This window comes from Phyllostomus discolor, chromosome 12, assembly GCF_004126475.2.
Source record: "Phyllostomus discolor isolate MPI-MPIP mPhyDis1 chromosome 12, mPhyDis1.pri.v3, whole genome shotgun sequence".
Lineage (NCBI taxonomy): Eukaryota > Metazoa > Chordata > Mammalia > Chiroptera > Phyllostomidae > Phyllostomus > Phyllostomus discolor.
The window spans coordinates 1,628,908-1,750,803 of record NC_040914.2 but is presented as its reverse complement, the minus strand read 5'-3'; the positions used below and the strand labels follow the sequence as shown (position 1 = coordinate 1,750,803).

The following is a 121,896-nucleotide window of genomic DNA, read 5'->3' as shown; positions in this document are numbered from 1 at the left end:
GACCTGGGCCTGGGCCTGGGCCTGGGCCTCCTCAGGGGAAGCCCTGCTAAGTCCTGTGGAGACCAAGGGGCCTGGTAAGCTATTGGCTGCTAGACAGGGACACTGGGCATGCAGGTGAGACAGGTAGTCACCTTGGCCAGGACTGGTCACACCAACTGCACAGCATGTGAGCTGAGACTGCCATGAATATGCCAGTGGGTCTGCAGAAACTGCAGTGCCTCCAGTACCTGCTGCAGCAGGCAGCCAGGCAGCAAGCTTGACATAGTGCAGGACCACCCCTTGCTTTGTCCCTGGGGGTGCAGAGCCACATGCAGGGAGCCCAACCACACAAACTCAAAAAGAAGGAGCAGCACCAACAGGTTTGCCAAGGGACTCAGTGCCATCGGCGACAGCAGGTTGGGGCAGTGCAGGGTGCTAGGTGGGAAGAAAGCAGGCTACTCACAGGCCCAAACCTGCATAGGGTAGAGCCTGCACCTTGGCAGAGATCACCATGTGCCAGGGGCTGCTGATCTATACCAGCTACCAGACAGAAGGGAAACAGACCCCAGATCACAAAGCCTGGCTGCCAGAGAGCCAGTACCTGGTCTTTACCATTAGAGGTACAGCCACCTCTTTGCAGCCTACGAGACAAGCACACAGGACTGCGTACCCACTATCCAGTGGTGGTGTGGTCACTTCAGTTGGAGGGCTCTATGTGAGGTGCCAGTCCAGAGGTGAAGACACTATACCGTGGCCACTGTCACACTTCCCAGCCTTTTGTTTATGAACATTTGAGTTGGGAGGGCAGGTAGGAGACTGGTCTGCGAGACCAAATTGGCATGGGGAGGAGGCTAGGGGTGTCACATCTGCAGTGCTGAAGGTCAGCACATCAGGCTGCTGCCCAGTGACTGGATAGCCCCTCCATAGGTATCTGGAGGTGGGGAAGGGAGACAGTATACATCAGAGACAAAGGGGTTTTCCTTGCAAGGAGAGCTGGAGATCTGGACTCTCCCCAGAGTGCTCTGCTGGACAGCCAGACAGTGGTGTTGGAGGGACTATCTCTCACTTGGCCATGAGTGTGTGGGAGCTGCTCATGTAGGTGCAGTTGGGCTCACCCTAGGCTGGAGGCAGCTGCTTGGGGTCCATGAGGCATATACCTGTTACAGGCTGCTCAGCTGGAGAAGGTAATGAGACTATGAGGCATGAAGAAGACAGGGGTAGTCCTTCTTCTCCCAACCTCTCCCACTTACCTGGCCAAACCCCAAGGCTGAGATCTGGGGAGATCTGATCTGCTTTGGCCTTGGTGCCCTGGGGTAAAGGGCAGTCTGAGGGTAAGTCTAGGGTAACTGGGAGTGGTGGGTGGGTGGGTGGGCTTCCCAGTGTGAACAGTTACTTGTCCACCTGCATTACCCACAGCAAAGACAGGGAACCACATAAGCTGTGTCCAGAGCTAGCCTGCAGGAATGTGGCCCAGGAATGCAGTGAATGTCAACTTACCACTGTACACTAGTGTAGATATGTGGGCAAAACAGAGTTGTAACAGCTCCAGCACCTGAATGAGGGGTATGTGGGGTGAGGTAGGGTGGGGGTGCTGGCCCTGATGCCCCCTCTTCATTTGGGCCACTGTTTACCTCCTAGCTCTGCTTGGCCATACCACCCTGCTCTCTAGTCCTGAGGAGTGCAACCCTGCTGGTCATGCAGATGCAGGTCATCTCCTGCCTTTAGCAGGTGCTGTACCACCAAGCTGCAGCCTAAGAAGGTGTCTCCATGCATAGCTGTGCTGCTCAAGGCAGCAGCTATAGCAGAACAATGAGGACAGGGCTGAGGGATGAAAGGAGTCACATGGGAGGTGGATGTCAGTACAGGAGGGAGGAGGGATAGCTTGGGGACACAGGTCCTTGAGAGGATGAGAAGATTACTGTGAGCATGGGAGGCACCAGGAGACTGGGAATACTGACTGGAGATGAGAAGGGGTTCATTGAGAGGTCAAGAAGTGTCACAGGGGACAGGAGGGTCATCAGGAAGTAGGAGTGGGTCGTGATGGAGACAGGCCTCTGGAAAAAGACAGCCTTGGCTCTTGGGACTAACACGTGGGACCCTGGGAATGTAGGGGTATCATCACATGTGCATTCACTGGTTGCGTTGGCACCAAGCATGGCAGAGCTGTGGCCCATCAGTGCTGAGAAGAGCTCCGTCTGCCCAGCAGATTTCTTACCATCTAACTGGACAACTGAGGGGCAGTGAGGCTCAGGACTATCCCTGCCCCTTTTTCCAGGCAACACCTTTGCCAATCCCCAGCCTCTACAGCCTCTTCCTGACTGAGTGACCCTTGACCCCAGGTTCCATCCCTGTGTCCTGGAACCTCCACCCTCCAAGAACTCTGCCTCAGAATCCATCTCAACACAGTGCTTACTTATCATTAAGTCCAGAGTGTTGGAACAAGGGAAGACACCTACCTACCATGCCAACATCCACCATCCCAGAGGTGTTAAAATCACACAAAAGGACCTAGGAGCCAGGGCAAAGTGAACTTTATGGGGACTTGGGCTTACATGAGCCTCATGTACTGTGGAGGGCAAGTAGCCTCCACCTAGCTCTAATTCAGTATATGTGGAGGTCCCATCCAATTCAAGGTAAGCAAACTACATTTTATCAGGAAATCTCTCGTTTATTTATTTATTTACTTATTTAAAAAAATTAAAATTGATTGAAGAGAGGGAGTGAGAGAGAAAGAGAGAGAAACATCGATGGTTGTTCCATTCATCCATGCATTCATTGGTTGATTCTTTGTATGTGCCCTGACTAGGGATCGAACCCACAACCTTGGCATATCAGGGTGACACTCTAACCAACTAGAGAGACCTGGCCAGGACTCTCTAGTTTATTTTTGAATACTACATGTAAGAACAGAATCCAGGTAGCAACCTCCTTGGCACCTTTATCTCCATGTCCTTGACAATCCCCTCCCCCATTGTCCTGCTGAGATCACCCGTCCCAAGTCCTCAGCCTCTGCACCCATCGTGCCCCAAGCACTATTTTTCTGCACCCATCATCCTTGAGTTCCTTTTCCTTAAGGCCCTACCCCATATCCTCAGGGAGAGCAACTGCATAAACTCCTTGTCCTTGTACTCCTATATCCTTGGCAGACATGGCTAATCAATCATGCACTTGGTTCAACCCAGCTTGGTCTCTAAAATCCCTTCAAATGAGATCCATCAGGAACCTCTGAATATCACACTTACTGCATCTTATTTTTCTCAGTACCCCCATATTTTTCAATGGCATCCTAACTGGTTTTCTGCATTTGTCTTGAATGATCCCTGCAGAAGCATCTTAAAACACAAAGCATTTCTTTATATAGTTAATTATTATAATGATAATCACTTCATTTTATGTACAGATACTCTTACACAAGGTTCCAAAAAAATTTTGAAAAGAGAGCAAGACTCATTTTATGAGGCTAGTATGACCTTAATTCCAAAACCAGATGAGTTTCCAGAACTAGAAAATGAAATTACATATCAATTGTATTTGTGATTATGCAAAACTCCTAAAAAGGAAAGTGGTTAACCCATTGATTTATTCCCAGAAAGCAGAATGATTCCACAAAAGAAAATCTATCAATGTAATAAAACACATTCATGGATTAAAGGACAAAAATCATGTTTAACTCAGTAGATACAGAAATGGCCTTTGATAAAATTCAATACCTATTTGTGATTGAGGAAAAACACTTCAGAAAACTGATAATAGATAAGAACTTCCTTACTTGATAAAAATTATAAAGCAAAACCCAAAAGCAAGCATGATACTTAATGCAGAAACATAGACTTGTTCCCTTAAATATGAAGAACAAAGAAAAAAATTGCCCATTGACAACAAAGTTTGAGAATTCTGGCCAACAGCTTATGACAAAATAAATTAGAGTTTAGAGATTGAAAGCCTGAGACCAAGCTGTCACCATCTGCAGATAACAATAAGGTAAAACAATCAACAAACAATTACAACTATTAAGCAAGTTCACAAAGTGATCAGATACACAATCAAATTCCCAAATCAAAAAACCCAGAAATTGTAAACTGGGTAATATTAATTTCCTACCTACAACTCCAATGGTTTCCCATCACACACAGAACAATAATCAACAATATTCATATATTCCTTTTGAGGCCCTTTCCTATCTGTACCTGCTTCCTCTTCAGTTACAGTCCTCACCCTGGATCCCCTTGCTCCCTGCTGCTACACATATGCAGTTTGTTTTGACTTCAGGGCCCTTCCACTAGTTATTCCATTTTCTGAAATACATTTCCCTCAGCTTTTTGAAAAAGATTTTATTTAGGCATTTAAATTATATTTTATTGAGTATGCTATTGCCGTTGTCCCATTGTTTCCCCTCTGCCCCGCTCTGCCTAGTACACTGCTTCCCTCCAGCAATCCCCCGCTTAGTGCATGTCTGTGGGGCATGCATATAAGTTCTTTGGCTACTCCATCACCTATACTGTTCTTAACATTCCCCTGTCTGTTTTGTACCTACCAATTTGTGCTTCTTATTCCCTGTACCTTTGCCCCATTCTTCTCCGCCCCTCTCTCAACTAATAACCCTCCAAATGATCTCCATATTTATGATTATGTTCCTGTTCTGCTAGTTTGCTTGGTTTGTTATTCGGATTCAATTCTTGATAGTTGTGAATTTATTGCCATTTTAATGTTCATTGTTTTGATCTTCTTCTTTTTCTGATATAATTCCTCTTAGCATTTCATATAATAATGGCTTGGTGATAATGAACTCCTTCAGTTTTACCTTGTCTGAGAAGCATTTTGTCTGCCCTTCAATTTTAAATGATCTCTTTACTGGGTAGAATAATCTGCATTGTACGTTCTTGCTTTTCATCACTTTGAATGTTTCTTTCCAGTCCCTTCTAGCCTGCAGAGTTTCTTTTGAGAAATCAACTGACAGTCTGGTGGGAACTCCTTTGTAGGTAATTGTCTGCTTTTCTCTCACTGCTTTTAAGATTTTCTCTTTATCTTTTTTGTTTATTTTATTTTTATTTATTTATCTTTTTAGAGAGGGGGAAGGGAGGGAGGAAGACCAGAAGAGAAACATCAATGTGTGAGAGATACATTGATCGGTTGCCTCTTGCATACCCACAGTGGGGGACCTGGCCCACAACCCAGGCATGTGCCCTGACTGGGAATCAAACCAGCAACTTTTTGGTTTTCAGGCCAGCACTTAATCCACTGAGCCACACCTGCCAGGGCTCTCTCTTTATTTTTTAACCTTTGGCATTTTAATCATGGTGTGTCTTGGTGTGGTCCTTACTGGGTCCATCTTGTTTGGGACTCTCTGTGCTTCCTGGACTTGTATGTCTACTTCCTTCACCAAATCAGAGACATTTTCTTTCATTACTTTTTCAAATAAGTTTTCAATGTTTTGTTCTTCCTCTTCTTCTTCTGGTACCCTTATGATTCAGATGTTGGTACGTTTACAGATGTCCCAGAGGTTCCTAAGCATATCCTCATCTTTAAAAATGTTTTTTTCCCTGCTGTTTTGATTGAATACTTTTTCCTTCATCTTGTTCCAAATCATTGATATGATTCTTGGCTTCATCCTCTCCACTGTTGGTTCCCTGTAGATTTTTATTTATTTCACTTAATTCAAACTTCATTTCTGCCTGGGTCTTTTTTATGGCATTGACGTACCCAATGAATTCCTGGAGCATCCTGAAAACCAGTGTTTTGAACTATGCATGTGACAGTTTGCTTAGCTCCATTTCTTTAGATATTTCTCTGGAGTGTTGTTCTGTTCTTTCACTTGGGCCATATTTCTTTTTCTCCTCATTTTGGCAGCCTCCCTGTGTTTGTTTCTATGTATTAGGTAAAGCTGCTTTGACTCCCTGTCTTAGCACACCTGTTAAGTTATATGGTGTGGAGCCTTAGGTAATTGCCAGGGTGGGCCAACCAGTGTCACCATTCTGTTGCTCTGTGTGGGGGAGGGCTCCTAGAGGGAACAATGCTGATGCCTGGCCTCTGGAGTTTTGCTGAGGAGAAAGCTGTATCCCAACTTTAATTTAACTTTCTCCCCATATGCCACTGGTGCCCTTCCAGATGTTGCCCTGGTGCTGAATCACAGAGAGGGTGGGTCTGCAAGAGTCCTAAGTCCATTGCAAGCCCTTGAACAAGACACAGTTTCTTCTGCTGCACTGACCCCCACTGGTTTTTATAGTCAGAAGTTATGGGGACTTATCTTCCTGGTGCTGGGACCTTGGACTGGATGTTCTGGACTGGGGCTGGATTCCTCAACCGGAGGTAGCACTCCCATTTTTTATCCACCATACTTGGATGTTGTTCCCATCTCTGTGCAGCATCCTGCATTTCTTTCTTTTTTTTTTTAAATATATTTTATTGATTATGCTATTACAGTTGTCCCATTTCCCCTTTCACTCCCCTCCACCCTGTGCCCCCTCTCCCACCCACCTTCCCCACCTTTAGTCCATGTCCATATGTCATACTTATGAGTTCTTTAGCTTCTACATTTCCCATACTATTCTTGCCCTCCCCCTATCTATTTTCAACCTACATTCTATGCTACTTATTCTCTATACCTTTTCCCCCTCTCTCCTCCTCCCACCCCTACTGCTAGCCCCCCCTTGTGCCCTCCATTTCTGTGGTTCTGTTCCTATTCTAGTTGTTTACTTAGTTTCTTTTGGTTTTGCTTTAGGTGTGGTTGTTAATAATTGTGAGTTTGCTGTCCTTTTACTATACATGTCTTTTCTTTATCTTCTTTTCTTAGAGAAGTCCCTTTAGCATTTCATAAAGTAAGGGCTTGGTGATGATGAACTCCTTTAATTTGACCTTATCTGAAAAGCACTTTATCTTCCCTTCCATTCTAAATGAGAGCTTTGCTGGATAGAGCAATCTGGGATGTAGGTCCTTGTCTTTCATGACTTGGAATATTTCTTTCCAGCCCCTTCTTGCCTGTAAGGTCTCTTTGGAGAAATCAGCTGATAGTCTGATGGGAACTCCTTTGTAGGTTACTGTCCCCTTATCTCTTGCTGCTTCTAGGATTCTCTCCTTCGTTTTTACCTTGGCTAATGTAATTATGATGTGCCTTGGTGTGTTTCTTCTTGGGTCCAACTTCTTTGGGGCTCTCTGCGCTCCTTGGATTTCTTGGAAGACTGTTCCCTTTGCCAGTTTGGGGAAGTTCTCCTTTATTATTTGTTCAAATAACTTTCCCACTTGTTGCTCCTCCCCTTCTGGTACCCCTATAATTCGGATGTTGGAACGTTTAAAGGTGTCCTCGATGGTCTTAAGCTTTTCTTCGATTTTTTGAATTCTTATTTCATCATGCTCTCCTGCTTGGTTGATTCTATCTTCCTTCTGGTCCACTGTGTTGTTTTGAGACTCAGATTCCTTCCTTTCACAATTGGCTCTCCTCCGTGTGTCTTCCTGCATCCCTTTTATGGTAATCTGCATTTTTTCATGTAATTTGGATCCAAAATCCACCAGTTCCGTGAGCTTCCTGATCACCAGTGTTTTGAACTGTGCATCTGATAGACTGGCTATTTCTTGGTCACTCAAAAGGATGAGTCCTGGGGGACTGATCTGTTCTGCTGGAAACATATCTTATGTCTTTCCCTGTCTCTCCTATTATTTTACATATTTATTTATTTTTTCTCCGGTCTGGTCGCTCTTGTTACGGTGGGGGGCGGAGCCTTAGGTGTTCACCGGGGCTGGGCACCCCAGTCGCTAGCTTGTGACGTTATATGTGGGGGCAGGGGTGGGAGCGGGGACAGGAGGGATCAATGGCGACCCTTCCGTTCTCCTGGAGTCAGACACTTCCCTGGGCTTCTGGGCCGTGAGCTCTGCCCTGGTCCCCAATCGCTGCCGCACTGATTCCCCCAGCCGCTGCTCGCGTACTCAGGGATCACCGCTACACTGCTGCGCTCTTGCGTCCCGGATTGCTGTCGCACTGATTTTGCGCCAAATTTCCCCCGCCCTACGCGCGCCTGTGACCCACACCAGCCCCGCGCCCACTCAGCTAGTCGTCCCCTACCAGTCTGGATGTACGGGTCTACTTCAACTTCTTGGCTGTCCGACTTCCATTTAGATAAATCCTCTGACAGTTCTGATATTATGACTGCAAATCATTGTTGTAAATTATTGTGGTTCTGTTCTTGGTTGTGCGAGGACGTACGGTGCGTCCACCTATTCCTCCATCTTGCTGGCAGTCCCAGCATCCTGCGTTTCCACAGCTCTCTGTGCCTCTCCTCAACTCAACCGTCCCTACCCATCTGGATGAATGTGGCTTCTTTAATCCTTGGTTGTCAGATTTCCACAGAGCATGATTTTCTGACAATTCTGGGTGATATTTCTTTTGTAGTATATCTGTATGTTTTGCTATAATTGTGTATGGAGGCTAGGCGTGTTTACATACGCCTCCATCTTGACTAGAAGTAGAGTACCCCGGTAGTGCCAAAATTTCCCCCCACCACCCAGGAACCCCGACTCCCTCAGGCAATCCCCACACCATTGTTCATGTTGATGAGTCATATGTATGGGTTCTTTGGGTACTCCATTTCCTACACTGTACTTTACATGTCCATGGCTATTTTATAAATACCTATTTGTACTTCTGATCCCCTCACCTCTTCACCCATTCTCCCACAATCCCCTCCCATCTGACAACCATCAAAACTCTCCGTATCCATGATTCTTCCTCTGTTCTCTTTGTTTGCTTATTTTTTTAAAGATTTAATTGTTGATAGATATGTATGTATTGCCATTTTATTGTTCATAGTTTTGATGTTTTTCTTTTTCTTAAATAAGTCCCTTAACACTTTATATAATATTGGTTTGTTGATGATGAACTCCTTTAGTTTGTTTCTTGTCTGGGAAACTCTTTATCTGACTTTCGATTCTAAATGATAGCTTTGCTGGGTAGAGCAGTCTTAGCTGTAGGTCCCTGCTTTTCATGACTTTGAATATTTCTTGCCAATCCCTTCTAGCCAACAAAGTTTCTCCTGAGAAATCAGCTGACAGTCTTAGGTAGTCTTACAGTCTAACTCTCCTGTAGGTAACTAGCTGCTTTTCTCTTGCTGATTTTAAGATTCTTGCTTTATCTTTAACCTTTGGCACTTTAATTATGCTGTGTCTTGGAGTGGGCCTCTTTGCATTCACCTTGTTTGGGGCTCTCTGCGCTTCCTGGACTTGCATGTCTATTTCTTTCACCAAATTAGGGAAGTTTTCTTTCATTATTTTTTCAAATAAATTTCCAATTCCTTGCTCCTTCTGTTCTCTTTCTGGCACCCCTATGATACAAATGTTGAACCTCTTGATGTTGTCTCAGAGGCTGCTTATACTATCCTCACATTTTTGGATTCTTTTTTCTTCTTATTGTTCTGATTGGTTGTTTTTTGCTTCCTTATGTTCCAAGTCATTGATTTTATTCTTGACTTCATTCACTCTACTATTGTTTCCCTGTTAATTGTTCTTTATTTCAATTAGTCCAGCCTTCATTTTTGACTGGATCTTCTTTATGCTCTTGAGGTCATCACTAAATTCCCTGAACTTCATAACCAGTGTTTTGCACTCTGCATCTGATACATTGCTCATCTCCATTTCATTCAGCTCTTTTTGGGGAGTTTTGATCTGTTCTTTTATTTGGGCCATGTTTCTTCGTCTCCTCATTTTGGCAGCATCCCTGTTTTTAATTTTATTTTTCTTCTATGTATTAGGTCAAGCTGCTATGACTCCCTGTCTTGGTATCGTGACCTAATGTAGTAGGTGTCCTGTATGGTTCAATGGCACAGCCTCCCCTACCACCCAAACTAGGTACTCGAGGTTCACCCTTTGTGTGGGCTGAGTACACCCTCTTTTTGTATTTGAGCCTTGTTTGCCTGCCAAATGGCAGGTCAATGGGGGAGGTATTTACCCAGGCCTCCCAGGCCAGTCAAATGCAAGGACTGGTTGTGATCACTGACCATCAACCTCTGTCCTCCATGGAGGGTCAGCTGTGCAGGGACAGGGTGGTGGTGCTCAGACATGGCCTGTAGCTGTCCACTACGTCCAAAGGCCCTGGGGTTTCCCAGGTGGTGCAGGCCAAGGTCAGCCCTGACATGTGTTTTTCTTGGGGCACCCTGCCTGAGCTATAAAGCAATCTGAGATGACTGTTACTTGTGCTGGACTTGGAGATCACCAGTCAAAGACAAGCTGTGAATCTAGGATGGCTGCTGCTAATTTCATGCTTGGAGCCACACTTAGCAAGATGTATGGGGGTGGGGGTGGTGCTCAGGACTCACTGAGGCCAGCTGCTGTTTGTTTGAAAGGATTCAGGAAGTTGTGAAGCCTGAGCCCAGACCAGCCATTCATATGGAAAAGCCACTGTTAACACCTGTCAGTTGGGTGAGATGGAGCCTCAAGGGATCCCTAGTGTTGGTGAAACATCATTAGCCAGGTTAATGAAGTCTCAGATATGGCACCAGCCTGCTGACTCTGTTGCTCTATCAGGGGATTGTTCAGAAAATACACAGTGACCTCTGTCCACCTTTCTGTCTGGGAGAAGGCTGTCTCCCAGTTCTCACCCTGATGCTAGAAACTTCAATCCCTCCCTGTATGCCACTGGTGCCTTTCAAGCTGCTACCCTGGTGCTGTAGCTCAGAGGGAGTGAATCTGAGTAAGTTCGTGTGTGGTTTCTTTAAGAGGAACTCCTAGGGACCCCAGAAGTTTCTCCACTGACTCGGTCCTGGCTGGTTTTTGCAGCCTTGATTTATGGGGACTAATCTTCCTGATACTAGAACCCTGGGCTGGGGGCTTGGTGTGGGGCTGGGACTCCTCACTCCCAAGATACCTCTCCCAAATTTTTATCCATCACACATGGATGTGGTACCAGCCAGTTCCGCATCTCCGCCCCTCCTACCAGTCTGGATGGTTGGGGCTTCAACCCATAGTTGTCAGACTTCTGTTCAACTTGAAGTATTCTGATGATTCTGAGTGATGGTTGTTCTATATTTTAGTTGTAATTTTGATAAGGTTGTGTAAGGTGGCTAGCCTTTTCTGCCTATACCACCACTTGACTGGAAGTCTAAAATATTTATTTATTTAGAGGGAGGGGAAAGAAGGGAGAGAAACATAGGTTGTGTACCATCTCCCTGTGTACTTTGTGTACTTCCTCCCTGCATATGTTGCCTTCACCCAGACTCTTGGCTTTACTGCCTCAGGTGTGCTCTTCATCTGGGCATCCACTGGAGTGAAAGAATTTCCTGCTTCAGCCACTGACTGGCTGAGTAGAGCTGACCCCAGAACTATCACAGGGTAGACTGCTTCAGGGTGGAAGAGGCTTCATTAGTTTTTGCTCAATCTTTTTGCTATGCTTTAGGCTTATCTAACGGTCTCTCACAAGCTGCAGAACACCCTAGCTGGGCTGGGTGAGGTCAAGACTAGTCCTTCTCCAAGGAGGCAGCTTCAGTGCAGGGTAGCAGCTTGGGCAGTAGCTCAGGACCTTTATTGACCACATAACCCCTGGGTGTGCTAACATAGTGCCCTCAGGCCCCGCCCCAGTAGCCTCCGTCGAAGTTCTTGACTGAGCAGCTCCCATTCCCTGCGGGCCCCATGCAGCACACTCTGGTTCTCCTGGGCCCTCCGGATCAGGTAGGGGATCACCTCCTCCAGGGAGCCATAGGGGATGGACTTGTATACAGCATAGCCAGCCTGCCCTGCAGGGAGAGTGTTGATAAGATGTGGGCTCATGTTTGGAGAGAGGCTCCCATAGGCCCCATCTGGAACAAAGATTTCTAGTTCTGAGAATATGGCAGATAGATGAGTTAGACAAAATTTCCCACTGAAAAACTAAAAATTCTGGAGTAAACATTTAAAGTTATTAAAATGCTCCCAAGAGAATAAGGAACTTCCTAATCCAATAATTAAGAGAAAGGGAAAACCAGAGAGGGAAGGGATGCACAGGAAGCACTTCTGCCCTGAATACAAAATTGAGTTGCTATTTGATGGCTTTACAGAGTTGAGGGGATACAGAAATTGAGGCCTAAATTCTGAATAGGGTGAGAGGTAGAAAGGAGAGCTTCCTCGCATTAAGCTAGAACCCCAAAATGAACACTCTCAGAGCAAGAGTTCTCTCTACTCCCAGGGAATGACCTTGACCATAAGCACAGCAGGGAAGAAAACAGAGAAATCCATCTCTGAGAGGTTGTGGCCGTGCTTTAGTCTGCTTGCATATTTGCAGACCAAATTTGCATATCTGAGATGTCTCAGGAAACCTCAAGCTATGACTTTATGATATAACGATTTTGTAGCCCTTAGCATCTGGCAGAGAAAGATATAAATCTTCTGGTCAGTCCCTGGGGAGCAACATGGTAAAGATAACAAAGCACATAGGAAAGAAAACATCATGGTCAAAAACTAGCAAAACAACAGAGAGCAGGTACAGAGACAAAGGCCTACAAGACTTTAGACATTGGAAGAGACTGGGCCATCTGCAAACTCTAGATAGGAGCATGCTAAGGCATTGGTTGAAATGGGAGAAGGACCCTGGCTGAGAAGGAATGAGGCCTGGGGCTGGGTGGGGCATGGTGGTGGTGGTAGGGAATGGGCCATTCACATACCCAGTGCCAAGGAGACGTGGTCACACATCCCCAGAAGTTGTCCAAAAGAGACAGGCCCATCCAGAGGAATGCCCAGCTCCCACATGCTACAGAAAAGGCCACATCATCAATCCAGACAGTGGCTGGATCCAGAGCTCAGTCAGCCATTGGTACCCACATGGCTGTTCCAGTTATTTAACTATTGAAATACTTCTGAACTTAATGATAAAAAACCCCCCACTGCTCTAAGATGCCTGAAATCTCCCCAGTGAATCCCAACTCCTTCCCTGGAACCCTAGGACTTCCCAGTATCCTAGCATATAAGGGGTGATGCCTTGTTCAGCCAGGGACTACAAGACCTATAAGTGTAGCAGAGGTTTAATGTTTTTAATATCCTCCGAGAATTCCTCTGAACCTACTGTTGCCACATTCTGCCCCTCATCTTGTTCCACATCCACCACCCTCTACCCATTCCAAGCATGTAAATTAGGGAGAGGAAGGAAGGGGCCCACTTCATACCGTTTTGTTGCCTGATGAACAGATTCCTCATTGTGGGATGCCACCATGAGGTGGCACATGGAGCCACAGTGGGAAACATAGGTCAACATCAGCTCCAAACAGCGTCTGTAGCTGAAGAGAGACGGTCCATTCAGTTATGGTACCACGTGAGTGACAGTCAGGCCTCAGGGACTAGGCATTTCTGTCCTTGGGACATGCAGTTCCTAGGGACAAGAACTCTGGAGTCATAAAATACCCCACTTCCACCTGGACCAGTTGCAAGGGACATTACTTCTTTGAGCTTTTGTAACAATGCAAGTTCACCTAAAAGTGATGCTCAGAGGATGGAATGAGATGAAGGTATACAAAAAGCCTTTGGCCCAATGGCAGTCTCACAAATAAGGGCCACATCACACACATGACATGACATTTTCTCAAGGTCATTCACTGCAACATTGTCTACAGAAGATGATTAACAACAACCCAAATGTCCTTAAGTAGGGGACTGGCTTGATGAATGATGGTACACAGAGTACAGTGGAGTGCCATGCAGCTGTATAAAGAACAAGGACACTCTTGGTACTGACCTGGGAAGGTACAAAGACTGGAAAATGCTTTCTGAACTGCTATAGGCCAGGTGCCACCCTATGACCTTCACCGCTATAGTAGTTATTTTCCACTGCCTTCCAGATCTGTTCTTTGCCCTTCTCTGCCCCTTAGGAAGCTGACTTTTTACATCCTGCAACACCCAGTCATGGGCAGGAGATTAGAAGGTGGGAGGGAAGAGGGCTCGGGCATTTTGTCCTTTAGCCCCCCTCCCTGGCCCACCCTATCTGTCCACACCTCCTCCAGTGTGGCCCTTCTTCCTCACCTATAACAGGGTTGTAACCACTTCCCACTTTTGTCGGTTTCTGAGTGCCTCAACACTCTCTGTGGATTATTCGGACCTTACCCATGTTCCATTAATTTTTTAATATTATTTTTTCGTGATTTTATTTATTTATTTTTCCAGAGAAGGAAAGGGAGGGAGAAAGAGAGGGAAACACCCTTTGGCTGTCTCTCATGTCCCCAGCTGAGGACCTGGCCTGCAACCCAAGCATACATCTTGACAGGGAATCAAACCTGCGACCCTTTTGATTTGCATGCTAGTCCTCAAATCCACCATCCAGGGCACTCCATTAATTTAGTCCCTTTACTAAATCTCCTTTATCTTGCCTGACACACATATGTTCACCTCACTCTCAAATCAACTCTGTGAGGCAGATGTTCTGGTTATTCTCATTTTACACAAGCAGAGTTGAAGCTGAAAGAGGTTAAGTCTCTTGTCCCCAGGTCACACAGCTAGAAATGGCTGAGCTGGGATTTGAGCTCAGACTATCTGATGCTCCAAAGCTTGTGCTCATCACTAGACTATTTTGCCTTTAAGAGAGGCAGTTGAGTAGAAAAGCAAGGAGCAATATGTAGACATGTGACTTTTGCAGATACAAAAATCTTTGTGTTTGCCTCTGTATGCATAAAGGAATTTAAGAAACACCTGTAAGAAACTAACAAAAGGGATTACCTGTGGGGGCCAGGGAGACTCCATAATTAGATGGGGATTTCGGTCAAAATGAGATATGTCGGTGTATTAATTTTCATATCATTTTAATTTTTGAATCATGTGAATTCATTATTCATTCAAAATCTATATTAAAACATGAGTGGTACCATGCCATGGAGGATGTGCAGAACCTGGAACCCTCATACAATGCTGGTATGAATGTAAAATAGTGCGAGACCATGGAACACCATCTGGCAATTCCTCAAAAGTTTAAATGTGGAGTTATCATGTGACACAACGATCTCACTCCCAGATAACTGAACTTTCAGGAAAATTTAAAATGTATGTTTACACAAAAATGTGTACATGAATATTCACAGCAGCACTATTCACAACAGCAAAAAAATGCAATTTGAAAGTCCATCAACTGATTAATGGATAAATGAAATGTGGTTCATTCACACAAAGAGATATCACTTAGTCACTTAGTCATAAAAAGGAATGAAGCCCACATACATACTACAACATGGTTGAACCCTGAAAACATGCTGAGTGAAATAAGCCAGATACAAAGGCTGCAGATTGTATGGCTTCATTTGTATGAAATGTCCAGTATAGAGACAAAAGGATCAGTGGTTGCCAGAGGTTGAGGGGGAAAGGCAATGGGGAATGAATGCTAATGAGCGGGTATAAGGTGTCTTTTTAAAGTGATGAAAATGTTCTGGAATTACATAGTGGCTATGGTTGTACAACCTTGTGAATATGCTAAAATCTACTGAATTAATTTTACATTTTTAAATAGTGAATTTTATGGCATGTGAGTTTTATGGTACTTGCATGGAAACCCTCACTGGCCCTGGATGCAACCCATGGCTTGGCTATTTGCCCTGATAGCTTGGGTAAATCCCTGAAGCTGTACAAACCTCTCCTTGAGTCACTGTGTAATGAAGTCAGACTTTAAAAGCTCCATGAGGACAAGACCTAGGGTCACCCTGGTTGGTACTGTGACCAGGGTCCAAAACAGCTCTTGATCCAAATCAGGTGGTTGGCAAGTATGTGTTGAAGAAATAAATTCTTTCTTTCCAGAGCCATGAGGTGGGGGACCAAGGAGCTCACTCACTTCTTGCCTCAGCATGAGGTGATTTATGGTGGGTCAGAATGAGGGTTCTACAGCCAGTCTACCTGGGCTCAAATCTTGGCCCTGCCACTTACTAGATATGTGACCTTGGATAAGTGATTCCACTTTTCAGTTCTTCAGTTTTAGCCTCTGTGCAATGGGGACATTAATAATAGTACCCACTGCTTGGAATGGTTTATTTATTCATTCAGAAGACATATACAGAGTGAACACCACCATGCAACAGACACTATTTTAAGCAGTGAACAAATTTCAGCAGTGAACAAATCAGAAACTCCCACCCTCCTAGGCCCATACACTAGTGGGGGATACAAACAATGGGCAATTTAATATGAGACTGTATAGAACCTCAACTACTGATAGGTGCTAGAGAGAAAAATTAATCCAGAAAACATGAGTGGTACTATGCCATGGAGGATGTGCAGAACCTGGAACCCTCATACAATGCTGGTATGAATGTAAAATAGTGCGAGACCGTGGAATACCATCTGGCAATTCCTCAAAAGTTTAAATGTGGAGTTATCATGTGACACAGCAATCTCACTCCCAGATAACTGAACTTTCAGTTAAAGAATGGGTGATGAGGTATTTTAGTTTTTGCTAAGGAGGTCAGGGAAGGCCCCCTGCAAAAGTACCAAATACACAAAGACCTAAGGAGGTGAAGGATTGAGCCATGCAGCTGTCTGGAGGAAGAACGTTCTAGACAGTGGGGCAGGAAGTACAAAAGGCTCTGGGGATCATCAAGCAGTGCAGAGAGTGAGGGGAAAAGTGGAAGGAAAAGTTAGAGAGATGGCAGTGACCAGACTGCATGGAGCCTTGTGGGCTGCTGTAAGGATTTGGGGTTTACTGAGGGTGCAATGGGATCCATGAAAAGATTTTTAAAAAATAATATGGGGTTTTTAAAAACATTTTATTTTTATTGATTGTGCTGTCACAGTTGTTCCCACTTTTTTTGCCATTCCCTGTCCATGGAAGGATTTTGAACTGAGGAGGGACATGATTTGACTTGAGTATAAACAGGACTCCCTCCAGCTGCGTGTGGGGAAGAGACAGGGAATGGGGGTCAAAGGGGTGAGAAAGGAGCCCAAGGAGAAGGCTACTATTCAGGTGGGATGCAGGGGTGTCCTGGGCCAAGAAGAGGGAGTAATGTGTAGACACATACAGGATGCTCAGTATCTTGTGTTGTGAACTCTAAAGGTTAGATGCTATTATTACTTGTCACAGAGCCTGGCCTGGCCCACTCCTACCTCTGATTGGCAGCCTCATAGTCAGGCTGAGTGGGATCTTTGGTTCCTTGGAGCCGGGCCATCTCTCTCTCCATGTCCAAATACGCCCCTCGTACCAACTTCACTCCGAAGGCCAGGCCAGCCCTGTCTGCAGCTTCAGCATCCTGCCTCAGTCGCTCGTGTGTGTCCTGGCAAAGTACACAGGCTGCTTAAGGTCAGCATGCTGAAATTCCAGCCTGAATAGCCCAGGAATGTACCACACACCTTCAGATAAGCCTGGTAAGTGTTCCACACCCAGGGTCCACCCTCCCTGGAGGTGTTCCAGCGCAAGGCCAGGGCAGCCACCAGCAGAGAGAGAGCAGGGTTCAGCGAGGTATACTCAGCATCCACTAGGAGCCTCACATGTTGGGCCTGGGCATGCTGAGGGCAAGAGAGACTGTGGTCAGAGCACCAGAGGTGTCTAGCAGGTATAGTGGAGCTAGGCCACAACAGGAGGCATTACCTGTACCACCCTTTGCAAGCGGCTCAAAGAGGCCTGGAGATGCCTGTTTTGCTCAGTGCTGAGGCAGGAGACCTGGAGGTCCTAGGGGAGGGCAGCCAGGAAGGTGAGAGCGGCTCGGGACTTCCTTACAGGGCCTAAGTCTCCTCTCCCACACCACAGGAAGGGGAAAAAATGAGAAATTGTTAGGAATCTAAAAAGTTGCTATTTCACATATATATGCAATTTATTGAAGTGTAATATGATGGTTAAGACCCCAGAAACTGGCTTGAATCCTGGTTCTACCACATACTTTGTGGCCTTGAGCAAGTCATGTAACCTCTCTGGGCCTCAGTTTTCTCCTCTGTAAAATGGAAATGATAACAGTAGCTTCCTCATGGAGTTACATGGATAAAAATGGGTTAACATGTGAGATGTGCCTAGACATAATAATGACAGGACAGTGCCAGCAAATAATTAGCACTCAATACATGTTGTCATTATTATAGTAATAGGTAACTGCATATACTATTGTGTTTATTTACTTTCCACAATGATCCTAGTAGACAGGTGTCATTCCAAGCTCCATTTTCCAGTGAGGAAACTGAAACTTAGACAGAGAAGTAAGTTGGAGTTGGCCTATAGAAAATGCTTAGAGCAGTAGCTAGCTCATAGTAAGTGCCATGTTTTCCTCCTATTAGTCTCTTAGGACCTCAATTTCCTCAACAAATACCAAGGCCTCATTGCAGCCTTCTAGGTTCCACCCTATCTGGCCCCTCTGTTCTCACTGCCTTCCACTGTCCATCTTGCTCTCTGCCCTCCAACCACACTGGTCTCCCTGCCATTAAACATTCCAGGTACCTTCCAACCTCAGAGCCTTTGCTCTGGCTGTCCCTTCTACCTGGCATACTTTTCCTGCAGAGGTCCACTTACCGCTCCTCCAGATCTTTGTTCCAATATCCTCTACTTAATGAGGTTCTCCCTGGTTTAAATTCTCAACTCCCTGTCTGGGGCTTTCCTTGCCCCTTCCTCAGCCTTTTTCACCTACAATATTTATTTATACCTAACTTGTTACATATTGGCTTTGGTTTTCATTTTTAAGTGTCTCTTACGCCCTCCCTGATAGGAAGTGAGTGCCTTGATGGCAGGGAGTTTGTTTATCTTGGTCATTGCTCCTCTACCCCTAGCACAGCACCTGGTACATGATAGATGGCCAATGATAACTACCTCTAACTCAGCTCTACCGCATTGTTTGGGGTGGTGGAGACTTGGAGGCTCCCAGGGTATCCATCCCAGGAAAGATAAACCACACCACTAGAAGCAGCAATTGTACACAATGGAATTCTATTCACAAAGACACTTGGATGGAACTTAAAGTCTGAGTGCTTAGGAGAAAAAGTGTGTAACAGATCAAGATAGATAACGTAACGCTATTTGCATACATCCTAAAATGTATCTCCCAGATTAATGGAGCAGGACACAAGGGAGCTTTTGCAATGATAGAAACATTCTATGACTTGATAAGGATTTGAATTGCTCAGTTTCACGCATTTGTACAAGTTTGTCAAAGGGAACATTTACAGCCCTGGTTGGTGTGGCTGAGTTGGTTGGAGCATTGTCCCATGAACCAAAAAGTTGTAGGTTCTCTCTCCAGTCAGAGCACATGCCTAGGTTGCAGGTCTGAGCCCTGATCGGGGAGCCCCAGTTGGGGAATATGGGAGGCAACCAATTAGTGTTTCTCTCTCTCTCTCTTCCCTTTCCTCTCTTTAAAAGCAGTGAAAAAATGTCCTTGGGTGAGGATACAAAAAAAAAATTTTAAGCATGCATTTACAATTTGTACATTATTCATTATATGAAAATTTTACCTGAAAAGAAATAAAGCACTATAAATAATTATTGAGCTCTAATTAGTGACATAATTCTGAAGCATTTGAAGGGAAGTGTGCTGATGTGAGCAACTTACTTTGAAGTTCATAAAAAAGTAAGATGGATTGGTAGATGGACAGAGCAATGGAGAGGGGGACAGATGGTTTAAAGCAAGTATAGTTAAATATTAACAGTGGTAGGTATATGAGTGTTCATCGTAAGATTCTTTAAACTTTTATATATGTTTGAAAATTTTCATAATGAAATGTTGGAAAAACATGGCCTCAAACAGCATATACTTGGCAAAACAAAATCACAATAACAAAGATATACACTATACAGGACAGAGTGAGTGCCAATGGCAGGCAGGGTAGAAATAGGACATGAAAAGAAAAAAGAATGAAGAAGTGGATGGATGGATGGGTGAATAAATGATTAAACCAAACCCCATTGGTCTGATCACAACTTCCAGCATATACTAGCATAGTTAAGTAGATTGATAAAATGTTCATATACTTTTTTCTTTTTGATAAAAAGCTGCTGTCTCAAACACTCCTGAGAGCTTTGAGCCCCCAGGCCCCTCCCCTAGAACCCCCAGATGACCCATATTCCATCCATTCCAACTACAGCCACATTTATTCTGATTGTTCTGAGCCTGGAAAGTAGTGGTAGTTAAATAGTTTGAACAAACTGCTTGCAGATGCCTGCCACATACAAGTCCAGGGGACTCTGCTCCCTCAACATTTCCCACCAACTATTCATTTCTTCCCCAGACTGAGATTCTTACCCGCCCAGAGTCCATGGCTTCTGCCAGCCTCTCAGGGCTCAGCTCCGAGGAAGCTCCTGGCCTTCCGATACATGAAGTTAGCACCTTCTGGAACAGGGTGGTGGGTGGGGTGGTGAGGTGGACATGGTAGGCAGCCAGCCACACCTTCCTCCCACATCCTGGGTCTCTTACACAGAGCCAAGTGCTGGTCAGCGCTGTCAACTTCAGCTGCATGAGGATGTTCCCAGTTGGGGCAGAGGTCTTCAAGAGGCTTCGTGACAGCTCCACACACCGCAGCATAGCCCTGAGGTTCCCCTCATACCAGGACTCACTGCCCAGCCAGCAGGCGTCAGGTCCTAGAGCCTACTAACCCCCCTTCCCTGGGCCCTGGGCCCCGATTCATCTGGTCTTCCTTTTAAATTTTATTTTTCCCCTTTTTTATTTTTAAAATTTTATTTTTAATATAACCTCCCATGAGGGACAAGCCAGGGACTAGGCATGTATGGACTGTGATGGCCCATGAGGTGGTTGTGCTTACTCACCCAGTCTTGACAGTTGAGTCTGGCTCCTCCTCTGTGGGCACTGCCAGCAGGGGCCGGAGGCTTAGGGTCTGCAGCTGTTGGACACAGTCCCTCACCTCTTCTGCTGTCTCACCTGCCACAAACTGCCCATAAATAGAAGCTCGGAGAAGAGCTCCGGAGAGCCGGGAGCCCAGGAGTCGCTGAGACCAGGCCTGGAGCTGAGGTAACAAGGATTGAGGGCTCAGAGCCAGACCTTGGGGAGCCCTAAAGCCACTCCCCAAGGTCATTGCTTACCGCTAGGCCATGAGTGACCAGAGGGGGCCAGGCACACAGTCGCAGCACCAGCAATGCCCGCATCAGTTCTCCTGTGCCCTTGAGGTGGAAGGCCCCACCATCAAAACTCAGGGGCTGCCAGCCCCTAGTAGGGCTGCCAGCCTGGGAATAGAGCACTTGACAGGTCCGGAGCATCATGAATCCCTCACCACTTTCACACTAGATAAATGGGCTTTGGAGGCTGCAGTCTACCAGACAGGGGCAGTGACTGATTAACCAGACAGTAGTCAGTGAAAGGCAAATCTTTAGGATCACAGGCTTCTTGGGAAGCAGTTAACGATTAACTAAAAGGGACAGAGTTCAGAATAACTTGGACAGGAAGACCCCAAATGACAGTTCTCTATACCCTCAGTATGATAGCTTACAATTATTCAGTGTCCACATTTGCTACTGGGTGCTAGTGAGAGCTTGGCTTTGGGAGCAAGGATCTTTTGGTTCAAAGCAGTTTGGCTTTGTGATCTTAGGAAAGTTTCTTGACCTCTCTTGTTGAAATTGCTTCATCTTACAATCGGAGAGTGCAGTATTACTGAATAAATTTGAAAGTGCATATAACCTGTAACCCATCCATTTCATGTTAAGTATATATCCTAGAGAACTTGAACATGGAAATCAGGAAATATGTACAGAAAGGAATGTTCATAGCAGCACTGTTTTTGGTAGGTCCAACTGGGGATCACCCAACTTTCCATCAACTGCAGAAAGGATACATACATTGTGGTATATTTACATAATGGAATACTATACAGCAATAAAAGAACAAACTACTGATACACACAACCACATGGATAAATCTCACACACATAATGTTAAGTGAAAGAAGCCAGACACCAAAGAGCACATGTTGTATTATTCCATTCAATAAACTTGAAAGCAGTCCTGGCTGGTGTAGCTTGGTGGATTCAGTGCCAACCTATGAATCGAAAGGTCACCAGTTTGATTCCAAGTAAGGGCACATGCCTGGGTTGCAGGCCAGGTCCCTGGTTGGGGGCATATGAGAGGCAACCCATCAATGTATCTCTCTCACATTGACATTTCTCTCCCTTTCTTTCGTCCTCCCTTCCCCTTTCTAAAAAGTAAATAAATAAAATATTTTTTAAAAACTTGAAAGCAGGGAAAATGAAGTGAAGCAAATGGGGATATGTACATGGGTGATTCAACTATAAAAAAAAGACAAGCAAGAAAATGATTACCTTGGAAGGGGGTAGGAGTTGTCACTAGATAGGCGGTCATGGGGGCTTCTATGTCCTTTATTCTATTATTTAAAGATTTTATTTATTTATTTATTTATTTATTTATTTATTTAGAGGCGAAAGGAGGGAGAAAGAGAGGGAGAGAAACACAGATGTGAGATGGATTCGTTGCCTCTTGCACATGCCCCAACTGGGAACCAGGCTTGCAACCTAGGCATGTGTCCTGACAGGGAATCAAATTGGTAACCATTGACTTTGTGGTACGATACCCAACCCACTGAGCTGCACCAGACAGGGCTGTCCTTGATTCTTAAGGTGATGATGATTCACAATTGTCTATATAGTATTTTTTAAAGCCATACATTTATATTTTGTACTCCTGACTATAAAATACATTTAACAATAAAAAGTTTAAAAAATCATAGGTAGGGAGTGGGAATAAAAATTATCGGTTTCACAGGGTTGTAATGAGGAATCAGTGAGTTCATGGACACACAGTGGTACACAATATGAACTTAGTAAGTACTGGCTGTGATTAGTGCATGTTGTGTATGCATAATCTCATTGGTGCTATGTCCTGGTGAGGTATATACCATTAATCTTACCCTTGCATCTAGGGATCCAAAAAACCACCTCAGGTTCAGTAATTCACTAGAGGGACTTGCAGAACTCAGAGTTTTTTACTCACAGTTATGGTTTATTATACTGAATGGTTACAGATTGAAGATATCAAAGGGAAGAGGAGCATAGAGTCCAAGCGATGCCAGGTGCAAGTCTAGTTGGCCTTTCCCAGTAGAATCAAGTGAATAGCACCCAGTTCTCCTAGCAACAATGTGTGACAAGATATAAAAAGTACTGCAGCCAGTGATGCTAACATGAGCTTTGGTGTCTGGGCTTTTTATTAGAGGTCAGTTACATAGGCAAGACTATGTTCACATGACTGAACTTAGTCTGCAACCCCTCCAGAGTGCACACTAATACCATACAGACCAAGGCCACCAGGTAAACCAAAACGCTCTTATTGAGCAGGCCATTTCAAGGGCTGGGAGGTTATCCCCCAAGAGCTGGAAAAAATTAACCTGCCATTCACAGATGTTATAAGCAGAGACCCAGAGAGGTAGAGATATTTTCCTGAAATCATGCAACCAGTTGGTGGCCAAGTGTGGGTTCAATGATCTTGTTCCCTAGACCCCAGGCCTGAAAATTTTAATCATCCCTTTCTACAGTTTTTTCTTTAGTACCCAATTCACAGACCTGAGTGACAAGATTCAGATTATAAATCCAGCAAAGCCTGAACTAAAAGAATTCAAACTTTTAAAAAAATCATCACAGTTCATATTTTAAAAATAAAACAATACAAAAGGAGGCAAAGTGAAAAACGTGGTTTTTTTCCTACTCCTAAATTTAAATCCTTCAATTTCCTTCCTTTAAGATAATGAGGTATCCTTGCAGAGATAGTCTGTGCACAGAAATGAACCTATACATATCACTTATTTATTATATACATAAGAAATATGGACTTCCGGCAAGATGGAGGAACAGGTGGACGCACCGTACCTTCTCGCACAACCAAGAATAGAACAACAATAATTTACAGTCATAATATCACTCAGAACTGTCAGAGGATTTATCTGAATGGAAGTCGGACAGCCAAGAAGTTGAAGTAGACCTGCACGTCCAGACTGGTAGGGGACGACGAGCCGAGTGGGCGCGGGGCTGGCGCGGGTCGGCGGTGCGCAGAGGTCTGGGGAAATTTGGCGCAGAATTGGCGCAACAGCCATCTGGGGCACAAGAACGCAGCGGTGATCCCTGAGTACGCAAGCTGCGGCTGGGGGAATCAGTGGGGCAGCGACTGTGGACCAGGGCAGAGCTCGCAGCTCAGGAGCCCAGGGAAGTGTCTGAGCCCAGGAGAACGGAACTGTCGCCATTGTTCCCTCCTGTCCCCGCTCCCACCCCCGCCCCCACATATAACGTCACAATCTAGCGACTGGGGTGCCCAGCCCCGGTGAACACCTAAGGCTCCACCCCGCACCGTAACAAGAGTGACCAGACCGGAAAAAAAAAATAATAAAATAAAATAATAGGAGAGACAGGGAAAGACATAAGACATGTTTCCAGCAGAACAGATCAATCCCCCAGGACTCATCCTTTTGAGCGACCAAGAAATAGCCAATCTATCAGATGCACAGTTCAAAACACTGGTGATCAGAAAGCTCACGGAATTGGTGAACTTTGGGCGCAAATTAGATGAAAGGATGCAGCTTACCATAAAAGAGATGCAGGAAGATACGCGGAGGAGAGCCAATAGTGAAAGGAAGGAATCTGAGTCTCAAAACAACACAGTGGACCAGAAGGAAGATAGAATCAACCAAGCAGGAAAGCATGATGAAATAAGAATTCAAAAAATCGAAGAAAAGTTTAAGAGCATCCAGGACATCTTTAAACGTTCCAACATCCGAATTATAGGGGTACCAGAAGGGGAGGAGCAACAAGTGGAAAAGTTATATGAACAAATAATAAAGGAGAACTTCCCCAATCTGGCAAAGGGAACAGTCTTCCAAGAAGCTCAGGGAGCCCCAAAGAAGTTGGACCCAAGAAGAAACACACCGAGGCACGTCATAATTACATTAGCCAAGGTAAAAACAAAGGAGAGAATCCTAGAAGCAGCAAGAGATAAGGGGACAGTAACCTACAAAGGAGTTCCCATCAGACTGTCAGCTGATTTCTCCAAAGAGACCTTACAGGCAAGAAGGGGCTGGAAAGAAATATTCCAAGTCATGAAAGACAAGGACCTACATCCCAGATTGCTCTATCCAGCAAAGCTCTCATTTAGAATGGAAGGGAAGATAAAGTGCTTTTCAGATAAGGTCAAATTAAAGGAGTTCATCATCACCAAGCCCTTATTTTATGAAATGCTAAAGGGACTTCTCTAAGAAAAGAAGATAAAGAAAAGACATGTATAGTAAAAGGACAGCAAACTCACAATTATCAACAACCACACCTAAAGCAAAACCAAAAGAAACTAAGTAAACAACTAGAAGAGGGACAGAACCACAGAAATGGAGGGCACATGGAGGGCTAGCAGTAGGGGGGGAGGAGAGAGGGGGAAAAGGTATAGAGAATAAGTAGCATAGAATGTAGGTTGAAAATAGATAGGGGGAGGGCAAGAATAGTACGAGAAACGTAGAAGCTAAAGAACTCACAAGTATGACACATGGACATGAACTAAAGGGGGGAACGTGGGTGGGAGAGGGGGCACAGGGTGGAGGGGAGTGAAGGGGGAAATGGGACAACTGTAATAGCATAATCAATAAAATATATTAAAAAAAGAAATATGGGGGGAGTGGTGGAGGGTAAATGCAGACAACTGTACTTGAACAACAATAAAATAATTTTAAAAAAAGAAAATACTACTCATCCTTTTGCACATTAATTTTTTTACTTAACAATGCTTTTAAAGATAACTCCAATCTTATAACTTATATTTCTGTAACAAATTTGAAAAATTCTGTAGTATTTCTTCTTTTAATCATTGATAGAATTTACCAGTAAAACCATTTGAACCTGGAGTTTTATTTGTGAGGAGGTATTTAATCATCAATTCAATATCTTTTTTAAAATGATATTTTGATTATGCTGTTACAGTTATCCTGATTTTCCCCCTTTGCCCTCCTAAGCCCAGCACCCCCGACTACCTCAGGCAATCCCCACAGCATTGTCTGTGTCCATGGGTCATATGTATAAGTTCTTTGGCTTCTCCATTTCTTATACTGTACTATATATCCCCATGGCTATTCTGTAACTACCTATGTATACTTCTTAATCCCCTCACTTTTTAAAAAGATTTTATTTATTTATTTTTAGAGAGAGAAGGGAGGGAGAGAGAGAGAAACATCAATGTGCGGTTGCTGGGGGTCATGGCCTGCAACCCAGGAATGTACCCTGACTGGGAATCGAACCTGCAACACTTTGGTTCGAAGCCCGCGCTCAATCCACTGAGCTACACCAGCCAGGGATCCCCTCACCTTTTTACCTATTTTGTCCTACCCCCCTCTGATCTGGCAACCATCAAAATGTTCTCTGTACCTCTGATTCTCTCTCTGTTCTTCTCATTGTTTCGTTTGCTTTTTAGATTCAATTGTTGATACACATGTATTTTTTGCCATTTTATTTTTCATACTTTTGATATTTTTCTTAAATAAGTCCCTTCACATTTCATATAATAATTATTTGGTGATGATGAACTCCTTTAGCTTTACCTTGTGTAGAAAGCACTTTATCTGTCCTTCAATTCTAAATGATAACTTTGCTAGATAGAGTAATCTAGGTTGTAGGTCCTTGCTTTTCATCACTTTGAATACTTGCCAGTCCCTTCTTGCCTGCAAAGTTTCTTCTAAGAAATCAGCTGGAAGCCTTAAGGGAACTTCTTTGTAACTGTCTGCTTTTCTGTTGCTGCTTTTAAGATTCTCTCTTTATCTTTAACCTTTGGAATTTTAATTATGATGTGACTTGATGTGGTCTTCTTTGGGTTCACCGTGTTTGGGACTTTCTGTGCTTCCTGGGTTTGCATGTCTATTTCCTTCACCAAATTAGGGATTTTTTTCATTATTTTTAAATAAATTTTCAATTTCTTGCTCTTCCTTTTCTCCTGGCATCCCGATGATTCAGATTTTGGCATGTTTGGAAATGCCCCAGAGGTGCCTTATATTATCCTCATTTTTTAAAATTATTTTTTTAAGTTTCAATGCATTTTATTTTTAGACAACCTAATGATACATTTTTCTTTTTTCTTTTTTACTTTTTTAACATTTTTAAATTGTCTTTCAAGTACAGTTCTCTGCCTTTTCTCCCCCACCCCTTCCCACCACCCCAGCCCTTCCTACCTCCCTCCCCTGTTTCTACCCTCACCTTGTTATTATCCATATGTCCTTTATAATTGTTCCTGTAAACCCTTCATCCTTTTCCCCTATAATCCCCTCCTCTTTCCCCTCTGGTCACTCTCAGCCTGTTCTCAATTTTAGTGTCTTTGGTTATATTTTGCCTGCTTGTTCATTTTGTTGATTAGATTCCTGTTAAAGGCAAGATCACATGGCACTTCTCTTTCACTGCCTGGCTTATTTCACTTAGCATAATGCTCTCCTGTTCCATCCATGCTGTCGAAAAGGGTAGGGGCTCCTTCTTTCTTTCTTCTGCACACAATTCCATTGTGGAAATGTACCACAGTTTTTTGATCCATTCATTTACCGATGGGCACTTAGGTTGCTTCCAGCACTTGGCTATTGTAAATTGTGCTGCTATGAACATTGGGGGTGCAAAGGTTCTTTTGGATTGGTGTTTCAAAGTACTAAGGATATAATCCTAGCAGTGGAATTGCTGGGTCAAAAAGCAAATCCATTTTTAGTTTTTTGAGGAAATCCCATATTGTTTTCCATAGTGGTTGTACCAGTCTGCAGTCCCACCAGCAGTGCACTAGGGTTCCCTTTTCTTCACAACCTCTCCAACACTTGTTGTTTGTTGCTTGTTTATGATGGCCATTCTGACTGGTGTGAAGTGGTATCTCATTGTGGTTTTAATTTGCATCTCTCTGATAGCTAGCGATATTGAGCATCGTTTCATGTATTTCTGGATTCTCTGTATGTCCTCCTTGGAGAAGTGTCTGTTCAAGCCATTTGCCCATGTTTTAATTGGGTTGCTTGTCTTCTTAGAGTGGAGTTGTGTGAGTTCTTTATATATTTTGGAGATCAAATCCTTGTCTGAGGTATCATTGGCAAATATATTTTCTCATACGGTTGGTTCTTTTTTCATTTTACTGCTGTTTTCTTTAGCTGTGCAGAAGCTTTTTATTTTTTTTTTAATATATATTTTTTAAGATTTTATTTATTTATTTTTAGAGAGGGAAGGAGATAGAGAGAGAGAGAGAGAAACATCAATGTGTGGTTGCTGGAGGTTATGGCCTGCAACCTAGACATGTACCCTGGCTGGGAATTGAACCTGCGACACTTTGGTTTGCAGCCCAAGCTCAATCCACTGAGCAATGCCAGCCAGAGCGAAGCTTTTTATTTTGATGAGATCCCATTTATTTATTCTTTCCTTTATGTCCCATGCTCTAGGGCACATATCAGTGAAAATATTGCTCCTTGGAATATCTGAGATTTTCCTGCATATGTTCTCCTCAAGGACTTCAATGGTGTCACGACTTATATTTAAATCTTTTATCAACCTTAAATTTATTTTTGTGTATGGTGTAAATTGGTGCTTAAGTTTCATTTTTTTTGCATGTAGCTGTCCAGCTCTCCCAACACCATTTGTTGAAGAGGCTATTTTTACTCCATTTTATGCTTCTTCTCCTTTTGTCAAATATTAATTGACTATAGAGACTTGGGTTTCTTTCTGGGCTCTCTATTCTGTTCCATTGGTCTATGTGTCTGTTTTTATGTCAGTACCAGGCTGTTTTGATTACAGTGGCCTTGTAATATAGTTTGTTATCTGGTATTGTGATCCCTCCTACTTTACTCTTCTTTCTCAAAATTGCTGCAGCTATTCATGGTTGTTTATGGTTCCATATAAATTTTTGAAGTGTTTGTTCTATATCTGTGAAACATGCCATTGGTACTTTAGTAAGTATTGCATTGAATCTACAAATTGCTTTGGGTAGTATGGACATTTTGACGATGTTAATTCTTCTGATCAATGAACATGGTATATGTTTCCATTTGTCTCTTCCTTAATTCCTTTCTTCAGTGTTGTGTAGTTTTCTGAGTACAGGTCTTTTACCTCCTTATTTAGATTTATTCCTAGGTATTTTATTTTTCTTGTTGCTATATCAAATGGGATTTTTTCCCCCAATTTCTTCTTCTAATGTTTCATTGTTGGTATACAAAAAATGCCTTTGATTTCTGAATATTAACTTTGTATCCCACTGTTTTGCCAAATTCATCTATTAGGCTGAGCAGTTTTTTTGTGGAGTCTATAGGATTTTCTATGTACACAATAATGTCATCTACAAACAATGACAGTTTTGTTTCTTCTTTTTGAATTTGGATGCCTTTAATTTCCCTTTCTTGTCTGATTGCTGTGGCTAGGACTTCCAATACTATTTGGAATAGAAGTGGTGAAAGTGGATATCCTTGTCTTGTTCCTGATCATACTGGGAAAGATCTTAGTTTTTGCCCATTGAGTATGATGTTGGCTGTGGGCCTTTCATATATGGCCTTTATTATGTTGAGGAATGCTCCCTCTATTCCCACTTTGCTGAGTGTTTTTATCATAAATGGGTGCTTTACCTTATCAAATGTTTTTTCCACATCTATTGACATGATCATGTGATTTTTGTCTTTGTTTTTGTTTATGTGATGTATTATTGCATTTATTGATTTGTGAATACTGTACTATCCTTGCGTCTCTGGCTTGAACTCCTCTTGGTCATGGTGTATGATCTTTTTAATGTATTGCTGGATGTGGTTTGCCAATATTTTGTTGAGGATTTTAGTATCTATGTTCATCAGTGATATTGGCCTGAAGTTTTATTTTTTCTTCGTTGTGTCTTTATCTGATTTTGGGATTAGGATGATGCTGGCTTCATAAAAAGAGTTTGGGAGTCTTCCATCTTCGTGGATTTTTTGGAATAGTCTGTGAAGGATAGGGGTTAGCTTTTTCTTAAATACTTTGTAGAATTCTCCTGTGAAACCATCTGGTCCAGGGCTTTTGTGTGTTGGGAGTTTTTTGATTACTGCTTCAATTTTGTCAGCTGTTATTGGTCTGTTCAGGCTTTCTGCTTCTTCTTCATTGAATTTCAGAAGATTATATCTTTCTAGAAATTTGTCCATTTCACCTAGGTTTTCAAATTTCTTGGCATATAGTTCTTCCTAGTAATTTCTTACAATTCTTTGTATTTCTGTGGTATCAGTTGTCATTTATCCTTTTCTCATTTCTGATTGTGTTTCTTTGGATCTTCTCTCTTTTTTTCTTGATGAGTCTGCTTAAAGGCTTGCCAATTTTGGTTTTCTTTTCAAAGAACCAGCTCCTGGATTTATTGATCCTTAGAATTGTGCTTTTTGTCTCTATGTCATTTAATTCTGCTCTGATCTTGGTTATTTCCTTCCTTCTACTTGCTCTGGGCTGTCTTTGTTGTTGTTTTTTGAGTTCTTGTAGGTGTAGGGTTAGGTTGTTTGTTTGAAATATTTCTTTCTTTCTTTTTTTTTTAGGTATGCCTGTATTGCTATGAACTTCACTCTCAGGACTGCCTTCACTGTGCCCCATAAGTTTTGGGTTGTTATGAGTTCATTTTCATTTGTTTCCAGAAACTTTTTGATTTCTTCCTTGATCTCATTCTTGACCCATTCATTGTTTAATAGCATGCTATTCAATCTTCATGAATTTTAGGTGGTTTTCCCTTGAGGTTGGTTTCTAGTTTCAGTCCCTTGTGGTCAGAGAAAATGCTTGATATGATTTCAATTTCCTTGAATTTGTTGAGGCTTATTTTGTGTCCTATCATGTGATCTATCTTTGAAAATGTTCCATGTGCATTTGAAAAGAATGTGTATTTTGCTTCTTTGGGATGAAAGGCTCTTTATATACCAGTTAAGTTCATTTGGTCTAGGACATTGTTCAATGCTGCAATATCTTTGTTGATATTTTTTTTGGAAGATCTATCCATTTTTGACAGTGTGGTGTTGAAATTACCTACTATAATTATGTTGCTGTCAATATCTTTCTTGAAGTCCTCCAAGATTTTCTTTATGTATTTGGGTGCTCTTATGTTGGGTGCATATATATTTATAATGTTTATATCTTCTTGATGGATTTTTACCTTGAGTATTATGAAGTGACCTTCTGGGTCTCTTTTTATGGACCTTTTTTTGAAGTCTATTTTCTATGATATGAGTATTGCTACCTCGGCTTTTTTTTTCTGTGCGTTTACTTGGAAAATTTGTTTTCAGTCCTTCATTTTCAATCTGTGTATGTCTTTTGTCCTGTGGTGGGTCTCTTGTAGGCAGCATATGTATGGGCCATGCTTTCTTATCCATTCAGCTATTCTATGTCTTTTGATTAGAGCATTAATCTATTTATGTTTAAGGTTATTATTGATAGGTATTTATTCATGGCCATTTCTTTGTACCTATGTTCCCCTCTCTCTCACTCTTTTCCTTCCTTTTCTTAAAGCAGTCCCTTTAGCATCTCTTGTAGAGCTGGTCTGGTGGAGGTGTGTTCTTTTAGACTACTTTTGTCTGGGAAGCTCTTTATTTGGCCTTCCATATTAATTGAGAGCCTTGCTGGGCAAAGTGACCTTGGTTGCAGGCCTCTGGTTCTCACTACTTGAAATATTTCTTGCCATTCAGTTCTGATTTGAAGCGTTTCCATTGAGAAGTCAGCTGCTGGCCTTATTTGGGCTCCCTTGTATGTTACTTCCTGTTTTTCCACTGCTGCCTTTAAGATTCTCTCTTTGTCTTGGAATTTTGCCATTTTAATTATGATGTGTCTTGAAGTGGGCCTCTTTAGGTTCCTCTTAATTGGGACTCTCTGTGTTTCCTGAATTTGTGTGACTTTTTCTCTCATCAAATTAGGGAAGTTTTCCATCATTACTTATTCAAACAGGTTTTCTACACCTTGCTCTTCTTCTCCTTGTGGTATCCCTATTATATGGGTATTGTTATATTTCATGTTGCCCTGCATTTCCCTTAACTCCTCTTCATTCTTTCCGAGTCTCTTTTCTTCTTGCTCTTTCTGGGTGTTTTTTTTCCTATCTTGTCCTCCAGCTCGACGTCCCCACAGCTCCAATCCTCTGCTTCATCTGGCCTGCTTTTGATTCCTTCTACTGTGTTCTTCAGTTCAGAAATGGTATTCCTCATTTCCTCTTGGCCCTTGTTGATAGTTTCTATTTCTTTTTTCATGTTGATATAGTTTGCAGTGAGTTCATTGTAGTTTCCCTGTAGTTTTTGGTAATTCTCTGTGAGCTCATTGAGCTTCCTGATAACCACTGCTTTGAACTCAATATCTGATAGTTGACTTGCCTCTATTTCATTTAGCATTCTTTTGAGGCTTCCTCTTTTCCTTTCATTTGGGGATTGTTTCTTTGTCTTCCCATTGTTTGTGAGACTCTTCTTGTTAGCCTCTGCTTCTTAAATTAATCTTTTCTGACTCCCTGGGTTTCTGATGTGAACTTCTATGGCAGAAGACCCGTGGGATTCAGTGGTGCAATCTCCTTGATCTCCTGAGCTCACTGGTCTTGAGCTGTCATTTATGTTGGCTCTGTGAATGTCTTTGGGTTTTGATTGTCGTTGGGTTTTTCTTTGGTGGGTCCTTCCCTCCGGCTGTTTAACTGAGGGTTACTCCATCCACCACATCTTGTATTATGTTGTACAGGTGTGGACAGGTTGTGTTGAAGCTGATTCTTCTGTATGTACAAGGTTTTGAGGCTTCTCTCTCGCTCTTGTTCAGTTGTTTGTCCTGGGTAATTTCTCCATCATTTAGGTGTATTTTCAGATGGGTCCTGGATTGAGGTTAGTGTGACTTCCACTCCCTCCTTCACCTTCTTCCGTTGTTATCTGTTGGTGGTTCTTTTGTTGGTGGGTTTCCTCTTCCAGCAGGTATACTGGTATTTATAGCTCCCACTGTCTGATTTTCAACGTCCCCTACAATTTTTTGTCTCTAATTTTCATGCTGGGATACTGTTGGCTATTCACTCTGTTCCTCAGAAGATCTGCTAGGTGTTTCACCCATGCACAGGGGAAAGTGGACTCTGCTCCCACGTATCTCACCACCATCTTCCAATTATCCATTTTTCTTAAAAACAATGTCTCTACTCCATGTAAATCAAGGTCAAAATAAACGAAGAACTCAAGATAACTCCAGTCCCATTTGTCGTAGTCCTGGTGTGTGGATGAAAAGCAGCACCCAGTTATGATGACAGGTGATAGGTCCAAATTGCCAAATTTGTTAACATTTTTCCATTTCTCAACCTTCCTTAAAGAAAATTATATATGGGGTCACACCATCTTCATGGTAGTCTAGCAGAGCAACCATGCCATCTGGATTCATGTTTTCACCAATAAAGAACTGGTAGTTTTTAAAATGATCAAAGATGTACTTGATTTGTTGATTGGTTCTGCAGCCCCTGTCATAAACAACTTTTTATTCTATCTGGTCTCTCTTCAAGTTTCCCTTTGATTGATTTCATGTAATCTTTGATGTACTTCTTGTAGGCCTTTTTTTGTGAAGCTGGTTTCTTGCAAATGATGGTTCATTAAAATATCAACACCAGTGATTACTGTGCTTTTGGTTCCTTCACCCTCCAGGCCTTCAGCAGAGGCATTTCCACCAATAAGTGAGTCATCAATGTTACCCTCTGTCCTACCAACCATCTTCTCCTCTACCTCCAAACACAGACCATCTGTGACCTCTGGATCTTGTAGATATCAGAGAACATCTCACCATGACTGATGAGGTCCCAGTAGATGATCATGATGGTGCTGGAAGAAAACAACAGCCTCACTGGCTGAACGACAGCCCAACTAGCAAGTGTAGTGCAGACCGAGTGGCACTCTAGGGGAAGGAGTAGTGGGAGGGGGGAGTGTATTATTTTTTTAAGCTTTTATTTATTTATTTTTAGAGAGACAGGAAAGAAGGGAGAAAAAGGAGATAAACATCAATGTTCAGTTGCCTCTCCCATGTCCCCTACTGGGGACCTGGCCCACCACCCAGGCATGTGCCCTGACTGGAAATCGAACCAGAGACCCCTTGTTTTGCAGGCCAGTGCTCAATCCACTGAGCCACACCAGCCAGGGCTGAACTCTTTTTTCTTCTTGTTGTTTGGTTGAATGCTTATTTCTTCCTTATGTTCCAGATAGTTGATGTGAATTCAGGCTTGATCCCCTCCACTGTTGACTCCCTGTAGATTTTTCTTTATTTCACTTAGTGTAACTTTCATTTCTTCCTGGGTCTTTTTTATTTTGTTGCCATACTCAGTGACTTATTTGAGCATCCTGTCCATCAGTATTTTGAACTCTACATGTGATAGGTGAGTTATCTCTGTTTTTTTTTTTTTTAGTTCTTTTTCCATTTTTTTCCTGTTCTTTCATTTGGACCATATTTCTTTGACTCCTCAGTTTGGCACTGTAGGGTAAGTGGAAGCAGTCTGGCTTCCTCACCCATGTGTCTGGGTAACTAAGGGAAATAGTGTTCCCATAGACTTGGAAGAGTCTGATAAATAGTGTTCTCATAGCCTTGAGACTGAGTCCGATAACCTGTTCTCATAATGTGAAGTGAACTCACATGTGCAGAATTATTCTGATATAGACTTTTCTGGCTTTTTGCCAGCTTTGTTTGTTCTAGTATTTAAAAGTAGCTAGGGACTCCCTGCTGAGAGCCATGATGGGTGCCATGCTGGGGAACAAGAGCCACAACGTGTGCCACACAGAGACATACAGGGGGATACGTGGCTTCCACTGTGTGTGGCTTGTCCACCCCAGATAAAGGCATGCCACACTCCCAATGGCTCTGTGACTATTCTTCCATCAGTGCAAATACCATCAACTTCTCAGGCCTTGAACAGTAGCAACACAGGCAGCCTCCCTGTGTTTGTTTTTGTGTATTAGGTAGAGTTGCTTTGACTCCCTGCCTTAGTAGTGTGGCCTCTTATAGAAAAGATACCTGTAAATTGTGTGGAGTGGAGTCTTAGGTAATCACCAGGGTGGGACAACCCACTTCACCACTTTGTGGCTTTGTGTGGGGGGAGGGCTCAGAGAGAGGACAGTGCCACTTCCTGGCTTCTGGAGGTTTGTCCTGCACTTGTCTTGTGCAACTGGCACCCTTCTAGCTATTGCTCTGGTGCTGAATCCAAGAGTGGGTGGGCCTGCATATATTTTAAGTTCTTGAGGGCCCTTTAAGTGGAGTGTCCTGACAATCTGGCAGTTTCTTCCCCTGTCCCAACCCCTACTGGTTTTTATAGCCACAAGTTATGGGGATTTATCTCCTTGGCACTGGAACCATGGGCTGTGTGGTCTGGCCTGGGGCTGGCATCCCTTGCTCCCAAGGTATCCCTTCCCATTTTTATCCACCACACATGAATGTATGATTTCCCATTCAGCCTCTGCCTCTCTGTGCCACACTGCATCTCTGTGGCTCCCTGCCCCTTCTGCATCTGCGCCCCTACTATCCATCTGGATGAAAATGGCTTCTTTAAATCCTTGGTTGTCTGATTTCCATACAGCTCAATTTTCTGATGGTTCTGGGTGTTATTTGTTCTGAGGTCTGTTTTTAATTCTTTCCATGGCTGCATGAGGAGGTAAAGCATGTTTACTTAAGCCTCTATCTTGACTGGAAGCCTGAAAATATACTTTTTTCAGAAAAAAATGAAACTATGAAATAGTTTGAAATAGAATGAATAGAATGAAAGTTGTTTGTTGTTTTTCAACACAGTGTCAAAGTCTGCTCATCATCATGTTGGAAAATCATAATTTAATGCCAGCTCAAGATACCATGTAATATTTTAATGATGTATAACACATAAAGAAATTTGCCCATACTACAAGTGTTCAGTTAGACAAATTTTCAGAAAGTGACAACATCACCTGTTGAAACTAGCACCCAAATCAAGAAACAACATTATTGGCCCTCTAGCAGCCTTGTATCCCATTGTAATCACTCTCTCTCTCTCCACACCAAAGATGGCCACTCTTGATTTCTACTACCACAAATTACTTTTGACCATTTTTAACTTTAAGCCAATGAAATCACACGGAATGCTCTGTCTTGTGTCTGACTTCTTAGATTCAATATTATGTTTGTGACAGAAACAAACTCATAGATACAGAGAACAAACTGATAGTTGCCAGGTGGGAGGAGGATTGGGGGGCTGGGTGAAGAGATTAAGAAATATAAATTGGTAGTTACAGAATAGTCATGGGGATGTTAGGTACAGAATAGAGAAAAGAGTCAATAATATCATAATAACTATGTATTGTGTCAGGAGACGTCAGACTTATCAGGGGATCACTTTATAAGTTATATAAATGTCTAATCACTATGTTGTACTAATATAATGTTGAAACTACTATAATGTTGAATGTCATCTGTAATTGAAAAATAATAATGGGCATCTGCCTAGGTAAATAAACATAATTCACAAGTCCATTTAAATTAATTACTTTAATTTACTAAATTATTACTACATTGATGGACATTTGGGTTGTTTTCAGTTGTATGATGTTACAAATATTTCAGGGGTTAGCATGCTTCCATATATGTCTGCACACCTGTCTTACCTTAGTTTTAGCCACGGAAATTTAGGGAAGTCTAGGACAGGGTTACTATTTTATACACCCACAACAATGGCCTCTTTTGCTACAGTATTGATAACACCACATATAAGCATCTTTTTATAAAAAAAGATTTCTAATTAATTAATTAATTTAAGATATTATTTATTTTTAGATAGACAGGAAGGAGGGAGAAAGAAAGAGAGAGAAATATTGATGTGTGGGAGAGACATTGACTGGTTGCTTCTCGCACACCTTCAACCAGGGACCTGGCCCGCAATCCAGGCACGTGCCCTGACAGGAATCGAACCAGAGACCCTTTGGTTCATAGGCTGGTGCTGAATCCACTGAGCCACACCAGCCAGGGCTTATTCAACAACATGTATATAAATTAAGAGAAACTAGATTCTGGGCAGACAGAAGCAATAGATATCTGCTACATTGATTTAGACAATGTCAAAGAGGAAGTAGGAAGTACACAAAGAGATCCACTCACAGCCTGAAGTTCCCTTCGAACACATTGCTCAAATGGTTTATGTGGTAGAGCAACCCAGGACCTGTTATCAGCATATTTTGTTCCTTGGCCACAACGATTGGCTCTGGGATGGACATGAGACCCAAGCTGGGAGGATGAAAGAGAGGCCCATAATTTTCCAGAAGTACTGGCATAAGAGGCACTTTGTCTGCTGAGCTTGTGGAATACCAGCCTAGAACTGTAAATGGTCATTTTTGTCTACCAAATGAAGAGTCTACCTGAGAATGAAATCAACACAGAAAAAAACAGGGGCAGGAAATACAGAGAAATTGACTCCTCATGGCTTTTCAAACACGGGATCCAGCAGTACTTGAATCTAACACTCCCCAGAGAATATCAGCTAGAAAAGCCAATAAATTCATCTTTCCTGAAAAACCAATGTGGAAACAAAATGTCTAAGGTTTCTTCTTAGAAAAGGAAAAATGCACAATTAGAAAAATTCGATTCTTAGGAATGGAATAATTTTTTTTAAGGATTTTATTTATTTATTTTTAGAGAGGGAAGGGGGGGGGGAGAGAGAGAGAGAGAGAGAGACATCAATGTGCGGTTGCTGGGGGTTATGGCCTGCAACCCAGGAATGTACCCTGGCTGGGAATCGAACCTGGGACACTTTGGTTCCCAGCCCGCGCTCAATCCACTGAGCTATGCCAGCCAGGGCTTGGAATGGAATAATTTTTTAAAAGATTTTATTTATTAATTTTTAGAGAGAGGAGGGAAGGAGAAAGAGATAGAGAGAAACATCAATGTGTGGTTGTGGTTGCTTCTCATGTGCCCCTACTGGGGACCTGGGCCACAACCCAGGCATGTGCCCTGACTGGGAATTGAACCAGCAACCCTTTGGTTTGTAGGCCCACGCTCAATCCACTGAGCTACCAGCCAGGGAGGAAATTGAATCATTTTTTAAAAGATTTTATTTATTTATTTTTAGAAAGGGGAAGGGAGGGAAAAAGAGAGGGATAGAAACATCAGTGTGTGGTTGCCTCTCATACACCCCCTACTGGGGACCTGGCCTGCAACCCAGGCATGTGCCCTGAGTGGGAATCAAACCAGCAACCCTTTGGTTCACAGGCCAGTACTCATTCCACTGAGTCACAGCAGCCAGAGCAGAATGGAATCATTTTTTAATTAAATGGAAATTATTTGATTCAAGTGCAATGGTGTAAACCTATTTTAGGTCTGTAGTGATGAAAATAACATATGGACAAGCATTTGAACAAACAGTTTTGATTTATTATTATTACTACTACTACTACTACTACTACTACTACTACTACTACTATACTCATTATTATTCCTCACCTGAGGACATTTTCTCGTTGCTTTTTAGAGGGAGACAGGAAGGGAGATAGTGAAACATTAATGCAAGAGAGAAGCATCAATTGGTTGCCTCCAGTATGCACCTGGACAGGAGACCAAACACACAACCTAGGTATGCACCCTGATCCAGAATCAAATCCGCAACTCTTCAGTTAAGGGATGACACTCCAACTAAATGAGCCACACTGGCCAGGACAGTTTTTGATGAGATTATTAATAAAGTAGGAGTGGAGACCCCCTACAGAAAGATTTTGTCCATCTCCCATGGAAACAGATCTCTCAGTTATCTTTTTCTGCTATTCAATATAAAGAATAAAATTTATGTTGCTGTGCTGCTTTACTATGGAGCCTGTTTATAAAGTCACCTTTACTGAGGTACCGAGGTATTGAGGTATGTACCACAAATGCACTCATCTTAATTGCATAGTTTAATGATCTTTGACAAACCTATACACCCATGTAACTACCACCACATTCATGATATGGAACATTTTATCACCCCCTCAAAAAACATTCCCCCATGGCCTTTTAGAGTCAATTCCCTTTTCATGGCTCCAGACAACCACTGATCTGCTCATCATAGATTAACTTCACCTATTTTAGAATTTCTGTAAGTGAAATCACACAATATATATTCTTTTGTGTTTAGCTTTTGTGTTTAGTCTATTTTAATCAATTTATGTTTACATGTGTGTCATAGTTTATACATCATATTTTAGATAACTGGAAAATAATAAAACAAGTAGGATACAACAATAGTCCATAAATTCTGCTTATTATTAGCTATTTCAGATGTAGTTAAACTCTAAATGAACTGTTTTTAATATATCTTTTCATATTTCTGAAAAAGCATTAAAACCCTCATGATAACTTTTCATTATTAAAATGTCTTTTACAATTCATTGTGTCCCTTTGGAGAAGTTTAGTTTCTAAAGCTGACCCAAGGAGGAGCTTTGTTTATACTTTGACACCAGCTTGAATCCTTTTTTTGTCACTGACACACATATCTCCATGTCCTTTCCTGAAAAAGTCCAGTTCCTTTGTGTCTTTTAGAGCTCATTTAACAAGCTCATCCCAGACTAAAATGAAAAGGACCACTGAAATGCTATGTCCTGCAGGTGTAGGAAAAGAGTGTTGAGAAGCCTGTTACACCAGATGTCCCCTCAGCTCAAAGGGTAGAGAATCCATTTCCACAGGGTCCACGTCTCCTGCCACCTGATTGTAGATTCCTTTTGGATTCTCATATTCATCCTCAGGCCAGCAGAGGTCACAGGGGCCCTGGCAAACAAAGGTGGAGTTAGAACCATAAAGAGATGACCTGTGAGTCATCGTTGCAGCTGTGGGGTATATATACTTATACTCACCTTCCCAGGGGAAAAAAATTTTTACTATCAAATTATGGGGGTAAATTCCAACATATAAAAAGAAGAGAGACTTCCAGCCAAGATGGAGGCATAGGTAGATACACTTTGCCTCCTTGCAAAACCAAAAGATAGATAACAAATTTAAAAACAAAAAATAACCACAACTGCCAGAAGGCCAAACTGTATGGAAGTCCAACAACCAAGGAGTTAAAGAAGAAACATTTACCCAGAGAGGTGGAGGGGTGGAGAAGGGCAGCCAGGGCAGAGAATACTCACAGCAGGTTAGTGCCTGGAGGACTGCGCTAGTGAGGTGGCAGCTGGTGGATGGGGTGGTCCCACGTTTGTGTATGAATAAACCAGGAGGAACAACTGGGGAGCAAGACAGACTGTGCAACCCAGGGTTACAGTGCAGGGAAATAAAGCCTTAAAATCTCTGACTGTAAAAGCTATGGGGGTTGTGGCAGCAGGAGAAACTCCCAGTTTCACAGGAGGGTTCGATGGAGAGATCCACAGGATCCTAGAATGTACACAAACCCACCCACCTAGGAATCAGCACCAGAAGAGCCCAACTTACTTGTGGGTAGCAGGGGAAGTGACTAAAAGCCAGCCAAGAGCCAAGCAAGTGGCATTGTTCCCTCTCAGACCCCTCCCACACATACAGCATCATAATGAAGCCAACATGGGTTGTCCCCCCTGACAAATACATAAGGCTTTGCCCCTTATAATGTAACAGGCACATTGAGACAAAAAAAAAATATGGCCCAAATGAAAGAACAGATCAAAGTTCCAAAAATAGAACTAAATGATGAAGAGATAGCCAACCTGTTAGATGCATAGTTCAAAACACTGGTAATCAGGATGCTCACAGAAACGGTTGAGTATGGTCACAAAATAGAGGAAGAAGTGAAGGCTATGCAAAGTGGAATAAGGAAAATGTAAAGGGGACCAACAGTGATGGGAAGGAAACTGGGACTCAAATCAATGATTTGGACCGGAAGGAAGAAATCAATATTCAACCAGAACAGAATGAAGAATCAAGAATTCAAGACAATCAGGAGAGGCTTAGGAACCTCAGGGACAACTTTAAACGTTCCAACATCTGAATCATAGGGGTGCCAGAAGGAGAAGAGGAAGAGCAAGAAATGGAAAACTTATTTGAAAACATAATGAAGGAAAACTTCCCCAAACTGGCAAAGTAAATAGACTTCCAGGAAGTCCAGGAAGCTCAGTGAGTCCCAAAGAAGTTGGGCAAGGAAGCACACACCAAGGAACATCCCAATTTTTACTCAATATTACCCAAGATTAAAGATAAGGAGAGAATCTTAAAAGCAGCAAGAGGAAAGGAGATAGTTACCTACAAAGGAGCTCCCAGAAGACTATCAGCTGATTTCTCAAAAGAAATCTTACAGGCAAGAAGGGGCTGGAAAGAAGTATTCAAAGTCATGAAAAGCAAGGACCTATATCCAAGATTACTCAATCTAGCAAAGCTATCATTTAGAATGGGAGGGCAGGTAAAGTGCTTCCCAGATAAGGTCAAGCTAAAGGAGTTCATCACCAAGCCCTTATTATATGAAATGTTAAAGGGACTCATCTAAGAAAAAGAAGAAGATCAAAAATATGAACAGTAAAATGATAAACTCAAAACTATCAACATCTTAACTTACAAAAAAAAAACAGAAACAAAAACAAAGTAAACAACTAGAACAGGAACAGAATCACAGAAATGGAGATCACATGGAGGGTTGTCAGTGAGGAGGGGGAAGGAGGAGAATGGGGGAAAAGGTACAGGGAATGGGAACCATAAATGGTAGTACAAAATAGACAGGGGGAGGTTAAGAATAGTATGGGAAATGGAGAAGCCAAAGAAGTTATATGTATGATCCATGGATGTGAACTAATGTGGGGGAATGCTGGTGGAAGGGTGGAGTGCAAGGTGGAAGGGAGTAAAGGAGAGGAAAAAGTGGGACAACTGTAATAGCACAATCAATAACACATATTTTAAGAAAGAAGGGAGTGATTATAATGAACTCTTATCACAAACCCTCATGTACCCATTACTTAGCTTCAATAATACCAACTCTCAGTCAATCTTGATTCATTTATATCTTTGTATTCTCATCCTCTATCCCTATTAACTGGATTATTTTTAAGCAAGCTCAAGAAACCTCATGAATTTCTGTCAGAAAAAGAATTTGAATGTCAGATATATGAAACTTTTAAAAGTCCATGATGTCAGCTATGGGAATTGTGGAATGTGAGTCATGATTCTGTTATTCCTATGAATCACCAAAACATTTCCTTATCAAAAAAGAAAAGAAAAAAATCCATGTACGGTGGTCCTTACTGGGGATGTGTCTTGCATTAAGTTTGGGAGAAAATGGTTGTTTCGGCTCAGGAAATTTTACAGCAGATTTGCCATGAACCAAATATGGCCCTCAGCCTGTTTTTGTACTGTCCAAAACATGAGAATGGTTTTCCTTTTTTTTTCATAGCAAGGTAAGTATCAAAAGAAGAATAATATTTATAATATATGAAATTCAAATGTCAGTGTTCACAAAAAAGGTTTATTGGAATTTAGCCACATTCATCTGCCTATGTATTGTCTATGGCTGCTTTTACACTACAATAACAAAGTTTAGTAGTTTTGAGGACAGTATATCCTGCAAAGCCCAAAATATCGAATATCTGGTTCTTTACAGACAAAGTGTGCAGAATGTATTTGTGCTTTAGAGGGCACATGTGGTTCAGCACCATGGACAACATTTTATGCTCCTTATGTCCACTCTAATAGGGAGAATAGTGTCCCATCTGGCACAATGTTAGAGATGGAAATCTTTGGCCCAGAGGTGCCAGCATTAGCCAAGGCTACACCAAAAGTCAGATATTCTGCCCCACTTCCCTTACTGTGGGGCAGTTGGTGGGGGTTAGTTGATGATCAAAGTACTTGTCTATTGTTTTTACCTATCCTGCTACTATGTTCATTTCTCTCTGGGCTCTCTGACCCTCTCCCACTCTCAATCCAGTGGATTGAGTGGGGCTGGTCCTTACTCCCTGATGCCATGAGTGGGCAGTAATCCAGACCTGTCTAATTAGCATATTCCATTCCCTGCCTCAGCAGTTTAGTGATGAGTATGTGACCTGAGCTAGATCAGTGACAGCATTGGGACTTTCGAACTATTGGAAAAGAGGCATTCTCTTTCTTTGAAGGTTCCCAACTAATAGGATACAAACCTGGATTTTCCGGGGACATCTTTAAGGAGGAAATTCTTCGTCCAGTTGTGTGGGCCCGAAGACAATTCTACACTTTGACTTTTCAATTGAATGAGCCAAAATATTTTCCCTGTGTAGTCAACATGGCTAACTTCTAACAAAATGCATACCTTTTTTTCTTCCACAGTAATCTAACTGTAGTAAGGCATACAGCTCCCAAACTAGGCTACATTTCTCAGCCTCCTTTGCAGTTAGATGTGGCCACGTGACCATGTTTTCACCAGGGAAATGAGTAGAGTGTGTAATTTCTGGGCCTGAACCATAAAGCAGGATTGTGTCTGCATTACTCTCTTTTTACCCCCTTCTAATGGTTGAAACCCCAGTGAAATGGCCCATCCATGCAAACTTGGACAATGTGCTAGGGGATAGCAGAGAACTACAATGGAAAGAACTTGTATTCTGTAATAACCACCTGCATCAGGGCCACTCACCTCTGAATACTATGAGAGAAAAGTAAATAGACTGTCTTCTTTAGGTTACTGGTTTGTGGCCAGGCCCATAACAAACAACTGGTTTGTTATAGCAGCTAGCTTATCCTAACTAATAAATGCAGTAAGATGTGGGTTTCTGGCACTGGCCAGGAAAGACTTCTGCAGATACAAATCTCCTCACCAACTGTACTTCATCATAGAGGGGTCCCCAGGTTCCAGATGGGGTGTTCAGTCTTCCCACCTCATCATACAAGTGCCCAGGAAAGACCAAATTCTCCTCTTCAAGACCTGTGAAACCTGAGGTTGGAGTGGAAAGAAGGGATGATCAGGGCACCCAGTCCAGATATCAGAGGTGTCTATGAGTTGGGAAGTTCTGATGTAGTCACAACTTACCTCTAGGACAAGATACCTCCTCCAGTGTTGATGGCAGCTGGGGGCTGAAATCCTTCATGGAATGGTAATATGGCTCCATATCTTTTGTGTTAACCTATCAAAACCCCCACCCCCCAAAACAAGTAAAGTCTTTTTCATCCTTTGACTCCCTGGAAAGGTCAATGATTAACCTGAAGCTAATTGAACTTTAATCACTGTCAGTTCCTTGTCAATGGGACTGTCTGGAGTACCCTCACTCACCGTGGAGCTTCGGTTGTCCAGGTCTTCAGTCCACTGGCTTTCTTCATAGTCATTCCTGATTCGGTCCTCCTTTGAGCTTTCAGGATGGAGGTATGGAGGGCAGTTGGTTATTGATCCTCAGATACCCATTACCCCCAAACTTCTTCCCTCAGAGCCTTTCTTACAGAAAAATATACCCACTTACTCTGCCTTTGTCTTCTCTGAGATGCCTGAGGGAAGTGGGAAAAAAGGGGTCAGAGACTCCCCCAAGCCCACCTGGCCCTGAGAGACCTTCAATATGAAGTGGCCACAGGGCTCCCCATCACCTGTGGACCTCAATCCCAGCAGAACAAGGCTCCTCACCCTCAGCAAGACGCCTCAGTCTCCGCTGCCAGAGGAATCCCCCAACACAGGAGGCATTAGAAAGCAGCAGAAGACCCCCAACAGCAAATAGTACAGGCATCAGGGGCAGCTCCGAGAAGCCTGAGGATGGAAGGTAGCCCCCTCAGTGAGCTCAAAACAACTGTCTCTAGGCCCAAAGAAAGTCTATCCCTGACCAGGGAAAACCTCTCTTCATAGGTCAGGGAAGAAAATGAACAGGGGATTTTTATGTCCACTCCTTGCTACCTCAGGGCAGGTAGGCTCCTTTCTCAAGTCAAGCCACCAATAGAGGGTCCTTCCTTTGCCTGAGACCCATGTAGGAACTCAGGCAGGAGCTTGAGCTCCTTAGCTGGGTATTCAGGACCTATGATCTGGCCTCTTTCAATGTCTCCAGCCTTGCCCATCAACCATAGACTTTGGTATTAGACCCTCCAGCCATACAAACTAACCATGCTGTTTCCAGAATCACTGAGGCAAACCTACACCCCTAAGCCTTGAAATAGTCAAGTGTCTGTCCTTGAATGTCCTTTCTTCTCAACTTTCATTCACCCATCTAACTCCATCTCAGATGACTTCTTTGCACAAATTTACATCCCAGACAATATCAGACTCCTCTGCTATATCCCTGAGACTAAGTGCCTCTAAGTATATGTCAGTTCATCATTCATTCCCCATCTTCTACTAACAGCACTCACTTTCCTTTGATGAAATAGCCACTTCCCCACTCTCGGTCTGTATGGCTCTGTAGGACTCATGGAGGAACACATGGGCCCAGCCTGGCCAAAAACAGCATTTTTTCATAGTGATTGATTGGTTTAGAGACAGCGTTTGACCCAAGGTGGATTTTTGCTAGAACATTTAGGACATTCCTCTGCAGGCTGCTAAGAAGTAGAATGAAAGCTAGAGGTGTATGTGAGACTTCTTTGTACCCTTGATGTAAGAACCTGAGAAGGAAGCCATCACAGAAGAAAGTAAAGTTGAGAGAGTCTGAAAGATAGGTCCTTGGTGAAATTTTTAAGTTCCTGAACCCAGCCATACTTGGAATTTTTAATTTCATGAGCCAGCCAATTCCCTTTATTGCCATGGACAGCCAAATTTCTGTCATTTGCAAACTTCTTAGGCTCTGAAAGGGGATTGTTTGCAAAATGGTCATAATTTTCTCCATGTATCACATTCTTGAGTAGTCCCCTTCCATACTGACTTGGAGTTGAGCTATGTCACTTGCCTTAGCCACAGAGACAATAGCAAATGTGACAGGATCAGAAGCTTGAAAGATGCTTATAAATCAGAACTTGCCCTCTCTTGCTGCTCTTGGGACTCCTGTGACCACCTCCGTGTGAACAAGCCAAGGAGAGATATGTGGCCCAGTTATCTTCATCATCCCAATCAAGAGCCATATTGTCAGACATGTGAAGAGGAGGTCATCTTGGACCAACCAGTCCCAGTTGAGCTGCCAACTGACTGTGGCCCAGACCAGAACTGTTCAGCCACTCAGAGTCATGAGAAATAATGTTGCTATAAGTGCCAATGTTTAGGGTAGTTTGTTATGCAGCCAAAACCAACTGATACAGGCCCTGCATGGGGCATGAAATCAGCTAATTCTTTCAGAATTAAATTATGTTAAGAAGAGAGAAAATGTGTCATATCCAGGCAATGGGAAGAATGAAGGAAATGGGTTAGGGCCTGCAGAACAGAGCTAAGTCTTCAGGGACTGGGTCCATGAAGCAGAGGAGGCATGGTTAGAAACAAGAAAGTTCTAGTCTCAGGGGAGAAAGGGGTTTTCAGGGAATTGAGGACTTGCCTACAGGCTGCTCTGTGGGCAGCTGGTAGTCAGGCTCTTCAGGAGGCTGGTCTAGACCTAGAGGGTGGATAAGAAATTGTGAATTAACATAAAAAACTCTAGGATAAACCTTAAATACTTCTCAGTCTTTTATTAAGTTTTGCATCCCATTCTGAGACTCAAGAAAACTAGTTTATGGCTTCTCAGAAATATTTCTTTTTTTAATATTAAAGATTTTATTTATTTATTTTTAGAGAGGGAAGGGAGGGAGAAAGAGAGAGAAACATCGATGTGCGGTTGCTGGGGGCCGTGGGCTGCAACCCAGGCATGTGCCCTGACTGGGAATCGAACCTGCGACACTTTGGTTCACAGCCCGCGCTCAATTCCACTGAGCTACGCCAGCCAGGGCTGAAATATTTCAAGAAGAGCTGAAAATTGCTGATAAGAATGGCAATACTATTAATAGTCATTCTAATGTCTATAATAATAATAATAATAATTACTTGTTGATGAGTGCTTTGTGGTATGCAAGTTTCTTTTAACCAGAATTGTGAACTTTTCAGGTTAACTAAAAAAGTGCTTACTCTCAGGATCCCTTAATAGAGGTATAAGTTCCAGAGCAAGGGAGGTGAGTGTAATATTTTATGCTTTAGTTCTTAAAGGGAAGGCTCAAATCTGGGGGTGTGGGGAGAGAAGGGAATATTGTTGAAATGAGGAAGTGTCCTTACTTCCATGGGTGAAAGGCTGCTCTGCCAGAAAAGGAAAGACAGAAAGAGGGTGCTTTCATGGGACTAAGTTAATGAAAGTGAGCAGGTAGCATTTCTTAAAAATTGGTATTTACAAAGCACTTACTTTGTACAGAGCCCTGCTCTAAGCACTTTAGATATATTAATTCATTTAATCCTCACAACTGTCTGAGATAGACCTTACTTTTAGAAAAATAAGGCATATCTTATTTTTAGAAACTGTGGCTCACAGAGGTTTAACTGAGGCTCAGAGAGGTAAAGTAACTTGCCTAAGGTCTCATAACTAGGATTCAGCAGAGCTGGAACTTCAAACCAGGCTTCTCTGAACAAGGCTCTATGTGATTAGCCACTACACTACTGATTGGCCTGTCAGAAGCAAAATGCTCTCATTAGTTATATTCAAAGAACTCGTCCATTTAATCAAAGATGATAAATTTATTGGCCTAAATTTGTTTATAATACTTTCTTATTACTCCCTTAATGTAATGTCTCCTCTTTCATTCCTGATACTGCTTAACTTGTGTGTTCTCCCTTTTTTGCCTTGATTAGCTCTATAAATGTTATTGATCTTTGAAAAGAAGTGACTTTGTTTCCTTAATTTTCTCTAGTTTTTCTGTTTTTGAGCTCACCAATTTCTCTTCTTACCTTTATTATTTCCTTCCTTCTGTTTACTTTGTGTTTAACTTGCTCTTCTTTTTCCAGTTTCTCAAGCTGGAAACTTTCAGTGTCAATTTGAGGCCTTTTTAAGAAAAAAATCTAAGCCCTGACTGGTGTGGCTCAGTTGGTTGGGTGTCATTCTGCAAAGCAAAGGTTGCTTGTTCCATTTTGGTTGGGCACATGACTGGGTTGCAAGTTTGGTCTCCAGTTGGGGCACACACAAGACGCAACCAATAGGTGTTCCTCTTTTACGTTGCTGTTTATCTCTCTCTCTCTCTCTCCTTTCCCCTCTCTCTAAAATAAATAAAATCTTATTTAAAAATCTAATGTGAGCACTTAACACTATAAATTTTCTGCTAAGAACTGCTTTAGCTGCACCCGATAATTTTCATATGTTTTCATTTTCATTTGATTCAAACTTTTTTAAATTTCTTGTATCATTAATTGCATTCAGACAGTATATTTCAGTGAATAAAACCTAGTCTCTGGAGATCATCTGCCTGGGTTTCAGTCTCCTCTCTACTTCCTTCCAGCTGTGTGACCTTGGACAACATGTTCAGTTTCTGTGGACCTCAGTTTCTTCATCTGTAAAAGTGGTATAATAGTACTGACTTCACTGCACCACCCTTTAAGTCCTCTGAGGAACTCTGCAACCTGCCCAAGACTGTCCCTTCCCACCTGGGGTGGTGATAGAGATCTGGGATCCTTTGTCTGCTAGTCCACTGTCCCCTAGGGCATTGCTGGCCAGCAGCCAGACCCTGTATCGTGTAGAAGGCTGCAGCCCAGTCAGTGTGAAGGTGGTGGCCTGGGGTGGTAGGACATCCATGTAGAGGAACCCTGGGGTCTCCAGAGCCTCATACCTGCATGAGAAGGAGCTCAGTCACTCAAGGTGGTGCCCCACCTTGATGGTTGCCACCCTCTCCTGCCTTAATATGGACCCACCTGACTTGGAAGGTCTGTGGCAAACCCCCATCAAAGCCAGGCTTCCACTCCAGCCCCACTGAGTATGGGGTCATGCTCACAACCTTTATCCCAGATGGAGGATCAGGGCGGCCTTCAAGAAAAAGGATGGGAAAAGTAGTCAGAGGATACAAAAGGGTTCTGGCAGATTCCTTCCAGATTCTTCCTAAGAATGATTTTAAATATGTCAATTCTTATTATTCATGGTGGTTATGTTCAATAAAGTTATTGTGAACACTGAATTAGCAAATACTAAACCATTGCTTCTAGAGGAAATGCAGAGTTAGGTTCCTAAGCCTCTAGTCACAACATTTTTATTAAACAACCACAACATGATCTTGTTTTATGTGCTTTTCTGTTGAAAAACACCTTATTTAAGATATCTTGTTGATTTATTAACATTGAAGTCATAGTCAACAGCTCTAACCAATGCCTGAACAAAGCTTTTCCAACAGAGGCATTTTCTCCATATGGCACATCACAGCCTTCCTGCACTTAGGAACACCAGACAGCCTTTCAGCACTATGCTTGGAGGCCATTTTAAATAACAAAACCCAAGGACAAATAGCACAAAATATATGGTACAAAATAGGCCTCAAAAAGGACACTTATTTACATATGAGAGCTGAAACAAGAAGGAAGAATGTGGCTTTCTCCCTGGGCTGAGAATATGCTCATCGAGTGACTCATACTTCTTACTCATTCTGTACATGTGCCTGAATGACTAGATCATCAACTGTATTTTATATATATATATTCATTCTTGAAGTGTATTTTTTGTGCTTATCTCACATCCACTCCATTAATTTCTTCTGGTTACAGAACCCTGAGTAGCCACTGGAGAAACATTTGCCCACATCCTCAGTCCATATGCTTCTTATAGAAGAGACTCTGCTCTTCCCCTGACCACATGATTGGTTCAGGGCTGGGAGCCAAAAGAGCCAATAAATCTTAATTCTAGCACTTTCACACCACTGTTAGGAGGAGATAAAATTCAATTTCCCCCAGGAAGTCCAGCAGCCCACTACGAGAAGCCTTAGAATAAAGCCAACACACAAAAAAGTAGACCTGATAGACAGAGTTCTGATGACAGCTGAACCTAGGTTCAGTGACTCCTGAAATCTACTTTTAAGTTACTTGAGCCAATAAGTCCCCGCTCCTTTTTTTATTTGTTGTGGGTTCCCCTGCAGCCTTCATTAGAATTTTCAGGCCAGGCAAAAACTCCATCCTTACTCATAAACATTTCTAAGGTTTCAGGAACACTGCCAGTAGGGAGCCAACTAGAGACTTGGGGCCTAAACCAGGGAGCACCCTCCCAAAACCCTCACAGCCCCCTCCCACCATACTGATGCTGACGAGTTGAATGTTGGTATGGTCTGAGCCGAGGGGGTTCGTGGCTGTGCATGTGAAGAGGGCATAATCCTGGGCTGCAGAAACGTTGGCAATCGTCAGAAGACTGCTATGGACTCCACCCTGGTGGTACGTGTGCTCTGTGTACCTGGAAAAGAGGTGTGGCAGGAATTCAGGGAGAGTGACTAGGGCTGGGGGAACAGAGTTGGAGCTGGAGTGCTGTCTGGCTGGGCCTGGGCTCACCTGGGATCCTGGAGATCCAAAGGGACCCCGTTTTTAGTCCAAGTGAAGACAATGTTGGGTATACCTCGAGCACGACAGTGGAGTGTGGCAGAACTGGTGCTGTCTCCAGCTGCAGCCACCTTAGTTAGGGGAGTGGGGTGTTCTACCTGGGGAGCAACTAGGAGGGCACTAGGAGGTCAACATGAGGTATTTGGAAGAACATGAGAATTGTAGGTTTACTGGCAAGACTTCAACTCAGGGGTATGTGTGTTACTCACATCTGACGACAAGACGGACCAGCCCTCGGGCTGGAGGTGCCACCCCATTGTCCACAATGCACTGGTAAGCACCTGCCTGAGCCAGCTTGGCATGGTGAATCCGAAGACGCCCTGTGGACCCCCTTGACAGTTCCTCCATGTCATCCAGGCTCCAGTCCTCCTCTTCTTCTCCCTGGGTGCCCAAGGCTCAGGGTGATGGCCCCCAGTCTTGCCCCAGTTCCATTATCTCCCAAAATGGGTCCCTTATGTAGCCTCATTCTCCTAGCCACAATCACCTTTTACAGAGCTAGCAAAAAAAATTCTTCCTGTCATCCATCCACCCACTTATTCAACCATTCATGAAGCCATTTATTGACATATATGTTCATCTATTTAACCATCCACCTATTAATCTACTTATCTACCCATCCGTCTACCTCTCTTCTCATCCATTCATTCATTCACCCATTCATTCAACCAACCATTTTTCTTTCTTATATCCATTCATCTATTTGCTCTTTCATCTCTCTACCCATCTTCCCTATCTATTCACTCATATATGCACACACTCATGAGTACATACATCTGTTTATCAATTCATCCATCTTTTTATCTCTTCATCCATTCATCCATCATCCTTCCACAGACATCTTTACACTGATGGAGTATCTATCCATCCATGTACTTTCTAATCTAATTAATTTATCTACTCATTTCTCTCATTCAAGCATCCATCTAGCCATCCATGGCTATGTATCTATTCATTCACTTGTCCATTTGTTTATCTATTATTTCATCTACTCATTCATCCATCTACCTATTCATCTACCCATTTACCTATCAATCTACACATCTATCCACCTGCCCACCTACTCACCTGGTTATCTATCCACTCATCCATCCATTCAGCTGCCATTCAACAGTTAGTTCTTAGGGAATGCCCTGACAAGTATATAGAGTCATATAGATGTGACCCTCTTTCCCAAAGAGTTGACAGGTAAGAAACCACATTGCCCAGCCCCATCTCCATTTACCAAATGTTGTATCCTCACCAGTCTCTCCCAGTTGAACATCCCCGGAAGGATGGGCTTGGCATCAACGGTACAGACTATGTCTACAGAGCCCCCAATATTCACCTCAGTTGGATCCTGGAGAGCTCGGATGGTGGGAGCATCTGGAGGAAGAGACAGGGGCTTGAAGAAGGCCCTTGGACCAGACAGGCCATGGTGGGAGAGTATCCCAGGTGGGCAAGGTATCTTAGAGGTGTCCAGGGAAGTTATGGGTATGACGGTCTGCCTTTTATGTGGAACATATGGAGCACTTGGAGTAGTTCTCAGAGTTAGTGAGGCTGTCCCTATCCTTTACTCTGCTTCTGTGGTGACAAGAGTAGGTCAGGTGGACTTCCAGAATTGTTTGGAGGTGGGACTTGCACCATGGACATGATGGGAGTAACTCCCATGTAGGCGGGTCCCCTGTCAGGAGCAGATTCTCATCCTAGGGGGCAGTAGAGCCAAAGTGGGCTGGGTTTCATTGTAGCTGGGGCTCCCAGAGTGAGAGGCTTCCAGGACGGGTGAACATCCCTGCGTGGGCAGAGCTTCCACAATAAGGAGACTTCTCGGCAGGCAAGGTTCCTGGGTTGACGTGGTTTCCATGATGGGTGGGGCTCCCAGAGCTGCCTAGTTTCCTAGGGTGATGAGGGGCTCACAGTGTACATCCAGCCGCACTAGAGCTTCAGCAGTGCCCTCCGAGTTCTGGCAGTGCAGCTGATAGAGGCCATCGTCAGCACGGGTCACATTCCATAGCTGCAGAGCTCCACTAGATAGGATGCGATGCCGGGGCCCGCCAGCTAGGGGAGATCAAGGTGAGGAGCTTACCAGACCTCCCTTTCTGAAGACTTGCACCCCTCTCCATGCCCTTTCCCACACCTGGGCTGAGGCGGTAGCCACGGAAGGTCCAGTTGAAGGCCTCTGGGGCTGGGTTGGCGGACACCGACACAGGCAGCAGTGCTTCACCCTGCTCCACTGCAGTCACCACAAGAACCTGCTCCCCCAGGAACTCTGGAGGGTCTGTGAAGGGACGCCACTGGGAGTCAAAATTGGTGTTAAGGTTGGGAATGGGGATGAATTTGAGATCAGGCACAGGTATACAGAGTGAAAGTCCCGGTTGCAACTAGATTCAAGGTTGTGAACAAGGAACAATTAAGTAAAGAACTGAGCTTGGAGGTTAAGTCCAGGATGGTGGTTAGGACCCAGTTTAGGAAAGGGGTAGAGGCCTGAGTCAGGTTAAGGATGGAGAGAGTGTTCAGAATGAGAGTCATGATCAGGGGTTATGATAGAGGACAAAGGCAAGATGGGGTTTGGGCAGGATTAGGAGTTGGTGCAAGGCTGGGTCAGGATAAAGTTCAGGGAAGTTTTAAGGTTTAGGATGGAGGTCAAGGACAGGGTCAAGGTGAAGACCCAAATGATACAGGGTCAGGAGGGAATCAAGAGGGGCTCCAGTTCGGGGCACATACAAAGCACGTTGAGTCGATAGAAGGCGCTCACGGTTTCCCGTAGCCCGGTGCTGTGGGCACGACAAGTCACACGATGGCCGTGGTCCCCGGATGATATTCTCAGAAGGACACTCCTGGCGGCGGCAGAGCCTTTAAATGGGGCGCTCCGGGGTGGTGAGGTTATGCCTTCCAGCCTGTGGACAGGGCAGGGGGTGGTGGAATCATGTCACGACTGGCACAGGGGCAGGAGCAAAGCCAGACGTGGGCTTGGAAACTGGGCAGGACAGCAGGCAGGGTGGGGACCGGACTCGGAAGGTAAGTGGGCAAGGCCAGAACAAGGGAGGGGCGGGGCCACTCGCACTCTCACTTCTCCCCTTCCTTGTCCCAGGACAAGTTGACCGGAGGGTTGCTGCTAACGCTGACGCAAGTCAAGTTTAAGGCATCCCCAGGGCGCAGCACTGACACGTTGGCCAGGATCGTCAAGTTAGTTGGGGGAACTTCAAGAACATGTCGGAGGAGCAAGGTTCAGAGATGAAGAGGAGATCTGTGCCTTGATCCCAGGCCCGGTCCAGCCCAGCCCCGCGTCCCTTTACCGCAACTCCTGGTTCTGCCAAACCCACTGTTCCCGCCACCGGCTCTGGCTCAGTTATCAGCTACCACCAAGCCCTCCCGCGCACCCGGGTCATTCCAGCCCTTACACTGCACCACAAGCTGCATGGATGCGCTGAGCTGGCCCGCCTTGCACGTGAACTTGGCTTGGTTGTCCGACGGACTCGTGACCAGCACCAGCTCACGAGAGATGATGCTTCCCGACTTCTCCAGATTTCCCAGCTGCACGCGGCGCGGCTCCTGCGGCAGCCGCGGCTCAGTCACCATGCGCGAGTCCTGAGGGTCGAGAGTGACAGAAGGACCATGGGTAGCCTTGCCTTCCCCGGATTGGGTTGGCAGCCTCCAGCCCAAGATAAAGCCTTTGTGTGATGAGGAAAAGGCGCCCCCTTCCGCGGGAACCGTGCTAGGGCAGAGGAAGAGGTTGGACTTGATTATTCCCAACGCGGAATCCCTCCCGCCTAACCTGGACCCCCTCAACTCCGTTTTGCTCTCGGATCCGCCCTCCAGTTCCATGCCTCACCTCTGCTCTGCAGAGGCCTGAGGTTGTTGGTGCCCTCTGCTGACTCTCAGGCCCATTTCTCAAAATCCATTCCAGCTACATTTACCAAATACCAAACTCCAGGAAACTCCCTTGGAATTCCCAAGGCTTTCCAAGAATTCCTTCATGTTTTCCAATCCTTAGGGTTTTTTTGTTTTTTTTTAATTAAAATCCCCACTTTCCCCGAAGATTTCATTTGATCATTCCCTTAATTCACAGGTGGCAAACACAAGGCCCACAGGCTGAATCCAGCCCTCCACCTTGTTTTATCCAGCCTGGCACCTTGTTTCTACCCAGCGTCAGTGTTGAGTTCCTTGCCCCTGATTAAGGAGTAGTTACATTTATACAACCCTAAACTTACATTTGACCCTTTGAAGGCAACCACGAGGCTGATGTGGCCCTCAGTGAAAATGAGTTTGACACTCCTGCCTTAATTCAATTGTTTTTTCACGGATTTCTGAATCCCTTCCCAATATTTTCTCATTAGTCTTTTACCAAAATCCTTTGTGAGGCTCAAAGTCTTGGCATTTCCCCAGAATTCCAGCTAATTAAAGAGACTTCCATTTCATCTCTATAAGTCCTACTTTTTCTCCCAGAATTTTCACTAGCTCTCTAACTTCCCAAGATCTTTCCAGGATTCTGTCAGAATTTCTTTTAATTTTATCAGAATTTCATTTACTTACCTCCAAATCAATTTCAATAAGAAGTCAATTTAATACTAATTAATGAATTTCAATGCTTTGTGGAATTACTAGTCTTTCCCCAAATTTCTAGTTTTTGCCTGTCATTGTCTTTGTTCCTGGAATTCTCAGTCTTTCCCTAAAATTTCCAACATTTCACCTGAATTCCGAGATTTCAGCAGAATTTCATTTAGTGAAATTGTCTTTTCTCTAGAGTTCCCAAATATGATCTAGAATTCCTTCATTTAAGATAAGATTCTCACTGATTTCCCAGGATTTTCCTAGGATTCCACTTAATTCTTAGGGCATTTGTGTCTTTTCCAATTCCCTGACAAAACTTGAAATCCTTAGTATTTTTTTTAATTCAGGTTTTTCCAAGATTTCCGAAGACTCTGGAGGAGAGACAGGCCTTCAGCATTTCCCCACATTCTTGGCCATCCTACAGCCCTTGCTTGGCACTGACCTTGTACCAGGTGAGGGAGGGGTCTGGGTTGCCTCCAATGGCCAAACACACCAGCCTCACCCGGGTCCCAGCCCGGAGCAGCTGCCCCTCTGGGGGCCCCTCGATCCACAGTTTCTGGGCAGGATCTGTGGGGAGAGGCAGAAAGAGTGACTCTCCTCTCTGGGTTGAGGACTGAGGGTGGGGTTATTAAGGCAGGGGATACCCCTCAGGGGGAAGATAGGGGCTCACATTTCACATTTAGGGTGAGTGACTTTTTGAAGGTCTCCTTGGTGAAGGCCTCACTAAAGGCCTCACAGGTGAGGGTCAAACCATTGTCCTCCCGTCGTACCAGGAACGTCAGGTTGGACATGGAGATGTAGCCACCATGAAGGCCCTGGCAGGAAAGAGCTTCAGGCTAGGGACTAGGACACCCTCATCCATGGACCAGAGGCCTGAGTCTACTTCATGCTCCAGCAGGGACACATGAAGCCTTCCCATCCCCTCCTCTGTCAGAGCCAGGATGTCCAGGTCCCAGTCCATGCTCCCCAACAACCAAGGCATTTTCTCTCAGATCCAAGGGCCATGCTTTCAACTCCCTCCTCCCTCACACCCAGGAGTCTGGCCCCTGCCTCACATCCATTACAGTGTCCTCTGTGGGCAGCAACTGCCGCCAGCCCAGCCACCATCGTAGCAGGACCCGTGGGCGACTGGACTTGGTGATGCAGGACAGCGTCACATTCTTGTTCTCAGATTGGGATGCAGATCCCAGGATAGTAATGGCACTGGGGGGAACTGAGAGATAATGAGCAGAGGAGAGACACTAAGCTGGGCTGGATACCACACAGTCCAGCCCAGATAGACAGGGAACCTGGGGACAGATGATGAGGTATTTTGCATTAAACAGGCATGATTTGGGGGCACAGACAGATGGCTCTCTGGTACATAGACTGGCAGATGGGCAGCTGGTGCTAAGACTCACAGGTAACCTGTAGTGTGACCCCACGTTCCTGGATCCCTTTAGATACGCTGTTGTGGGCCTCACAGCTGAGCCTCGTCCCATGGTCTTCTGGCCGCACCATCATTACTAGCATGCTTCTGGCCACTGCCTGAGCATGCTCCGTGCCCCATGCTGTGGGCATGGGCTGGCCATTCTGGAGAGAGGAACAGGCCCGGGCCATCTCAGGGCCAGCTCCCAGCCCCCACCAATCTCCCCGCCCTCATGTATGCTTCTATCTTCACCTTCAGCCACTGCAGTGTGGCTGGTGGATTTCCTCCTCGGGCCATGCACCGCAGCTCCAGGTTCTGCCCTGCCCGCACATGCCCCTCGTCCAGGCCTGGCCACTCAATCACAGGGGGGCCTGGGGGAACTGGAGAGCAGCAGTCCCTCAGTGGGCCTGGAGAGCCCATCCATTCTTTCCAGGCACTGCAGTCTGCCCCTGAACCCTCATGTTTCTCTTTGAGAACCAGAACCATTCATAACCCCTGTGCACCCCTAAGAGCCCCAATTCCCCCAATCCCTGTCCCCAGTGCCCACAGCTCACTCAGTTTCCCACTTACACAGAACATTCATGGTGACTGAGACCTTGATAGGATCATTCAAAGCTGGGCTGGACCCCTCACAGACCAGTAACTGCCCATTATCCGAGCTCTGTGGTGTCACTCTAGGTGGGAAGTTGGGGTTCTAGAGTCAGAGTTATTATCGGAGATTTGGAGAGTTAGGGTGAAGGAGTCCCCACACCTGGTCTAAGTCTCCAGGCTGATTTCCTCTAGGATCCGGAATTCCATGGAAGGGATTTGTGGGATTAGGAACGAGAATTGTGGTCCCAGAGTCCCATGCATAGCCAAAACCTTCATATTTGATACTCTGGAACTGGGGTTCCCATGAAGAAGTTTTGAAGTGTCAGAAGACAATGTCAGAGTGAAGTCAGGGACCCTAATAGTCATACCTAACCCAAGTTTCATGCTTGAATCCCTGGGATATGGGGTTTTCATGAAAAAATTTTGGGGTTGGGCTAAAGTTAGGGCATTCCAACTCCCATACCTTGCTGTGGCCTCTGTGGTGAAGAGTTTCTCCTGGGATCCCTCGTCCACATTAGTAGTAATGTCAGAAATTATTTGTCCACCTTGGGGTAACAAGAGGACAGAAAGGATGCCAGGTTCTCCCCAAGGCAGACCCTGGGGATCATGGCCTGGAAGTCATCAGGATGGATATACTGCCCTCTCTCCTGGCTCTGGAAGAAAAGTACTAGCTCCATTCCCTCTACACATTCAGGCTTCCCTGAATCCCAGAGTACTCAGGCCTGGTTCCTGGGCTTCTCGCCTTCCCTCCCATCCTTACTTGGTATGTTGCCTACATCCACTACTCAGTTTCTCATTTTTGCACTGATGATGACACCACATCTCTTTCTGGAGCCTCAACCCGGATGACTGAGTCCCAGACCAGTGCTCCTGTGATCTCCTTGGTGCATTTCCCTGGATGCCCCACCATCCACCACATCCCATGCTGGCCTCAGCATCTCCCCAAGCCTGTGTCCTCATCTCAGGAATGTCATATTTTCTGAGGCCCCTAGGAGGGCATGGGGCAAGGGTACCCCCCTCCCAACTCCAGGAGTCTCACCCTGCTCCCAGCAGTTCATCCACACTCACTTTGAAGGAAGGTGATGTCGGGTGCTGGCTTTGCATCCCCAGATACACAGCTGACCTCGTACTCCTGCCCAGCTACCCACGTGACTGTGCTCCCTGCCTCAGGGGTCATCTGAAGCATCTTGGGGGGCACTGGTGAGAAAAGGTCTGGAGTAAGCTGCTACTACCAACAAGGATATGAGGATTTCATCGCTTATGAAGTGAGTTCTGCACCCTGGATCTGAAGAAAGAGAGGCTAGTAGCTTGGACTCCTAGGTCCATGGTGGGAGAGGGCTAGATGTATAGACCATACCCAGAATGGAGAGGATCACTCTGGGGGACACGAGCTCCAGCCCTGTCTCTGAGCGGCTGACCTGGCACTCATACTCTGCATCGTCACTGAGGTCACATGCTTCAATATGCAGGTGGAATTCACCTGCAGGTAGGACTCAAGGTCAGGGCCACCGTCAGCTTCTCCTGGTGGCTCAGGGTCTCAGGATCTGACACCTTACCTCTAGTAGGGTCCCCTACCAGGTGGTACCGTGGGAAGCCAGGGATCCTAGGATCAGGGCCTAGGAGTAGTCCATCTTTGGCCCATTGCACTACACTGCCAGGGGCACTGACTCCACACAGAAGCTCAGCAGCAGCCCCCTCCACCACTGTCATGTTTTCAGGCAGAGCCCAGAAACCTCTGGAGGTTGAAGCAGGAATCTGCAACTGGGCCAGGCCTGGAGATACAGAAAAGTCAGCAGGAGAGGGCAGAGGGTCTGTGTGGAGAATGTGAGTGGGAAATGAGGGTCTCTTAACACTAGGTCGCAAAGCCAAGATCCCACTCACCTGTGGTCAGCAGCCCCATGAAGAGCAGGGGAGCCTGGACGGGGATCCTCAGGGCCCTTCCATGTCGTCTGCCTCTGACTTCTGCAATACCCACTGCTTGCCTCCTGCATCTGCCTGTGGCTTTCTCTCTATAGGAGTCCTTCTCCCTATGTCTCTGTCTCTTGTTTTTCTCTTTGTCTCTCTTTTGCCATCTATCTCTTTTTCTTTCTCTGATTTTTTCTCCTCCCATGAGTCTGTGTTTCCCTCTCTCTTTCCCCTTCTGTCTTTCTATCTCCCTCCCTGCCCTAAGTCCCTTCCACTCTCCTTCCTCCAGTCTCTCTATCTCTTTCTCCCTAAGGCACAAGCTCTTTTTCTCTGAGTTTCTCTCTCCCTCCCCATAAGTCTCTATTTGTCTTTCTTCTCTCCTGCCACCCTAACCCCTGCTCTCTTCTCACCACTCACAGCCCCTCAGAGTCCATCAGGCCCCATGAGCCAAGGAGAGGCGATGAGGCCAATGGAGTCAGTGGCAGAGTTGAGTCTCATTCCAGGACCCAGTCTGATCTTGTCTTCCCACTACTACCTCCCTAGCCTGCCTTTAGAGTCTCCAGCTCCAGGCCTCTGTCCAGCAGGCTCCTCCAGGCCCAGCTGGAGCGAAAATCCCCTGTCAGCACATGCCAGGCATACTCCTTGGTGCCTCCCAGCCTCTATGACCCCAAGGGCCTGGCTTGGGCCAGGAATGAGGAGGTTCAGGTCAGACCCAGGAAGTCCCAGCTCAGCATGGGGAGGAGAGAGCTGGGCCTGACATGGGGCTAGGATTCCCCAGTTCTTCCCTGCCCTGGTATACAAACTTGGTAAGCCCTTTCCTGCCTTGAGTAGGCATTACCCCCTAAATGACATCAGGGATGTCTGTTGGGGAGTATGCAAGAATGTGTATGAGAGACTGGGAGATATCTTTGCGCATGTGTGTGTGAAGTGCATGTGAGTGAGTATGAGTGTGAGTGTGGAGAAGGTGAGAGTGAATTGTGATCTGTGAAAGTATGTGCAGAGTGTATGAATGTATATAAATGAGTGAGGTGTAATTGTGGAGGGAATAGGGCAATCAGAGTGGGTGGGAGTATAAGATAGAGTCTAAGACCACAAGCACTAAGTATGGGCATAACAATGAGCCCAGGTAGGAACCCCTTGTCAAAGGCCTTGTGAGTTCCATTCACATAGCTTCCCTGTCTCTCCCTGTCTCTTCTGTCTGTCTCTCTCCCGTCCTCTATCCATCTTGATTTATATTTTTATTTTTCTCCATCTCTTTGAGTCTCTCCTCTCAGTCTCATTGTCTTTCTCTCTTCCTGTCTCATTAGGTGGTTACATCTCAGTCAACCCTTAACTATGTCATTGCCTCTCTATACTATAGATATAGATATACAGATATTCCTCTATATAGATATATTCATGCTTTTCTGTCTTTTTGTCTCTATTCTCATCTCTATCTTCCCACCCCATCCCATGCTCTCTCTCACACATCAGGAGCTCAATAAGTATTTGTTCTCAGTCACCCTTTGACTACATCTTTCTTTTCTTTATTTCTCCTGATTGTTGCATCTTCAAATTTTATAACCATATGCTGGTTGACCTGCCCTCCCCACCCCAGTGTGTTCATACACACTCACATAGGATAGCTTCTTCTACCTGCTTATCTCCTGCAGGAATTGATTTCCTCTGCCATGATGCCCTTTCTGGTCCTCCTCTAGGAACAAAATGAGGCATCTGGCCTGAGCCCTTAACAGGTCCATCTCTGATGCTCCCACTAGTCTTTCTTCCCTCCCATTATTGACTCCTTTCACTCCTACCATGTTTTCTCTTCCAACTGCCCCCACACCACTTGGGGAATGGGCTGGATGCAGAGCTGGAGGTTCTGTTATAGGGGCCCTGACCAGATGGTGTCCATGTGGGCCAGGGTGTAGAGCTGTCAGTTGCTGGGGACTTTAATTAGCACAAACCTTCCATCTTCCACTTTAGCTGTTTTCCTTCTCTGGATGCTCCTGGGACTCCAGGCTCTCCATCTTTCCATGCCTGTGGCCCCAAAGAGCCAGGAAAGGAAAGTGATATCATGTGTCTGGAAAAACAGTCTTACTATCCTGACTTCCTCCCCAAGCCTCAGGAGTGCTGGCCCCAAGCTCACCTTATTTCCAAATCCAGGTGTTGGATCCACAAAAGAGAAACCAGGAGTTCAGGCACCCAGACCCAGAAGTCTGGGCGGACAAGGACCCACCCCTCTCAGACTTAAGAGGCCAGGCCTGCAGCCCCTTCTTCCCAAATTCCCAAGAATTCAGGTCTCCATTACCTCCTCCACAGCCCACCAGACTTAAGGCAAATGGTCACTGTTGATTTTCAAATTCTCCTCCTGGGCCTGTGTCGGGGTTGGGAAAGAGATTGGTGCTTAAATCCACTGACTCTAAGACTTAAGAACAGATTTTCTGACCCCCTGTCATACTCTCCCAACTGCGTCCTGCTGCGGGCAGAGGACCTAGATGAGTTCCCAGCTCTTCGGATACTCGGAGCTTCTCATTCAACAGAGGTCTGAATTCCCAGTCTTAGAATCCTGGAAGTCCAAGTCGCTGCCACTTAGGGAGGAACCCCAGAATCTGCGCTCGGGAACAATGGGAAACCTAAGCCAGGATCCCAGTCCCAGTGGGCTCAGGTAAGTCAGACCCACAGTCGCCCCTCAGCCTGCTCGAGGTCCCGCCCACCTGCCCGGGCAGCTGCGGAGCGTACCCAACGGGCCTGTAGCGTGGGAACGCCCCAGCTGGGCCGCATGTGGCAGTCAGGACAAGCTGCGAAGTTCCCAGCCTCCTAGCCTGACCAGCCCCGGCACCGCCGCCTCCCAGCTGTCGCCCGGCAACCACAGCCAAGTGGGGCGAGGGACTGAGCCCTTACTGCGGGGTCTAGGGAAAGGAGGGGCTGGGGGCCTGGATTCCTGGATCTTACTTAGGACTTGCTATGGTTTGCAGCGGTAACTAGGAATGCAGGGGGATATTTTGAGGAGGTGGTTTGAGAGAGAAGAGCAGAATCCTCTTCTCCGGGGTCCCAGCTGCCCCCAACCCAGGCAACCCGGCGCCCTCTTCCTGACCCCCAGGCTCTGAGGATCCCCGGGCCCCGCCTCCCCCAGGCGCGGAAACTAGCAAGGCCCCAGGGGTTCCCATTTATAGCTAAGTTTCCACTCAGCGCGGTCCCTGCAGGACTTGGGCTAAGCAAGTTTCTTCCACTCCCTCCTTTTCAACCCCGTAGCCCCGCAACCACGGCAGGGTGCATGTGTCCAACCCAGCCTAGACCTCCTCTTTCGATCCAGGTGTTCCGGCTCCCAGATCCCAGTTGGGCTGGGGCTCCAGTCCAAGGGGAGAACCCCGCCCTACTTTCTCGGATTCGTTGGGGTCTCGACTGTGGGACTTTCTTCATGGAAAGGGGGCGGGTCCCCGGGGGCACAAGGTGCGCCGGGGCGGGACGTATGGGATCAGACCCTCTCGGAGTCTCTCAGAGACTCAGTGCACGGACCTCGCTGGCGCTACAGAATCCGAGCCAGCGGACGGCCGGGCCGACTTAGGAACTCCAGGCCAGGGACAGAAGGGAGGTCCTAGCCTGGGGTGAAGAGTCGGGCGCGAAGGGGGCTCCAGGCCGGAGTGGCGGGAGGTGTGCTTTCGAGGAAGCAGTTGGCGGGAAAGCCAGTGCGACAGCAAGTCAACTGGATCTTGAGGGACACACACCCAGGATGCTGGTTCCTGCCCTCCTGGTCCTCTTCTTCTGCTTCAGAGGGCGTGCAGGTACTGCGAGGGGCGGGCGGTAAATATGAGAGAGGATTGTTTGCCAGTTGCTGCTTTACTAGGGTGAATGGGGCTGAGGATTCAGTCGGTCTTCTGGGTCTGAGGGAAGCAGGGTTTGGGGACTAAGTCCCGGGTCCTGAATGAGGGAGCTCTTGAATGTGTTAAACTCAGCTTTGCTCCCCCCTCTCATTCTCCTAGGCCTGTCGCCCCATTTCCTGCAACAGCCGGAGGACTTGGTGGTACTGCTAGGGGATGAGGCCCGGCTGCCCTGTGCCCTGGGCACATACTCGGGGCTGGTTCAGTGGACTAAGGATGGGCTGGCTCTAGGGGGTGAAAGGGACCTGCCAGGTGAGACTGTTCTCTCCATTCAGGAAGGGGCTGGCTCTTGGCTCCAGGGTGGAGATGCTGGGTTTAGGCTATAATTGAAGGATCTATTTTGACATTTTCAGGTTTGGGAAATTAATGGTCCCAAGTAAACATTTAGATGTCCTGAATTTTTAGTTTATACTTTGAGGGTGACCCATAGGGTTTGGAGATTTTTATTTTTATTATAAAACATTACAAAAATGCAGAAAAGCACATAAAACATAAATGGAAGATTTGCCCAATAACCATAAAATAGACACCCAAGTAACTACTACCCAGGTCCAGAAGCCCTTTGTATTCTTTTCCCCTATTATTCTCATTCCCTCTTTTCCCCAGGGGTAGCATCTAATTTGACTCTTATGGTGATTGTTTTCTGGCATTTTTTTCTGAATTTATCATCCCCAAATTTAAGTGACTCTGGATTGGGAAAGGCTTAGCGTCTCCCTGTCCCAACACCCACTTTTGGTGTGATTCAGAACCGTGATGTGACTGCCTCTTCCTTGATGCCAGGGTGGTCCAGGTACTGGATATCAGGGAATGCAGCCAGTGGCCAGCACGACCTCCACATTAGGCCTGTGGAGCTAGAGGATCAAGCATCATATGAATGTCAGGCAACACAGGCAGGCCTCCGCTCTCGACCGGCCCAATTGCATGTGCTGGGTGAGGATCCAGCCCACTCTTCTCCCTAGGGGTGCCCAGAGGGACAGCCAGTCCTAGCTGGGATTATTAGAGTCCATGGAACACAGAGGAGTGGTTGGTTAGAGCTGGGAAGATCAGGGTCTCTGGCCCCGGATTCAGCTCTGACCCCAGATCTACCCACAGTGCCCCCAGAAGCCCCTCATGTGTTGGGTGGCCCCTCTGTATCTCTGGTTGCTGGGGTTCCTGCAAACCTAACCTGTCGGAGCCATGGGGATGCCCGCCCCACCCCTGAGCTGCTGTGGTTTCGAGATGGGGTCCAGCTGGATGGGACCACCTTCAAACAGGTCAGATGCAAGTCCCTGTGCCAGCCCTTGCCCATTCAGGGAAATGTGGGGGCTCACTCAGACCACTGGCTCATCCAGAGAACAGGGCATGGGAGGGCAGGGGTTCAAAGTTGGGACCCTTGGTGTATAATTAAGGGTGACGACTCTAGGTCCAGATTACCTGGCTCAGTCACTCATTAGTTGATTGATCTTGGGTAGGTAACTTAACATCTTCTGTCCCTCAGTTTTCTTATCTGTACAATGAGGGTAATAGTAGTATGCACCCTAGCCCTGGCTGGTGTGGCTCAGTGGATTGAGCACCAGACTGCGAAGCAAAGGGGTTGCCTTTTTGATTCCCTGTCAGGGCACGTGCCTGGGTTGTGGGCCAAGTCCCCAGTAGGGGGGATGTGAGAGGCAACCACACATTGATGTTTCTCTCCCTCTCTACCCGCTCTCTAAAAATAAATAAATAAAATTAAAAAACAAAAATAAAAATAGCAGTATGCACCTCATAGGGCAATTAATTGTATTGAACAAAGCAATGCTTCTAATTACCCAAAAGAGAACCTGACATATAGTAAGCACTATATAAGGGGTAGATGAAATCATTGTTATTATTCATAACCTCTAGATCATACTGAAGGAAGGGACTACTGGGTCAGTGGAGAGCATCTTATACTTGACCCCTTCCAGCCATGATGATGGAGCCACCTTGGTCTGCCGGGCCCGAAGCCAGGCCCTGCCTGCAGGAAAGGACACAGCTATCACACTGAGCCTGCAATGTAAGTGTAGTTGGACACTGGGCCCTGAGCCTAAGGTTCTTAATGGAATAGGGGGCTGGGATCTCAACTTCAGGGTATGAGGAAGGAGGGAGCTGTGGACCTGTGGTTTCTGAGGGAATTGGAACTAGAGACCTGCCTGGACTCCCAGCTCAAAGGGAGGAGGGAACTGGGGACCTACCCTCCTAGGGTAGAGAGGCTGGGAATTTGACTCCTAGGTCATCAATGGAGATGTTCCAGGTCCTGGACCACAGCTGATTATTGATCCACCTCCACAGATCCCCCAGTGGTGACTCTGTCTGCAGAACCACAGACTGTACAGGAGGGAGAGAAGGTTACTTTCCTATGCCAGGCCAGGGCCCAGCCTCCTGTCACTGGCTATCGGTGAGGATGAAGATTACTTTGTGCTGGGGAGGGGCTGGGCCTGGGACATGAGTAAGTGTGCCTGGGGAGCAGAGACAGCACTAACAGCCCCACCACCTCCACAGGTGGGCAAAGGGGGGTTCCCCAGTGCTGGGGGCCCGAGGGCCAATGTTGGAGGTGGTGGCAGATGCCTCATTCCTAACTGCGCCAGTGTCGTGCGAAGTCAGCAACACTGTGGGTAGTGCCAACCGCAGCACCGCACTGGATGTACAGTGTGAGACTGGGCGTGCCGTGAATATGGGCAGTAGGACCTGCTAGAATGGGCTGAGGGCTAGACTGGGGAGTGGCTGCCATGGGCTGAGGAAGGAGGTGGGGAGGGTATAGGACACAGGCAGAGTTTAGCTATGTTGGGTCAATGCCATAATGGAGCAGGGGTGGAGGGAGGGTGTTGTGGAAGGGGGCCAATACTTGGGTCCTTGAGGGTGCCATTCCTGAGTGGCTGATCGCGGATCAGCAGTTGCAGCCCCACCCGGAGAATGTGACCCTTCCTTTCCTCCAGTTGGGCCAATTCTGCTGGCAAAGCCAGAGCCCACGTCTGTAGACCTGGGGGAAGACGCTTTGTTTAGCTGTTCTTGGCGTGGGAACCCTCTCCCACAGGTAACCTGGACCCGCCGTGGGGGCACACAGGTAAGATCCTATCGGGGGTAGTGATGGTGGCAGGCAGTGAATGGGGCTTTCTCCCAAGTTTCTGCCCCTGACACCCCTTCATATCCCAGGTACTGGGCTCCGGGCCCACACTGCGTATTCCTTCAGTGGGGCTGGAGGATGCAGGTGACTACATGTGCAGGGCTGAGCCAGGCCTCTCCGGTCTAGGGGGCGGCGTTGCAGAGGCTAGGCTGACTGTGAATGGTGAGAAACCAGTGCTTCCTAGAGGACTAGGCAGGTCCTAGGACAAGGATGGGCAAAGGGGGCTAAGTCTAATAGTGTGGGTAGAGGTTGGGCCTGGGGCTACTAGTGGGACCTCATGAAGTGAGCTTCCAGGGGTCTGAGTTTGTGAGGGGACTGGCCTGGTTGGTTGAGGTTAGTGAGGAGTCGCCTTTGAGTGGGAGGATGGCCCTCTCTTCTGACTGGTCCACAATCTCCAAACCAGCTCCCCCTGTAGTGACTGCCTTGCACTCAGCGCCTGCCTTCCTGAGGGGTTCTGCCCGCCTCCAGTGTCTAGTCTTCGCCTCCCCCGCACCAGAAGCCGTAGTAAGAAAACGTCCCTGCTCTCCTGACCCACCCAACTGTGGTCCCTGATCTCCCAGCCAGACTCCCAAAACTGTGTGACTACCTCTGACTTTCCAGAAACTCTGCTCCTCTCTCTTCCTCCCTAGTCTCCTCTGACCTCCTTCTTTTGTACCCTAAGGTCTGGTCTTGGGATGAGGGCTTCCTGGAGAAGGGGTCATGGGATCGGTTCCTGGTAGAGACGTTTCCAGCCCCAGAAGGCCAAGTTGGACAGGCTCCAGGCCTGATCTCTGTGCTACACATTTCCGGAACTCAAGAGTCTGACTTTAGCAGGGGCTTCAACTGCAGTGCCCATAACCGGTTGGGTGAGGGAAGCACCCTGGTCAGCCTGAGCCGTAGAGGTAAGACCCAGAGCCTGAGGGCCTCCCAAAATTTGAGGACCTCAAACTCCTAAAATGCCACAATCTGCAAAAAATGCCTTCCAAATGCAGAGACCCCAAACCTTAGGAGCCTCAAAACTATGAGTCCCTTGAATCCTGAGACCCCCCAAAAAATAGTTCCCTCAAATACAGAATGCTAAACTGAGACACCTCACATTCAGGTGCCCCAAAGAAGGGAATGTTAAAACCCTTTAAATTCTAAGACTCCCCAAAGCCAAAGAGTTTATTGTGAAACCCCAATTTCAGAAGCCCTTAAGCCCAGGGACCCCAAGCTTGGGTACTACAAACCTTGGGTACCCCAAAACTTGAAGACTTTTTGAATCCAGAGACCCCCAACTCAAGCCCTGAGTCCCCTGTTCCCCAGTTCCTCCCTGGTCTTCTGCTCAGCCTCCTCAAACTATCCCCCCTTCTCCTTGCAGACTTGCCGCTGCCTACTATGCAGATTGTGACTGGAGTGGCCTCCTCAGCCATGAGTCTCCTTATGGTCATCACTGGGGTGGCCCTCTGCTGCTGGTGCCAAGGCAAGGGTCAGTACCCAAGCCCTACCCCAGCTCCACCCACCATACACACACATGCACACACATACACACACACACCCTTGCCTTGCTCACTGACAGGCCTGACCTTGGGACCCTGGCCCTAGTACTGCCTCTCTAGCCCCTGTTGGGGCTTGGCTTATGTTCAGGCCCTGGTTCCTTCCTGAAGCCCTAACTCTACTTCCTCAAGATCACACTTCTTGCCCTCCTAGACGAGGGCTGTTATTGGTTCCTGGTCTCCTAACCTGATCCCCCCAGTCCTCTCTTTCCTGCTCATCGGTCTCCACAAACTGTGACCCTGACCCTTAGCTTACCTCTGCCTCTTCCCCTCCACTCCCACTCACTGTCCTTGGCCACAGCCTCTTTCTCCAAGCAAAAGAACCTGGTGCAAATCTCAGGCAGCAGACATGGTTCCAGTTCACAGGGCCCCGAGGAAGAGGGCACAGGCAGCAGTGAGGACCGGGTAAGAAGCTGGGGTCCCCAGACCAAACCATGCCTCTAGACCCAAATAGTAAGCCAGTCCCAATCTGGCACCAAAACTCAAGATGGGTCCTATTCCCAACATTGACCCCAGACCCAAAAGTCCCCCAAATCCAAATATGCCCCTGAACAAGTTATTCCCTAGACCTAATATGTCCCCAGAGCCCTTTGTTTCCCTGAGTCTAGGCCTCAGCTCCCTCCTGCCTGGCCTCCATTTTCCAGTTGAGGGTCCTTGGGGTCAGGCACTGGGGCAGGAGGATCCTTTGAGCAGCCCCATCTCACTGAGCACCCTTCCCCAGGGCCCCATCATGTACACAGACCACACTGACCTGGCTCTGGATGAAGAGGGGGCTTCGGAGACCAAGGTGAGTATTGAAAGGGAAGGGGCTTCCTTCTCTGTGTCTACAATTCTTTCCTGGCTTCTGTTCCCTCCTTTTTTACTCTTTTAGCTGAAGTACAGGGACAGAGTCCCCTCTGCTTTCTTCCTCCTGTCTTCTGTATTGTTTCATCGTCCTTCACAGCCTCAGTTTGCATATTTGCTGACTCTGCCCTCATATCTGTTCTAGCCTTGGCCTCCATCTTGAGCCCCAGATCAGGGTTCACTTTTTCTGTGCTTTCCCCCATCACAGTCATGTTTCAGGCCTCCTGGATACCTCCTCCTGGTTGCCTCCCCCAGGACCCTTCCACTTAGGTCCCACATTTGCCTTACATCTCTCCAGACCTGCCCCACCTTTAGGGTCCCCCCTCTCTCTCTGCTGTACCTAGAACGTGCTGTTCTATTTTCTTGGCTTGAAACACTCCTACCTTCCTTCCCTTACCTACTTAATTCTCTCCATCAATTCCTCTTGTCTTAGCTCAGGTATTTCTTGTTCTAGAAAACCCATGCTTCCCTCCTCATATCCCTGATCATTCTGTCCATGTTTTACCTGTCACAGCCAGGAACACTCTAATCTGGGCTTCTCCATCACAGCCTAATCACTGTGCTGAAACTTCTCCCACCAAAGCCACAATAATCTTGCCTGTGCTTCCCCATAAAGCCCCATCATCACAGTTCCAGCTGCTCTGCCTGTACTTCCCCCGGTATAGCCCTGACCCATCTGGGTTCTGTCTGGTGATCTGTCATTTTCCCATTGGCCTGGTATCCCCATGAGGACAAGTCCAGGTCTGTCCAGCAGCAACATAGGGCATAACACAAAATCAAAGCCATGGGGTTCTTGGGCAGATGTATGAGTAAATATCTTGGTCTCTCTCTCTCTCTCTCTCTCTCCCTCTCTCTCTCTTGCTCCTCCCACATCTCCTTCCACACCACCACCTCTTGGGAGGGTTATATCTCTGTCTCTGCTTTTTTCTGCCTATTTCCTTCTGTTCCTTTGTCCTTTGTCACTGTTTCTCTGCCTCTGTCTTCCTACCAGTCTACATATCTGTCTCTTTGTCTCTGCCTGCTCCTGTTTCTGTCTTTTGCCTCTCCCTAGGTCTGTCTTGATCTCCATCAGGGGTCCTCATCCCTTTATACCCTCACATACTCACAGACCCCATTTGTCCCCTTAGGACCCAACCAACAGTTACTACAAGGTCCAAGGAGTCAGTGTGAGCCTGAGCCTTGGTAAAGCCCCTGGAGGAGGCCTCTTCCTGCCACCACCCTCCCCCCTTGGACTTCTGGGTACACCTCCTTTCTATGACTGCAATTCACACCTGGACATGCCTCCCCGCTGCAAACTGTATAGAGCCCAGGCAGGTTATCTCACCACACCCCATTCTCAAGCTTTTACCAGCTACATCAAACCCACATCCTTTGGGCCCCCAGATCTGGCCCCCGGGACTCCTTCTTTCCCATATGCTGCCTTCCCCACACCTAGCCACTTGCGTCTCCAGACTCATGTGTGACATCTCTCCAACTGAAATGTTGGGATAGTCAACTTGTCATAATAGATTGTCCTGATTTCTGAACAACCAGAACAAGTTAGTGACCTTACTCCTCCAGAACTAAATATCGAGGGGAGGGATAGATCATTATTATTGCCTGGGTCATTGATGACAGTTTGATCAGCCAAAGGGGATGCCCCAAGTGGGGCAAGATGGCCACTATGTCCACCTATTCCCCTGCGTAAAAGAGATTCAAGATGCCAAATGGCCCCTTTAAAGAGGAATAGAGACAGGTTACAGTGGGAGTTAGAGGCAAGTTGTAGGCAGACACTGAAAGAAGATATTTGCATAAGAAAAAAGTAACATAGGGCAGATTAAGATGGAGGCCAGACCAGGCTCTGTCCTGGCTTTCCCTGAGGTGCACTTTGCTTGGCCAATGGAAGTGAAGCCAAGATAGCAGGTCACTTCTTGGGAACCCAAGATAGCTACCACCTTGATTCCTTCCACCTTCCTTAAAGGCCTTGGAAGAATTGGGTCCAAGGAGTAAGGACAGGGTGAGATCTGTCACTGGAGGGGGTGGGGATGGAACCTGAGGATAAGGGGATATGTTTAGTTTTAAAAATTAAAATTTGTGTTCAGGATTCTCTTGGCGTTATTACCCTCTGTCAAGAAAGGGATCCATCAAGCCTCCCCCAAGGCCCTTCCTCTACCCCAGGCTATGAAATGGCTGTAGGAGCAAAACCAGGGGCTCCCCCAAGTCCCTGGTTTTCCATTTAGCACTCCAGGCTATTTTGATATATATCTACACAAACATACATGCACGGATGCACACACATAATAGAGAGAGACTAGGGGTGGGGAAATAGAAATTCCCTGGTCCTTTGAGCAAAGATGGAGGTCTAGACCCTTGTCCTGAGGTGCTGGGTACCTGACTTGGGTCATCATTTAGAAAGGGGTTTGGGAGGGAGGGGGTGGGTAGAGGTGGGAGAGGGTCTAAGGGGGATAAATGGTCATGGAAAATACAATAAAAATGAAATGTTAAAAAAAGAGGGGAGGGCCTGGGATCCCTAATGGGTAGTTCTGTGGTTGGAGTGTTGTCTGGAAACTCCAAGGTTGTGGGTGTGATCCCCAGTCAGGGCACATACAGGAATCAACCAATGACTGCACACATAAGTGGAACAGCAAATCGATGTTTCTCTCTCTCCTCCTCCTCCTCTCTCTCTAAAATCAATAAATAAAAGAAAATTTAAAAAGAAAAGTGGGGGAGGGGCTGGGCACTTTGTATCATGGATCCTTGAGCTAGGAATTAAAGTTCCAGGCACCTGAGACCTTTGAGAAGCAGAGTAGGAGGCCTGGGACTCTTAGGTCTTAGGGGGAAAGGGCTGGGAGCTTTGTCTCTGGTCTTGAGAGTCTGGGCTCAGACTTCCTAGACCTGAGAAAGAGGAGGACTGGGTCACAATTGCTGCGTTCTTGATTGGGGAAATTTTGGAGGCCTGTATTCTTGGCAACTCAGGAGAAGAATTTGTTTGGGCGGGGGGTGGTTCTCCAATGCTGACAATCCCTGGAAGAGAAGGAAGCCGATCTACGAGTTTTCTGGGTCCAAGGGAGGACACCAAATCCAGAACCGCAGGGCTCGAGATCTACACTCCTGGGTAGGTTCTTGCACTGGGTGGGACACCTGGAATCTTAGGAGGGCGGGGCTTGATGCCATCTCCCACTGGGGAGTTCTGGAGCTGCTACCCAGTGCGCAGAGCTGCCAAGCTATTGTCCTCGCCGGGAAGGCGGGGCCGGCGTGGGGCGGGACTGGCGGCGCCAGCGCAGCCGGGGGGCGGTGGGAGGAGGAGGAGGCGGCGGTGGTGGCGCTGGGATCTTCTGTCACCACTGGGGCCGGGCAGGGCGGGAGTGTAGGGGACGTGAGGGCGCGAGAACCCAGTCATGGGGCAGGTCAGCCCCGCCACTCGAAGTCTGGGCTGCCGCCGGGGCCTGCCACCACTGCTGCTGCTGCTGCCACTATTGCTGCTGCTTCTGCGCGCGCAGCTCGCCGGGAGCCTGGCCGGTGGGAGCCAAGACGCGGCCGAGGTGAGGCCCGGCCGGGTCCTTGGGGATGGGGGAAGGGGCGGGACCCGGCCTCCGGACCCCGATGCGGACATGTCTAGAGCTGAAAGCGCAGTCTTTCCATCCAGGTGGCCGGCTCCCAGGCGCCCCTAACAACGAGGCATTCACGAGCCCAGGAGTCTAGGCCCCAGCTTCCCATCATGTGTCGTCCTAGCCTCCTCCTGCCGCCCTCAGACCCTCATGACCTAAGTGACTCAGCCCCAGCCCCTTCCCACCTGAACATAAGACCCACCAAGCAGTAAGACATTTAGATCCAAGAACCGGGGTCCCTTTGAATCCTCCGGACCCATATGAGGGCCCCGCAGCCTCCTATGGCCCAGGAGTCTAGGCTTCCAGCCACCGCTCCCCTGACTCGGGAGGTAGCTCTCCAGCCCTCAAGGGTCTTAGTGTCCAGGCCTGCAGGGCCCTGGAGCCAGGCCCTATCTGTCATCTTTGCACCTAAGAATGGGAGTCAAAGCTAGAGATGGAGGGAGGAGGGGCCAGAACGCTAAGGTTCTGACCTCCTCCCCAGCGATTCAGGTTTAACCCCTTCCAGCTCAAGTGCGGCTGCGCCAGGGTGCAGGTGGAGCTTGTCTTCGCCACAGAAAGGCTGCGAGAATCCTGGGGGACTCGAGTCGCTATAGCAACAGGGGAGCTACGGCACCTGGCCCAGTAGGAGCTGTATCCCAGGAAACCATACCTCTACGGAGGCGGGTGCGCTGTATTAGGTGGAGGGGTCTGGTTCTGGGGTTTAACATCTGGGTCCTAGGGAGCATAGCACCGAGGGATCAGCCTACCAACGTTCCTCTGGCCCTCACTGACCCTTTCGCCCACACACGCAGGCCCCGGGGTCGGCACAGGTGGCTGGACTATGCGGGCGCCTAACCCTTCATCGGGACCTGCGCACTGGCCGCTGGGAACCAGACGCACAGCGCTCACGACTCTGTCTCCGGGACCAGGAACGCGTGCTCGAGTACTGCAGACAGGTGGGCGGGACCTACTGGGAGGGTCGTGAAAGCTAGTCCAAGATGCGAGGGAGGTGTCCTAGAGAACCTAGACTTTCAAAAGGTCGGGGAAACCAGGGATCTAAGAAGGCTGGGAAGCTGGGGTAGTGGCTGGAAGGGAAGTTAGAATAGGGCAGGACCTGTTATTGACAAACTAGGTCACGAAACAAAACAAAAAAAAAAATGAAAAAGGAAAGAAAAAAAAACGGAGAGAAACTAGGTCAGGAAAGAGAACTTTGCACAAAAACCTAAGGAACGTATCCACCTGGCGAAATGGTGGGATCCTTAAACAGTAGGTGTACAGGTGGGCGTGGCCAAAGGGGGGTCTTTGACAAAAAGACCTAAGGGGCCAGTAAGATAGGAAAAGCGGTGGAGCCCAATGAGAGTGGAAAGCTAGGAGGTGTAGCTATGAAAAGTAAGGGAAGGGACACTTACTGAGAGCCAAAACAGGGAAAGAGGCGAGGCCTAGAAGTTGGTAGAACCTATGGAGAAATGAACCTGATTGGGGAAGGGGGCCAAGGTGACTAGAAGAGCGGTGGGCTTGGCAGAAGTGAGTTTATGGGCATAATGGAGGGACCTTTATAAAGAAACTGGCCAGACAAAGGGGAGGGGCCTAAGGAAGGCGGGGCTTTTAAGGGAGAATTACTAGGAGGTGCGGCCAGTGGTCATACTGGTCTTAGATATCTAAGACCAGTTCTGTGGAGAAGCAGGACCTGAAGAGGAGAATTCCTTATGAACACTGGAGCCTTGAAAAGGAACGTGGCCAATAGAGAAGCGCGGCTGGTAGGGGCTGGGCAGTGAGTTGATCACTCCACCTGGTGTCCCCAGATATACCCGGAGCTGCAGATTGCACGTGTGGAAAAGGCAACACAGGCCATCCCCATGGAGCGCTGGTGCGGGGGTGCCCAGGGTGGCCACTGTGCCCACTCTCATCACCAGGTTGTGCCTTTCCGCTGCCTGCGTGAGTCACAGGCTGGGGGAGGGAAATGAGGGTGGGGTTCCCTGAGGGGGGAGAGATTCTGGGCCCTGGTGTAAAGGCTAACATTAGGGAGTTAGATGCCTGGGTCCTGAGTGGTGCGGAGAATCCTCTGATGTTAAAAAGTCTGGATACTGAGGAGGGTGAGGCTAGCGGCTATGGAAGGGTCTCACTCTGGTGCCCCCATTCCCCAGCGGGTGAATTCGTGAGTGAGGCCCTGTTGGTACCTGAAGGCTGCCGGTTCTTGCACCAGGAGCGCATGGACCAGTGTGAAAGTTCAACCCAGAGGCATCAGGAAGCACAGGAGGTCAGGCCCCTGACCCATCCATTCTCACCCCCCAGAACTGTGGAGTCCAGTCCCGTAATACCCTCCCCTTTCAGAACCCAAGAGTCTGGATCTCAGCCCCCTCTTCCAATCAGGACAGAACCAGGAATCCAGGCTCCATCCAGCCCCATCAGCCTTCAAGACTCAGGAATCCAGGCCCCTCCTTTACCCTCTCTTACCTCACAATTCTGGCATCTGGACCCACTCACTCTTCCCACAGGCCTGCAGCTCCCAGGGCCTCATCCTGCATGGCTCGGGCATGCTTTTGCCCTGTGGCATGGATCGGTTCCGAGGTGTGGAGTATGTGTGCTGCCCCCCTCCAGTGACCCCTGACCCGTCTGGGACAGAAATTGGGTGAGTGGGAGGGAGTCTTCCATGCCCATCCCAAGGCTTCTGAGGCAGGAAGTGGAAGCCTAGGAGCCTGGGCCTGTGTTCTCATTGCCTTGGGTCTTCTAATTCCTCAGTGACCCCTCCACCCGGTCCTGGCCCCTGGGGGGCAGAGTAGAGGGGGATGAGGACAAGAAAGAGGAGGAATCCTTCCTACAGCCGGTAGACGATTACTTTGTGGAGCCCCTACAGGCTGAAGAGGAAGGCAAGGAGGAAAGAATCCCACCTTCAAGTTCCCATCCTTCTGCAGTAGTCAGCAAAGGTGAGGCCATTTCTGAATCCCTAGTTTCCTCCACCCTGGAGGGAGGATGATTTGGGGAGCCTTAGGGTAGGAACATCTTTGGGAGGGACCTATGGGGGAGAGATCTGACTGGGGGAATGGAAGGGATGAGAGCAGTTTGGGATAAAGTAGAGGTGGAAGGTCTGGCCTGTGAAAAATGAAAAGGGTGGTTTGGGGGTACCTGGAAGTGGAGGAGCCATTTGGTAGGTCCTGAGGATTATATTACATTGGCAGATGGTATAATGAATTTCTAAGCTTTTCAAGAATGGACCCAGTCCAGAACTACATTTCCCATAATGTTAGGCAGCAGTTATGGCTAAACCACACATGGTGGTTTTCAGTGCACTCTAGAAAATGTAGTTCTCTGGGTAGAAAAGGTGACCCGGAGATGGGCTTCAGACTGATCCCCTGATTCCTGGCATGGCAGTGACTCCCACCCCAAGGCCCACAGATGGCGTGGATGTGTACTTTGGTATGCCTGGAGAAATCAGTGAGCACGAGGGTTTCCTGCGGGCCAAAATGGACCTGGAGGAGCGAAGGATGCGCCAGATTAATGAGGTGATGATACTGAGGGCCCTAGGATTCTCCACAAGGTAGAGCTCCCTAAATACCAGGAAATTTCACAGGGGCAAGTGGGACTACCTCCAAAGGTTCCCCAAGCCCCTATCAACCCCTAGCCCTCAACCGAGTCACCCCTACAATAACCAGGGATTTCTAACCCATAGAATCCCATTGAGATGCTACCAGACTCTAAGGAAATTCCAGTGGATGGTAGTCTTCCATCTTAAGTTTCTTCTGGAGTATTCTCTCCCGGAATCCAAGAACCAGTGGGACCTAAGGGATTTGGAGCCTCCAAAGTCTTGAAGAAGGATTGGGGACCTCACTGGGTGGAACAGAGTGGATTCTAGAATCCTGAAATTGCCCCTGCCCCCAGGTGATGCGTGAATGGGCCATGGCAGACAACCAGTCCAAGAATTTGCCTAAAGCTGACAGACAGGCCCTGAATGAGGTAGGACAACCTGCAGCTGGCCCTACCCACTCATGTCTGTCCACTACCTGGGGCACATCCAGTCTTAGCCCAGCTCAGGCCTCGTCCCAGTCTCATCCAATTCCACCCCTTCCTACTTATATCAGCCTCTCTTGGCCCCACCCCAACATTTAGCTCCTGTCCTCTTGGCCTGACTCAGACCTGACATTGTTGTCCTCTTCAGATTGGCCATGTTTTGCCCTGTCTTAACTTGATTCTTACCTCTGAGAACTAGCTCTGGAGTCCTCTCCCAAGCTGGGCCCCCCTGTAGGTACAGTGAGGTCTTTCTCAGCCTCTCTTTGATGCATTCCTGCCCCTGTTAGGCCATGCCCCTGACTTTGGTCCTTCCCCTCTAATCTCACTTTTCCTCAATCCTTCCTCAGTAGGCCCAGCCTCATGTTTTTCCATCCCACCTCTCTCAGCCTCACTTTAGTGCAGCCCTACCCCCTATAATCCCCACTCAAGTTAGCCCATTCCCTGAGTTTTGCTTCTTCCTCATCCCCACCCGCCTTAGTCTCATTTGAGCACAGTCTGTCTCCAGTTTGCCCTTCCCAGGCCTAGAGCTCTACCTTTACTATAATACTTCCTTTCACCTTAACACAGGCCCGCTCTGTTCCTAGATTGTTCCTACAGAATACAGTGTACACCACCAGCTTGGCTCCTAGTAGGTCTGGTTCTTCCCTGTATCCCCAACCCCTTCCAGTCAGTGTCCTATGATCTAGTCACACCCCCAAGTTGACTCTTGCCCAGACATAGACCCACTGCACCCACCCCGTTTGGCCCTACAGCCCTGCCTTTCCAGAATGCCATTGACCCAGGCTTTCACCCATCTTCACCTCTCCTGATCTTGTGTCCACCCCCTTGATAGCACTTCCAGTCCATTCTGCAGACGCTGGAGGAACAGGTGTCTGGTGAGCGACAGCGCCTGGTGGAGACCCATGCCACCCGAGTCATTGCCCTTATCAATGACCAGCGCCGGGCTGCCTTGGAAGGGTTCCTGGCAGCACTGCAGGGAGATCCGCCTCAGGTGCGGGAGCTGTGGGGGAAGAAGCAGAGGATGAAAAGGGCTGGGGCAGGCCTAGGCAGCCTTCATTCCTTCCACAGCCAGAGCGTGTCCTGCTGGCCCTGCGGCGCTACCTGCGTGCAGAGCAGAAGGAGCAAAGGCACACTCTGCGACACTACCAGCATGTGGCTGCCGTGGAGCCTGAGAAGGCCCAGCAGATGAGCTTCCAGGTGCTCAGATTCTTCCAGCTCTCAAAGACCATTTGCTATCCCTCAGACTCCACTCTCTTGGACCCCATACCTCAGACTCTTTTCTTGTCTCTCATACCCTCTTTCTGTCTCTTGAACCTCCTTACTCTCTTTGGAACCCCTCTTTTGTGCCTTGGACACTTCACTCCCTTGGATTCCTACTTCCTGACCCTGGAACACTGCCCCTGCACCCCCTTCCTGTGTCTTTGACATCCTCCTTGTTTCTCAGAACCCCACTCCTGTGCCTTGAACTCTGTTCCTGTCCTTCAATTCTTCATTCTCCCTAAACCCCGCTTGTTTTCCCTGGAATCTTTGTGCTATGCCTTCAGATCCTAATTCCTATTTCTTGGATGTTCTTTTCCTGAGCTCCAAGTCTTGCCCTTGAGCCATATCATCTCTACATGATACTCCAGTCCTACTTCCTTTTCTGGGACCCCTTCAAACCTCACTTTCTATTCCTCAGATCCTATTGTCTGCCCCTTGTAATGCTTGCCTCCATTTCCTATTTTCCATACCATATTCCTTGTACCCTATATTTACCATGTCTCCTCTGCTGCACTTTTACTAGTAACTACCCATTCCTTATGCCTTACTTCCTTTCCCAAGCCTCTTACTTCCTATCTTCTGTACACCTTTTCCTTTTCTTTGTATTCTGCTTCTCCTCCTCCAGTTTCCTTCTTGTAGCCCAATTCCTGGCCCTTGTACCTTCCTTCCTGTCAGTTGTATGTGCTACTTCCCATTGAGCCCTATTGCCCTTCTTTCACCCTCCTTCACCCTGCCTCAGTTTCCCTATCTCTAGCCTACATTGCCCAGTTCATCCTTAATACTCATCCCCCCACAGGTGCAGACCCACCTTCAAGTAATTGAGGAAAGGATGAATCAGAGCCTGGGGCTGCTTGACCAGAACCCCCGCCTGGCACAGGAGCTACGGCCCCAGATCCGTGAGTACATATGCCCCTGCTTCCCATTCCAGGTCTCTAAGGGCAGATCCTAACTCCCAATCTTTTATTGCCCACCCCCCCCCCCATTTAGTTACATATTCCTGTGGAACAAACACCAGAACTTACTGGCTTAAATCAACATCTTCTTTGCTAATGATCCTGGCCTGAATTTTGCTGGGTGCTTCTGCTGGTCTTGCCAATAGTCACACATGCAGCTAACAGATCAGAGAGGGGTTGGGACTTTGGCACAACTGGGCCTCACTACCTCTCCATGTAGACTCAGGCCTCTCTTCTCCAGGGAGTCCCTCCATGTTGTTTCTCCAGCAGGGTGCCTGGACTTCCTACATTGTGGTTTAGCCTCCCCAAAAATGAAAGTAGAAGCTGCCAAGTCTTAAGACATGGGCAGCCCACATTCTATTGATTAAAGCAAGTCACAAACCCAGTTCAAATCCAAGGGAGCCTACACAAGAGCACGAATACCAGAAGATGTGACTTATCACAGCCCCAGATCTATCGTGACTTCCTCTGCATCTCCCACACTGAACCCTGATTCACCTGCTCTTCAAAGAGGCCATTCTCTTGCAACTTCAACCTCTATCCTCACTGTCAGAGGTGCCTCCAGCCAGCTCCCCTTTCCCAGATCATCCTTATGACTACCCCCAATCACTTTACTGTTTAGATGTCATCCATTCATCCAGTTTGGGTTGTTTTTTTTTTCGTGGAGTCCCTATACTTAGGACCTCAACTACCTTTCCGCATGCCCCCCTCAGAGGAACTCCTCCACTCTGAACACCTGAGTCCCAGTGAATTGGAAGCCCCTGCTCCTGGGAGCAGCAGTGAGGACAACAGAGGGCTGCAGCCTCTGGATTCCAAGGATGGTGAGTTAACCCCAATATAGTTAACCTCAGATTTTGGGAGACAGGCCCCCACCCTAATTTCTAGTGCCCCAAAGTCTAGGGGTGTCTCAGCTACCACAGCAAGTGGGAGAGGATGGGGAGGAATGTCTAAGTTTATGGAGTCCTCTGTAGGATCCTTGATCCTCCTCCTGCCTTGGACCCTGGGAGGGTATTTCTCCACTTTTCCTTCAATAAAGCTCTCCCCTCTTCACTATTCACCATGCCTTCTCTGGCTGCCAGCAGACACCCCCATGGCCCTTCCAAAAGGTAAGTATCTCACAGAATAGACCTCTACCATGAAATCCCAAGGAGCCTACAAACCCAAAATGGAATTGAGAACCCCAAGCCTCCTGGGATGGAGTCTGGTGCCCCTCTGACCCCCTCCTCAGGTTGGGGCAGCACCACTCTGGACTCTCAGGAATGAGCTAGGATTTGGGGTGGGTAGGGTCCACAGAACAAGATGCTGCACCCCCTGGGAAAGAGCTGTCTCCCCTGGAACAGTATGAGCAGAAGGTAAGTTAGTTAACCCTGTCAGCCCCTGAGGGAGTCCTGGGGATGGGGCTCAAGTTGAAGGTCTGAAGGAGGATGGCGCTAGGGGTTTGGATTCCTTGGCTAAGGGAAGAGGTACTGAGAACATGGGCTTCAGGATCCTAGGGAAGGTGAGGGCTGGGAATTGCCCTCATGGACACTAGGGGACGAGACAGCTGGGGCCCAGATGCCTGACTCTCTGACACTTCCTGCTCCCACAGGTGAATGTATCTGTTCCAAGGGGTTTTCCTTCCCATTCATCGGAGATTCAGAGAGATGAGCTGGTAAGAGGAGGAATGTTTTGGGTACCTAGGGGGAGAGGTCAGAGGTCAGTGCCTAGGCTGTGACTTCCAAAGCCATACTAGGCCCTGGCGAGCCTCAAAGATGACCCCTGCCTCATCTTCTCTCTCTGCAGGCACCAGCTGGGACAGGGGTGTCCCGAGAGGCTGTGTCTGGTTTGCTGATCATGGGAGCAGGTGGAGGCTCCCTCATCATTCTCTCAGTGCTGCTCTTGCGCAGGAAGAAACCCTACGGGGCTATCAGCCATGGAGTGGTAGAGGTGAGAGACAAAGACGTAATATGGGGAGGGGTTCCCGAGCCTGGGCATGGAGGGGCTGTAATATTTGTGGTCAGGTCCCTGAGCTCCACTATCCCTACCCTGTTCCTGTTGCAGGTGGACCCCATGCTGACCCTGGAGGAGCAGCAGCTGCGTGAACTGCAGCGTCATGGCTACGAGAACCCCACTTACCGCTTCCTGGAGGAACGACCCTGAACCAGCCCCCGCTTCAACCCCTTTGGCAGAATCCAGACCTTTCTGCTTCCTGGAACCCCAGAGCCCTGACTCCCAAACTGGGAAAGGCATCTTGAAAAAGTTCATTTCCCATCCTTATGAGGGGGCTAAAAATTCTTATTTTCCTTTTCCAATTCCAAATCCCATCCCTAAGATATCCTCAGATATTCCCAGCTGCTTCCCTGCTTGGGACCTCCTCACCTTAATTTATTTTGTAAGTTAATTTATTGTTCTTTAATGTGACCACCAGTGTGGTCCCGGGAATTCACCCTCCCACGTGTTGCCCACTAACAAACATCCCAATAAAGTCCTCTTTTCCACCAGGCCATCCTGCATATTTCTTGGGGAGCCAGTGAGTAATTGTAGCCCCCTGTTGTGCATCTCTGACCAGGGATCTTTAAATCTGGGATTGGGGAGGGGGTTCAGAGTCCTAGGATAGGCTCTTTGTACCCACCCTGGAGCTTTCCTTGATGTTCAATAGAATACTTACTGGGTCCCAGGGTAAACCCAGGAGGCTGGGCTCTGGCAAGTTTCCCCTGCTTCCTATTCTCTCATACACAATCACACACAGAGTATCCACCTCTAACCTATGAGCCTGGTAAGGGCCTCAGAATCTTTTTTTATTTTTAACTATTTTATTTTATTAATTTAAATTTAATTTAATTTTCAATCTTCCCCGAAGATGCATTTATTGATTTTAGAGAGGAAGAGGGAGAGAGAGAGGAAGAGAGAAACATTGATATGAAAGAGTAACGTTGACTGGTTGCCTCCCACATGAGCCGAGCACGGAATCCAGAACCTAAGTACGTGCCTGACCATGAATTGAATCCATGACCTTTCAGTGCACAGGATGGCACTCCAACCGAGTGCTTAGGAATCTTGAACCACTCTTCCCCTTTCCAAGTCTTCATAACTCCTTGGGGAGACTATAGGAATCCCTGTACAGTGTAGGAATTCCAGTCACAGGCCCCAGACAGGGTTATGCGATATCTGCAAGTGTCTATTGGAATTTATACCCTCATATGTCACATTTTGTGACATGTAGCTATCCCTCTACATATGTTGTTTCCTGTCACAAGAAAGTTGGTCTGAGGATTAAGAGTTAGTATCTGTGGAGACATTAGAACTGTGCCTGCCACTTTGTAAGTATTTGTTGAATAAACTTTAAAATTGCATGGTAACAAACAGTCATATGACACTCACCCAGTGCCAGGAATTGCCCTAAGGCAATTATATGTATTGCCTTACAATACATAATTATAGGCCTTTATATGTATTGGCACACTCATCATTACTTATACCCATGAAGTAGCTACTATGACTATCCTTGTTTATAGATAAGAAAATGGAGGCAAGGAGAAGTTACATCAGTTTTTGAAGATCACCATTTAGGGAAGGTTGGAGCAACCTGGCTCCAGAACCCATACTCTTGGCCATTTTGCTAACCTACTGTCTAATAATCTGTGGCTGTTCCAAATGGTATTCAGTATGTGCCCTGCAAAATTCCAGTTGATACCTTTCACTTCTTAGATATTATAGATTTGCATTTTTACAACTTACCAGCAGATGGCAGTAATGTGCCATGTTCTAACGCAGCCTAACCCTTCTGACAGATGTCTTAGGGAGAGGGCACCCATTTCTAATTATCCCAAAGGACCTATGAACTCACAGTGGCTCTTCATTTTACATATATAAATAGTGATATATATATATATTGCTATATAGCATTACACACATTGTGTGTGTGTGTGTGTGTAAATGCCAGTCCAGAATAGTAAATGTAGACCTGGTAGGTATTAGAAGAAAGATAACTACATGATGCAAATTGGATACAATGCCACAGCTTCATCAAAGGACCCAGTTTGCAATATCATTCTGATATACTGGTTATACCCTCAGTTATCCTGAGACAACTCTAACAGAAATCTATGACTAGCACCACAAGCAGGGGGAAACCCTGCCTTTGTGGATTGACAGCTAAAGGAGAGCAACAGGCAAAGAACAGGTAAGGAGCTCCAATTAGGCATGATAGGAAATGAAAGCCCATTTTGCTCAATATGCTCAGTGCCTGAATCCTTCATTGTATTTACATTTTAATGGCAATTATTAGAATAATTAATTTAAAAATAGTTATTATTGAAATACCAGCAGGAAAAATAATTTTGCTATTGTTCATTTGATGCTCTTGTGCCAAGTATCCTTCTTTTCCCATTGAAAATTATTTGATAATTCTTTTTTTAATGCAAAAGTAATGCAAAATTTCTTAGAGACATTTTATCAAGTCAGTGATATGTGTGTTCAGACATGTCAGGATATACATCTTATATATCAACAGAATCTGAGATGCCATCAGCAATAGGAAATACCATTATTTTATGTACCACAATGGGAAAAAATGCAGAAATTAAAATATGCCACATGATTGCTTGTAAGATGAATTCCAATTGAGTTCTTCTTAGAATCAGTGAAATACAATATATTCTTAGGAATTCTTCATGGGTCAGCTGCCACTTTGTGAGTACTCAGAAGAGCACATGTATGCTAGTACAAGACAACCCCTGATAACCCCACCCCCCAATATTCATGCCCTTGTGTAGTGCCCCTCATCCCTCTAATTCTGGGCTTGGTTATGTGACTGGCTTTGACCCATAGCATATGTGATGCAAGCAGGCACTTGTTCTCTTGGAACACTCCCTTTCGGAGCCATCATATAAAGAGATCCACCTACCCTCCTGGAGAAAACATATGGAGAGAGATGTCTGGCCCACTCCCAGGGGTTCCAGCCATCTCAGCTGAGCTACCAGATATACACAGGAAGTTATGCAGCGCAATCAGGCCTCCACTTGACTGCAGCCATGTGAATGACCAAAGTAAGATAACCGAACTGCCCAGCTGAGCCCAGCCAAGATTGCAGAATCATGAACAAGTAAGTGGTGTTTATTTTAAGCCTCATGTTTTGGGGTAGAAACACTGACACATATGCGCTCAATTTGTTGCCCACAAGAGGCTCCAGCCCCAAGCAGTGGGGGGCTATGGTGTGTCCAAAGGCTTTCTGGGGAGTGATTGTCAGCAGCATGGAGGCACTTCAGGTCTCTCCTCTTGAAGTTACAAGTTGGACGGCTATAGTTCAACAAAGGATTCCCTGCTGAACACACAAACATGTCTGAGGGATCCATGCGTTGAAGCATCTGAAGGCAGGCATATGGGAGTAAACAGGGGAGACAGGATGGAGGGAAGACAGAGATGGAAGTTGAAAACAGCCCCAGCACTGTCTGCAGCCCCAGTAGATGAGCTAGCAGTGAAGGATTGGGGTACAACCCCCACTGGGAAAACTGAAGGGGCAGAGAGCAATCAGGCCTGGGTGGCCAGCATACGTTGAGGCTGGGCTCAGGTTCAGAGGCAGAGAAGTGGTGCAAAGGGTGGCAGTGTTCCATAACCTGCCATCACTGGACAAAGGACACTGTAGACTTGGGAACACATCCATCCTCTTGTGGCCCACCTGGCAGTAAAATTCTCACGCAGCAGATGGTGAAAAGACAGTGACAAATTTCCAGCCTGAGTAGTTTGTACTGCAGTGGTTAAACATGTTGGAAAAATCAGAGCCACTTCCCCCTGCCTATCCTCCCCTACCAATCACAGTGGAGCCTGGTAGAAACAGCTGGGCCACCCAGACAGAGTGGCTCTGCCAGAGGCTTCTCACTACAGGAAGGCAGCTCCAGGAACACACAGGCCAGGGGATCCATAGCCAGCCACATCCCACCACAGGTGTGGTGCCCTGAGACACAGGTGATGGGGTTGTGAAGGGGATGCCCACCCTCTTGGGGAATATGAACGTTTGCCATGGCAGAGGCCACATCATCCCACAGGTATACTAGAAACCTCACAGGTGCAGTTAAGAGAAAATAAAAATTTGTGCTTCAGCACCACCTACTGGAAAACAAAAGAAAGACTTTTACTTATGAAACCTAAATAGTTGAGGGAAATATTTAAAGATTTTTTCTTTTTTTTTTTTTGAGGGTTATTTATTTATTTTCTTACATTAAAAAAGTTCAGCGATTGGCAGGGAAGTGCTGTTATAGTATCTTTGAATCTAAGATCCTTTTTTTCTTGTTTTTATTATGATTTTAATAAATTATTTTTCAATTATGGCTGACATACAATATTATATTAGTTTCATGTGTACAACCCAGTGATAAGACATTATATAACTTACTAAGTGATCATCCCAATAAATCTCATACCCATCTGACACCATACATCATTATTATAATATCATTGACTATATTCCCTATCCTATATTTCACATCCTTGTAACTGTTTGGTAACTACCAATTTGTACTTCTTAATCCCTTCACCTTTTTCACCCTGCCCCAAAGCCCCCTCCCATCTGGAAGCCATCAAAATGTTCTGTGTATTTATGAGTCTATTTCTTTCCTGTTTATTTTTAGATTCAATTGATGTTTTTATTGTCATATTATTGTTTATATTTTTTATCTTCTTAAAGAAGACCCTTTAACATTTCATGTAATATTGGTTGGTGGTGGTGAACTCCTTTAGCTTTTTCTTGTTTGGGAAGCTCTTTATCTGTTCTTCAATTCTAAGTAATAACTTTGATGGGTAGAATAATCTTGGTTGTAGGTCCTTGATTTTCATCACTTTGAATAATTCTCTCCAATCCCTTTCTAGCCTACAAAGTTTCTTTTGAGAAATCAGCTTTAGTATTATAAGAAATACTAAGGGGACTTCCAGAAGAAGGAGCAGGAAGAGGAGAGGAACATAGTTATAAAGGATAAAACAATAGATGCATATTGATCAATCCCTTTAAATATAAATGGATTAAATGCTCCAATTAAAAGACATAGGTAGCTGAATGGATAAGAAACAAGACCCATATATATGCTGCCTACAAGAGATCCACCTCCTAATGAAAAATACACACAGGCTGAAAGTAATGAGACGGAAAAAGATATTTTATGCAAATGGAAAGGGGAAAAAACTGGTATAGCGATACTTACATTATACAACATAGACTTTAAAACAAGGCTACAATATGAGACAAAGAGGGACATTACATAATAAAAAAAGGATCACTGTAACAAGAGGATATAACCCTTGTAAACATTTATATATCCAACATAAAAGCACCTGAAAGTACAAAGCAAATCTTGAAAAACAAAGGGAAAGACTCCCCTTTGTAATTTAATACCCCATTGGCATCAATGGCTAGATCTCCCAAATAATAAAATCAACAGGAAACGTCAGCCTAAAAGACACACTAAACCTTATGTATTTAATTGATATTTTCAGAGCATGTCATCCCAAAGCAGAAGAATATATTTTTTTTCAAGTATACATATCCTCTAGGATAGAGCACATATTGAAAGACAAAACAAGCCTTGGCTCTGTTGGTTGTGTGTCATCTAGTAAAGTGAAGGGTCAATTGATTTGATTCCTGGTCAGGGCACATGTCTGGATTGCAGATTCAGATCCCAGTTAGGGGAGTATGAGAGACAACCAATCAATGTTTCTTTCTCACATCAATGTTTCTCACCCTCCTTTCCCCTCTCTATAAAGAAATAAAAAATAATTCTTTTTCTAAAGAAGACAAAAACATCTGAATAAATTTCAGAAGATTGAAATCATATCAAGCACCTTCTCCAACCACAATGGTATGAGACTAGAAAACAATTACAAGAAAAAGAACCTGAAAACAACACAAAAACATGGAGGCTAAATAACATATTACTAAATAAAACCAATGAATGGGTCAACAACAAGATCCCCAGTCAGGGGACATGCCTGGGTTGTGGGCCAGATCCCTAGTAGGGGTGCGTGAGTAGCAACCACACATTAATGTTTCTCTTCCTTTCTCCTCTCTCTAAAAATAAATAAAATCTTGTTAAAAATAGATCAGAGCAGAAGTAAATGAAATAGAGTCTAAAAAAATACAATCAATGAAACCAAGAGCTGGTTCTTTGAAAAAGATATAAAGATTGATAAACCATTAACCAGACTCATTAGGAAAAAAAGAGGAATAAATGAAATCAGAAATAAAAGAAGTACAACTGACGCCACAGAAATACAAAACATTATAAGAAAATATTATGAACAACTTATAAGCCTATGAATTGGACGATCTGAGGGAATGGATAAATTTCTAGCAATGTACAATATTCCAAAACTGAATCAAGAAGAAACAGAAAATTAGAACAGATTGATTATAACTAATGAAATTGAAACAGTAATCAAAAAACTCCCAACAAACAAAAATCTTGAATCAAATGGCATTACAAGGAGGTAAAAGACCTGTACTGAGAAAATTATAAGATACTGAAGAAAGAAATCAAGTAAGATTCAAATAAATGGAAGCAAATACCTTGCTTATTAAAATGTCCATACTACCTAAAGCAATCTATAGATTCAGCGCCAATTCCTATCAAAATGCCAATGGCATATTTTACTGAACTAGAATAGTCCCAAAATCTATATGGACCACAAAAGGTGCTGAGTAGCCACAGCAATCTTGAGAAAGAAGAACAAGGTTGGAGGGATCATGCTACCTGCTATTATCAAAGGTGGGCACAGGTAATCAGGTTCTTAGTGATCATGGACAAAGAGTTGAACTGATCCCACAGAAAGTTTATAGCAGAAAGAGAGAGAGCAGATTTATTAAGCAATAGTATACTCCACAGAACATGGGAGCAGGCCAGCTCTGAGCAGAGATTGACCTCAGGGGCTGGAGGGCTTCTATTCTTACAGGGTGACTATTTCCTAGCTAGTTTCGGCAGGCTTTAAATATGCATGTACAAGTAGTTATATTACTTTAAAGCTACTGCACATGTGGTCTTCCATGATTTTCCTCAAATGGCCACTGGGGGAGGGGGGTCCCATAATGCTAATTTATTAAAATGCTATTATCTTGAAGCAGGGGTCATGCAGCATCTTCTGTGCAGGTGCATTCATGATTCACCATGATTCAGCACTTTTCCAGAAAGCAGGAAAAACTGGGCTTAAACCAGGGTCTCTGTCCTGTATAGATGTCCTTTATCTTAGCCCTGGGATACTTCTGAAGTTTCCTCCTTCCTGACTATCTCCTGCCTCACTATCAAAGTACACTGCAAGGCTATAATCATCAAAAAAGCATAGTACTGGCATAAAAAAAAGACATATAAATCAATGGAACAGAAGAGAGAGCCCAGAAATAAACCCTCACCTACATGGTCAATTAATACTTGACAAGACAAGAACATACGATGGGATGACAGACTATTCAATAAATGGTGTTGAGAAAATTGGACAGATACATTAAAAAAAATAAAACTAGACTACCTTCTTATACCATAAACAAGAATAAAGTCAAAATGGATTAGAGACTTCAATGTAAGACTCAAAAACATAAAATTCCTGTAAGAAAGCATAAACCGTAAACTCTTTCACATTTCTCTTAGCAATATTTTTTTCTGATATATCTTCTCCAGTAAGGAAAACAAGAGAAAAAATAAACAAATGGGACTACATCAAACTAAAAAGTTTTTGCATAGTAAAGGAAACTATCAACAAAATAAAAAGGCAGCCTACAGAATGGGAGAACATATTCACCAATGATACACTGATAAGGGTTAATATCCAAAATTTATAAAGAACTCATATAACTCAATACCAAAAAACAAACAATTCAATTACAAAATGAACAGAGATGTAAATAGACCCTTCTCCAAAGAGGACATATTGATGGCAAATAGTCATATGAAAAGATGTTCAATGTCACTAAACATCAGAGATGTAAATTAAACCTACAACCTCACACCTGTCGAATGGCCATCAACAATAAATCAACAAAAAGGGTTAGTGGGATGTGCAATGTTTGTTGGGAATGCAGAATTATACACCCACTATAGAAAACAGTTTGAAGAGTCCTAAAAAAATTACAAATAGAACTACTTATGACCCAGTAGTTCTATTTTTGGGTATATATCTGAAGAAACCAAAAACACTAATTCGAAAGACGGTATGTACTCCTACGTTCATTGCAATGTTATTTTACAATAGACAAGATATGGAAAACAACCAAGTTCCCATTATATACAAGTGGATTAAAAGTTGTGGTAATATTCCATTTCCACAATGGAATATTAACTTGGGCCATAAAAAGAATGACATCATTTGTGATAGCAGGGATGGACTTGGAGGGTATTACGCTAAATCAAATAAGTCAAGAAAGACAAATACCATATAATTTCACTCACATGTGGAATCTAAAGAACAAAATAAATAAACAAATAAAACAGAAATAAACTGATAGACACAGAGAACAAAGTGATTGTTACCAGAGGGGAGGGGAGTTTGGGGGATTGAGTGAAAAAGTGAGGGGATTAAGAAGTATAAATTTGTAGTACAAAACAGTCATAGGGGTATAAGTACAGCACAGGAAAAATAATAATATTGTAATAATTATGTATGGTGCTAGGTGGGTACTAGAAATATTGTGGGGAAACATTTTGTAAAGTATATGATTTTCTAACCACTATGCTGAACACCTGGAACTAATATGCAATATTAAATGTAAGCTGTAATTTTAACATAAATTTAAAAATAATGGGTATAACAATTGGAGAAGAGAGTGAGAAGGAAGAGAGCCTATCCAACAAAAAATCAACAAGGACTCCCCAAACCTATGGAAAGCACTAAACCCTCAAATCCAAGAAGCTAACAGAACACCTAATTATCTCAACCCAAAAAGGCCTTCTGCAAGGCATTATAGCATCAGAAGTTAATGACAAAGAAAGAATTCCCAAGGCAGCCAGGGAAAAGAAGATGGTAATAAAACCACAGGCAACTGAGTCTGGGCTTGTGCTGCCTGCCACCGCTCAACCAAAAAGCAGAGACAGGATTGGATTATAATTGTGCTTTTATAATATCAGAGGCCATAGTCTGAAAAGGTGATGGGTAAAAACCCTAACAGCCACCTTCTTTGAGCTTTCAGAAGCAAGTTTATATAGGGGAACCATGGAATTTGGGAGGGGGAAAAATGCTAGGGAGAGTGCAGACACACCCTTTCCCTCGGGAGTAAGGACAGGGGGAGCTGAAAGGGGGAGTCATGGAGCTTCCTCCTAAGCTCCCTCCATTTGTTCTCCTGTTATCTCTCCATTTATATTAGCATTCTTCTCTTCGCTGGACACCTGTGGTTTATGGTCAGTGAAGCTACCTATTCTCTGGTTAGGAAGGAGAGATATAAACCATTTGCTCTCAAGTGTTTCTTGGTTAGGGAAGAATTTTCCTAGTTATTACCTCTTGTCTCAGTAACCTATAAAGGAAACCACATTAGATTATCATCAGATTTTTTCAGCAGAAATCCTGTGAGCTATGAGAGAGTGGAATCAAATATTCACAATATCAAAAGAGAAATTACCAGCCAAAAATAATATATCCAGTAAATTTATCCTTTAGATATGAAGGAGAAATACTTTTCTGGACAAACAGAAACTAAGGGGATTTACCACAAGACCCACATCACAAGTATTGCTGAAAGGTGCTCTTCCTCCTGAAACAAAAAGACAAAAGGACACAAAAGTGTCAGTAAGATGACTAAAAGATAGGCAGAAGCAGGAAATTGCAACTCTTGTTCAGAATAGGGTATTAAACACTTAAATATAACAAGGTTAAAGGAGGTAAAAGCATTTAAAAAACAGAAGACAAAGGCTACTGCAATTTGGAAATAAATGCACAACCTAAAAAGGAATAATTTTTGACAACAAAAAACATAAAGGGAAAGGGAAAAAGATTTAACTTGTACAGGTAAATGAATATAAAATGCAATCTAAATAAAAAGGACTAATGTACATAAGGAACTTTTAAAAAAATAAACTTAATGGTAACCACAAAACTAGAATCTAGAACTGAGACACATAACATAAAAAAAAAAGGAAATGAAGGGAAAAATCATAGAATACTACCATACTAAAATTATAGAGAGAAACACACAAGGGAAAAGAAACAAGGGAGACACAGAGCCACCCTAAAACAAGATAAAATGCTACAGGAAGTCCGCACATATTAATAATCACCCTAAATGTACAAGGGCTGAACTTGCCATTAAAAGGTACAGAGGTAGCAGGATGGATTTTAAAAATACAACTATATGTTGCCTTCAGGAAACATATCTCAGCTGCAAAGACTAATGTCAACTCAAGTGAAGGTTGCAAATGATACTCCAAGTGAATGGCAATCCAGAGAAAAGCAGATGTAGTCATACTTATATCAGATAAAATAACTTCTAATACAAAGGTAATTATGGGACAAAGACGGACACTTTATAATGATAAAGGGGACAATATACTAAGAAGACATAACCCTTATGACATTACAAAACATTAATATATATGCACTGAACTTGGAAAGCACCAAAATATATAAAGCAATTATTAACAGAACTAAAGGGAGAAACTGACAAAAATATAATTATAGTAGGAAAGCTAATAACCTCACTGACTGCAATAAATACATCATCCACACAGAAAATCAATAAAGAAATATCAGCCTTAAATGACACATAAACCAAATGGACATAATCGATATTTACAGATTTTTTTTCATCCCAGATTATACATTTTTCTCTAGTGCACATGAAACATTCTCAAGAATAAACCATATTTTGGGGCACAAAATTAGTCTCAACAAATTTAAAAAATTGAAATCATAGTCTCTGACCACATGCTTTGAAACTGAAAGTCAACTGCAAAAAGACCACTGGAAAAACCACAAACATGTAAAGATTAAACAGCATGCAACTGAACCACTGCTGAGTCAAAGAAAAAGTAAAAGAAGAGATCAAAAGATACATCAAGACAAATGGGAATGACATTACGATATATCAAAGTCTTTGGGATGTAGCAGCAGCATTATAGGTCTACCTCAATAAACTTCAATAAACATGGATAGAAAAATTTTAGTAAATAACCTAATATTTCACCTTAAAGAACTAGAAAAAGAAGAACAAAAAAAGCCCAAAGTCAGTATAAGGAAGAAAATAATAAAAATTAGAGATTTAAAATAAAGAACAAAGAGACAATATGAAAAATTAATGTAACAAAGAGATGGTTCTTTGAAAAGATTAATAAAATCAATATTTGTCTGGCTAGACTAAGGCAAAAAGAGAAAAGACTCAAAATTAGAAATGAAAGAGAAGTTACAAAGAATAACACAGAAATACAAAGGACCATGGAAGAATACTACACTCCACTAATTAGATCACTGAAAGGAAATGGACAAGTGTTTAGAAATGGACAAGTGTTTAGAAACCTTCCTAGACTGAAGCATGAAGAACTGGAAAATCTAAATAGATCAATCACCCTGGCTGGCATAGCTCAGTGGATTGAGCGCGGTCTGCGAACCAAAGTGTCACAGGTTCAATTCCCAGTCAGGGTACATGCATAGGTTGCAGGCCATGACCCCCAGCAACCGCACATTGATGTTTCTCTCTCTCTCTCTCTCTCTCCCCCCCTCCCTTCCCTCTCTATAAATTAAAAAAAAAATCTTAAATAGATCAATCAACAGTAAGGACATTACAACATCCATCAAAAACCTCTCAAAAAGTAGAAGTCCAGGACCAGATGGCTTCATTAATGAACCTACCAAACATTCAAAGAAGATTTAATACCTAACCTTCTCAAACTCTTCCAAAAAATGGAAAAAGAGGCATACTTTCAAACTCATTTTATGAGGCCAACATTACCTTAATAGCAAAACTTGGCAAGGACAAAACACACCAAAAAGAAAGTACAGATCAATAATATCTCTGATATTATTGGCTGGTGTGGCTGAGTGGAGTGAGTGCTGGCCTGTGAACCAAAGGGTTGGTGGTTCGATTCCCAGTCAGGGCACGTGCCTGGGTTGCCAGCCAGGTCCCCAGTAGTGGGCACATGAGAGGCAACCACACATTGATGTTTCTCTCCCTCTCTTTCTCCTTCCCTTCTCCTCTCTAAAATTAAATAAATAAAATTGTTTAAAAATTATTTTAAAAATAATATCTCTGATGTATACAGATGCAAAAACTCTAAACAAAATGCTAGCAAGTCAAATATAAACAGTACATTAACAATATAATACATTATAATCAAATGGGGTTCATTATAAGGGTGTAAGAAATGGTTTAATATATGCAAAATCAATGTGATACACCACAGTAACAAAATGAAAAAATCATATGATCATATCAATAGATACAGAAAAAGCATTTGACAAGATATGGCATCTGTTTATGACTAAAACACTCAATAAAATGGGCATACAAGTAAAGTACCTCAATATAATAAAGGCTATCTATGACAAACCCTCAACTAATACTGTACTGTGCAAACTAGGCTTTGGCCACTTGGCACTTTGAATCCACATGACCCAACAATTTGTGTTGAAAGAAGCAGGCTTTTATTAACAGGGTTCCAACCTTGGAGAGTGTGTGCTGAGCACTCCTGCTCCAAGCCTTCCTCTCCCAAGAGACCTAGAACTTCCTTTGCTCCCCAAAAGATGACAAGTGAAAACCATGCCCAGAAGTTCCCCATTTCCTTATCTGTTCTTAAGCCAGTCACAAACATCTTCATCCTCTCTGGCATGTGCATTTGTAGGCTTCAGAGTTGCCATCTTCTGGTAACTACTCTTAGTCTCTATGTAGTGGTCCTGCAACCATGTGCTGTGCTGCACAGGATCATGGTGTCCCAGATGCTGGAGCCTAGGGAGGCACACGTCCCATTGTGGGGCCCTATCTCCAGGAGTGGCCATCCTCTAAGCCCCTGGTGTGCCCTGCATCTTCTGGTCCCCTGAGCGCTCCCGTCCATGTGGGAAGCAAGGCCAGAGGCCTAGAAAATCCAAAATGCCAAAAGCCCAGAAAGAGAGCTTACACCAAGCTCCAAAGCAAGAGAGTGACTTTTTAGTACCAAGCGTGTGAGAGAGTAAGAGAGCTTTTCTGTACCTTTTCTTTAAAAGAAGGCCCTCCTGAAATCTCACGTGCATAGGAAGCCAGTGGGAGTGTCCAGCTTTCCCCACTGTGCGTTAGTGTCCACTATTTTTGTCAGCTCCTCGGTGTCTTTGAACCTCTTTCAGTTGCCATCTCTAGCCAGGGGAAGTTTCCCAGCCACACATAGACACATAAGCATCTGTTTGTCCAGGGCTGGGCTTCGGCTCCCACAGCTCACACAGGCACTGTACGAGCTCCCCCCACCCCTGCTATGTCAGGAGCCACTCTGGCAGCACAGCTCACATTCTCACAGTCACATTTATAATTTGCTCGGGCAGCAGGCTCCTCCTTTCACAGCTCACCCCTTCAGGAAGTCAAGGGCTGTTTTATTTGCCTTCTGCTCTGTTGGCACCCTTCTCCCCTCACCCCAGCCTTTTTTCAGGATTGGGTGTTGGGGGTTCCTCTATATTCCAGGGACCTACCTCTGACCTACCCTGTCACAACATCATACTCAATGGTGAAAGCATCTCCTCTAAGATCAGGAAAAAGACCAGGATGCCCACTCTCACCACCATTATTTAACATAATATTGGAAGTCTTAGCCAGAGCAATTAGACAAAAGAAATAAATAAAAGGCATCAAAATTGGGAATGAAAAAGTCAAATGATCCCTTTTGGCAGATGGCATGACTCTACATGTAAAAACCCTAATGATTCCAGTAAAAATCTATTAGAAACAATAAACAAATATAACAAAGTTATAGGGTACAAAATCAATGTACAAAAATCTGTTGTGTTCCCATATACTAACAATGAAATATCAGAAAAAGAAAGAAAACTCATTCTCAATTGCAGCAAAAAGAATACAATACTTAGAAATAAACTTAACAAAGGAAGTAAAGTACCTATATACTGAACTCTAAAAGATATTGTTTTAAGAAACTGAAGACCCAAAGAAAAAAAATTCTGTGCTCCCTGGCTGGTGTGACTCAGTGGATTGAGTGCCAGCCTGCAAACCAAAGGGTTGCCAGTTCGATTACTAGTAAGGGCACATGCCTGGGTTGCAGGCCAGATCCCTAGTGGGGCGTGCATAAGGGGCAACAACACATTGATGTTTCTCTTCCTTTCCTTTCCTTCCCTTCTCCTCTCTCTAAAAATAAATAAATAAAATCTTTAAAAAAACCCTCTGTGCTCATGGATTAGAAGAATCAACATAGTTAAAATAGCCATATTATCTAAAGCAATATACATACAAGTTTAATGGCTTTAATGTTATCTCCATTAAATCCCAATGGCAGCCATAGCCAGTGTGGCTTAATTGATTAGAGTGTCATCCTGTGAACCAAAAAGTCACCAGTTCCATTCCTGGTCGGGACACATGCCTTGCTTGTGGGGTAGGTCTCCTAGTCCCCACTGGGCCATGAGCAGGAAGCATTTTCTCTTACATCCATGTTTCTCTCCCTCTCTCTCTCCCTCCCTTCCCCTCTCTCTGAAACCAAAAGGCATGTCTTTGGGTGAGGGTAAAAATAAATAAATAAATAAATAATTTTTTTTTGATCTGGCATTTTTCAAGGAAATAGAACAAGAAATGATCAAACTTGTATGGAACTGCAAAAGACCCCAAATAAACAAAATAATCCTGAGAAAAAAGGACAAAGCCAGAGATATCACATTCCCTGACTTCAAACTATACCACAAAGCTATAATAATCAAAACAGTGCAGTATTGGCAGAAAACAGACACAGAGTAGTGGAACAGAATTGACAGCCAGAAATAAACCTAGATATATATGGGCAACTAATTTTTGACAAAGGAACCAAAAATGTACAATGGAGAAAAGAAAGCCTCTTCAATAAACAATGCTGGGAAAATCAGAAAGCCACACAAAATGAAAGACTATTTGATACCACACACAGAAATTAACCCCAAATGGATTGAAGATCTAAATACAAGACCTGCCACAACAAAATACACAGAAGAAACATGGGTACTGAACTTATGAACCTTGATCTCAAAGAGGATTATGAACTCGGCCCCAAAAGCAAAGGAAATAAAAGCAAATATAAATGAATGAGACTACATCAAACCAAAGAGCTTCTGCACAGCAAAAGAAACCATCAACAAAACAAAAGGCAACTAACCAGTACAGCATAGGAAATAGTCAATAACATTGTAATAACTTTGTATGGTACCAGGTGGGTACTTGAAGTATTGGGGGCATCAGCTTGGAAATGAAATGGTTATCTAACCACCATCCTGTACACTTGAAACTAATATAAAATAATACTGAATGTCAACTATAATTGAAAATTAAAATTTAAAAATATTTAAGAATAAAGAAACAACAAAACAAAAAGTCAACCAACTGAATGAGAAGACATTTGCAACAATATATCCAATAAGGGGCTAATATCCAAAATATATAAAGAACTCATGCAAATTAAATACAACAAAGGACAAACAATCTTACTTAAAAGTAGGCAGAGGACTGGAACAGACCCTTTTCTCAAGAAGACAAGTGGTCAACAGATATATGAAAACATGCTCAACTTTACTAGCTATAAGGGAAATGCAAATCAAAACCACAATGAGATATCACTTTGCACTAATAAGTAATTACCTTGTACTTATTAGTAATCACCTATTACTAATAAGACTAGAAATAAGTGTTGGAGAGGATGTGAAAAAATAACAACCCTCAGACATTGCTGGTGGGAATGTAAACTGATACAGCCACAATGGAAAGCTGTGTGGGCGTTCCTCAAAAATTGAAAATACAGTTACTGTATGACCCAGCAATCCCTCTTCTGGGTATCTTAATCAAAAAATTGAAAACATTTATTCATTAAGATATATGTACCGCTATGTTCATTGCAGTATTATTCACAGTAGCTAAGACATGGAAACAACCTAAGAAGTGTCTTTTGATGAATGACTGGATACTTTTGATGAATGACTGGATAAAGATACGGTACACATATATAATGGAATACTACTCAACCATAAGAAAAGATGAAACACTGCCATTTGTAACATGGATAAATCTTGAATATCATGCTAATCGAAGTAAGTCAGGTAAAAAAAAAAACAAGAACTGTAGGATTTCAGTCACGTGGGATATAAATCAGAAGGCAACCAACCAACAAAACTTACAGACACAGACAATATGAAAGTTACCAGAGGGGAAGGAGGTTGAAGATCGAAGTGAGTCAACAGGTCCAAATATATGTACGGTGATGACAGAAGTCTAGACTTTGGGTGGTGAGAACGCAATGCAATTTACAGATAATTATAGGATTGTACACTTGAAACTTATATTCTGTTATTAACCAATGTCATCCCAATACTTTTGTTAAAAGGTTTTCTGGGGTGGGGCCTCTTTGAGTGATGAGATGGAGATAGAGGCCAGAGCAGAGCCTGTGGGACAAGTATAAGAGGACATTGTAGAGCTCTTCTTAGTATGAGTTTCGCCAGAAGCAGAAGCTGAGGCAAGGATTTGAGATTATTTGGAAGAGGCAAGAGATGGTAGGAGAGGCAGGAAGTAACATAGGAAAGGGAAAGCAGCCAAGAGTATGTTATTAAGCCAGAACCTCTGTGGGGAAAGTGGAGCTTATTTCTGTCGGGAAATTTTGAGAGGCCAGGTACAACATGCACAGAGGTGAGGGACCTGGAATAGTGACAACATATACATCTCCTATCAGTCACTGGTTGAAGGTTGTCAAGAGTGGGAAGTTTCATGAACTTCCTGGCATTTAGGCTTGCCATGTTCATATCACTGGCAGACAGGCACCAGTGGCTAATAATGCCCACAGGCAAAGCTATCATGTGCTGGCACTGGCAATCAAACCACTGTGTGTTCATAGGGGGTGTTGTGACGAGATACAGACTTAGCACCCACAGCATCTGCTAGACACTCCCACCCAAGCACATTCATCACCAGTGGTGTCCATCCTGAGGCCCATGCCTACAAGCAGCCCAGGATGGCTGTGAATACAGCCCAACACAAAATCTTAAGTTTACTTAAAACATTACAAGATTTTGTGATTACGTGTCACAATGTATTAACATGTGGGCCAAGACAACTCTTGTTCCATTGTGGCCCAGAGATGCCAAAAGGTTGGACACCCCTGATCACTACCCCCCCAGCAAGGCACCGTAGCCACTCCCCAGCACCAATGCCTCCAGAGATTAGACAATAACAGTTCTAGTCCAAATTGAGTTTAATAGGGAGTTTCAGGGAGGGATTCACTGGAAATAGAGGTCTGGGGCTGGGGCCTGGTCGAATTTTGAATTAGAAAGCAGTGGGACCTAGGGGGACTCTAATCCAGGAGTCTTTCCCAAATCTCAGGGTTAAGGACCTGAAGAGGTTGGGGGGGTTCATCTTAACAGCTCTGCTAGGATGGTACCGGGAGCTGTTTTGAGATGCCTCGAACACCATGTAGGAGAATTACATCTCAGGTTCCAGGTATGAAAGCTAAGTTAGGAAAGGGGGATTCTAAAAGATCCAGTGGGGAAAGGGTTAGGGTCCAGGATGTTTCATAGAAACAATCAAGGGGCCTCGATTTCACAGAAATCATCAAGGGGGCTCCTTGTGGGTGGGTAGGGATAGCACACCACCCCAAATGTTGGGGACTGTTTACCACCCCGCCCCCAGCAGCCACTTTGGGGTTTTTAATGTAAGACCTCCAATGGCAGGACATTCCACATACATTATCATGGATTGCAACATTAGCATACGCTGCTGTCCCACAGGACGGTGGGGGACTGGAAAATCAGTCCAGGTTCTGGGTTTGAGTCCTAAGAGGACAGGCCTGGGGGTGCCATGCGGCTCCTCTTCAATAACTGCCGGAGCTGTGAACAAGACAAGGCAGGAGGTGTTTTGGAGGTTGCAAGAAGAGGGTGGCAGGGGCACAGCTGGTGAAGTTGGGGGTTAAAGAACAAAAGTAGAGTGGGGTCAGTTGGGTTTGAAGATCAGAGATTCAGAGTCAAGATTTAGAGTTGCCAGTGAAGGTCTGGGTTCACACATTGAGAAAAGGCTCAGGAGCCAGAACTGGGAGTGAAGAGAAAGCTGTTGCTGGTTGGGTGTTCCCACCTTTGGTTTCCCATTGGGAACTCCCTGGGAGTTAAAGGGTAGAGCCATAGGGTCAGAGGTCCATCCCATTTGGGGGTCAGGGGTCCCACTTTGAGGTCAGGACTCAGGGTTAGGGACAAGGAATTGGAGGTCATATCTGGGGATTCAAGGTCATACCTTGAGGTCAGAATTCAGGATTGGAAGTAGAGATCATACTTTGAGGTCAGGGTTGAAGTAGAGGTCAGGAGGAGTTACCATTACAGGGTAAGGGATCAAATACTGAGGTAAGAGGTCACATTTTTAAGTCAGGGTTGGATAGGAGTCAAGGTCACCTTCTGAGATTACAAGTAACCCTCTAAGGTCAGAAATGTATAGGGTCAGCAGTTCACCCTGTTAGGTCAAAGGCCACACTGCAATCAGAGTGGGCTCAGTGCTTACCCCCTCAGGGCCCGGCCCAGGCCGCAGAAGGTGGACAGGCTGCTCATTCTCCAGGTTTCGAAGTGTTGGATCTGCCCCAGCTGCCAGCAGGCTCCGTACTATGGCCTCCTGGGGTGGGCCAGGGGGCAGGGCAGCTGCCATGTGGAGCGCTGTGTTCCCATGGGCCTGGAGAAAGTAAGGGGAGGGCTGATGATTCAGATTCAGCTGGCCTGGGCCTCAACATCACACTTCACGTTCTGCAATGTCCATGCACATATTTCTCCCTCCACAACAACACTCCACATACCCCTGTCTACATCATACACATCCTATCCATTTATGTCCACATCCTGTGCAGTCCCCACCCAGGTCCCAGCCAATGATCCCCTCACAGTCACAGTCCACAAGACTCTCAACATCCCACTGCCCTCTATACCAGATCTCTCACTATCTGCCCATTCTAGCCTAGGTCCCCCACCTTCATGTTGACAAAGGCTCGCAGGTCTCCCTGTGGCAGCTCCAGCAGCAGCTGAACTAGGGTGGGGTTGGCGGCCTGCACAGCCAAATGCAGAACTGTCTTGTTGCTCTTGATCTCCTGTGGGGAGAGAAACAGCAGAGGTCAGGCCGGTCCTCACATTCAGGCCCCCTCCCACAGAGCCCAAAAGCCTTTAGAAACCCTGCCTCTCCTCTGTAAGCACCCAGGGGTGCCTTATACAGTTGTGTGGGTTATACACTATACAAAAATGTTTAAGGGGGTACCATTTGCATCATACAAATCACAGAACTTTATATTTATTAAGATAATTCTCCAGCCCAAGTGTCTGAAGAAAAAGGCTCTTTTCCTAATCTTCCAAAGGGGCTCTCTGCACTAGCAGTTGGCCTGGCCAACCCACATTCTATTAAGCACAAATGTACTCACATCCCACATGGATTGCACTTTATTTACAAACATTAAGAACTAAGCAACATTAATCAATAGACTAAACTAAGCCTATATCCATTTCCATATTAAGCTGTTCTCTTCATATTTTGGAGCAAATAAAGCCATTTTCCACAATGAAACTTTAGTATGAGCCTTTGAAGAGTTTGTAATGATAACAAACATTAAAAAGGTTATGTAGCCTTGACTGGTATGGTTCAGTGGATTGAGTGCCAGCCTGCAAAGCAAAAAGTTGTCAGTTTGATTCCCAGGCGGAACATAAGCCTAGGTTGTAGGCCAGGTCCCCGGTTGGGGGCGTGCAAGAGGCAACCACACATCACTGTGTCTCCCTTTTTCTCCCTCCCTCCCTCTCTCTAAAAATAAATAAATAAATATTTTAAAAGATGTTATGTGTTTATACAGGGTAAAATAACCTTGTTGGCTCACCAAATAAATTATGAAAACAGAGATAGAGGTGAAGATCTAAATTGAGAGTGACCTAAGACATATCATTGCAATATGTGGGCTTTATTTGGATCCTCCAGGGTTGTTTTTTATTTAATGAAAAAAAAATAAATGTATATCACTTGAGGGCCAAACAAAATTTGAACACAGCCAAGGTATTTGACATTATAAAATTGTTAATTATTTTTAAGGTAGATATTGGTGTTAAAGTTCTTACCTTTTAAAGACACACACATATTTTTGGATAAAATTATATGCTTAGATTTTATTAACAATAATATAGTTAGGTAGAGGAACAGATGAGACAGGACTGGCTATAATTTGCTGGTTATTGATATTTGTTTGGTACATGGAGTTTATTATACTATTTTATTTTTTCTTTTTAATTTTATTTATTGATTTGAGAGAGTGAGAGAGAGAGCAAGAGAGAGAGAGAGAAACATCCATTTGTTGTTCTAGTTTACTTATGCAGTCATTGGTATCTGATTGTGATTCTTGTATGTGCCCCAACCAGGGAATGAACCCATAACCTTGGTTTATCAGGACAACATTCCAACCAACTGAGTTAGCTACCCAGCCAGGGCCATCATACTATTTCTGTACTTTATCTGTATCAAAATTCTTTAACAAAGATAAACAAAAATACACATGGATTTTTAATTCCCTCGGCTAGCTTGTGAAAGAGGGAAAGGAGGATAATACTGACTAATTGTTAAAAGCTCAGTTCTGGGATCAGACTAACTGGTTTCTAATCCCTTCTCTAACACTCATAAGCTGTAAGACTTTTGACACCGTGTGCTTCTGCTTTCCATATCAGTAAAGTGGAAAAACAATAACATAGGCATCATAGGATGTTTGTGAGAATTCGATAAATTAATCTATGAAACTTAGCTCTTGATGTATAATAAGTGCTTGATAAACATAAACTGAGATCAGTAATATTATTTCCAGTTGACAACCGGGGCACAGAGAAGTGATATCATGTGCTCCAGGATACATAGCTGGGAAGATGCAAAGTAAGTATTAGTGAGGTACCCCCCATCCCACCAGACCTCCTTGGGGCTGGCTGCCCATAGCCCATCTCACCTGACTGGTGTGATCGGCACCCATGTGCAGCAACGTTTGGACGCAAGACAGCCTGTCTCGGGCCTGAGTATTTAGCACCGGGGACACAGGTCGGGTGGAGCATAGCAACATTGAGGGCCAGGATGGCTGTGTGGAGAGGGGTGAGGCCTGCAGAATGGAGAGAGTAAGCATTCTGCATCTGGAGCACCCACCCTGCCCTGTCCCACCTGCCACGCTGGCCCTGTCCATAATCCAACTCACCCTCAAAGTCTCTGGCTTCTAGGTCAACCTGGACCCCTGAGTTAATGACAGCCTGGGAGGAAGAGAAGGTGGAGTGGTCAGTCAGGATCCTCTCAGGCCTCCCAGTCCTGGAAGCCAGGATCTGGGCAATCAGTGAACCCCACCTGCCACAGCCATACCGAGAGGACTCCCGAAGCCCATAGGCAGCAGCCACGTGCAAGACAGAACGTCCCTGATGGTCAGTAGCATTGGGCTCTGCTCCCAGATTCAGTAGATCCTCCACAATCAGAGGTTGGTTAGCAGCAGCAGCCACCAGGAGAGGAGTCTGCAGATGACAAGAAAAGTTAGTCTGAGTCCAAAACCCACTCCCCTCTGAAATCAGGAACCCAGCCTTCAAACCCTCTGCCCTAAGATTCAGAAGGTCCAGGCCCCTGGCCCTCACCTTGCCCTTATGCTCACGAATGTCCAGGACGTCTGTACATTTGGAGCACCTCAGCTGCAGCATATGCTGCCCAGCGCAGCCCCCGAGCCGCCAACAGGTGCAGGAGCCTGAGGACAGGTCAGGGTGGCCGTGAGTACCGTCCCCCTTCCCCCCAACCAGGCCAGGAACCCAGACTCCTTTCTCTATACTCACGTGTCTCCCTCCTCATCCTGGGCCAGCAGCTGCTGTGGCCCCAAGGCCAGCATATGAGCACGGGCTGTGTCCAGGGATGGTCCGGTAACCACAGGGGGTAACTGTGGGGGTCCTGAGGAGAGTCCAGAACCCTTCCAGGATCCCACCTGTGGCAGGGAAGGTTCTGCAATAAAGCTGGAATCCAGGGGTTCCTGAAGGGTGCAGGTAGTGGGGAGAGTCAGTTAGCTGAGGATTCTCTCTTCCCAATCCAACCCCACCACACACACATATAGAGTGTGAGGTAGAGTAGCTAGCTGCATGTCCCATCTGTGCCAAGTAAACTTGGACCTTTGGGCCTTAAATTTACCCATGAGGAATGAGACCTTAACCCAGCCCCAGACCACTCAGAATGTCACATAAAATCAACTGGAAATGTTGGGGGCACTCCAGCGTTCCATTCACACTCTGCATCTCACCTCCATTCCCAAGGGAAATGGATATGGCTGCCCTGGGTCCAACGGTGGGCAAAAGTCAGAAGTCAGGAAACCTTCGGCAGCAGAAGCAGGATAAGAGTAGGGGCTGTCTGGTAGGCAGCAGGTGTATTGGGGCTCCAATCTGGAAAGCCTGTAGCTGGGGCCAGGCCGCCAAGTCCAGAACCCCACAGCCTCCTGATGTGCCGGAAAGTGGGTATGGCCTGCATGTGAGAGGAGGATTAGGGGCAGGCCTGATTATCAGAGTTAGGTAAGTCATAGCCAAGGCTGGAGGACCTGTGTGAGGACCTACAGTCTCCCAAGGTACTGAAAGCTAGTACTTCTGGGACCTAGAATCCTGGGACACCAAGGGAATCGAAGTCCTAGGATGCTGAGGGGTTGAGGGGCCTAGACTCCCAGAGCACTAAAAGGCTGGGAGCCTAGGTCTCTGGGACACCAAAGGACTATGTGCGGTAGACTACTGCACTGCAGAGAACCTCTGGGAGATGAGACTTCCACTGGGTCCCAGCAAGAATCAGAGCCTGACTCCCAATTTCCCAAAGTTGTAAGAGTTGGGTTGTGAGTCCCTGAGAGAAGCTGGGCTGGGAGCTGAAGAAACCAAAATGAGTTTCCAGACTTACCAACCTCACCCTTGTTCACAGATGGCATCAGGGGCTGGGCCAGTGGAGGTAGGAACTGTCCCTGTAGAGACATAAGCAAAAAGGAACATGGTTGAATTTACCTGGAGATTCCTCAGCATCCATTCCCCGTCTATAGGGTGTCTAAGTCGGGACTGTATCTCTCATCAGCCCTGAGGACCCAGCAAGCCAGCAAATTCCTGCCCAATAGGACATAGTCTCCTGAGAATTGTGGTGGACAGGGTTTCATGGGCCTCACCGGTGCCCCACCAGCGTCTGGCTGCTGTTGGCGGCGCCTCTGTTCTTCCAGGAGCTTTTTCACCGTCTGTGAGGGGCAGTGGCTGCGCTCATTCCGGCTCACTGTGAGGTGGAAGCAGGGCGGGGGCAGAAGTAATCAGGATCCAAGTCGTGGACAAAGGATTTGGGCGCCCTCCTGCACTCCTCACTCTCCCTCGTGGAAAAATTGGCACACTGATGCCGCCTGAGAACTCCAAACCTATATAAGGTTTCGGGTGTGGTGCCTACCCGCCTCCGCTGTTTCCTTCCTTTTGCTCCGCACTTTCCCCTCTGACCCAACTTTCCACCAGCATCATGGAAACTGAGGACTGAGGAGGAGGGTGCCCCTCTGTGAGCCCCCCCACCCCCGACTTCCGTGAAAAATCCCACCTCCAGATCTCCCAGTCCTGAGGTCTCAGGGGTTGTCTAGCATCAGATCCTGGACACGCACATCCAGGCTCCAACATCTTTCTGCCCAAGAAGCAGCCCCGCAGCATCCCCAGCCCCTCTCCTGGGGGAACCAAGCGTCAGTAACTCCCTGGAGCTCCTCAGAGATACAGAGGTTCAGACCCCATCCCCACCTTCAGACTCAGGAATCCAAGCCACATCCCGCAGGAGTCTGGACCTTCAGCATCCTCCTCCCTACGACCTGGAGTCCCAGTTCCCAGATGCCTCGTTCACACAACCCAGTGTGTCCGTATCCTCACTCAACCCCCACCCTTCCGAGTTCCGGCGGAGGAAGAGTTAAGGGTAGGAGGGAGACACGGAAACGGCCCAGAAGCTACGCGCTGACGTCACGGCGCTCCCGCAAGGGAATCTTCCATTTCCCTCTTCCTCTCTCAAGTCGGCCCCAGGGGTCCGGTTTACAGGCGGGGCGTGCGGCCAGCGTAGCTCCGTGGAATCCCCGTACATGGGGAATTCCTGCTCAGTCCCGGAACCTGGGACGGGTGGCCACTCGGCAAGTCCCGGAGGGGTGGGGGGCAGAATCACGGCCAACGTGGGCCCTGCGGCCAGGCGCTGGACCTTCCCACTGAGACTCGTGGCTAATTTTAAACAGCCGCGCTCCTAAGGACTCATCCTGACGGGATTTCTAGGGAGAAAGGAATCCCGGCCGCCAGCGCCCTCCTCCCACAGGATCAAGAATCCGGGCTCAGCGCCCTTTCATCCCCAGGACCCGATCCCAGTCCCCTTAACCCCCAGGACCAAAGAACCCAGAATTGCAGCTACTCCTCCACCATGACCCCGGAATCCTGGCCCTTTTTCTCCTCCAAACACTCGGTACCCTCAGTCTCAGAACCCAGAATCTGATACTCTAGCCCTGTCCCTCAGGACTCCAAGAGTCCGACTCCCACCCCTTCACTCTTCTGGGGCCGAGTGGGCCTCACCTCCAGTCCCTCCATTACCTCGGGGATTCCGTTGCGCAGACTGCGGGCCCCCAGGGCCCCGGCCTCGGCGCTGCGCCAGCCTCGCTGTTAACCCGCGGAGCCGCCGCTGGGTCCCCGATCTTGGGCCCTGCCAGCCGCGAGTTTTTAAACTTGGTCTAGCACCGCCCGTCCTGAGTAGAGCCCCGCCCACAGCCCGGGAGTCCCCGCGTCGCGCTTTAACAAACCCAGGCGTAAATGTCTGGGCTGACTTTGAGCGCCCAACTTGAGAGTGTTGGGAGAGAGACATGGTAGGCTCCCCAGCTTTGGTCTGCGGGAAAAGGGCCTGGGATACTGGACTCGTGAAGGAGGAGAAGGGCACTGGGGGCCTGGACTTAATGGGACTCTGTCCAGGGGGTACTGAAGACCTCAACTACTGGGCCCCAGGCTGATGCTGGGGGTGCGTGCCATATTAGAGGGCTGTGGGAGGAGGGGCTTGGGGTCGGGACTTCCTGGTCTACCGGGAGGAAAGGTCTGTAGGTAAGAATAATAAAGGTGAACTCAAATTTCTTCCCTTTCCCTCGCATCACCTTCTCCTTTTTCAGAGGTCAGTTCTCATTTAATTCATTCATCACTTAAAATAATGTATTACTGCAGGGGAAGCACTTTGGTGGATGCTGTGGTGTAGCTGTGAACTAAGCAGTCAGGAATTCCCACCCTGGAGCTGACTGACATTCCAGGCAGAGGCTGTTGTTCTCAGTTCCCATCTTCATTACTATCCACAGCACTGACAAGCGTTAATCATATTTCTCCCCTGCTCCAAGAATCCATGCTCTCCTGGTGGTTCTCCTCTCTCACTTGCTGCTCTTTCTCAGTTTTCCTAGCTATTTCCTCCTCTTCACCCATTCTTGGGGTGGAGGGGAAGAGTGGTTCTCCATCATACTAACTTGGTGATCTCATCCAGTCTCTGGCTTTAAATACCATCCATAGGCCATCAAACCCCAAATTTACATCTCTAGACCAGACTTAACCCCTGAACTCAAAAAGGCAGCTGTGGTCATTCAACTTCTCCACAGGGAGATCTAGCAGGCATTTCCAACTCATTGTGCCCAAACCTCCAGCATGTCCCCTCCTCCATTCCGTCAAAGAATGCTCTGTCTTTTCAGTTGCTTAGGCCAGAAACTTTGGTCCTTCTGGATCCCTCTCTCCCATCCATACAAACCCTTATCTATTCCATCAACAACTTTTGTTGGCTCTACCTCCAAAATCTTTCCAGAATCTCCCCAGTGCCCACACCCTCGTCCACCTGTCACCTCCCACCTGGACAATCATAGCAACTTCCCTGGCCTCTGACCCTCCCCCTTTTGGCCCCAAAGGAGGTCACAGGGACCCACCACCTGTCCTCCTGCTATGCCCCTGCCCCCCCCCACCCCCCCCCCAACACACAGTGGAAACAACTGGTTTTGCCACTGAGACCAGATAGTAAGAAGCTAGGAGAATTCCTTGGCAAGTGGAACAAGGAAACTGAGACAGATAGCTGAACAAGTAGGCCAAGCAATTTAGAGCCAGATATAGGAGTTCACCTCCCTGGTGATAACATCCAGGCCTCCATTATATCTCAGCTCCAGGCCCAGAAAAGCAGCAAAACCATATGGGCAGATGCCAGGACCAGCTGCAATGACCCACCTGCTCTGGCACTGACCAATCAGTAGAGACCAAGACCTGAAAAAACACACCTTGGGAAACCAATAAATATTCCTCTGACACCCTCCCCTAAGACCTACCATAAGATTCCTGACTGAAAGAGAGAGATAAAAGCCTTGAGACAAAGAACCCAATGAGTGAATTTCTCCCTTTGCGGAGCAGCCCATGCCATTTTCATTTCCCTCTTCTTCCCTTTTCTTCTTCCCAACAGGTATGAGTCTCCTAAACTCTAAGGGACCCTGAGACTTGCAATCATGGGAGCAATGGGCAAGCAGCAACTCATCCCAGGCTGATCCCCTCCACCTGTCCCAAGGCCCACTTGTCTCTGACCTCCCAGTGAGCTAAGGCAGCCCAGCTCAGGCTCTCCTGTTGCTTCTTCTATGCTTGGCCCTTCCTTGTTTCACTGTCCCCAGCTTTAAAAAATGTATCTTTGTAGTCACCTGGACTCACGTTGTGAAATCTTTCCCATGTGGAGTCAAGACCCACACACAACAGGCTGACACACCCAGGGCCAGGTCCCCTGTCTGGTAACTTTGTCCCCTATAGGCAATGACAGGGATCCATCACCTCTTCTCCTCCCCTTACCCACCCCTCACCCACCCCAGGAAGCAGTTGGCTTTACCACCAGCAGGGTGACATCCGCTTTTGCTACCACTCTACTCCCCCACTGTTCCTCAGAACCTGTCTGGACTAAAGCCTCCGCCAGACCCTTTCCGGCCCCCAGCCCACCATGATCCCTCCAAGCAACACGGTGCTCCTGCTTTTACTCTCAGGTGAAGCCAGCAGTTATGGGAAGGGCTAGTGTCAGCCAGAGTATTTGTGAAAGGGGCGGCTTTGGTGGCATCTGAAGGGAGGGGCAATGAGGGCATATCCTTCTTCCAGTGCCCTTTCCCTTCCCTCTTCCTTTCCCCCTTCCCTTCACTGAGATGCATTTGGCTTTGGGGCCTGGCTCTTTGCGGAGGGAAGTTAAGTTCTGGAGTGCTTGCCTGTTAATCTTCCTCTTCTCACTGCTGGGTCTCTCTGCTTCTTCTCATTTCCTGTCTCTCTCTGCTTCTCCAGGAGCTCCCCTCACATTCGGCCCCTCTTTCTCATTTGATCTTTTGGAGCGGAGCTTACTTCTCAGGACATCACCTTTCCCTGCACTCTATTTTGGGAACTACCTCTCCCCACTGATTACCTTCCTTCTCTTTCCACAGTGGCTGCAGCTCAAATAATCCCAGGTGAGAAATCAACATACCCCCTTTGCCATGCTTCTTCAGGTACTGTTTCCATCCCTAAAGTGGGCTTTCGGATACTGAAATACCCCCAGCAGCTCTCCATGTCACCATTTCACCTCTCATCCCCAAATCAGAGCCCCCGGATCCCTATCTCACTCACTGCCCTCTTCACCAAACTGAAGCCCTAGGGACTCAACCAACACCCTCCCTCCCACCCCACTCCCACCCTACCTCTCTTTAGGAGTACCCACTATGCCCAAAGCACAGTATATGTCTCACTATGCTGGGTTACCCCAGACTCTCTCTGGATCTCCATCTCTCTTTTTATGCCCCAAGTGCAACCCCAGGGAACCTGGGTCACCCCTCAGGGACTTCCTCTACTCACATGACCAAAGCACAGTCCTGAAAGCCTGAAACCCCCTCATCTGTCTTCTTGTTTTGGCCCCCACCCTCCAGGTTCCTATTCCGGATGTGGGCCCCTCCCGCTGCCACTACTGGTAGGCCTTGTGGCTGCTGATGCCATGGTATCTCTGCTAATTGTGGTGGTGGTGTTTATGTGTGCCATCCCACGTGACAGGCCCACCCAAGGTGAGGGCAGAGACAGGGCAGGGCCTGGAGTGGGGGTGGTGTCCCTAGGGAAGAGGTTTCCCTGGAGGCCCCCACCTCCCCTGGGGAAGCCCTGGAGGTGCTTCTGGGGAAACCCTGGGGGTGCTGCTAGGGGAACTCCTGAGGAAACCCCTGAGGTGGGGGTCCCCAGGGAGGTGGAGATGTAGGTGGGTGGTGGGTGGTCAGGCCTGATGCTTTCTCTCCCCCACCCCCAGAAGATGGTAAAGTCTATATCAACATGCCTGGCAGGGGCTGACCCCCTGTAACTTTGACCTTCGACTTCTGACCTTCTCATTCTGGATTGTGTGTGGCGGCACAGAAAACCCATTCCCCCACTTGGGTTGGAATAAAGCAATTGAAATACCTCTACTTCTAATTCTTCCTCAAAGAACCCAGGGTCCCCAAAGCCTCCCTCTCATTTAGTTATTTCTGGGTACATGACCTACCCTCCCAGAACTCCACATATCCCCATCACCTCAGCCCAGGGATCTGGAAAAACTCAGCAGTGTTTTGTGCTCCATGTTTATTTGGGGGCAGGGGTGTGGGAACGTGGAATATTTCAGAGAGGGCACTCTGTAGATCTGTATCTTGGTTGGAGTAGGAACAGGGTGCTGGGTAGGCATTGGGAATGACTGCATCCAGGCATCAGGTTGTTGACTGCCATGGTTTAGGCTCATTTGTAATACTGCCTCTGTGTGTTGAGGTCACTGTAGACATCTGACCTCTGACCTTGGAGCTCCTAAAGGGATGGACAGAGTGGGGATCATCAGTGGAAGGGGTCTGCCAAATAAACGTAAACACAATCCAACCTTCTCCCAGTGGCCTGCAAGTGCCCTGGTAGCTTTTTCAACCTTGCAGCCATGTTAGACATCTAGATTTAAGTGCCCCAAGTTCAAAGTTCTCCTTTCTCTTCTGCCTCATCATTATGCCCCATGCCTCAGGGCCTTTGCGCATACTACTCTGCCTGGAACACCAGTCCCCTAAGTATTCTCATGAATGGTTCCTTCTCCCCCTTCAAGTCTTAGCTCATGTCACTTCCTCAGAAGGCATTTCTTAATTTCCCCATCTGTGGTTTCTCCCCCCACACACACACCCCAGTCCTGTCACATCAGTCTGCTTTATTCCTTCATGATGCCTTCCCAAATGATCTTATTTGTTCATTTGCTTCAAGTCTGTCTCCCCAACTAGGATATAAGCTCTGCTGCTGTGTCCTCAGTATCTCGTTACACATACATGTCAACAAATAAAGTGGAGCAATGCTTTTCCCTAATATTTCACTGCCCACAGGAACTGGAAAGCCCCTTCAGTCCTCTGGACATCACAGAGCCAAACTCAAAATTCTTACACTTTACAAAGAGACTTTTCATCACAAATGAGGCAAAGCAAAACTGGTTGCAGACAAGTAAAACAGATTTCACAGAGCAGGGATCGTAGTTATAGAGAGGGGTGGGGTGTATGGCCCCAAAAGGCAGGCATCACATAGAACCCCTGAAATCATATGCATATAGTCAGACTGGGTGTGCATATATGCACCCTGGAGAGGGATCTATTTGGTTTCCATCAGATTCACAGAACAGCTCATGACCCCCTAAAGGATTAAGAGTGATGTTGACAGAGAGGCAGGAGATAGAAAGATCCCTTTATCTGCATCGTGGTTCTTAAGGATTTCAAAGATATTTAAACCACTCCTAGATTATATGCACAATTTTCTATTTTTTGTGTGGATTTTTCTGAGGAGTCTCTAGCTTTCATCAGCTTTTCAAAAGGATGCAGGATCCCAGCCCCCACCCCCAATTCTAGAACTCCTCTCTTTAGAGTTACCAAACTCATATTGAATTATATCATCTACACTGATAAGAGCTTCTCCCAGAAATCAGCCTGTCCTAGGCTGGGCTTTTCCAGAACAATTCAGAGACTGCCTTCTGGCTAAGGCCTGTGTTTGCCTTTGCAAAGGCAAAATATCCCTATATTTCCTCTCCACACATTTTAAGCTGAGTATAAGATCATGATTAATCACTGAAATTAGTTTTGGACAGGTGTCCCATTAGTCTTCAAGGGTTTGAGGAGCTTCAAGAAAGTGGTTTTAGAGTCTAAGTTCTAGAGGAACTTGGGGTAGGGGCAGTGTTTAGGACAGACACCCACAGGGCAGGAGTGAGATAGAAGAAAAGGAAGCTAGTTTCCTCACCTGATAAGGCGACTCTGTCTCAGTGATGTGCTGTTTCTGGGTCACTGCTAGGGGTGGGGAGTAGCACAGGGTACAAAGACAGACCAGGTGGTAAATTGGGATTATTTGGTTGATGTAAAATCAGCCCCTCCATCATCATCCCCATGGATGATTGTGACTTGGGAGTTTACCCCTCCCCTCCAGGCAATCCCCAGAGGGCCCCATCCCCTTCCAGCCCCACTCACCCTCTACAGCTCCTCTCCCTCGAGGGACTAGCCGGCCCAGAGAGTACACAGCCAAGGCAATGAGGAGGGTGAGCACCAGGTCCCCCAGCACGATACCCGCCAGCACACCAGGGCTTACTACTGAGCAGTTGCATTCTGGCAATGTATATGACACAGGGGTCAGGGGAGATCAGTAGGAGTCGGGAAATTGGGAAGGAGTATCAGCAGGACGAGGGTTGGAGAGATTTGGGAAGAAATGGGTAGGTTTTTTGGAAGTAGGGAAGGGGATTTCAGGGTCTAGGCATACCGCTCTGGGCCTGGACAGGGCTGAGGCCTGAGGAGAGAAAAAGAAGGTAAATTCGGGCATGGAAGGTAGAAGCTGGGGACATTGAACTTCCATGTGATGAGGGGGCCATGGTGTAGAGCAACCTCTGGTAAGGCCTGTGGCAACATAAAGGTCACAGGACTGTGTAACTTCTACACCGACTTCTCCTGTTACAACACTCTTAGGGTCCCATCCCTTGTCCTCGGCTTCCGCCAGAGGCCAAATATTGGAGTCTCAGGTTCTGGGAGAGACCCATAGGGTTTGGGGGGCTGGAGATCTGCTCTTATCCCAATCTTCCTCTTTGGTTCTCTCCTCCTACCCTGCTCCCTCCCTGCCTTGCCCCGAGCAGAGCCCAGGGACTCTGGAGGCAGCTGCAGAAGCTCTCAACTCACCACCCACAGTCAGAAGAAGAGGCAGGAGCAGGAGCCTGTTGGAGGGTCCAAGGCCCCCCATGATGCAGGCAACACTGCTGGATACTACAGTCCAAGGGCCAGTGGGATGTGGCTAACCAAGTGAAGGAGGAAGTCTGAGGTGGGTGGTGGCAAGAGGGAGGAGGGGACAACAGGGAGGAGGGACAGAGAGATAACACCAGAAAGAATCAAGCCCAGACACCCCAGGGGCAATGCTATGGCCCCCAATGGCTGGACACGAAGGCCAAAGAGTGTATATATGAACTTGACCTCCATCCCCAATCAGGGAGTCACACATTATAACAGGAAGATCAGTGGCTGGCTATGATTGAAGCCAGCTCTTCCTGGCTGGGCAACCTTAAGCAAGTCTCTCAACCTCTCTGGGCCTCAGTTTCCTCATCTGTAAAATGGGGAATAAAATAGTACCTACTTTATAGGGAGTTGTGGGATCAAATAAATTAATGTTTCTAGAACAGCAGCTGACATTTGTCATCTTTTTATAAGTGCCTGCTATAATTATTAGAGAATCAGAACTTTGTGATGTTCACAGCATATTAAAGAGAGCCATCAGGATATGGGCACTAATAATGTGCAGGCACTCTGTCCCAAGTGCTGACTCATTTAACCCAACTACACCCTTCTGACATAGATGCTCTTAACCCCATTTTACAGAAAAGTAAACACACTTGCCCAAGATCACACAGCAAATAAATGTGGAAATGGAACCCAGAACTTAAAGACAGATACTTGACTCTTAGGCAGAAAGCAAAAAGAGCCAAGATAGAGAAGGGGAAAATGATGGTAAGACAGAGAAAGAGGCAGAGGAACAGTGACATAGATACATATACATCACAGACACAAGATTGGGGGTTAGGGTGAGGCAGATGGGGGACAATGCAGTGACAACTGTGCTGTGCTGGGCTGGGCTGCTTCATCAGATGAGGAAGTGGCTGGAAGTGAGGACTGAGGGAGGCCACCCAGAAGGAGACAGGGACTTCCAGCCCTCAGCAGGAGGGCTGGGGGGTAGGGCTGGGGAAGGAGGAACCTGAGGTTAGGGCACTGGGGGGATGGGCCAGCAGCAGGAAAGCCCCCCCACCCCCATCCAGGCGTCACACCCCACAGCTCCTTGGGCCTAGGCTAAGGAGAGAAAAGGGGAAACTGGGTGTTGGTCATGGGACAGACTCTGAGTGGCCCACTGCTGGGGCGGATTGGGGGTGGGGGATATTTGGAGTCTGAAAGAGAGAGTCTCGGCCCAGACTGAGGCAGCACTGGCTGCTGACAAGGAGAAAATTCTGAGACCTCTGAAATTAAATTACATCAGGCCATGAGTGGAAGGAAGAGACAAGAAAGATTAATCAGTTAACAAGTTGAGGGCAAAGCAACAAAAGACTGCTTACATTCCTAAATGTAAATATACTGAATTAACTTCCAGCAGGCTATTCTTCCATCATCCAGAGAACAACTAAGTGAATAGCCAACCACAAGGCACCACCAACCCCCTGGGTCAGCTGTTTGTTTACACATGAACTTTTCGAACTGTTGTCCACAACCAATTCAAAGGAGCAAATGTTTCTTCCTTAGAGACAATGGACCTATCCTATCCCAGAACTAGCCCTGCCTCAACTTCTACCATCCTCTTTATCTGGTACCCAATGTAAATTCTCTAAAAAAAACTCACATCTTTCTTCCCCAGACTCATTGTATAAAGGAGCCCCATCAACTCTAGGATGGTGGACATGTTGTCTTCTCTATCTAGCCCTGCTGCTTGTGGTTTAGACCACATGCCTCAGGACCTGGTCCTTTTCTGACTAGCATTTGTCTCAGTAAACCCCTTCTATCAGAAAAGCTTTGGGCTGTGAAACTTTTTTGTTTAACATTGCTAATGGCTGCCATTGTCCATGCCTGGCTGAGTCCTTTTGCTAAAGAACCAACACCCCCGCCACCATTACCAGCACCAGGTCTGGAGTGAAGAAGGAGAGAACAGGCTCTTCAGGCTCTACTGGCCCCTCAGACCACTCCAGGTGAATACAGCAGCGTCAGCCAGGGACTATCAGGGACCAGAGGAGCTCTGAGTTAGTAGAGCCCTGATCTGACTCCAGTGTTCATCAGCTTCCTCTGGCTTGGCATGGGAAGCAGGCTTTCAGGTGCAGATAGAAGATCAGGGGGCCATGGTAATATAATGGTCTGATTTATTGTGAGGGTTTATGATGTTTATCAGAATAATGCCTGTCTAGCACACTCACTATGCTCAATGAATGTTAGTTATTATCATTACTGTTATTATTTATAGTACTTCAAGTATCCAGTTCTGGGCTCACCTTGATAAAAATCATCCTTCAGCCTCAGGCTCAGCCTCATCCTCAGCCTCCTGATCTGGTCCTCCCTGCTCCTGCTGTTGTTGTCTATGGATATTAGGCTCTTCCATGGGATCACAAGGAAAAAATTCCAAGGACCGATACACAGGAGACTGTGATGTGGCATGGTTTATTTCAGTGGAAATAGAAGCTGCCCCCGAGTTTCTAATGTCCCATCTCCCTCTGTCCCACCATGGAAAATCAGGGCCAGAAATAGAGTCAATGTCCAGAGATTCTGTGTCATATCAAAGTACAAGCCAGTCCAGTATCAGATAGTTCAATGTGTGTTTCCAGCTGTAGTCCATTTCAGGCTCCCCGCTGGAGCCTGTGTGTGGAGTCTGCATGGCCACGGGACATGTGGCTGCTGGGGCCACATGGCCACAGAGAGAAGGAGTGCAATACTGGGTGAGGCAGCCGCAGAAAGAGGGAAAGATTCTTTGTTTCCCTGAGAATATATTAGCTAGGGCTTAGAGTGGATCAGGTAGCTTTTCAAAATGACCAATCAATTTCCCAAACTTTTGCAGGTTTTGGATAGGTCCACACCCCTTAGTTAGACTGACAGCCCTCTATGGTCTAGCACCTCCCCCTACGCTCCCCCAACAATCTGGCACTGGAGGAGGGGAAGGGAGGAGTGTTAATTTGCATGGTAGAGAAATTCTGTGTTCCCCTGGGGTGTGCAAAGCTGTAGCTTCCTGGTGAAGAAAACAGGCTATGCTTCCCAATTTATAAAGCTCAATGTCTATTTCCCTTTGCTTCCCTTTTCTTGGTAAATACCTATGGTAACACAGCTAGGTCTGTGTTACCAGAATTCAGTCTAATAGCCAGCATATCCAGTTAGAACAGATGTGGCCAGAGTCCTGAACCCCCTTTAGTTACTGAGATGCAGGGCAAGTCCAAGGTGTCCCAAGGGAACGGACTGAGGAGGTGACAGATGACAGACCTAGGTAGGCCTAGGAGGAATGGAAAATCACCAGGTGGAAAAACTGTACTATGGGAAGCCGTGGCCTGGGAAAATGCCTGCCAACTTTACCCAGGACAAACAGATGTCCAGCTACGACTGGGGTCTGGAGTCGGCCTATATGACATAACAAGATGCAGCTTTAACTTGGGCCTGACAAGATGTATCAAGAACAATGGTCAGCAGAAATGGCACCTAGCAACCTGCGCTAGCCACCAGACTCTGACACCCCAACCAGTTACCCTTCACAGGTTTTTGCACTTAAAAACCCTGCCCTAAGAACAACCAACCAAGTCCTAACCTCCCTTGGTTGGCTCCACTTTCTCCACTTACAAGTCCCAATCTTCCTAGGTTGGCTCCACTTTTCCTCTTATTCCCCACAACAAACCCTGCTCCTTAGCTCACTACATCTGTCTGGTTTCTTGAGTGACCCCAACCTAACAATAGATATCTGTGGGAGGTGGGATAGAGGCTTTTTACCAACCAAAAGAGAAGTATCAGTATTTTAGCAACCAGTTTAACTGTACTGATGGAGACCACAGAATGCCAGTCTGTGCTGATCTCCATGGTCTCCATTTCACTCAGTACAGAAAGAGGTTAAGACAGAATTGCACTCAGCTGGCTGGGTGCTGCCCCACTCCCATAGTGCCAGACTCCAGGAAGCAGGTCTATCCTCCCTCTCCCCATTAGATCCTTCAAGTGTCCCAAACTCTCCTGGCTGCAGCCGAGTTGGAGAAAGCCAAAGCTGACTTTCCCAGAAAGCAAGCAATGTGTTGAGCTTGTGACAAGCTCATCTCTGTGGAAGTGACTGCTATCTTTACTGTCTCTTCTTTCATTTTTGCCTCCTACAGTCCATTCTGCCCACAGTAACCAAAGGAAGCTCTCTGAAAAATCAAAGAACCCAGTTTTTTAGATGGTCAAAAGATTTAGCACACATAACAAAAGAAGAGATATGAATGGCCAATAAGCACACACAAAAAAATTCAACATCATTAGTCATTAGAGAAATACAAATTAAAACCACAATGAAATACCACTACATGCCCACTAGAAAGACTAAAATTAAAAAGACTGAAAAAGAACCATCATCCCTGGCTGTTGTGGCTCAGTGGATTGAGTGCCGGCCTGCGAACCAAAGGGTCAGTGGCTCAGTTCCCAGGGAGGGCACATGCCTGGGTTGTGGGCCAGGTCCCCAGTAGGAGGTGTGCAAGAGGCAACTACACATTGATGTTTCTCTTCCTCTCTTTCTCCCTCCTTTCTCCTCTCTTAAATAAATAAAATCTTAAAAAAAAAAGACTGACCCTATCAGCAGAGATGTAGAACAATTGAAAATCTTATATACTCCTAGTGGAAATGTAAAATAGAACCACCACTTTGGAAAAGAGTATGGTAGTTTCTTACAAAGTTAAATATTCAACTACATAGAGATTCAGCAATTACACGGAAAATAAAAACATATGTTCACATAAAGATCTGCCCATCTCTTTCTCCCCCTATCCTATCTCTCTTCCCTTCACTTCCCCTACTCCCACTACACTGGCTTCCTTGCTGTTTCTTGAATAGTCAAGCTCATTCTCACCTCAGGGTCTTTGTACCTGCTGTTCTCCCTGCCTATGATGCTTTTCCCAAAGCCTTTGTATAACCAGCTCCTTGTCATCCTCCGGGTTTCAGCTCAAATGTCACACCCTCACAGAGGCTTCTCCTGATCACCACTGCTCAAGTCACCTCCCACCACCAATTTCATTTTCTTCCTGTATTTGTCATATGTGAAATTCTCTGATTTATGTATTCCCATTTCTACTGTCTGCCACTTCCTCTAGAATGGAAACCCCATTAAAACAGAGATCTTTCTGTCTTGTTCACTGTTGTGTCCCCAGTACACATAGTAAGATGTTCAATAAACATTCTTTGACTATTGGACTGAATGACCACAAATGATAACTGGAGAGATTAAACAGGGCTCTTCATCTCTGCTGATTGCAGACATATCCATGATTGTTCTTGAACTAATCACTTGGCTGGTAAAAATGCTAGTGTACCCTAATATTCTCCTATTTTTTCACAGAATTTTTAGCAGGGCAGCTGGACACTACACAGGAAATACAGTATCTATGAGACTGTATTTCCTATAGACTCATAGATACTGGCAACAGACTGACATGTGACAGAGGGAAGAGGGGTTGGAGGGCTGGGTGAAAAAGCTAAAGGGATTAAGCAGTACAAATTGGTAGTTATAGAATAGTCACAGAGATGTAAATTATAGCATAGGGAATAGAGTCAATTAATAACATATTAACTAAGTATGGTGTCAGGTGGGTACTGGAAATAATGGGGTGCACTCTGTAAAGTACATGATTTTCTAACTACTATTCTGTATATCTTAGACTAATACAGAATAATATTGAATACAAATTGTAATTGGAGAGAAAAGATTGTATTCCTGGCCTCATTTGCATTAAGAGTAGCTGTAGGACTTCATTCTGACTGATGGGAAGCATGGGAAGTGAATGAGCAATTTATAGGTCATAACATTTATGAAGGGTATACTCTACTCTTTTTCTTTGATCTTCTCATTTTCTGGACTTTGAATGTGGAAGGGGTCATGTTGAAACAAGTGGATGAAGGCAACATCCTAAGGATGAAAGAGCAACAAGAAAGAGCCTCAGTGCCCATCATCTTGCAGGAACCACACCAGCCCTGGGCTCTTATGTGAGAGAGAATCTTCTACTTTGTTTAAGCCACTCATAGTAGATAGTCTCCAAAGATGGTCACCAAATTTTTTTTTCCTCCAATGTGCACATTTTGTCTCTCATCAAGAAGTAGGGAGTTGAAAACATGGCTCACCTTTTCACACAACCATATCAAATTACAACTAAGGTACAGAACAACCATCATTCAGACTGTCAGAAATCAGAAATGGAAGTCCCACAACAACAGAATTAAAAAAGGAACCATACTGAGACTGGTAGGAGGAGCAGAGAAATGGAACAGGCTGGTCCCACACACACGTGTGGCAGGTAAATATTAGGAGAGATAACTGAGGAGCACTGGGTCCCAGTCCCACACCAGGCTCCCCAGCCCAGGGTTTCAGTGCCAGGAAGATAAGTCTCCATTATTTTTGACTGTAAAAACCAGCAGGGATTGAAGCTGTGGAAGAGAGACACTTCTGGCGTCTCTGGCAGTTCCTCTTAAAGGTCCCACACACACTTACTTGGACTCACTCCCTCTGAACTCCAGCATGGGGGCAGCAGATTGAAGGCATGAGAGACAAACAGGAAGCAACTGTTTGTCTCTCATGCCTGTCGAGTATCTGGGCAAGAGCTGGGAGCAGCTTTCTCCCAGACAGAAGTGCTAGCAGAGGCTATTTTTCCTTTCTTGAGCCCTCCCTTCCACAGAGCCACAGAGCTGATAGGCAAGCACCATATCTGAGACCCAATCAACATGGCTCACACTGTTTGCCCCACTGTGGTGATTCCCTGAGGCCCTGCCCCACCCAAATTTCAGGCCCCACCAATCTGTTCCCAGTTGGCTTTCCCATTAGAATGGCCTGTTTTGGGCCATGCTTCACATTTTCCTAAATTCTCTCAAACTAGCAGCATCTAGCTTCAGCAAGCCCTCTATCTCTGGCTAAATTGCCCCAGGCCCAGCAATAGCAATAGCTGACCCTGGTTCATAGCTTGGCCTTACTTGGGCACCTCTAAGCCCAGCACAGGTAGCAGACATTTGCAGATCACTTTGTAGCTTATGCTGTGAGGCCCCAGACAGAACACAGTCAGTGCCTAACACTGGATGTGCCAACAGCAATCAAGGCTCAACTACAAAAAGAGGGTGTACACAGCCCACATGGCAGGTGCACCTTGAGTACCCAGCTTGGGTAAAAGGGGAGGCTGTGCCACTGGACCCTACAGGACACCTACTATATTAGGCCACTTTACCAAGCCTGGGAGATGTAGCAGCTCTACCTAATACATAGAAACAAACATAAGGAGGCTGACAATATGAGGAGAAAAAGAAACATGGCCCAGATGAAACAGAACAAAACTCCAGAAAAAAAGAAAAAACTAAACAAAACAGAGACAAGCAAGCTACTAGATGCACAGTTCAAAATACTGGTTATGAGGATGCTCAAGGAACTTAGTGAGAACCTCAACAACATAAAAAAATCCAGTTAGAAATGAAGGATACACTAATTGAAATAAAGAACAATTTACAGGAAATCAATAGTAGACTGGATGAAGCTGAGAATCAAATCAGTGATTTGAAATATAAGGAAGCAAAAACAACCAATCAGAGCAGCAAGAAGAAAAAAGAATAAAAAAATACGAGGATAGTGTAAGGAGCCTCTGGGACAACTTCAAGCACACCAACATTAGCATCATGAAGGTGCTGGAAGGAGAAGAGAAAGCAAGAATCAGGAAACCTAATTGAAAAAATAATGACAGATAACTTTCTTAACTTGGTGAAAGAAATAGACATACAAGTTCAGAAGTGCAGAGAATCCCAAACAAGATGAGGCCAAAGAGGCCCACACCAAGACACATCATAATTGAAATGCCAAAGGGTAAAGACAAAGAATCTTAAAATCAGCAAGAGCAAGATAGTTAGTTACCTAGAAGGAAGCTCTGTTAAGACTGTCAGCTGATTTCTGAAAGAAACTTTGCAGGCTAGAAGCGATTGGCAAGAAATATTCAAAGTGATAAAAAGCAAGGACCTACAGGCCAGAATTACTCTACCCATCAAAGCTATCATTTAGAATTGAAGGGCAGATAAAGAGCTTTCCAGACAAGAAAATCTAAAGAAGTTTATCACTACCAAACCAGTATTACATGAAATGTTAAAGGGTCTTCTTTAAGAAGAAAAGAAGATTAAAAAATACGAACAATACAATGGAAGTAAATATATATATATATATATATATATATATATATATCAACTACTCATTTTAAAAAACAAAATAATCAACCAGCAGAACAGAATTATAGATACATAGAACATTTTCATAGTTGCCAGATGGGAAGGGGGCTCAGGAGGATGGGAGAGAAAGGTGAAGGAATTAAGAAGTACAAATTGGTAGCTACAAAATAGTCATGGATATGTAAAGTATAGTATAGGGAATAGAGTATTCAAAGAACATATATGCATGGCCCATGGACATGGACAATGGTATGGGGACTGCCTGACGGAGTGGGGTCAGGGGCACTGGGTAGAGGCAGGCAAAGGGGCGAAAACTGGGACAACTGTAATAGCATAAACAATAAAATATAGTTAAAAAACAAAATTAGTTTTTAGAAAAAGAAGTAGAGAGTAAATTTCCTGTTTTCTGATTCTGATCTGACCTTGTGTCTTGCTTTGATTAAGAACCACCCAGTCAGCTTGCACAATCATGAGAAATAATAAATCATTTTTTAAGCCATTACATTTTGGGGTGGTCCATTACAAAACAATAGACAATGCAAATAGCATTATTATTGGGGCCATCAGAGGAAAGGAGGTGATGGAACTTCAGACAGATCTGGACTGACTGCAGGACTCTCTCCATAGCTTGCCACTGCTTTTCTCTGGTCCAGCTTTGTTCAGCTCTCTGTTCTTTATGGAAGCACAGTTTCTGCCATCAGTAGCTCACTTGTGCTCGTCCAACAATAAAATAATATGACAATATTCATTGTCATCATCATTATCACCATCATCACCATCATCATCATCATCCTAGGAAAGGGCTGAGATTAGCTCAGCATGGATTACCTGTCTATCTCCACATCAATCTTACCTGTGGCAGGGGTGGGGGATGAATTCTATAAAACAAAAAAAGATCCATGAGAACACTGAGATGAAGCAGGAGGGAGGAAGTCCCTAGAAGCAGCATTTACCATGCCCAAACACACTACCCAGCTCCCAAATACCTGCCTGCACTGTGATTGTCTTTTTTTTTTTAATAACTTCTTTTTTTATTTTTAGGGAGGGAAGGGAGGGAGATAGAGAGAGAGAAACATCAATGTGCGGTTACTGGGGGTTACGGCCTGCAACCCAGGAATGTACCCTGGCTGGGAATCGAACCTGGGACACTTTGGTTCCCAGCGTGATTGTCTTCTTGAGGACTCTTTCTGACTGCTGGAGCCCCCTGTGCCCAAGCTGGAAAGGGCCAGGGAATTAATGCTCCTGGAAGCAGCCCTCTACCAATAAGTGACAGGAACTGATCAATAAATATCCCAGCTCCCTCACCCATGGAATGGAACAACTCTAGGCTTTATTTAAAGAGAATGTCTACAGTCAGGAGAAAAGAGAGCTCATGTCAGTGCCTCATAGAACATTCTTTGTAGGAAGATGTTGCCATCAATTTCTCACCTCAACAGGTGGAATCTATGTTGTCTCATTTTGAATCTGGGTGGGCTCATGGCTGCTTTAAATGATAGACAGAAGCAGAATTGATGCTGTGTGACTTTCGAGGCCAACGCAGAAAAGGCCTTGCAGTTTCTGCCTGGATCTTTGGGATACATGCTCTGGGAGAACCCAGTGCCACCTGAAATCACTATACTGGATCACGTTGCTGCTCTGGTCAACACTGCAGTCATGTGAGTGAGCCATCTTGGACACAAATCTAGTCTAGAGTTCAAATGACTCCAGTCCCAGTCAACATCTGACCTCAACCATATGGCAGATACCAAGCAAAAACAGCCCCACCAAGCCCTTCTTGAATTTTTGCTCCACAAAGTTGGAGGAAAAAGCAAATTGTCAGTTTAAGCTGTTTAATTTTGGAATACCTGCTATGAAGCAATAGATGACAAGACTGCAAATTCAACCTGTACTCTAATCCTAAAGTAGCCAGATAATATAAATCAGTGAGTGGGGCCTGGTGTGGGACCACAGGGCAAGGTGAGAACCCTGGAGCATTGGGGAAGCCATCCTGTGCTGCTGTGGGTTACATTTGCCCCCAGATGTGTTCCACATCCTCTCCTTTCTACCTGCATCCCAGGCCACAGTTCCCAATCTCTTTCTTCATTTGGATTCACCTAGAGTTCCTCCAATGGGAAGCAGTGGCAGGATCTGCAAGAGCAAAAGGAAGAGGCCAGGGTAACTTTCCCCTTATCCTTGTCTTGTGCCTCCTCCACATCTCCAGCCTGTTAGACAATCCCACTGAAATTCCAGCTTCTATTAGGTGACTTTATCTCTGGGATCTGGTGACACCATCTCCTTCCTTTGTTCCTCCAGCCTGGGTTGCTCTGGCTTCCCACTTCCACTAATTTCCACTTGCTTCACTGGCTCCTGTTTGGCCCCCCAGCTTCTCCATCTATGGCATAACCACTTCCATGTGTTAACTCCTATCTATGCTAATGTGGAAGTGGTGTCTGCATCTTTGTCAGGCCTCACAAGCATAGAAGCTCCAGCCTATTGTGCCCAAGTAAGAAAGTGGGCACTGTGTTGTCAGATTTCCCAGTGTGACAAAAACCAGAAATTAGGATTGTCATGAGGAATATTTCAATATTTCAAACATTGTGGATGCCACAGTCCTCTGACTTCAGAGTAGATGGAGACAGCCAGAGAAACTGAGGAGGAGTAGCTGCAGCAGTTCACTCACTGGGTCAGTGAAAAGACCTTTATTCAATGAAGAGCACCTACTGTGTGAAGAGCTATGGAATAAGTGGTGAGCAAGAGAGATAAGTCCATGC

General features: G+C 45.7%; 7 protein-coding genes and 1 pseudogene across 18 annotated transcripts; 3 read left to right on the top strand and 5 right to left on the bottom strand.

Annotated features, from left to right (window-relative positions):
• Positions 1-11,374: 11,374 nt before the first annotated feature.
• On the bottom strand, positions 11,375-21,161 carry PRODH2 (proline dehydrogenase 2). 3 transcript variants are annotated; one of them, XM_028529895.2, is made up of 10 exons: positions 20,900-21,159; positions 20,627-20,823; positions 20,277-20,415; positions 20,106-20,192; positions 17,477-17,557; positions 17,239-17,394; positions 16,996-17,162; positions 13,092-13,202; positions 12,594-12,679; positions 11,458-11,690 (listed from the first exon to the last, which is right to left on the bottom strand). In XM_028529895.2, exons 1-10 carry the CDS (start codon positions 21,074-21,076, stop codon positions 11,506-11,508), a joined length of 1,386 nt encoding a protein of 461 aa, XP_028385696.1. In that variant the 5' UTR covers positions 21,077-21,159; the 3' UTR covers positions 11,458-11,505. The 3 variants fall into 3 exon arrangements, with proteins under 3 accessions (XP_035868155.1, XP_035868157.1, XP_028385696.1); XM_036012262.1 differs by lacking the exon at positions 12,594-12,679 and having other exon boundaries at positions 11,375-11,690; positions 20,900-21,161; XM_036012264.1 differs by lacking the exons at positions 12,594-12,679; positions 17,477-17,557 and having other exon boundaries at positions 11,375-11,690; positions 20,900-21,160.
• An 11,849-nt stretch (positions 21,162-33,010) lies between these two features.
• On the bottom strand, positions 33,011-34,245 carry LOC114511518 (annotated as a pseudogene).
• A 4,405-nt stretch (positions 34,246-38,650) lies between these two features.
• Positions 38,651-60,525, bottom strand: NPHS1 (NPHS1 adhesion molecule, nephrin). Of its 2 annotated transcripts, XM_036013111.1 has the most exons (30): positions 60,469-60,525; position 60,011; positions 58,160-58,375; positions 57,961-58,083; positions 57,672-57,800; positions 57,067-57,148; positions 56,583-56,686; positions 56,265-56,392; positions 56,005-56,176; positions 55,660-55,817; positions 55,275-55,419; positions 55,047-55,171; positions 53,455-53,641; positions 53,124-53,253; positions 52,778-52,950; positions 52,191-52,331; positions 51,971-52,111; positions 51,318-51,439; positions 50,287-50,458; positions 50,030-50,186; positions 49,783-49,934; positions 48,419-48,530; positions 48,155-48,336; positions 46,095-46,151; positions 44,276-44,395; positions 44,118-44,142; positions 43,934-44,009; positions 43,694-43,787; positions 43,482-43,597; positions 38,651-39,513 (listed from the first exon to the last, which is right to left on the bottom strand). In XM_036013111.1, exons 1-30 carry the CDS (start codon positions 60,523-60,525, stop codon positions 39,382-39,384), a joined length of 3,729 nt encoding a protein of 1,242 aa, XP_035869004.1. In that variant the 3' UTR covers positions 38,651-39,381. The 2 variants fall into 2 exon arrangements, with proteins under 2 accessions (XP_035869004.1, XP_035869002.1); XM_036013109.1 differs by lacking the exons at positions 57,961-58,083; positions 58,160-58,375; position 60,011; positions 60,469-60,525 and adding an exon at positions 58,485-58,593.
• Positions 60,526-60,832: 307 nt separating this feature from the next.
• KIRREL2 (kirre like nephrin family adhesion molecule 2) lies at positions 60,833-69,895 on the top strand. Of its 2 annotated transcripts, XM_028529743.2 has the most exons (15): positions 60,834-62,272; positions 62,471-62,620; positions 63,149-63,298; positions 63,461-63,621; positions 64,232-64,382; positions 64,658-64,763; positions 64,868-65,016; positions 65,302-65,429; positions 65,519-65,651; positions 65,893-65,993; positions 66,151-66,370; positions 66,829-66,936; positions 67,305-67,408; positions 67,725-67,790; positions 68,974-69,895. In XM_028529743.2, the coding sequence occupies exons 1-15, from the start codon at positions 62,221-62,223 to the stop codon at positions 69,307-69,309; spliced, it is 2,115 nt and encodes a 704-aa protein (XP_028385544.1). In that variant the 5' UTR covers positions 60,834-62,220; the 3' UTR covers positions 69,310-69,895. The 2 variants fall into 2 exon arrangements, with proteins under 2 accessions (XP_035869005.1, XP_028385544.1); XM_036013112.1 differs by lacking the exon at positions 62,471-62,620 and having other exon boundaries at positions 60,833-62,272.
• Positions 69,896-71,042: 1,147 nt separating this feature from the next.
• Positions 71,043-80,113, top strand: APLP1 (amyloid beta precursor like protein 1). Of its 3 annotated transcripts, none has more exons than XM_028529596.2 (17): positions 71,043-71,367; positions 72,225-72,368; positions 73,215-73,347; positions 73,557-73,669; positions 73,908-74,041; positions 74,152-74,336; positions 74,782-74,912; positions 75,289-75,363; positions 76,250-76,408; positions 76,486-76,614; positions 77,474-77,573; positions 78,344-78,451; positions 78,713-78,736; positions 78,915-78,982; positions 79,219-79,281; positions 79,413-79,556; positions 79,671-80,113. In XM_028529596.2, the coding sequence occupies exons 1-17, from the start codon at positions 71,224-71,226 to the stop codon at positions 79,767-79,769; spliced, it is 1,953 nt and encodes a 650-aa protein (XP_028385397.1). In that variant the 5' UTR covers positions 71,043-71,223; the 3' UTR covers positions 79,770-80,113. The 3 variants fall into 3 exon arrangements, with proteins under 3 accessions (XP_028385397.1, XP_028385398.1, XP_028385396.1); XM_028529595.2 differs by having other exon boundaries at positions 71,135-71,367; positions 78,710-78,736; XM_028529597.2 differs by lacking the exon at positions 78,713-78,736 and having other exon boundaries at positions 71,112-71,367.
• A 16,824-nt stretch (positions 80,114-96,937) lies between these two features.
• NFKBID (NFKB inhibitor delta) lies at positions 96,938-104,560 on the bottom strand. Its single transcript, XM_028529947.2, is given in 15 exon segments — positions 96,938-97,586; positions 98,245-98,409; positions 98,702-98,818; positions 100,694-100,784; positions 100,786-100,840; positions 100,934-100,985; positions 101,092-101,105; positions 101,108-101,237; positions 101,355-101,381; positions 101,383-101,461; positions 101,547-101,737; positions 102,002-102,219; positions 102,637-102,697; positions 102,893-102,993; positions 104,313-104,560. Coding segments are annotated over 13 exon segments (1,221 nt in total). The 5' UTR covers positions 102,665-102,697; positions 102,893-102,993; positions 104,313-104,560; the 3' UTR covers positions 96,938-97,532.
• Positions 104,561-105,897: 1,337 nt separating this feature from the next.
• Positions 105,898-108,166, top strand: HCST (hematopoietic cell signal transducer). 3 transcript variants are annotated; one of them, XM_036011897.1, is made up of 5 exons: positions 105,898-106,111; positions 106,580-106,747; positions 107,171-107,233; positions 107,648-107,779; positions 108,016-108,166. In XM_036011897.1, the coding sequence occupies exons 2-5, from the start codon at positions 106,705-106,707 to the stop codon at positions 108,051-108,053; spliced, it is 276 nt and encodes a 91-aa protein (XP_035867790.1). In that variant the 5' UTR covers positions 105,898-106,111; positions 106,580-106,704; the 3' UTR covers positions 108,054-108,166. The 3 variants fall into 3 exon arrangements, with proteins under 3 accessions (XP_035867790.1, XP_035867789.1, XP_028385883.1); XM_036011896.1 differs by having other exon boundaries at positions 105,903-106,111; positions 108,013-108,166; XM_028530082.2 differs by having other exon boundaries at positions 105,906-106,111; positions 107,171-107,194; positions 108,013-108,166.
• Positions 108,167-108,303: 137 nt separating this feature from the next.
• Positions 108,304-111,045, bottom strand: LOC114511370 (transmembrane immune signaling adaptor TYROBP). 4 transcript variants are annotated; one of them, XM_028530079.2, is made up of 5 exons: positions 110,903-111,045; positions 110,493-110,519; positions 110,207-110,341; positions 109,983-110,026; positions 108,304-108,536 (listed from the first exon to the last, which is right to left on the bottom strand). In XM_028530079.2, exons 1-5 carry the CDS (start codon positions 110,961-110,963, stop codon positions 108,471-108,473), a joined length of 333 nt encoding a protein of 110 aa, XP_028385880.1. In that variant the 5' UTR covers positions 110,964-111,045; the 3' UTR covers positions 108,304-108,470. The 4 variants fall into 4 exon arrangements, with proteins under 4 accessions (XP_028385880.1, XP_028385879.1, XP_028385882.1 ...); XM_028530078.2 differs by having other exon boundaries at positions 109,983-110,029; positions 110,903-111,044; XM_028530081.2 differs by lacking the exon at positions 110,493-110,519 and having other exon boundaries at positions 110,903-111,039.
• Positions 111,046-121,896: the final 10,851 nt, after the last annotated feature.

Excerpts from the sequence above, each read along its gene's own strand:
- PRODH2 (XM_036012262.1), bottom strand. The coding sequence starts at position 21,076 with ATGATGCTCCGGACCTGTCAAGTGCTCTATTCCCAGGCTGGCAGCCCT. Across the intron at positions 20,416-20,626 it reads GACTCAACTGTCAAGACTGG|TGAGTCCTGGTATGAGGGGA; the intron begins GTGAGTAAGCAC and ends CTGGCTGGGCAG. Across the intron at positions 17,558-20,105 it reads AAGCCATGGACTCTGGGCGG|GACCTCCAGGTCTCCTGCCT; the intron begins GTAAGAATCTCA and ends GCCCTCCCCTAG.
- NPHS1 (XM_036013111.1), bottom strand. The coding sequence starts at position 60,525 with ATGGAAAGATGGAGAGCCTGGAGTCCCAGGAGCATCCAGAGAAGGAAA. Across the intron at positions 56,687-57,066 it reads ACCACAGAGGCCACAGCAAG|AGTGACACCACAGAGCTCGG; the intron begins GTATGGGAGTTG and ends CTTCCCACCTAG. Across the intron at positions 52,332-52,777 it reads CTATCGACTCAACGTGCTTT|ACCCTCCAGAGTTCCTGGGG; the intron begins GTATGTGCCCCG and ends GTCCCTTCACAG.
- KIRREL2 (XM_028529743.2), top strand. The coding sequence starts at position 62,221 with ATGCTGGTTCCTGCCCTCCTGGTCCTCTTCTTCTGCTTCAGAGGGCGT. Across the intron at positions 65,430-65,518 it reads CCCGCCGTGGGGGCACACAG|GTACTGGGCTCCGGGCCCAC; the intron begins GTAAGATCCTAT and ends TTCATATCCCAG. Across the intron at positions 66,937-67,304 it reads CTGCTGGTGCCAAGGCAAGG|CCTCTTTCTCCAAGCAAAAG; the intron begins GTCAGTACCCAA and ends CCTTGGCCACAG.
- APLP1 (XM_028529595.2), top strand. The coding sequence starts at position 71,224 with ATGGGGCAGGTCAGCCCCGCCACTCGAAGTCTGGGCTGCCGCCGGGGC. Across the intron at positions 78,452-78,709 it reads GCCTCTGGATTCCAAGGATG|CAGACACCCCCATGGCCCTT; the intron begins GTGAGTTAACCC and ends TCTGGCTGCCAG. Across the intron at positions 79,557-79,670 it reads TCAGCCATGGAGTGGTAGAG|GTGGACCCCATGCTGACCCT; the intron begins GTGAGAGACAAA and ends TTCCTGTTGCAG.
- HCST (XM_036011896.1), top strand. The coding sequence starts at position 106,705 with ATGATCCCTCCAAGCAACACGGTGCTCCTGCTTTTACTCTCAG. Across the intron at positions 107,234-107,647 it reads CCTTTGCCATGCTTCTTCAG|GTTCCTATTCCGGATGTGGG; the intron begins GTACTGTTTCCA and ends CCCACCCTCCAG. Across the intron at positions 107,780-108,012 it reads ACGTGACAGGCCCACCCAAG|AAGATGGTAAAGTCTATATC; the intron begins GTGAGGGCAGAG and ends CCCCACCCCCAG.
- LOC114511370 (XM_028530078.2), bottom strand. The coding sequence starts at position 110,963 with ATGGGGGGCCTTGGACCCTCCAACAGGCTCCTGCTCCTGCCTCTTCTT. Across the intron at positions 110,030-110,206 it reads AGGGAGAGGAGCTGTAGAGG|CAGTGACCCAGAAACAGCAC; the intron begins GTGAGTGGGGCT and ends CCCCACCCCTAG. Across the intron at positions 108,537-109,982 it reads AGACAGAGTCGCCTTATCAG|GAGCTCCAAGGTCAGAGGTC; the intron begins GTGAGGAAACTA and ends CCATCCCTTTAG.